General features: G+C 47.9%; 1 protein-coding gene across 2 annotated transcripts; it reads right to left on the minus strand.

The window, feature by feature from the left end:
* Positions 1-1,501: 1,501 nt before the first annotated feature.
* On the minus strand, positions 1,502-63,845 carry Pxylp1 (2-phosphoxylose phosphatase 1). 2 transcript variants are annotated; one of them, XM_038324176.1, is made up of 7 exons: positions 63,339-63,845; positions 62,845-62,979; positions 32,687-32,818; positions 17,941-18,099; positions 17,034-17,160; positions 6,620-6,759; positions 1,502-3,850 (listed from the first exon to the last, which is right to left on the minus strand). In XM_038324176.1, the coding sequence occupies exons 3-7, from the start codon at positions 32,763-32,765 to the stop codon at positions 2,913-2,915; spliced, it is 1,443 nt and encodes a 480-aa protein (XP_038180104.1). In that variant the 5' UTR covers positions 32,766-32,818; positions 62,845-62,979; positions 63,339-63,845; the 3' UTR covers positions 1,502-2,912. The 2 variants fall into 2 exon arrangements, with proteins under 2 accessions (XP_038180104.1, XP_038180102.1); XM_038324174.1 differs by lacking the exon at positions 62,845-62,979 and having other exon boundaries at positions 63,339-63,844.
* Between the last annotated feature and the right edge of the window lie 44,050 nt (positions 63,846-107,895).

Raw genomic sequence — 107,895 nt, forward strand, 5'->3', positions numbered from 1 at the left:
GAACTGTCCCATGTCTCACGGTGGTGTCTCCAGAGGATGTAATATTGTGACATCTGATGCTTGTCCATTTATTTCCCTATAAAACCCTTAGGATTTCAAAATGATTTCTTTTGCATGCCTCAGGTAACCTCAGGAAGTCCCAAGATGAAGGCTGACCAGTGGAGAGACCACGGTATAAACAGGGTGGAGCTTTCAGCCCCATCCCCCAACCTTCAGAGATGGGAAGGGCCAAAAATCATATTGATTACCAATAGCCAACGACATAATCAATTACATCTATGCAATTAAATCATCATAAAAACCCAAAGGACAGGGTTTGGAGAGCTGAGCAGGGGGATCCAGGAAGTTAACGGAACGTGGCTCAGCAGGACAGTGTTGGGAGCTTTGTGGTCTCCCCAAACCGCATGCATTTCCTCTACACTATCCCTGGCAATAAACTGGTGTTTCCCTGAAGCTCTGTGAGGGCTCGAGCAAATTAAGCCCAAGGCATGGGTGGGTAGACCTAAGTTCACGGCTAGTTGGTCAGAGGCACAGGGGAATCCTAGCAACTGGAGTACAGTTACTCAACTGAGTTTTGGGTACTGAGAGGTCTGACACCATAGATGCATAGCTCAGGACAGACCCGGAATGCATTCAGCTGCAGAATCGGCTGCTCCCGGTGTGTGGTGGGAAAGTCTACACACACCTGCAATGGGGAAAAGCCTACACACACCAACTGTCTGAAGTATGCGGAGAGAGCGCAGTGGGAGAAACTGAGGCTGAAGCTGTAGCTGAGACTCCTTCCCGTTAGGGAAACTTCACTTTGGAGGTTGTTGCTCAGGATTATTTTCCAGAATATATATATGCTTTTTTTCAAGACAGGGTTTCCCTATAGTTTCTAGAGCCTGTCCTGGAACTAGCTCTTGTAGACCAGGCTGGCCTCGAACTCAGAGATCCGCCTGCCTCTGCCTCCTGAGTGCTGGGATTAAAGGCGTGTGCCACCACCGCCCAGCTTTCCAGAATATATTAATTTTACAATAAAAATATGAAGCTAAACATATCCATGGGTTGTTCCAGGCCTGTCGTGAGGGATGCTATGAGATTACTTCCAAGAATCCACGGTCTGGGATGCTCTTGTATATATTTAGTCTCATATTTTTTATTAAAATTAATCTGCTGGGGAATGAGGGGTTTCAGAACACTGTGCTCTGTGTTGCCAATGTCTAAGAAGGTAAAACCTTCACCTATACATTCTTCTGTTGGCTCTTACCAACACATACCAGGAATTGGTATTTTTTAAATTCCCTCTTATTTTTAAACCTTCGGGGTATGTTTAACAGTTCTAAATCCGACAATTTGCGAGTGGGTGAGAGAAACCCGAATAGGTTTTAATAAGAGATAGAGGAGGGGGAAACGAGCTTAGAATTTTCAGCACTAAATAAAGCAGTGAAAGTAGAATTTAAAAACACCGTTTCTCCCTTGCAAAGAACTTGAACCACTCAGATACACAACAAGAGTTATATAGGCTAAGAATTCTTCAAAATCTTTATTTCTACAAACAAAACGTGTTCAAATGCAACACCAGACAAGAAGGAAGAAAAAGGGCTGGAATGCTAGATGCTGGAGAATCCCACGTGCACGGGCCAGGTCTTCGAAACAAACTAGCACCACTGTCCTAGAAATCAGGGAGTCAGTTGTAATTGTGCCTAATATAGAAAATATTTTAGAAAGATTATTTAACTATCGAGTAACAAAGTTGTTTTTTTTTTCTAGAAACCTCTTTAAAAATCAATTGGAATTCGGCATTCGAAACTGACAAAAATGGTTCAAAAATGGACCCAATTTTCCAGCTTGTCAAAGGGAATGAGTCATTAGTGATTTATTTTTGGAAGGGGGGAAAAAGCACCCCAATTCGGCTTTTGGCCTCCTTCCAACCACTGAGCAGGTGCAGCAAATCGAATATTCCTACAGGGATAAGAACACATCTAAAACTGGTCTCAGAAAATATTCTCCTAGACTATAAAAATACTAAATGGAATATAAAAATTCCAGCATATGAAGCCAACAGACGATAGCGGACAAGATCTGAAACACACTTAAAGCTATGTTGTGCCACAATCATCATGAGCATCAAGTATTGTATCATTTCCTATGAGCCCTCTGACCCCAACGTTTATTTCCCCTTGAGTCTGTCACCATGTCAGATAGAGACCCAATTCTGTGTTTCTAGCAGGAGCTACCGAAGGACCTGCTAAACAACCTGGCATTCAGCTGGTGCCCAAAGTGCCAAAGTGCAACTGGAACAGGCTGGGATTTTTTGTTTGATTTGTTTTTTTTTTTATAGATCAGGGGTCAGCAGACACAGTCCGTGAGCCACAGCTGGCTGCCACCTATTCTGTTTGGCCTGTGGAACACAAACACAGTCACACACACACACACACACACACACACACCCATTAATGTGTTGCCATGTCACCAGAGCACAGCTGAGATGTGCCAGAGCCCCTGTGCGACCTTTAGGTCTACAGGGTCTATGATACCAACCTTCTAGTTCCTTCGTAAAAAGGCTGTCACCCCACTTTGAACTCATAACTTTGGGAACATTTTCCGCTCAACAAGGTTAAGGTAAGTGTTCAAGAAGATTTTGACAGAGGTCTGCTGGTTCCATGGCAGGCCAAAACATATAGCAGCTTGGATTGGAAGCTTTGAGTACTGACTCTGATGCTAGCATTCTAGGCCACACACACTATGATAATGGACCCTTTTTCCTCTGTGAGCCCGTAATTTTGTACCATAGGAACATACTGTTATGTGCTTCCTGTTTGTCCGAAACCACGGGCATGATCACCCAACCTAATCTGCATCCATTAGAACTCCAACCATGATTTAGCAACAGACAGAACCAGCAAGAGAACAGAGCTGTGCTAAGTACTTTAGGCCCCTTGCCCATGACATGCATCATAATAATTAGTACTACTGCCATCCAGGGCAACGAACATATCCCTTTTGACAAAGCGAACCAAGTTCTCAAGAGGACACATGGGCTTGGGAGAACGCTTGTGGAAGTCATGGCAGAAAGAGGTGTGGAAGGTGACATCCGCCCCGTTATAAAGAATCCTGACGGAATGTTCACTGGGCTTTTGACGGTCTTGCCAGAGCTCAAAGATCAGCCTGGCGGCGAACCTTGGGAACCTGGCTTCCAAAAGCCCCAAGGCACTGAGGACCGGTGACAGAGTGACGTCATGAGCAGAATAGAGGGTGAATAGCTCGTGGGTCCAGCCTGAGGCGGCTCGCTGCATCCGGTTGACTGTCTGGTTCAGGATGGGGTGGGCCGCGAGGAGCGAATACCCAAAGTACAGGGGCTTTTCGTGCCTCTCACGCTCATCCTCTATCTGGTGCGTCTTGATCACCTTGAAGTGCTCCATGCCAAGGCAGCCACTCCTGCTGCAGGGGAAGCTGACGTTGTGGCAAAAATGGCAGAGCATGGAGTCAATGGGGTTGGCTGCCCGCAGCTGCTTGGTGGGGATGTCCACGATCTTGGCCATCTCCCCGTAGGTCCGCTCTAGGTCGTTGTTCTTCAGGCGTAGGAGGTACTGCCGTCGCTGCTCCTTCTCTAGATACTGGTTTCTCAGTGGGCAGTAGCAGCTTCCAGAACAGAAGAGGGCACTTGGCTGGTGCTTGAAATAAATTTTCTTCCAGTCAAAATCCGGGAGGAAGCCGTAGAGTAAGGCCAGCCCGCTCTGCAGGGTGCGGCTCTTCCCAGTGGTCTCTAGGTAAAGATGCTCTGAGGACCAGTTGTTTGGCAGAAGTTTGTGTTTCCTTAGATAGATGTCCCTCAGCAACTGGCCGTTCTGCAGATGCTGCACGACTCCTGCAACACCAGAGGACACAGAATCCTTCTTACTAAAGTTTAACAAAAGGGCCACGAACGACCAGCACCATCTCTGGTGTGTTTGAGAGCAGCAGAAGTTACCAGAAGCAGAAGTTACCAGAAGGGTTTTCCAGAGGGATGGGGTGTGGAGGGCTGCCTTTGTCACAGCCTCCCTACCCACTGGCTCTAATTTGCATATACCCATGGGCAGGTGTACGCACACTGCCCAGGGACACAGCAGTCCTTAGGCAGGGAAGGCTACATGGAAATCTATCTACCAGTCTACTTACTGTTGGGACACTCCCTCCTTGACCCTGTTTCTATTATAATGCAACCAAAGGACCTCTGTTAACCTCTGGGGCATTCTGTCTAACCTAGCAGGAGCTTTCCAGGCTCAGCCAACCAGCTCATACTCCGCAATTCCAGATATCCAGACAGTATTTAATGAGCAAACGGAAAGCAGTGCATTTGTTATACTCCTTTTAAATGAGAAAGAAGGAAGAGCACGAGAGTATGTGTGTTCACAGTCTCCTGCATTTTGCATAAAGAAGCTTCTGCTCGACACAATGGGGGTGGGGGGGGACTGCGTCCAGGGAAGGAGGGCAGAGAAGTGAGATGGGCGGGAAGTGGGTAGAAACAAGACTTCCGGTTCCCTTCAACACTGTCTTGGCTTTGGACCACTTGAGGACAGCAAGGAATGAACCTTTTAAAGAAATGAGAAAGCTTTATCTGCAAGGCAGGGGAGAAAGAAATCAGCAGGCTTGCCGTCAGGCCTGCAGAAGGTGAGGGACGCCACTGCAGTGATGGGTGGGACATCTGAGGATATAAACTACACATGTCCAGGTGTCCAAATGGTTTGGAGAGTTCCATCCCCAAATGAGGCAGGCGCCTTTACCTGATGAGCCATTCCTACGTAATAAGATAAAAGGTTCGCATTAAGGGTCTGTTTCCTTTTTAATCATTTTTCCTAAAATTTATTCTTTTTTTATGTATGTATTTGCCTGCATGTATGTATGTGCACCAGCTGTGTGCCCGATGTCCAAGGAAGTCAGAAGAAGGTGTCAGATCCCCTGGAACTGGAGTTATAGATGATTGCAAGCCTACATACGGGTGCTGGAAACCAAACTGAACCTGCGTCCTCTGCAAGAGCAGCCAGTGCTCGTAACCACTGAGTTCATGAACAGTGAAGCGTCTGTAACAAGAAAGGCTACTTTTCCTTTTTAGTTTGTGCGCACATATGCACCACAGTGTGCACATGGAGGTCAGAGGACAGCAGGAGCTGGTTCTTCTCTTCCACCCATCCCATGGGACCCAGGGATTACCTATGTCAGCCATCTAGCCTGTCAAGTTATTTTCGATTTTAAGAAAGCAGATGCTTCATTAGATAATTTGGGGCCTCTGAGTTCCTCGAGGTACCAGTCCGTATGAGACAGATCAGAGGACCAACCTGGGGAGAGTGCTAGGGCGCTGAGGCAGGAGCGTAAGCACTATCGTGCAATGTTAAACACGACCAGATGCTATTAAAATCGTTTAGTTCCATGCTGCGCTTTGTTGAGTCTTTATTAAGTTTACTCCAAACGTTCTTTTAATGTCCTCTGTGAATGACTAAAATCTAGGGGCAGGCTGTCTGATAGGCTCGTCCTCCGCCTGGCGGCCTGGAGCAGGGTTGCCAGCCACGCACCCCCTTCCTGGTGACTGGCCAGATGACCCTCATGGCAGTCTGGCTGCTTTGGACACTTCAGTCGCCCTGAGGACCCTGGAGCAGCTTCAGGGGACCACTACAAACACAAACACAGCTGAGGGCAGTCTGCTCCAGCCTTGGAAGGCAGCATTTGAGGCTAGGCAAGCTTTGGTAAACTCTAACTAGCCCTGTAGCCATTTTCTCAGGACAGAGGGCTTTTCCTAGTGCAAATATTCCTTCATTAGTGTGTGTGTGTGTGTCTACATGTTTGCTGGCTTTAGCTTGATTTTCTAGTCTGCTGGGAGGCACCTCCCGCTCGGCCCCCTTGTGCTGCAGAATTAGGCACCAATCCAAGGCCTCTGAACGGTCTTCCTCTGTCTGCGCTCACTCTTTATCACTGCAGAAGGAGCAGTGGCAGTGGCCCAGGCAGCAGCACAGCCCCCAGGCTGTGGCAACTGCAGTGGGGACGCCAGCTGAGGAACTGAGAGCAGATGAGAGAGGGTGGAGAGCGGAAGAAACAGACAAGAAACAGATTGTAAGCTTCACGGGCTAGAAACTAGGGGGCCAAGGTTGCTGCAAAGTTTCAGGGAGCTGCTAGGGCTCCAAGGGTCTGGGGATTTCAGACACCCTCGGCGTGACCACTGTCACACGGGCACTGTAGGGCAGGAGTCCGAGCACCACAAGTGCTCTGTGAGTTCTAACCCTCGAAGGCGTCGTTTGCACCTGCACTGGCTTTGCTGCTGCCGATCACTACAGCTGGGAGCCGAGGGCTCCAGTGCCTGCCAAGGGTTGGGACTGCTGGGGATCAAGCCAGAGCAGTCAGTTCTTAGTTCTTCAGGCTCTCGGAGAAAAACAGCTGTGTTTGCCATTCCAGTCCCTGGGCTCTGGGCACTTAGGGCCCAGGATTACCAGTCCGGAAAAAGCTTCCCACCTACTCCCAATTTCTAACTGGTTATTGCCAGGACGCCACACAGCTAACTGGCAACATGTATGGCCTCTCAGTGTCCCACAGGCCTTTATATATCATCACCTAATGCATAGGAACCGAGGTGTGTGTGTGAGGGACGTGATCAGGCGGTCGTACCTACCTGTCTGCGTGAGCTCTCCCATCTCACAAAGAGGATGGTTAGGGTAAAGAGGCAGGGAATTTAAGGGGCTTTCAAAAGAGGCTCCTGGTCCTTTCGACATGTGACTAACGAAAGCTTCTAGTTTAGGGTGATATGGCTTCCTAAAGGGACAACACAGAGAAGCCGTGGTTAGAACATTCCAAAGTGGTCAAACGTCAGCACACCCAACCCCATGTGTGCTATGGCCTCCGCTGCCTCCCATTCTGGGGCTCAGCAACTTTACAGTTTCAGTTTCTGGGCCAGACAGATGACTGCTCTTCCAGGACATGGGTTCGATTTCCAGCACCCATGTGGCAGCTCACAATCATCTGTAACTCTAGTCCCAAGGGCGTCCAATGCCCTCTTCTGGCTCCGTAGTGCGTAGGCACACATGAAGGCAGAAACCAAAAATAAACAACAATAAAGGGAAAACAAGTCTTTATAAAGGTTATAGTTTCATCCTGACTTGACCATGGGTACCTAGCAACACAACCTCTGCCGAACCAGATACTCTGGGGTTTGGCATTGCCCTCCGCCGGCACGCCCCACATCCTACTGCTTCTGGGTCACGTGGCAGGCAGGAAGCTGTCCTGGTTTTCTTCCTTTCCTACCCTGACACTTGTCCAGTCCTGTAGATTCTCCCACCTACTGTTTCCTCATCTCTTCTCCATCCACACACAGCCACTCCTGGGTTCTGACCTTACACAGCCTGGCCTGCATGGCTGCAGGACCCTTACTCATTAGCCTTCCTCAGTCTACCCTGACCTTCTCCCCTTGCTTTCTCCACTCTCTGCCTGTTCACATCGTTACCTTCTGGAAAGGGGTGTGCACAGCTGTCCCTGTGCTTTAGGGCCCCTCACAGAGACCTCCTTCCTTCTGACATGGTGCTCTGGGCACACAGAGCCGGCCACCTTCCTTTGCCCAGCATACAACACGCTCCTCCTTTCCCATCTCCACCCCTTTCTATGTCCACATGGGAGATCTGCCTAATCCTTACTGTTCCTGACCTCTGGAAACATGCCTCTTAAGGGAGTCACTAACTGAATATGGTAACAATGCCTATCTCTACAACCCTTTACAGACCATTATGCATCTTGCACGTAAAATACCTCACTTAATGCTAGGTGGTAATGAATGCTAAGAAAAGCCTGTGAGATGTGAGATTATCTGCTTCTGTCACAGAGCATACAAGGTAAGAACAAGCACACTGTATTCATTCCATTACTAATACACAATTTCCCTAGATAATGATAGCACCTATGAGTAGCACACTTTTTCTCTGCATCACTAAATAACCTGTGAATGCACACGCCTTTTCTCCGAATAGTGAGATGGCCCACGAGTGTGTCCACATTTTCCAACTGAAGAGACGTGGACAGATAGGGCCACTGGCAAGAAAGCTGCATGCAAATTCGCATGAAAGCAGCAGATAAATGGTTCTAATGGCAAACCCCACTGTCTGAAAGCCCAATTAACTTTGGAAATATTTTTAAAACTGATGCCAAAATAGATTTACATCTCTCAAAAGTAGAAAGCTGAAAAAAATTCCATCTTTTAGAAACAATGTTTTAAAATTAGAGTTTGCTAATCTAGACATGCAGTAGAGTCTAATGGAGCCCCTAGGATAGCTGCAGAGAACTATGGCTCACAAAAACAGAGCGCAATTTATTCTGCCTGAGGCTGAGCACATAAATGTTTTATAAACTAGGAAATAAAATGTCCAGGCCCACAACACGGCTGTCAACATGAATTCACATCAACAAAGGCTATCCATCAATGCGATTCAATCTCCTGTTCTGGACCATTATTTCAGGTTGGTGACTTCTGAGGCGCTGAAAACACGTGGCTGCCAATTTTAGAAATGGATTTTCACTGCTGAATGTGTTTGCTGAGATGTTCCGGGTTCTTGGGGCATCTGTTTAATGATGCTGTGCTATCTAATGGTATTCGTTACAACTTTCTTTTCTTTCTGTATTCCAGCACTGGAGATTGAACCCTGAGCCTTGACTATGCTAAGCATGTCACACATGCTCTATCACCAAATCACACCCCAGCCCCTGCATTACAACATTTTCCCACAGGTTAGAAATATGAAGATTCATGGAAGAAAAACATTCGCAGGACAGAGAGCTAATGGCTTATCTTTTTCATGGAAAGAGGACTAGGTAGCTGAGACTTTAGAATCTGACCTGAATCCCACTGCCCAGGCCTGCATCCCTCTCATCCCTAGCTCTATCCCCGAATCCTGGAGCATATCTGGTAGATGCTCCAAAACACGTGGGAATGAATTCAACTGTGACATGTCCCATCTTAGATGTATTGTGAAAATACCATGTCCATTATCTTCCTTGACCCAGAATATTGAATATTATATCACCACAGCAGTTATTAAAATATGCAGATTTTGATGGGAATATTAAAAACAAACGTGTGAGGTGAGGCTAGAGTTGTATACCAAGTTCTATTATTTCTTCTTGGTAACTTGTTTAGAACCCACTGCTAACGTATGCATATCATTCCCAGGTCTCGGCACCTTCCTGCTCGGTTCTTTTCCCAGGCAGCTGTTTCGGCACAGCAGCATCCTGGGTCAGCTGTGGGACATCTCTAGAGAGTGGAGGAAGCAACAGTCTAGAAGGAACCTCCCCCTGAATGGCTAGAAGGGGCTGAGCGGCAAGAATCCTCCTTCACACAAGGAAGATGTAAACCTCCTTGTTTAGGGTGAGGCATCTTTAAGTCTCTCTGCTACAATGCCGGACCTTGTCCTGGCTACCCCAAGGATGTATTTCTCCTCAGCATAACTCATAGGATGGTGGCCTGCTTGGGACTCTGCTTTTGTGTTGACAACTGAGACAATAAAAAGTATTATTTCAAGTTCTTAAGAGTTCTTATATGTATTTTTATATGCACCATTCAAGTGTACTTATCCTGCAGTGCTCACGGTGGGATCCTGTGGCCAGTCACACACAAGAGGACACAGGCTGTTTCGGCTGTGATCTGGGTTCTGCAGGGACGGTTACCCGAGCCACGACAGCAATGCTACTACTAGGAAGCACAATTTTAAAAGCTCACCTGGCTGGAAACCAGAAGGGATTCATACCATACCTAAATACTAAAGAATGGCTGACTGCCTATGTCAACAAAACAAGCTTATAAAAAGACAACCCCATGTACTTTTTTCAGGGCGTGCTTATCTGGGCCTTCCTGTGTAACTCCATATGACCACTTGTCGGCTTTCCTCTCACTTGAGAACATTCTAGTCTCATCTGATGCCGCATGCTATAGATGCTCAAATAACCAGCACATGCCAATGCCTCGAAGCCCAAACCAGACACCCCCCACCAAGAGACAGCCCCCAGAGTCTGGAGAAAGCTCGGAGGCAATGCTGGACCTGGGCCATAACCTCTCTCCAGTGTCCCTGGCTCCTGGGAGGGACAGCACTATCAGCAATGTACCTCCTCTTTCTCATCCCACCCAACCCCTCCTGCTGCTCACCCCTTCCACCTGACCTTCTCCAAGGTCACCCCTCAGTCTCTGAGGCCATTCTCTGTCAATCTCTCAGGTAATAACAAATATCTGTACTAGGTACTTGGGTGGTAAAAGCAATGGACAAGAGTAAGAGAAATCTCTGAATCAGGGAGGGAGCTTCCATTTCAGCCTGGGGAAACACACCACACAAGAACACTACGTATGCGTGTATGGGAGACAGACAGACAGAATGAACGGGAATAACAGAGGCTATGGCAAAAGAAGGAAGGAGAGGAGACTGGAGTGGGGGGGCACCCTCTCATTTTAAGTGTTCTAAGTAGGTAATGATTGAGCCAAGGAAATAAGAAATGGCCATAAAGCTATCTGTGTTAAGTATCTCCTGGAGAGAGGAGACGGTTGGGCAACAGTGTGCCCGGAGAGTAAGCTGGAAGTAGCACACCCAAGGGTGACCTGAAGTGAACTGAATGAAAATGCCCCCAGAGACCCATAGGGAGTGGCACTATTAAGAGGTGTGGCCTTGTTGGAGGAAGTGTGTCACTGGAGGGCTTTGAGGTTTCAGAAGCTCAAGCCGGACCTAATGGTTCTCTCTCTTCCTGCTGCCTGCTGATCCAGATGTAGAACTCTTGGCTCCTCCAGCACCATGTCTGCCTGTGTGCTGGCATGCTTTCCACCACGACGACAAAGGGGAAACCGCTGAACGATAAGCCAGCCCCAATTAAATGTTTATCTTTTTAAGAGTTGCTGTGGTCATGGTTTCTCTTTCACAGCTATAAAACCCTAACTAAGTCACTACCCGAGCTGGGTTGCGTTGCTAGCTCAGGCCCAAGTGCGCTACCCAAGTCTTTCCCATTCTAGTTTTTCCCCCATTTCCTTCTCTTCTTTCTCTGCTAAAATGGTCACCTGGGCTGGCTTCCACTTGCTGAGGACTGACCAGGGAGAATGAGACCTGGCATGTTAAGTGGCTCCCCGGGGTGGGATAGCCTGCCTGCTGAGAGGACTCAGAAGCTCACTCACCCTGTAACTCCTCCAGGACACTCACCCTGGTCCCAGTGTTACTCAAGCAAGCCCAGCTCTGCAAGCTGCAGGCCCTTTGCACTTTCTGGTCCCTCCATCTAGAACATTCTCTCCTCAGGTTCTCACAGGACTGGCTCCTCCACTACATTTACACGTCTGCTGGTGTGCTACCCTGTGAGCTGGCCCAGGAAAGGAGCATGAATCTAAAATTTGTCATGTAAATGCTTGAAAGTGTTGTTTTTCTTCTTGGATGTGGAAAAGCATGTTCATCTTTACAAATGCGAAAAGGGCATTTAAAACCACAGCACTCACACGGCTAATACTGTTTGGTCAAAAGTGAGACCCCAGCCCTCTAACATCCCTATTTCCAAAGAGTCTGGAATGTAATATTGAGTTGGAAGTGTCACCCCAGCCTCTGGCCTGGAAACTGCCAAGCACTTGGACTCCAACTCCCAGCCTGCCAAGTGCTGAACCCTCCTCGGGGTGGGTCAGGACCACTCCCACAGGGTAGTTAGCCTCCTGCCAGAAAGAGGAACACGTGGTTTGGGGGTTTTGCATGTGCTTTCCTCTCTCAGTCTTCCCCCTGCCATGCTCTTGGCCACCTGAGAGCACGGCATTCATTAAACGTGGGCATTTTTGATTCGGTCTAATCTGGCCTGATTGGAGTTCTTTGCTTCAGTGGAGAGGCTCAGTTAGGAAATATTTCTAACAAATACCTTTAATGCTGACTAATTACAATGCCAGCAGAGTTCAAACAGACCTCTCATACACTTGGCACTCACAGAGAGGAAGCTTCCACTACAAAGACTATGGGGGCACAGCACTATACATGAACACTCTGAGGCAACAGACTTATATGGGCACATCTAGCACCCACCACTGGACCAGACATCTCCTACGATGGACCAGAGTAATGGGCACCTTCCAGGCCTTACTGCCAAGTAGGAAACCACAAATTACTATGAACCAAAACAGGAGCTGGGAAGGCAGCAGGCACTGCTGGGGGCCCAGAGCAGGTCCATACACTGAGTGCCTGCTCACTCCTCCTCTAAGTACATGCTTGCAGTGATAAGCCAACTCTTACTGTGTTTAAAGATAGGATTAGTTAAACTATGTTAAGTACAGTAGCGACTCCCTTATCTGAGGGGGTGCTGGAAGCCACAGATAGCCCAAACCCCTGCCTCTGTGGTGCTCTTTCCTGTGCAAACAATACCGGTGATAAGGCTTCATTCTAAGTCAGGTATGGTGAGAGATTACAGGACCAATGAGAAGACAGTAGGCTCTACAACACACTGCAACCATGAGTGGAGTTTTCCATTGGATGTGGCTAATACCAGAAGCAACTGAAATGGAGGAGAAGTCAGATGGAGGAAGGGGCTGCTCAGGTTAGACATCTGCACTGTGCGCTCTCCCACAAAGGACGTAGGACAGCTTCTGCAAACACAAAATAAACCCTGAAGTAAGGAATGGGATTTCTGGGGTGGGGGGGCAGCTTGTGGGGACTGAACCAGCTCTGGAAATGACACCACCATGGGGAAAGAGCCAAGGCCTAGGTGACCTCAAGGCTGCTGTAGGCAATGCTATGTCACCGCAGATGAAGCTTCTGTGTGGACGAGACCATACACTTGCTCGCTCCTTTATGTAGACAGGTAGGATGGATATAAGGAAGGTGAGACTGTCCCTTGTTTCAGGATGGAGTATAGTGAGAGGGGAAGCAATCTGCCCAGCATCAAACAGGCTGCCACAGGATACAATGGCCCAGTCGCAAATCTATCATGAGGAGGATGGTAACAGGAACATAAAACTGGCATAGTCTGGGCTGGCAAGCAGCAAGTACCATATATACCATAGTAATGGCACAGCTTAAGTTTTAAGAAGCGCTTAGCATTTTAAAAAGTGCTCCTGGACAGTAAAGAATTATAGATATGCAATAAAGACAAATCCAGATGAGTTATAGTGTTGAATAAATGTACATAGGCTAGGAAGAGAGAAGAAAAAGAGTACAGAGAGTCATAAAATAAACACTTTTTCAAAAAGGGTAGTCATATTAAATTTTCTAGATGTATAGAGATATATTTCAATTAGGTAGGCATTCTTCAAATCTTTCAGAGACCTTCAGAATATGGCATCTGTTCCTGGCAGCACAAACTACTTCAAAAGGAAGATGGGCACCGAAGAGGCTCCTTATGGAGTTTCTTAGCCATTTGGGCAACAATCTTCTCTTGCCTGGACTGCTTGATAAACTGGACATGCATGTCTCACAGAGAAATGACTGCTGAACTTGCCTAGAGGTGAGATGGTCCTTCGGGGTTCCTGCTTCATGAAAGAGTCTGCTAGACATTCTGCAGGACACAGATATAGGTGGAACTGTCTTTGAAATTTCCTGCTTCATGGAAAAGTCTGCTAGATACTATGGGCCTGTGGGCTGAAGAATGGATGCCTCAACGATACAGAAGAAATTTGGGTGACTGTCCAGGTAGCAAGATGTCTCTGTCAATTCTAGAATTTTGGAAGTTGCTTGCAATGCACTTCTTGTTTACTTAGGTAATATTATATCCTTCTGGAGTCTCTGATGGAATTGAAAAAATTATAGTTATAGTTTTCCATAGTTATGATAAAAGATAAAGTAAATATAAATGTTGTAACTGTAATTCTTGCTTGATACCTGTTTTGTTATATGTAATTTTACTATGTTAAAGTTAAAACCTTTCTTTTTTTTTTTAAACAGAAAAGGAGAGGTGATGTGAGATTTTCCTCTGTATGCTGTGATTACCATTAATAAACAAAGAAAGTGCTCTGAGCCGAGCAGTGGTGGCGCACGCCTTTAATCCCAGCACTCGGGAGGCAGAGGCAGACGGATCTCTGAGTTCAAGGCCAGCCTGGTCTACAAGAGCTAGTTCCAGGACAGGCTCTAGAAACTACAGGGAAACCCTTTCTCGAAAAAAACCAAAAAAAAAAAAAAAAAAAAGAAAGAAAGTGCTCTGGACCTGTAGCAGGGCAGAACTTAGCTATGTGGGGAAAACCAAACTGAATGCTGGGAGAAAGAAGAGCAGAGTCAGGAAGAAGTCGTGGAACCCCACAGGAGACAGGAGTGCTGAAACTTTGCTGGTAGGCCACGACCTCGTCGTGATGCACAGATTAATAGAGATGAGTTAAATTATTGTATAAGAGTTAGCCAATAAGAAGCTAGAGCTAATGGACCAAGCAGTGATTTAATTAATGCAGTTTCTGTGCAATTATTTCAGGGCTAAGCAGCTGGGAACAAACAAGCGGCTCCCTCCTTCTACAATGCGTCCTGTGACTCCCCACAGCGGTTATGGATTTATTCTATAGCTACCAAGTCCAAAAGCTGTCATCTGACAGGTTACAGGTTAGGTTCAATGATTTGGGAACAGTCAGGCCTGGGGATGACAAAGCCAAACCCCCTTAGGAAGACAAGCTACATGGTGCCCAGGTAGCCCTGACAATAGGCCCCTTCTTTGGGAACAGCCATAGTAACCCCATAGTGACTTTCTAGCAAGATTAAATTGGTCTGAGTTGAAGCATATGACAGTCCACAAAGCCCTGAGGCTATGTGGAACTCACCTAGCACAGAGGCCGAGTGGCCTACCTGTCCCCAGGCTGACAGCCAGAGCTGTGCCAGCTGTGAACACAACACCCTTCTGTACTTCATGGGAAAAAGTGAGTCTCCCGTGCAGCCTTCCGTCCTGCAATCCACGCGGTTAAAGTGCAATGTAACAAGCAGTTTGCCCCAAGCCAGCCGGGATGGCTTTTAAACTAGATCCCGTTGCCTGTTCTGATACTCCTCCTGTACGCCCCCAGCCCTCTGCGTGAGAGTTGGGCATTGTCAGTTCCCCAAACAGTCACAGAGCCAGTTTCACACATGGGATGGGGGGCTGCTTCCTGGAAGAGGGATGTCTTAGTTAGGGTTTCTATTGCTATGAAGAGACACCACGACCATGGTAACTCTTATAAAGGAAACATTTAATTGAGGTGGCAGCTTACAGTTTCAGAGGTTTAGTCTATTATCATGGTGGGACATGGCAGCATGCAGGCAGACATGGTGCTGGAGCTAAGAATCCTACATCTTGGTTGCTAAGCAACAGAAAGCGAACTGAAGTAATGGGTGGTGTCTTGAGCATATACGAGACCTCAAAGCCTGCCCCCATAGTGACACACTTCCTCCAGCAAGTTCACACCTACTTTAACAAGGCCACACCTCCTAATAGTGCCACTCCCTTGTGGGGGGCATTTTCTTTCAAACCACCACAAGGGAACCTCTAAGGAGGTCTTGAAGGCACTGTGCAAGTGGGATGAACAGGGGGGGATAACTCCAGTGGGAGGTGACAGCGGGCACAAGCTGTAAGTGTGTTACAGGAAGTAGGGTGCTGGGGAGCGGGGAGTCTCAGTGGAAAGTCTGAACACCAGGCTGGCGAGTGAGGGCTCAGTCTGGAAGGGGAGAGCCAGTGTCCCCACGGTCCCCTAACAGGAGACCCTACATACACACCTTGTTTACTCAATGTAGCAAAGAAGACAGAGGTACCCAGGCTGGCAGCACTGCAGTCTCTGGCATGAGAGAAGAATGAACAAAACCCCAGGGTCTTTCTACCTAAAATGCTTCACTTATTATTCCCCAAAGTTCAGCCCATGAAGAGACTTGGGACAGCATGAGTTATCTGAAACCCCCAGATTTGTGTCTTCAAAGAACAGCCCTGGCTGCAGACAGGCTCCACTGGGCTGGTCCTGCCTAGGCAGGCTGGCACCCCAGGACCGTTCCATCAAAATAATGTTGTCCCCACTGGGCACTTCCCTACGTCTCCTGGTCCCACTCAGTAAGGATAGATGCTATGTATCCCCAGACACACTGGCTACGGCCAAGCCATCGTTTATTGCTAACTGTGCTTCTAATTTCCATACACGCAATTTCCATTCTCTGTTCAATTATTTTTCATCCTGAGGGCTTTCAACTAAGACAGCGCTGTCTCTAATGCGGTGAAAAATTAAATGGCTGAAATACTATCCTATACTCCTCGTCTTCACAGCTGCCATGTGAACACTCCCTCCTCCTGTGAATCGTCCAGCTCCTCACCCCAACCCTGCCTGCTGAGCTTCACCATTTCCACCTCAGAGGCAGGAAGCTGAGCTCCGAGAGACTAGCGGACTCGCCTTTTGCCTCCACAGAACAGCTCTACTGAGTGACTCCTAACCCAGGGCTCACTGTATCTCATCTTCCTTAAAATGAAGAACGGAATGAGGGAGTGGGCCTCAGACCGAACTAGGCTCAGGCCTCAGTGTATTTTCTGAGTTGCCTGAGATGCCCTCTCTGCTCTGGGCCTGTCTCAATTCAGACATTCCCTCCTGCAGGAAGGTGCGAGGCTCAGAAGAGTCAGGAATCCAGAAATGGAAAAGGCATACAAAACTTAAGACTTGGCAGATCTGAAAGTTACAAGACTCACAAGCCCCATCCCGAGGTTTTAACGGCAGTGAATACCCACTAAGGGGGGAGAAGGGGTGATGGAGCTGCCTGCATGCTGTTGAGGAGGCCACAGGAAAGAACCTTTCGAAGTCATCACCCACACTGGGTAGACTTTTTAGTGAGGCAGCTAGCTGCCTTTGACTAACCCATGATCCTCTAGGTAACCCCAATAAAATCATTGGCTCACCAAGCTGGATTTGGGCAGATTTTTGCTCTGTCATCAGTGCCATATCTGGGTCAATTAAATAGATGTTTGTATGTACCATAGGAGTCAGACAAGAGCATGCCATGCAAGACGGTGAATACGTTGAACAGTTCACAGTCACCAAACCGTAGTTAACTCCTCCTTCCCATAATGCTCTGCTTGTACAGAACCCAGCAGAGGGCATGAAAATGACCCTTATAAAAAGTGCAATTTACCTGCTAGCCACTAGAGTGCAGTCAATTTCTGGTCGCTTGGTTTTGGGAATGGCATACAGTGGGTACCTGTCCCCGTGGCGAATGAACACATGAACCGAGACCAGCTTATAATGATGCGGGGCGTGACCTGTGAGAGACACATCTTCCAGTCACCACACAACAAACAACAGTGTTTTAGCAAGGGTGGCACATGCCCAGGCTGGTACCGAGGAGCTAGTACCCAGGGCAACCCAGAAATAGCAGAGCTGCTACTAAGGGGCCTGAACTGGAGGAAGGGCCACTGTGCTGGGTGGGAGGGTGATGCTAAAAAACCCTAAAGGTGGGACAAAGGAACACAAGAGAGTTTGGCATGTCCCAGGACTCCCAAGGTAACTGTGAGATGACCAAAGGTCAGTGAGATGTACACATGACAACCAATGTCTCATGTACACATGACGACCAATGTCTCCTACGCAGAGACTGGGAGAGGCCCACAAAAATCCTAGCAACAGACTTCTGCTTTAAATCCTCCAGGGAGCACAGCAGGACACCAATACATGCATCCCACAGCACCCGTCGATACACTGGGAGAGAGAGACTTGATGGGGACACTATTTCATACTCCTTTACAGCAAGACTCCAGGTCCCAAGGACACGCTAAGTATAGTGTAGATTTACATTGAGAAGCTGAGTGGCCAAGGGGTCGGCCACCTTCAACGCCCTGTCTGCCTTGCCCACACCTCACCAGTGACCAGTTGAGTATGCTAAAACCCAGGATTTGGGCACGGGGTAGTGGCTCTGAAGAATCTGAGCCCACGCTGGCTAGCTTCTTATGCCAGCACAATGCTGCTTAGAGAACTTGGTCCCCAGGGCGTCTACTTGCGTACTGAGCTCCAGGTCACCGGAGCATGTCATACACCGGGTCTACCTTCCATGCTGTGCTCTGCTACGCTCGGAATGTTGCAGTAGAGAAGCGCTTCATACACCGGGTCTACTGTGGGCGGCTCCGTCACCGGGTCCGGCATGATCCTCTTCCGGCTCTTGCCGCCTCCGCCATCCTTTGTTGTGGACACCGGGATGAGGTGGACTGCAAGGAGAGTGGAACAAATGAAGAGGCTGCTGGACCAGCTGCTGCGGCCCACGGAGGCCTGAATGTCACGGTAAGGAGTCCCTTCTCCAGTCAGGGCAGACCTTAGTGGAACAAGAAGCCAGTCTCCAGAAGTGCACCTGGGACTTCCTGAGTAACGGACACCCCCTCCCACGCCCCGCCAGCATAGGCAAGAACTTACTCCACACTCACAAGTTCCCGGACTCAACCCCTCTTCTCAATAAGCTTTTAGCTCCTGTAAGTGTATCAAGGGGGGAAATCATTGTCCACTGGCGCCTGCTAAGTGCTAAGTGGGGTGTGTGTGTGTGTGTGTGTGTGTGTGTGTGTCACACCTTCGTGAATAGCATCCGACCACACTCTGCGGTCCCTAGGGCCCTATCTCAGCAATCTGCTCACTAGTCCTCAGGAGATTACATCACAGAAGAGAGCCTGACTGGGGCACACATGTGCAGTGAATGGACTCTGTCCCATTTGTCTGCCTAGGCCGGCTCTCCCCCACCACGTGTGGCTCATGCACTATGCAATGGTTTGTCTATCTGGCATCCATCTTTCTGTCAGTGAGCGCGAGGCCCCACGGGAGGCCCTTGGCAGGACGGACATATGGCCAGAGCCCGTGAAGGTGGTGTCAGGGCAACCATAATCCTTTCCTTGTGGGCTAGGAAAGGCTCGCCCCGCTCTTCGAGGGGTGGGTTGCGGCTACCCAGCCATCTGTCTGTCTTTCCACGGACGGCCTGTCTTAGCAATTCCCAGTCCTTGCATGGTGGAGCAATGGTTTTGCAGTTTCACGGTTTCTAGAGATCCCCGCCCGCACAGTGGCAGTCACAGTTTCAGCATCTATTAGTGGAGGACTCGCTTGTAAACAAGCGAGCCTGCAGGCCTAGCTAACCTCGAAGAGGCTTACCAGCCACCACAGTAATAATAAAAGCTTGTTTACTTTTATAATCACACACGTACCCACACGATAGCTGAAACAGAGACTAATCACTAGTCTCCATCAGCTTACATTCTATAATTTCTTCTACATAAATATCTAAAAGTTCCCCTTGCCAAACATGTTATGGACAAAGATGAAAGAGAAAAACATTCGCAACATACGTAACAGACAAGTGACTGATATCCCAAGTACAGAGGAACGCTACAGCTAAAGAGCCAGGGAAGGAGACAAACAGAGCCGATCCCGACAGCCAACTTCAGAAGTCGCCAGAATCCTAACAGTTCCAATACTGTTTGAAGTTCAAAGTCTAAGTATCACCTGGAACTCAAGGCAATCTCTTAGCTGTGAGCTCCTATAAAATAAAAAGTAAGTCACACATTACAATATACAACGGCACAGCCCAGCCAAGGTCCACTGGAAGCTAGGGATGGAGCCTGGCTCCACTGGACCACAGCTGCATCAGATTCTGAGTACTGACCCTAAGGCAACATTTTCCTAGACAGCTGCTTTGTGAAGCAGGGAACCCCCTGAGGATCTCCTAGGAGAGGATCTCTCCTTTCGAGATGGAGCCTACAATGGATAAGGACTGACCCTCAGGACACCTTCCCTGCTGTCCCAGGGCACAGCAAGAGGTTACTCTTCATGGGTGATAATCCCCTTAGCAATTACAGCTGCTTCTCACCACCTGTCTTGTCTACAGCCTTAAACTCCCTCCCTCCCCTGCCCAATGGCACATTTCCCATCCTTTCTCCTCCACTTGCTACTTCCCTCACCACTGAGCTGGATAAAAGCAATGTGCGGTAACCATGACACAGCCCCATCTCGAAACTTCCTCTGCCAAACAAGTCACTTGTAAAGTCAACTCTACCAGGGTTCTCAGTACAGGAGCAGACTGCAGCCAGATTCTCTGGCAGAACAGAACATGAATGACCCCTGTGGTAGTGTGAATAAAAGTGGCCCCATAGGCTCAAAGGAACTGGCACTATTGAGAAGTGTGGCCTTGTTGGAGGAAGGGTGTCACTGGGGGAGAGCTCTGAGGTCGCAGAAGCTTAAGCCTGGCCAGTGGTCCACTGACACTTCCTGCTGTCTGAGAGTCCAGATGAACTCTTCGCCAGCACTACGTCTGCCGGAATGCTACCGCACTTCCTACCATTACAATAACAGACTAAACCTTGGAAACTGTAAGCCAGCCCCAATGAAATGCTTTCCTTTGTAAGAGTTGCCGAGGTCATGGTGTCTCTGCATAGCACAGGAACAGTAACTAAGACAGTCATTCCTCCCACCACCACCCCCATCCCATCAAAAGACAGTCCCTAACTCGGTGTCTCACAGAATCCTTGCTCCCCCAAATCCACATGAATGGGCCACCACTCTCAGCATCCTGTCTGGAGCTCTCTCCAGAACGTGCACTAAGAACTCTGATAGCAGTCAAGGACTTTTCTAACCCAAACTCTTCCACAAAGCAGTTCCGAAGGCTACAGGATCAGATTTATCCCACGGTACCAATTTTCTGTATTAGTGACGTTATCTCACGGCTATGACATAATACCTCAAAGAAGCAATTTATGAAAGGAATAATTCCTCTTGGCTTACAGAGGAGATACATTCCACCATGGCGGAGGAGGCACTGTGGCAAGAGCAGCAGGCCGGCGGGGCCACAGCCAGGAAACAGAGAACAACAAGGACTTGTACCTCTCACCCTCTCTCCTTTTTATTCAGCCAGGGTCTCAGATCCCTGAATTAGGTACCACTTACTCAACCTACTCTAGAAAGTAGCCCCTCACAGACATGCCCTGAGATTTGATCCTATGATGATTTCAAATCCTATCACGTTGACAAGATTAACTATCACATGGAGTATTCAGGCATTTGTTCCCTATGTGAGATCCCAGCAACGTATCAGGAGATGCGCCACGATGCCATGGTGCTTTCATCTGGGGGATGGAAGGAACACATGTGAGCAAGTACTTTGTTTTCCTATAAATATCTGTATCAATTTAACATAGATACATTTATAGCAGTCACACATTACATGCATTTATTACTAGTTCTTTTTTTTTTTTTTGGTTTTTCGAGACAGGGTTTCTCTGTGGCTTTGGAGCCTGTCCTGGAACTAGCTCTTGTAGACCAGGCTGGTCTCGAACTCACAGAGATCCGCCTGCCTCTGCCTCCCGAGTGCTGGGATTAAAGGTGTGCGCCACCACCGCCCGGCTTACTAGTTCTTAATATACATAAACATATTTACAGGCTTTACTAAAACAACAATAAAAAAACTTTTGGAGTTGGCCATTCCCCAGTTCAGAATTTGGCTGTAGCTAGAACCTTTGTCTTCCCATGGCTGGGAGATGTTAGAGAGGCCAAGGCATAGCTCGGTGGCCTGGAGCTAATTTACTATGGGGAAACTGGTAACAAAGCAGATGTCCCACAGTGGCATCTTAATGGCTGACCCATCTGACTGGAGAGTACCTTTAGTTCTTTGCTTTGTATGGAAATCTATCGAATTTCAGTTCCATGGCTAGCTTGTAGCTTGCTTGCTTTGTGGAGGTCAACTGGGGACCCTGGTGCTTGGATCCAAGTAACCCATGCATGACTCAAAGAAGCAGCGGTTTGAAAAACCACAGATGAAGATGAGGTCATGATCTAGAAAGGTCTTTGCTGCTTCCTCTGGCACTGGGCTCCTTCGTCTTGTCCATTATTCCACTTGCTGAGGTGGCCCTATGCTGTTTGCGACTCTGAATCATCCACAAGGAGCTCTCCGAAGAATCCTCCAGACACCCAGTACTCACAGCTCTCATGCCTGGGGTGCATGTGTGACATCCCCTCAACTCCATCTTCAACCCGTCGGCATGTGTGCTGCTCAGAGCCCACCCCCTAGGATGTCTCATTCATGGTCCTGTTTGCTTATAATTCTGCCCACCCCAATTCCTGTTGCTTGAATCTGCGGGAGCTGCCTCCTCCAGGAAGTCCACTCTGGGTTTAAGGGTTTCCACATCCCTCTCCCATAAGAAGTCTCCCTAGCTTCTGCTGTTAGGGCTGCTTATACCAGGGGTGCCCCAGTTTGCTATTCCACCATCCCAAATGCCTCTTCCATGTTTACGCACCCTAATGGCTGGCAGAGGACAGCCCTTTCAGAAATGCTTGCTGAGCTGAGGGTCTCCTCTGAGTCACACACTGCATTTTGATTTGCATGTCACTGAGTCTTCTGGAGACTCTCAAAGGCTACCCAAGCACCCTAGAGAGGGAAGGGCTGGAGACCAGCTTTCCTGGTTCTGAGAGGCTGCTGTGTAGTCAGCTGCTGTGGTCAGCAACCTGGCTCAGGACTTGCCCCAGACCTCTGAGATACCTGGTCCAATTGACCCATAAGAGGTGACACACAGGGGCCCTCTTTGATGGGGGCTGGCTGGGGAGGAGTCCTGGAGGGGCAGGTCCTTTTGAGGCTGGAGGATGCTGCCATCCTTGCATTGTGCCACTTGCCACTTGAGCTCTTGGGGGCCAGCTCTTCTGTCCTGGGCACAGTGAGTAGAGGGGTGGGCTCAGAGGCTGGGCACACAGACGCTATCTGGAGCCTGGGATCTGAGATAGCACTTATCCCATCAGCCCTTGCCTGTGTCTCCTATAATTCAGCTGACTTGCCACCCCCTCCCCAGGACAATTAGAAAGATTGCTGTCCCAAAGTCAGCACTTGGGAGGCAGAGGCAGGTGGATCTCTACGAGTTCGAGGCCATTCTGGTCTATGGAGAGAGTTCCAGGACAGTCAGAATGGTTACACAGAAAAACCCTGTCTCAAAAAACAAAACAAAACAAAAACCCCACTGCTGTCCCAAAGCAGAGGACGAAAAGGAGAGAGGTGCCGTGGGGGTGGCATCTGGACTGAGAGTGGACAGACAGACGGAAAAGGAGAGAGGTGCCGTGGGGGTGGCATCTGGACTGAGAGTGGGCAGACAGACCGAGAAGGATCAGGAGCTCTGCTGTGTGGGTGGAAGCATCCTTGTGGGGCAGCATGCGCCCTGGGGCTACAGTGCCACTGTGAGGAGCACGCGTGGCAGAGTAAGTGCTGCCTGACTGCCCACGGTGTGCACATCCCCTGCAGTGTGATCAATCAGCCACCTCGTCTCCTCCATCACTACCCCTCCTGTGCACTCCCCACACTGCTTGAATAAAGATGCCGACAGGCTCTCAAAGAAATGACAGAGAACATTTCCTTTCAGGCTTCTGCTTCGGTCCCTGTGGTGGTCTGATTAGGAATGGCCCCCACAGGCTCATAGATTTGAATGCTTGGCCATTAGAGAGTGGCATTACTTGGCAGGAATTAGGAGGTGTGGCCTGGTTGGAGTGGGTGTGGCCTTATTGGAGGAAGTGTGTCACTGGAGGTGGGCTTTCGTGTTTCAAATGCTAAAGCCAGGCCCAGTGTCTCTGCCTTCCTGCTGCCTGCCAATCCGGATTCCAGATGTAGAGGTCTCAGCTGCCTCTCTAGCACCGTGTCTACCTGCATGCCACCATGCTTTGCACCATGCATAGAGGACTAAACCTCTGAAGCTGTTAAGCCAGCACCAATTAAAAGCTTTTGAAGAGTTGCCGTGGTCATGGTATTACTTCATAGCAACAGAAACCCTAACTAAGACAGTCCCCTACTCTCAGAAGCAAATAGTAAACTTCTTAGAAGCAGGATGACAAAATGAACCCCTTCCACATTCCCTCTCTCCACCCAGGCCTCCAGGCTTCACCAGCGGCTGGTGCCGTGACAAGGCTCAACTGGCCCTAATCCTGGGCACAGTACCATCAGCCAGGAAGTGCACCATTGGTGGCGGTGGGGAGGGAGTCAAAGAGATTCCTGAAGGCCACAAGCACAGCTCTCACTCCTCCGGCTGATGCCTATGCCTCTGCCCACCAGTCATTAGTAAATAAGAAAAGGGGGTGAAAAGCACTTCTATCTTAAGGGAAGGGGGCGGGACTTCCCAGTCACAACACCTTCTGTGCCCCCCCCCCCCCCGGTCACTAGTTTGGGAGCACAGGAAAGGCAGAGTAGAGACCGCTTGGGAGGAAATGCTGAGATGTTCCACGGGTGGTCACCACCGTCTTCAGACAAATGCTAGCTAACAGGAACTTGGCCCAGCTGCCAGAGCTATGAACTTCTTTGAAGCAAAACCTGCATCCGATGATTACATTTTGACTTTTGTTGATGCTATTTCTGGACCCATAGGATGGAAGGAATGGCCCAGAGTCAGAGCTATTAGAACTTCCCAGACAGTTCCTTTGCCAACAGCTCCTGGCTGGCCCTCAGTTATGAATGGCTCAGCAGGTATGCGCCAGCCAAGTGTCTGGGGCCCGTCCACTATTGGGAGTATCTCTCTGCCTGGCACAGACTCAAGTCAGGGTCCTCCCTCCAGGGTGCCACACCAGTGTCTCATAGTGTCAGCTCATTTCCCCACATCAAGGCCTTGACCCCGAGAGGAAGACAAAACTCTGCTGGTCCCTAGCTGCAGTGGTTTGCATCTGAAATGTCACCACAGGCTCACATTTTGAGTATTTGGCTGATGACAATGTTTCAGGAAGGGAGCTGACTCTAAGCAGGCCTAACAAGACCCCTATCCAGAGAAGACAGGCTGCCCCGAAAGGAAGACAGTGAGGCAGTGGAAGCTGTGGCCTTCAAGGCCCAGTTCCCTACCGTCCCCTTAGCATGTGTGATCTGCCTGCTCTCCGGCCACTGTACAGACAGCTGGCAGACTAGCACTCCCTGCTGGGAACTACAGGTATCGATCCCAGTGACTGTAAACACAACAGGATACAGTGTCACTGTGACTTTATGTCTGGGCTCAGCTGCTCCCAAGCCACTCTGTGACACTACCAACAAGGAATCCATTGAGGCCAAGGTCGGGCTTGCCACCTGCATTTTACCTTCCTAGCTCCAGGCCTGCCTTGCCCTTGCTGGGACCTCCACTTGGGCTGGTCACCTCCTCGGGGACCACAGGCAGGTGGGACTCCACTTAAGTATGGCCATGGTTCTTACTGCCAAGAAGCCGCCTGGGCTGGGGAGCGCAAGGGTCCAGAGAGCAAGGAGCCGGACCCAGTCCTGCCTCTGGGCAGATATGGCTACCTTTGTTTGTAAAATGACGTTGACAATACTGACTTTAGGATGGTGGTGACGGCTTGAGGTCACCTGTGCATAGACTGCACAAAGACTATGGTAAAGAATCAAGATATGCCATCTCCACATCTGTCCTCCAAACGTCCACTCCCACTCCCTATAAGTTCTCTGAAAAAGACTTATTATTTTGTTTATGTCTAAGTGTATGTGATTGCATGAGTTAATGTCCACCGCACGCGCACAGTGCTCGTGGAGGCCAGAAGGTGTCGGATCCCATGAAACTGGGGGTGCCAGGTGATTGTGAGCCACTTGATGCGGGTGAACTTGGGTCCTCGGCAAGAATACTGAGCCTTCTTTCTAGATACTCCCTACCCGCTGCCTTATGATTTCATAGCAGGTGTTCTCTTCAGTATGGGATCAGGAGACACTGAGTCCGGTGGTCCCACTACCCTGGGAGCACAGTGAGCCAGTCTCCCCCCACCCCTGACCCCCGCCTCAGCCACCTCAACCGCAGCAGCTCTTCTAACTCTTGCAAGCATTCGGTTCACCCGAAGTCAATACTCCTGTCCTGCTTCTGTACCATGGAGGGAGTCTGCTTGTTTGGCCTGGCCACCCAGCTAGCTTAGCCCGGGTAAAATTCCCAGCGTCTGTTCTCTGGTGGGTCCATGGCATCTCTCTGATTCTGCTTTCTTCCTCCCAGAATTCAGTTCTGTCTTCTCCGCCTACCTAAGTTCTGCCCTATCAGGCCAAGGCAGTTTCTTTATTCATTAACCAACATAAGCAACACACAGAGAGGCTCCCACATCATGCTTCCACACTGCTCCAGTTTCTATCGCCTCAAGCACTCTGGAGTTCTCTCTTTCTGCCAAGGAGTAATGATTTGCTCTAACAACCAATTCCCACAACTCCCTCAGCACTCCTCAGCCCTCAAAACTATTTTAAATGCCCACCCTGTCTCCAAAGGGCTGCTGTAATTGCCATGGAAACCAGAAGCACGAGGAAGAGCTGTGGTTCTGTCATCTGCCCTTGGTCACTTGTGCTCATGCTGGGTGGGTCTTGTTCTACAGGAGAGCTGGGGAAGGCCAAACACCCATGTGAAGACTCGGGTGCTCGATTCTATACAGACAAGACTGATCAAACAGTTGAACTCAAGTTCCTTTGGGAGCTTACTAAGCCACCACATACTGCCTTTCATGCCCCCCCCATTTTAATATTGCATCATCATGAGCCAACCAATGTAGCAATTCAGTAAGAGTCTCTGCTGAGTTGGCTGCTTGCACGAGCCAGTGGACCATGGCAGAGTACGGCTCACTGGGCTTATATAAACTTATAAACTATCTGTCTTGACTTCTTCCCCCAGCATTTCCCACAAGGACCTAAGTTTCTCAACTGCTAGACTGTGAGGGATCCCTCAGTGGACCTAGACTGAGTCCCACTTGAAGCCTTGGGGACAGATCCAGAAATTACATTCCTGAGGGGAACACAGGCTGGCTCCTACCCACTGTGATGTGAAGACCAAAGACCCCAAGTCACAATGGAAGCTAGTAATTACAGAGAGGGCCAGCTGGGCATGGAAAGAACTACGAAAAGGACCTGGCTCCCTCACTTCTTGTGTCCTGGGTCCCCTCCGCCCCCAAGTCTGAGCGCCCGAGGATAACCTGTGGGAGCTGGTTGTCTCCTTTCACCATGTGGGTTCTAGGAATCAAACTCAGGTTATCTTGAGTAGCAAGAACTTTATCTACTGAGCCACCCTGCCTGCTGGACTCCTTGCTCTCCGAAGGCGTCCACCTCTAACCCTTGGCCATGGAAACACACAAAGGTCTTCCAAACACCCCAGTTCACATACACTGCTATAGTTCATGCCTTCCTTCATAGAATGCACACCAGACAAAGAGCAGAGAGTGGTCAGTCCCAGGCTGGGTACAGGCTCCAGGCTGTTCTGTAGTTTACTCTCAGCTACCTTTATCCTAGACTATTATTGTGGTCAGTAAGATTATGTATGTCGTACAGAACAGGCCTTCAGAGCGCCATGGAATTGACGCTGCACACAGCAAGAGCTGTCTCTAAAGAGCACACGGGGCTGAGGGAGGAAGAATCTAAACAACCAAGGCAACACCCCTGCTCCTTTCCCAGCTCCTCTGTGCAGAGGCCGCTTGAAGTCACCCAATGTTGTTATTCTCTTTCCCAGTTGACATGGGATCCAAGGCACTCCAGGGCAGGGACAGAGTATGGGGTCTGGAGACTATAACAAGAACGCTGGCTTCGCTGACAAAAAGGTGCCAACAGAACCACGCCATGCACACACTCTACCTGCTTCATGGAGCTGCTGAAGCTTGGGACTCCTGGTGTGTCCACCTGAGACCTCCAGCAGGCTACCTCCTTCCCTGGCTTCTGAACAGCTCCTGTCCACGCCCCTCCCCCGGTGGAGCTGTCCTGTCACCATTCTCTCTTCCTGGCTCTGCAGGATCTCACGGTTTTTCTTTAGGGAAGGGGCACCCTCCTTTCTTTTCCCAGGGAAAAACACAGCTGTAGTGGAGACTGAGCAGGACGGAGCCAGAGGTCTCAGATGCCAGGGAAAATGACTTTTCAAACAAGAGCTGAAAGTTTATGTGAAACTGGTAAATAATTTTTAAAACCTGGAAACATTGGCTGGGCCAAAGCAAACAAGTTCACAGCCTGTACACGATCAGGTTCCTCCCAGCCCAGACTGCATGATGGTGAACACAAAGCCACAAACAGTGGCTGCAGACTCGGTCTTTCCTAGGCCTTCGACCAAGATCCACTTTGGGCCGGGCACTGCAACCATGCAGCCCTCGTGCGCTTCAAGGTGCCCTGTGCACCATGCTCACTCCACTTCCTTTTCCTGAGCTCTGCACACTTCTTGTCCTGAGCAATCTTCCCGCCTCCCCTCTGTCTGGATATTTCATTTCCCTCAGCTGGTATCTTCCTCTTGCATGGAGTCCCGCAGGAGACCTCCGAATGAACATGTGGATGGACAGAGTATCTAGTGACTACCCCAGCAGACTCTGGGTTTCAAGGTAGGGTCACTCTGCCCCATCCCACCTCCCAAGCAGTCATAAAGCCCCACGCACACGGTGACACTCCGGGTTTTGCTTCTTGCTTTCAGGGCTAACGGCCGCCTCTGAGCCACCCCCAGTCTTTGACTGTGTAAGTGAAAGAGCCTCAGAGTTGCATCAGCCAGCGACACCCTTCCACCAGTTCACACTATACCTGAGACACACCCGGGTGCTGGCTCTTAACACAGATCCTGGGCTCTGCTCCCACCGAGAGTCAGATTCTGTAGGGAGGGCTGCAGACATTTCTGTTTGCTTGTTTGGGAATGTGCATTTTAAACACGATCCCAAGGCAATGCTGACCCTAGCACTTGGATGTCCACATTCTGGAGAAAACAGAAGTGGGCTCTGCCCTCTCCAATATGCTAATTGCGTGGTGGCGTCTCTGCTGCTGGGGTTCCCTTCTGCTCTGCCTCTGCACAGCTTCCATCTGCCAGGGACACTCTTCTCTAGTGTCCTCCCCAGACAACTCTTATTCTCCCTCAAGCATGACCTCATATGTCCCCTGACTCCCCAGACTGGACAGAGTTCCTCTCTTCTATCCTGCCATACTACTCTGCCATAAGTGATCTTGATTCATTTAACACACGTCAGGATTACTATGTGTCAAGCACTGACTGTACTATATGTTGCAGAGTCCTCACCAACTCTATCCATCACGATCTCCACTTCACTGAGGGGAAACTGAGGCACAGAGATGGCACTCAGCTTCTCTGAGCCTGGAAAGCTGGTTAGTGGCAGGCTCCAGCGTCCATGCTCCACCCACTCCACCATGCCCCACCCCTTGCCTGCCCAGCATTCCCAGTCTCTGCTCCTGAGACTCCTCCACTGGTCAGAGGGGCCTGTGGCTCCCAAGGGACTCAACTCCCAGGCCAGTGACAAAGCAGGAATATTAGCTAAAGAACAAAACTGCACATACTCCCAACACTGGATCAACAAGGAAAGATAAAATTAATAAAACTTTAGAGTTTAAAGATACAAAATGTGATTGGGCCCAATGACTTGCCTGACTGTCCTCTTTAGAGAGTGACCTTACAGAGTGTGCCAACTCCTGGGGGGAGAACACACACCTTGACATAACCCTGAATCTTCAGCAGCTCCACTTCCTGCCCAATGCAAATGCGTCTCTGAGTCCATCGGGTCATACAGAACAGGCCAACGCCTCCTGCAGGAAGGACGTGTCAGACCCTGACGACAACACTGGCTTTCACTACTGCAGATGAACTCTGCTGTGGCCAATTGAGGTTCCACCCAAGAGGATGCCTCCCTGATGCAAGTGCCATAAACACCACATAGATTCACTGTCAGCCAACGGACTCTGATTAAAAGCAAATAAACGGATGGTAAATCTCAAGCTTTCTTTCACTCAATAGCTGAAGTAAGAAGCTCTGCCCACCTTCTGGGATGCTAGTATACCATGAGAATGCACTCTGGCAGGGCTCTGGTTTGCGTACAGACTTACAGTCAGTCAGACTTCTGTGGGCCAAGGGTTTTCCCAAAAGCTCTCAGCTCTCAATCAATCTTGCAAAACCATAATAATCAGCTCCATTTTACAGAAGAAACAGCAGCTGCCATGGGCCAGGACTTTCCCAAAATCTACACTCTTGTACCAACTTTGCAAAGGAGCCGTTGGTAACGAAGAGGCTTGCACCAGCCAAGAAGTTTCCACAAGTGTCTATTCTCATGCCAACCTTGCAAAATTATGATGATTAATTCTCTTATGAAGGAAGGTGCAGAGTAGCCAGCTGCTTAATGAGGAAGCTACCATTCGAATCAAGGCCACAGTTTCAGAGTCTGTGTGCGCCTGTCACACTGCCATTTGGGGAAGGAGAAGATTGAGAGAGCACAAAACACAGACAGAAGAAATGCTGCAGAGGGGAAATGGGAGATTATAAACGGGCAGAAAAAGCAGAAACGACTCAGATGTCTTCAGATCCTAACAGTCTTTCCATGTTGTAACAAAGCATCCTTGAATTCGAGAAGTTATTTTCAAAACTAAGGAACTGAAGTGTGTGTGTGTGTGTGTGAAATAATTTCACTAAGGACCTTCAGTGCACACAAGCCATTCGTGTTATCACAGATGGACGTGCTGAGAAGCTATGAGTGGTACTCTATGCTGTCCAGGTCCTTCCCCTCTGTCTCCACAACACCGAGCACAGCAAGCACTTCACAGACACATGCGACTTGACTCCTCACGTCCTCTGTCTATGAGGAGACATGCTTGTTTAAACAATCCCATGTCTCACTCCTGACCCGCGTCAAAATGTTTCCATATCCAAAATTTCAACAGGAATATTGATCTACCAGCAAGATATAAGAAGATACACAGTAGTTTCAGAAAGTGAAACCATACTTTTTACATAAAGCACACACACACACACACACACACACAAACCACAACTATATTGTTTCAAACAATAACATTGCCAGAATGGTATTCAAAAAAATTGTCAAAAGGAACAATAAAGAAAAGCATGTATATTTTAGGGTAAGAACAAAGAATGAGTCCATCTTTGTTTTGTGACTCAAAGTTTCTTACACTATAATAATAAGCAATTAATAAAGCAATCAAATAAATGAAGCAACCAAGTGTCATTTCTCTGCAGACAGGCAGGTTCCAAAGCTGCAGATTACCTAGGAGGAGGAGGGCAGCGCGGACGTCCATCTCTCAGGCTTTCTGCACTGCAGGGTACTCCAGAGTGAAGAACTCGGGTCCAGCCAGGCCAATTTAGTCTGCAAAATTTTCCTTTAAAAAGTGTAGCTGAAAAGCGGCCCTCCTAACAGAGACGAACATTCACAAGTGTGGTACAAGCAAGACACACAGGGCCATTCAGTGCCACACAGGCCAGCTCATGCGAGAGATGCCTGAGAACACAAGGGAGCCACATTTACTTCTGAGCCCGCCCAGGGCTCAGGCTAGAACTCCAGGCTGACTGCAGGTTCCTCCTCCTCCACCAAACGGTGGAAAATTTCCAATGAAAAACTACAAACAATGAAACCACTGAAAGCCAGACCCCACTTATTGGAAGGTTTCTATTTTTGCAGGTCATTAGCCATCTGGAGTACTTCTGCACGTCTCTGGTCACCTTCTCTTGACCACTTCCAATATTGGAAGGATGAAATAAGTATTTTTGGGCCTCTTCACTGTTAGAGCGGCCTGTCACGTGCACAGGGGTGAGCCTATACCACCCTGTGGTAAATCAGGCAAGCCTCAAAGCTTTCTTTCTTCAAACCACCCACTCTTAATGCCAAGTCTCCCACATTCCTCTGCACTCCCCACTCACTGAGCCACCTGTTCCTATTTCTGTCACTCAAAGTGAAACAGAAATGGCACCTCCCCACAGAGCTCCCACCCATCAGGGTGAGGTGGGAAAACAGAGAAGCCAGGTGACAGCAAACACAGTTCTCAGCATTGTGCCAGCGCCTCCTCGGTTTCCAGCACACAGAACCCAAAGGAAGGGGAGATGCTTCCAGAGTAGTCACAGACTCATTCATTCAATAGACGTTCAAGACACCCACTCTGCTCTGGGCATGTGGGTTCCTGAGACACACAGAGGAAAGGGCACAGTGAGGCTTCGTGACTAGGGAAAGGGAGCTGGCTTGTGGAATCCTGATGTACATCACAAAAGCATCAAACCCTTGCAGCAATGGACGGTACCTAGAGGAAAGAAAGCAAGGGCTAAAAGGATGGAAGGAGATGGGGGAAGAGCTGATCCATGCAGGGTGGCAGGAGTGAGCTCAGGGAAAGGCTGGTTCCTTGGAGAAAGCCAAGCAGGGGGGGGGACACAGGGGACAGTAGGCCACCTCTGAAGGGCTGTAATCAATGAGAAACTGAGGCAGGATTTGAGTTCCTGGATAGACCTTCTCATGGCAAGTGTGGGGAGCACAGATTTGGGGTACAGTGTGAGCATAAAGACTCAGTGGAAGACGATGAATTGGGGAGGCTCATAGATGAGCTTTACCAGAGAGTCCTTACCTTGCTACTTGGGACCTCCTGTGAGCAGCCTCTGCCACCCAGGGACCAAGTTTCATACCAGCAACCTAATTTCCCCACCCTATCCTGAGCTACCCTAGCCCCATCAACGGCTGAACAGCCACTTGGTCTTCAAGGAACCAAAGGTCAAATGCCTCTGCCCAGCATGAGAAATCAAGATGAACCCTCTAGACCTTGGGGATGGATGTCAATGAGAATAAGCAAGCAGTTTGGGAACGTATGTATAAGTTCAAAGAATGTACGGCGAGGCTGGCCTAGGAGGCTAAGGAGGGAGCATCATTAAATTGAGGCTAGTTTGGGCTACAGAGTGAGACCTGGACTCAAAGAAAGAAAAGACGCCAGTTTAGGATTCCTGCTTCCAACCATTCACTGTGAGTACCAATAATGAAAAAGCCCCAGGGTTTCCTTGCTGCCCACAAACCCAGGCCCTTAGTCTCCCAGCAAAGTCGTCTACCCTCCTGCGGCCCACAAGTACTCACAGAACTGCAGGCTGAGGCTCAGGAAGGCCAGCAGCCCAGCCAGGGCCAGCAGCACCAAGAAGCGATTACGGTAAAGCATTATTGTCTGTTCTACTTGCTCTTCATGGCTTCACCTCAAACCCGGAACCTGTCCTGTGGAGAAAACAAAGGGAAGGAACAATGTTCAAGGAGAAAGAGAAGTCTGTTCCCTGGTAAGGAGGCCTGGATCCCAACTGGAGAACAACCACTTGCTCTGGAAGTCACTGTCCCCAGAGAAGCCCAAATGAGAACGTGAGAGTCTGCTAGTACGCCCCTCACCTGCTGTCAGTGGGCGAGGAGAATGTTTAGAGACAACGGTCCAGAGAAGCGCAAAGAACGTTCATGGAGCATGCATAATGCCACAGACAGCAAACCCTGCACAAGGACCAGCTCGCCCCATCATCACCTCAAACTTTCCATCTTCAACTTTTTGGTGAACCGTCTGCCAAGATGACCTTGACATTGCATCAAAATTTGGACATCAGCCACTGCAATGTGTCCCACGATACTGCCTTCAGGGATGCTGACTGCTTCTGTACAAACAGCCCACCAATCAGTCAGAGGAATGGTCCACTCCAGGCCACTGTGGCTTGGGTCTTCCTGCAGCTCCCCCTCCCCCACTCTAATTTCTTCAAACATCAGAACTATGCAACAGAACTTTTACTTTCTTAGTACTCAGTAAGACCCTTAATTTTCCATCCATGAAAAAAAAAGGGTACTGTAATTTTATTCTACCAGCCTCATATGAGAGTTTTATTATTTGTGTGTGTGTGTGTGTGTGTGTGTGTGTGTGTGGTGGTGGGGGGGTAGTGCATGTGCCATACTGCACCTGTGCAGGTCAAAGGTCAACTTTGTGAGGTCAGTTCTTTCCTTCCACATGGATCCTGAGAACTGAACTTGGGCCACCAGGCTTGCCTTTCTTTACCTGCTGAGCCATCTCACCGCCATATTGGATTTATTTTCTAGTTCTCACTGGGGTTTTGAGTGGAACTTGGAAAAGACATCATATTTTCCTTAGAAGACACTCTTAAGATGATAACAAATATGTCAAGTGGTGGTGCACACCTTTAATCCCGGCACTCAGGAGTCAGAGCAGGCAGATCTCTGTGAGTTCGAGGCCAGCCTTGGTCTACAGAGTGAGAACCAGGACAGCCAGAGCTACACAGAGAAACCCTGTCTTGAAAAACAAAAAAAAACAAATAAAAAAAGATTATAACAATAAGACTGTAACAGTTGTTACAAGCCCAAGTCTTTACCACCCACTTCAAATTCAATCTCCCACAGAGCCTGGATAGACAAAGTCAGGCAGAAGTGCACTTGGTAATGTGAAGAAGGCATGACTAAGTACCAGTCTGCACTGACGCACTGAAGAGCCGCCAGCTTCTCACTGGGGCGAGGGAGGTGTGTGGCATGTGGACTGTTAAATAAGCTACTTTATGAAGAAAAGGATCTGCCAGGAGCGAGGCAGGAGCCAGAGCCTGCACCCTTGCTCCAGATCCTCTCCCTACACGCGGTCCTGTACCCCTTTCTCCTGATCCTCACCCTGCAGTCCTGCACCCCTTGCTCCCTATCCTCTCCCCACATGCTGTCCTGCACCCCTTGCTCCAGATCCTCTCCCCACAGTCCTGCACCTCTCCTTTAGGAAGGAACCTGTCGGAATTTTGTTTACCAAGGGGATACCTTTTTCTAAAAGACACATGAAAACACTCCACCATCTCAGAGCAGAGTGGACCGCCAGCACTCCTCCTTCGTGGGAACCTCCCTGGTGGCCCCCTGCCGGGCAGTAGTCAACCTTCATCCCTTCTTCCAGCTAGGGACTCCTACCTGCTCACAACCATCCATTTCCAGAGGCTTTGATTCAGCCAGCACTGAGCAAGCTGGTGTCACGTGTGCCCCAACTGTGACCTCGTTCACACACTGCTAGGTTGGTGTGTGCATTTCTGCTGCACAGACAGGAAACCGAAGCTTGTGAGTGAGAAGTTACTAAGTGGTGGTGCCAGGGTGTGAGGGGAGGTGTCCGCAGCTCTCGGGTTCTCTCTTGCAGGTTGCAGAGTCTCCTTCAACGTTACATACTGACTCTCGTCAAAGTCTACTGAGAGCATAGACCAAACTCACTCTTGGTAGGTCAGAACTTCTACAGCTGCCTTCCTTCTGTGGCCATGGGTCTGAGAGCCCCTTAGTGCCCAGTCTTTCCTGATTGGCTTTATTCTATCAATAACTTAATAAAATGATTCTGAGGGGTTTTATTTGGTTGGTTTTTTTTTTTAATATCACCATGCAGCCCAGGCTAACCTCAAACTTACAATCTGCTTCCTTCATTCTCCTGGGTAACAGGATGACTGCACTCAAGCCTTGGGGATCCTTTCAATTTAGGGAAGGCAGGCATCTAAAGATTGTGGAATGGGAAGTAAGGCTTAGAGAAAACTTTGGTATCTTTGTACTCTCATGTGAACTGCGTCTTTTCTTCACGGTTTTCTCCACCATCTTTTGTGGCTGATGCCATCTTTGTGCATTCTCCTCTATGAGGCCGTCTGCTAGAGCTTCTGCCGGGGAGGCAGCACCGGGGTCTTCCAAGCTTTACTGTCAGAAGGGTCCTACGGGCCTGGCTGCCTAATGATGTCGACAGCAGCCTGCTGCAGAGAAAAGGCTCGGTGCTGTGGGGTTAGACACGTAACAAGCTTGGAGACTGATAACATTACTCAACCTTTCTGAGGCAGTTTCTCCTCTGGAAACTAACTGCCTTAGGGGATTGTGTGGACCGAAATCAAGGTTAAGTACGATCCCTGGCGTGCAGGAGACATTCTAGAGAACACGGCTGTGGTAGCTATCTCACCTACTCCACGACTGATTCATTCCTCTAGGGCAATTCAGTTTAGGATGGAGTTTCTTTCTTTTTTTTTTTTTTTTTTTTTTTGGTTTTTCGAGACAGGGTTTCTCTGCAGCTTTTTTAGAGCCTGTCCTGGAACTAGCTCTTGTAGACCAGGATGTAGGATGGAGTTTCTTGACTCAGTTTTTTTTGGTTCCTGTTGGATAGGTGAACGTGGTTTTCCCTTCAGCTCTGCTTCGAATCTGGTCTTGGGTCTCTCGCCCCGGGCCTGTGCTGGCCCAGGGAAATTGTCCTTGATTCTTGGGCCCAGGTGGCACCTCTTGCTCCAGCCCCTCCCAGCCTAGACCTGCCTTTTGGTTGCCCTGTGTTCACACGCAGGACGCAACGGCTTTCTCCGGCTTCTGGGCTCCATCTGGCCCTTCACTAACTTTCTGCCTCCGGTCCCTTGGTGGATTTCCCAGAAGAGGCTGCTAGAACAGCTGCATAGATCGTACAGCTTTCCTTGACACGGACTCTTCCTAAGGAGTTCACCACAGTGTGGCTCAGAGCTGTCTTCAGGTGGGCGGCAGGTAGCGGCAATCATTACCTGCTGAGCTAACCCCAGGTTTGCTGCATGATGCGTGTATGACAGTAATGGCTTCCAATTCACACTTTTTCTGTATCCATGGACTAATGTAACAAGCTCCAAGAGACCTGTTTTGGCTAGTGGGAAAATAGCAGATGGGTTGCATGTAGGGGCCCGAAATGCACCGGGGCTGAACTATGAGAGGACTTACAGGCTTGTTTGCTAGAGGATGAGAAACCACGTGGATCCAATGAAAACAGACCCTACTGGGGCTTTCTCCAAACAACCCATCTGCCAATAACAACACACGAGTGAGGGTACCCTAGACCACCCAGCTCCCCCAAGCCCGGACACTTCTCAGAGGAGTTGATCCAGACCAGAGGAAACGCGGCCAAACCACACACTCACACACGAGTATCACGACTGTTGCTTTAAGGCAGTAGATGTTGAGAACTTGATACAAAGCAAACCTTAACTGACAGAAAAGAGAAAAAAAGTCTTGCATCTTTACCACAAAGCACAAACCGGGATCTGCACCCTACAACACCGTTCCATCTTGCCCATATTCCTTGACTTGCTCAATGCTTTTGGAGAAAGGGGCCATGTTTAGGCTCAGACGTAAAACAGAGGGTATGCTGCATTAGCCACGGCTAAGCTCACAGAACTGCCTTGCAGCTTCCAATCTCCGGGCTGCTGCCATTTCTGCCTATCCTGACTTTTCAGTGGGAACACTCCGTTTCTCTTCCATCCCCTCGGTGTCTGTGTCCTATCTGACTCTCTAGCAAGCCTCAGTTTCCACCTGTGCTGGGCCACATCCTCAAGCTCCGCACACAGCCCAGCTCAAGGGTGACTAAACCATGAAGTAGACACATGGCGTCTTCTGGGGTCCACTTGAGCAGAAGACATGGGGACGGAGACCATGCTTTGTTCTTACTTTTAATAACAGCTAAATAATGTAGGCAGAACCCCAAATCTGCAGGAATTTAAAGACACTGGTTTATAATGAAGCTAAGAGGCCAAAGGGTCAGTGTGTACTTGCTGATGGGAAATGGCGGCAGCACGGTCTGTCACTGTAGGTATTCCCTGCCGGGGACACTCCTTCAGTGGACGGGAAGCCTAACTGAGTGGACAGGATGAGGCTCCAGAAGGCCATAGGTCATCCCCAGATTGGCTGTTTATTTTCTACAGACTCTCAAGACAAGAGACCGATTTTGTTTCTAGGAGTCATGAGACCTTGACTTCAGTAAGTCTGGGGATAAGAACGTGAGCAAGGAGACGTGGTGAGTAGTGCCCTCTGCAGATGCCAGAGCAGTTGGCGCATGGCAGAGATGCACTACATCTGACTCTTCGGCTCCGGTGAGGACATACTGACACCGTGCCTACCCAGACCCAGAGATTCCGGTGCAGCCATACTGACACCCTGCACCGTGCCTACCTAGACCCAGAGATTCACTCTTTCACTCTTTGCTCCTGCTTCATGCTGTGTTTTCTTCCCCCAAATCCTAGCCACTTCCCTATTCACTGGCCCAGGGTAGGCAGCCAAATCTGGCTCCTCTTCCATGGTGAGACTTCAGCTCAACTGCTGTGCCCAGTCTCGCCCAAGGATTTCCATCCTGGAACATACGCCTTAGCTAGTAAGTTCCCACAGCAGAAATCCAAAGATTACCAGGTATGGCCATGGTTCAGCTCTGTAGTCCAGGATGCAACCTTGATTATCCAGAGTTCTCTTCCTTTTTTGCTATGTCAGCCAAGAGGTTAAGAGAGGCACTTAGTAAGTCATGCTGTCCTTGGGTTTCCTTCCTGCCATTTTCATGTGTGTGCCTCCACAGGAACCCAGTGCTTGCTGCTAGGGCTACTGCAGCTCCTCAGACACCCCACCCCACTCACACAGGTCACACGTAGGTCCCATCACTTTCCATGGAAAAGATGTTCTTGGTCCAACATGCATCATAACCAAACCCAACTCCCTAAAATATTCCTGTGGACACAATCACCATGTTCCGACTGAACAGAAGATGGCCTTACCTGTTAGAAGGTGTCCACTGGACATAGCTCTAGTCCCTGGTTAGAAACACCTCAAACCCAGAATTATTACACTGGATTTCTGACCACATGAACAGGAGAGTCCCGCTAATTTCCTTTGACTTAACCATAAATCTGAACAGCATAAGAAAAACACAGAGTTGAAATGGCACAAGATAATGAGCAGATCCCCTTCCATTACAGTAACTACCGCTCCTGAATTAAAGGGAAAGAAACACGTCAAAGGCATTTTTCCAAGCTACTATTCCATCAGCGGAGGCTTCCAGAACTGAGCCCTCAACTATTTTTAACCTTGTAAAAACCAAGGAGGCCACATCAGGCAACAGGCTCTGGTTTCCCCTTCAAAACATACAGAATTTAGGATTTTAAATGTGACCATGGCTACTCGAAAGAAAATATGCATTCAATTATCTTCCACGTGTGCAGCTTAAAGTAATACCACCAGGAATAGAAAGATAGAATTAAATAAAGAAAATACTTGGGATAGATCCTATACTCTGAGTTGTTTCTATCATAATCATTTTGGCCTAAGTAAAGATTAAAAAAAAATCATGTAACTGCAAAGTAAACATGAACCAAGCACAGACTGAGGAAGCATCCGAGGAGCCGTCTTTCTGAGGCTGCTTCAGAAAGGAGTTTAATCGCAAAATCAAAGCTGCCTGGCTAGGAATAAACCAGCCTTGGAGACTGATGAAGATGGATGAATTCTTGAGCCGCCAGGAAAGCCCAGGAGAACAGACTGGAATGTGGTGCTGGAATGGGGTGCTCCGTGCTCACAGCAATCCGTCTGGGACCAGGGATCTCCAGCTCTAATCTGTGAACTTGCTTCCAAAGCAGAAGCAAACTCGTTCATTCACTCTCTCACACACACACACGTATTCCTGACGTCCATGGGTGCCCCTCTAAATGAAAAGGACCTCAGGCACAGCACAGGATAAAGAACACTTCTAGGGGGTGGAAGGCGGCATCTTGAAACTCAACGCTGAAACGCACTACAGATTTACAGAGGAAAGGATACGAGACCCGGAACTGCTGTAAAAACAGAGGGTGGGGCCGGAGAGACGACTCAGCACTGCTGTCCCAAAGGACCTGAGTTCAATTCCCAACACCCACATGGCAGCTTGCAACCATAAGTAACTCCAGTTCCAGGAAATCTAATGCCCTCTTCTGACCTCTGCATGCACAGCCTGGATGTAGTGCACATATCAAAACAGCCATACAAATGAAATAAATAAAAACAAATAAATCTCACAAATAAGCAAACAAAACCCCCCGGGGTTTGAGGCAGGGTGAGGAGGCTGGCAAAACACTGCTGGAGCTGCCGCTGGACCCGCAAGGACCATTGTGTGACTCTCTGCCCCCACGATGTCCAACGTTAAAAAGCAAGGCCAGCTTTTTTTTTTTTTAAAAGGAGCTGGAATGCAGGCAAAAGGACAGATGAGTCATGAAAGAGTGTATAAAGCTAGCTGCTTTTCCAGTTTCGATTCTGCCATAGTTTTTCTTTGTGCTGGGTAAGTACATAAAAAATGTAAATGAGAACCAGAGTATAAAACACTAAGTGAAGTCCAGGACTTCAGGAGGGCCACTCTAACTCTACAGAGCTTCACGGAGATTGTACCGAGTGCGGGGCTGGGTAAGGGTTTGTTTGCGTGCCTACTTTAAGCTGGCGGTGTGATGTTTTTACTAGTGAGTTCAGTACAATAAAGCGAGCTTACTAATAATCTTAAAAGTAAGCGTACAGTCGAATTAGTCAGGTCATGAGTAGCCAAACATTAGGTCGCAGGAAACCAGAGCCTCCAGGGAAGGAGAGGGAGGGCACAAAGGTGATTATCTCAGACTAAGAGACAGCGGGTCAGCTCCCTGGATCAGGCAATTCTGAGAGTGCCCCAAAGAGTGACCTGGAGTTGGTGCATTTGCGACTGCAATTTACAAAAGTATGACAGCAACAGAGCGTTTGCACGCCCAGGCTCGCTGCGTGAGCTGGTCCTTGTCTCCCAGGTTAAGGTCCCACCTCTTGCCACCACGTATTCTCCCCAGGAGCAAGCTCAGCGCGCCCCTGCCCTCTGTGCAGCAGAACCCTCTCACATGCCACCCAGGGGCACTGAGGTGTGACTGCCCTGAACGCCTATGCTCGACCCTACGCCTGCCTTTCCCAGACACCTCTCTCACCTAGGGTACCTGGAAAGGTGATGTGTACCGTGCATGACAATACCATGTCCAGATGTGGCAGCTGTTATGGGGCAGACAGCAGTGGAAGAAAGACACTGATCAATACTGAAGATTAGTCCCCAAGCATGTCCTGGCCACACCGGGCCCAGTGATCTTTACCCCATATTTTAGAACTTCAACAATCTGACAATACCCCAATTCCACCTCATTTAGTCTCTTCCACACAGTCGGGACTCAGGGTCAGTGTGTAAGTCTGGAGCACCGTTTCAAGCCTTTGCGAGTCATCCTTTTCTCCCCGAGGAAACTGAGCCCTGGGTTGTGAAGGGCGTAACAGACAGCACAGCAGAGTGGCCGATAAGCGCCAGCCTGTGACTCTCAGATGGACTGGTGCCCGCAACTCACGCAAGGGACTTATTCTGCTCCTTTCTTGCCCCTGCTCACTCTTTCCCCATCCCAAGCAAGAGACTGCCCGCTGGGAACAGCAAGGAAAGTCAGAGTCTGAAGAGGTTTTAAATGCCACCTGGCTCAAGGTCAGGACAGAGCAAAACTGGCACAAGGCCCCAGAGCGTTCAAAGAATTTGACCAATGTGGCTCCGCCCACCCTGCTTCACATTCAGAGTGGTACCCAACACTCCGCCCTTGTTTCCTTCCTGTACACCGCCACAGGCACACTGTGACCGGTGCCTCTACCTGTACCCCTTACGATCAGACTTCTCTGGGCTTAGTGGGACACACGGACAGAGAATATTTTCCAAGCTCCTTTGCAACCAGCTGTAAGCAGGTACTCCATCCACTTCTGGTCAGTGACCCCTGAGTGAGGGGAGTCTGGTAATTCCAAGTCAAAAGGAGGTTGCCCACTCCAGCCCAGCCTAAACCCCCACCACTTCCCGGGCTCTAAATCCCAGGATGGTGATGAGCCGTTTTCACATGTGGATAAGAAACAGCATCCTAGTAGATGAAGAGAACCCATTTCCTTGATGGCTTATCAGCTCAAATTGTTTCCAAAGTCTCCCAGTCTCTTCCCAACTCCCTCAATTTCACAACCTCTTAAAAGCCATCATTATTTTACTTCTGTTAAAGTAAGCAAACAAAAACCCCACCACTGGTACTACAAAACACTGAGCCCTTGCAAGGGACTCCTTCTCTGAGGACACAAAGGGAGATGTGATCATGATATAACCGTGGTTGTTATTTTTTCTTAACCCTGGATTATCCGTGCATCCAAGAAGATGGGTTAGCTGCAGGCAACAGAAAACCCTCGCTAAACCAACAAGACCCAGCGACACTGCCAGTCACAGGACTAGGACAACAGCTCAAAAAGCACCTACCACTTCCTAACTTTTCTGCTCTTAGCAATGGTCCGCATTTGTCCTCTCCCAAGGCTGGCTTCTCTTAGTGTCAGAAACTGATGCCATATTCCCAAGCATCACAGCCATATCTGGTAGTAGGCAGAGAGGGTGAGACAATCCTGTGTATCTCTCTGTTATCAGAGCAGCTCAGCATCTCCTAGCCCCTCCCCTCCCTAGAAACGAGACACATGTCCAAGCCCAAAGCAATGACATAAGAATGGATTATGACAACTGGGTGAGACCAAGCAGGATTCACTTTTTAGCAAAGGTCCAAGCAGGAGGGACAGGGGTATCGACCTGAGCAGAAGGAGAGAGCCAGAGGCGTCTGTTAGAACTCACACCTGGAGAAGGGTGTACAACACACACAATTATCCCAAGCTCAGTCAGCTGATGACAGCACCCATATTTTTCAGATCTAGCCATCAAAGCACATCCCGTCGTAATTACAGGTTTTCAAAACTTCAGTGTGGGCTCGCTCAGGTATAATTCAGCAGCGACAAAGAGCACAGCGTCTCTTGCAGCCTGCAACGTCCTACCAAGACCTTTTATTCCAGAGTCTGTTTTTCTAAAATATGCAGCATGAATTATTTATCTATGATTTCCTTCCAAGAAGTTTCTAAAGTTGGTGACTTACAGAGTTGGTATTTTTAAAAGCATAAACTATATTAAGATTTTTTTTTTTCCTTTTTAAAAGATTTTATTTGTGCATGTGTCTGCGTGAGCGCATGCCACGCATGTGTGGGTGACTCTGGAGGCCACAGGCATCATATCCTCTGAGGCTGGAGTTACAGACAATCGTGAGCGGTCTGATATGGGTGCTAGGAACCATAACTGGGTCTCTGGAAGAACGAGCAGCTCGTGGTGTGGGAGAACGGTCTATATTCTGTTAATTATATTTTAAATAAACACTGATTGGCCAGTAGCTAGGCAGGAAGTATAGGCGGGACAATGAGAACAGGAGAATTCTGAGAAGAGGGAAGCCCATTCTTCTGCAATTGTGAGCTCGCCACAGAAGCAAGATGTGACTGCCTCACTGAAAAAGGTACCAAGCCATGTGGCTAGCGTAGACAAGAATAATGGGCTAATACAATTTGTAGGAGGTAATAAGAAGCCTGAGCTAATGAGCCAATCAGCTTATAGTTAGTAGACCTCTGTGTGATTTCTTTGGGATTTCACGATCGCAGGAACCAGGCAGGACAGAAACCTCAGTCAACAGCTGAGCCATGGCTCCAAGGCCAAGAATTTGTGTGTGTGTTTTTCTACATTTGTCAACTGCAAGGTCCAGTGACTCTCTCTCTCTTAAAAACCCACCCACCCACGCCCCCAGCTAAACAATTCAGGTGGCTGATCATTTCTCAAGACTGAAACAAGGAATCCAGCAAGATAGGGTTTCACTTTTTAATGTATGCTTCAGCCATCTTTCTGACATTCTGGGAGAAGTCTGTTTCACCCATAGTATCAACTCCGCATTTGCTGAAGTTTTGGAAGCAGCTGCCTCTGGAACCAGCCTGCTTTAGATCCCCCCTCCCCTCTGTCCCTCCCTCCCTCTCTCTCTGTGTGTGTCTCTCCCCTTTTCCCCTTCAAGACACTGCTAGGCTTAGCACGCTTGTTTTAGAATGTCAACCATACCTCAAGAAAAAGGACAACACGCACATGGCATGGCTAACTCACCAAAGCTGTTTCAAAAATATAACTACTTTTAAAAAAATGTATTTTGCAAGTAAACCGTGTCAATTAAAAGTCTCTTAAAAAGTCAAGGGGTGCTGAGGAGGGCAGAATGGGCAGGCTGTGGTAGTAATGCAAGTTGTGGTAGAAAGTAAAACAGGTATAAAACTTTGGACTCACCAAGACAGGACAGATATGAAGTATTTTCTTTGAATTTGTCAAATGCAAATGGACTAGACATTGTTGATGTGTTTACTGCCTGTACCAGTTACTGTACTTATTGTATATAGTTTTTCTTATATTAGCTATAGCCTTCTTTTTTATTTTAGACAAAAGGGGAAATACAGTGATATTTTACTTATGTTTTAATAAATAAAGTTTACCTGAAAATTAGAGGGCAAAACTAAGACACTAGAGGCCAGGCAGTGGTGGCACACACCTTCAATCCCAGAATTTGGGAGACAGAGGTAGATAGATCTCTGTGAGTTCAAGGCCACCCTGGGCTACATAAGATCAAAGCAGAAACAGATCCTGGTGGTGGTGCCTCACACCTTTAATCCCAGTATTAGGCAGTCACACACCTTTAATCCCAGCACTACAGGGAAATAGAAAACGGGAGGAGACAGAGGCTCAGGGCTCAGTCTGCAGACGCCCAGCCTTGGTAAAAGGTGAGACTTTTCTAGTGGCTTGGGTGTTTTGTTTTTCTAATCTTCAGCTTGAACCCCAATATCTGTCTCTAGGTTTCTATTATTCATGCTACAGGCCAAAGTAAGGTGTTTTATCTCATGAGGCCTTTTTCAGGCTGAAAACTGCTCAAGAGTTCTGGCCAACTCTTGCATCACTGCCGGACCATCTGTACCCTAGTCATGACAAGGACGAGACACCAGGTACTCCATGGATGACTGCTAGCCTTTATGGGCAGTTACTCGATGGCTTTAGACTATGCTTCAGGAAGGTGCAGCCTCACCACGTGGGCATTGGCAGTGACTGTAGTGGTACAGAATGAGCCTTCTAGTCCATGAATCTGGCTAAGGGTGGAGAGACACTCCTGTGTGCCCTCTGTAGGGACTTCAAAGTCGGCTAGGGAATAAGAGACAAACACAGGAGATTGAGGACAAGGGAGAAGAGGAAGGGAATAAGGGAGAAGGGTAAAGGATATTTGTCCCAGAGGGACAAAGAACTGCCTCTGATAGAGGAGACAGACATGGTAAATGGCAGTTTATAAAGGTAAAAGGGGAAACCCTATGTTAGGGTGAGTTGGTTAATTTTGATTGGGCATGTTAATTAAGGTTGCAAAAAGGGGGCTTTTGATTGACGGACTTCAATACTTTGATAGCTGGACCCTGGTGGTCAGCCCCAATAGGATGAAGTGGCCAAATAAGAGAATGGAACTTGCGGGCTAGCGTTAGGAATGTCATCTAAGGGTTTTTAGCAAGGCAGAGGGAATGGGGGAAGGCAAGGTTGGGACTGGCTAGAGTCCCTTTCCCCTCTACGTATCACGACTCAAGCATTCCTTGATTCAGGACTCTAAAACAGGTTCTCTTTTCAAATCATTCCTTGTGTCCTTTACATTTCAAACCGTGCTAAAGCACTGTGACCTGAACTCACAAGTGGCAAGTTTGGGAAGGAATGCAAGCTGTGGTCTCTGCCCCCAGCCAAGAAAGTAGCAACTAGCACTGTGTGCACCCCAGTCCTTCATCCATCAGCGTCTCAGTCGCTTTCTGCTGCTGTGACAAAAATCCCAGGACCAAAAGCAACTTAAAGAGGAGAGCATTTACTTCAGCTTCCATCACGGTGGGAAGAGCGCAGAAAGCTGGCGGATTACACTTTGGCTTCACACACAGGAAGCACGGAGAGACTGAGTCACAGACAGACAGACAGACGGACGGACGGACAGAAAGACAGACAGAACCAGAAATGGCACAAGGCTCGAAATCCTCAAAGCCCTCCCCAAATGATGTATGTCCTCTAGCCAGGGCTCCATCTCCTTAGGGGTTCATAAGCTCTCCAAATAACACCAAAGCTGGGGATCACATGTTCAAATACGTGAGCCTATGGGGCGGCGTTTTTTTATTCAAACCACCACAATCAACCTAGCTTAACATTGTGGATGCGATCAAGCCTTAAGATCAATGATACGAACCTTGGGGGAAGAGGCTGTTGGCATAAGTAGTTTAGAGAATGCAAAGCACCGTGATTAATCTGCGCTAATCACTGAAGTTGAATTTTGAGACACGCACATTAAACGGGCAAAGAAGGTTTCTCAGTAGGTAGGGGAAACCATGCTTCCAGGCTCTGCTGAGTTAAGACCTCTGTGTGTGATGGTCTAGCAGGAGGAGTATTTGTTAGAGAGTGTTTAGTCATTTACTCTCCTGAACATGTCATCACAGAAAGCTGGCTCTGCTTGCTATCTCTGTGAAAACTGACCACAGAATGCCCTATCGCCAACCTTGGTGTCAATGATTCAATGAGGATTAAAAATCTATGCTGCTTCTCTCTGACCTCAGAGTACAATAAAAGCCTCCTTTTGTAAGACAAATCATTCAAACACACTGATCTAAAACTCAACACAAAATTTTATTCTTCCAAGCTTATCTCTTCCCTCTCCCCCCCCCCCCCCCCCCCCGGGCCTCTAGCTATTTCCTATGATGCTGTAGGACGACCAGCCAACCGCTGTCCGTGAACTACAAAGTCCCACCCCCTGACCCAGCCCCATGCTGAGTCCCTCCCATTCTCCACATTTTAGTTCACAGAAGAGCCTTGTTTCTTGGAGACTCTGTCCATGTAAACCCAGTTAGGGCGGCTAGGAGATATTTAGGATGCCAAACCCACTGGGACATCCTCCCCAGCTCCAAGGAGGAATGTGAGATAGGGGAGCCATGTCTCTCTGGAGCTGCCTGGGAAGGAGAGGTGAAACTCTCCAAACACATTCTGGACTTACCACCCGAGGTCTTGCAATTCCTTTCTTGGAAAGTTCTGAAAAGTTGTGACAGGTGGCACAGTACATTACTTTGTGTTTGTTGTAGAAAAACAAAAACAAAAACAATAACAAAAACCCTTATTTTGGCTCATGGTTTCAGAGAGTTTGCCCTGTAGCTTGGCCCCATGAACTTAGGCAGAACAGCTCAGAGTTGGCATGGCATATAGTGGACAGGAAGCAGGGAGAACGAGACGGGGAGCAGAGAAAGCACGAGAGAGGGCCCAAGACAAGATATAGTCCACGGACTCACCCCAGAGGGCCCAAGACAAGATTTAGTCCACGGACTCACCCCAGAGGGCCCAAGACAAGATTTAGTCCACGGACTCACTCACCCCAGTGACCTGGGGCCTCTGGCTAGGCTCTGCCTTCTCAAGTTTTCAGAACCCTGACCCAGGACCAAGCAAGTATTTACCACACGTGCCAGTGGAGGCATTTGGTATCCAAACTGTAACGAGTAGGGAGATTTGAAGCCAAGGCTAGGATGGTCAGAGAGAGAAAATGTAGTGGTTTCAACCCTTATCTATGACCTGTCATAACCCCCTGCAGAACGGTTCCTAAGTCTCCTGAGCAGACCATGGGGGAATCTCTTGTTTAACAGAACATGACGTGAGTTTCTGGAGGCTGTCATAAAAGTCTCTGCAGAAACTGCCTGGCTGCTCACTTGCTCCAGAGCTCTGACAACTCCATGCTGGAGAAGCACAGCGGAGGTTAGAATCCTACAAGAACACACTCCCCCATACAAACACGGCTTTAGAAGTTACTACATTGCTCTGGAAACAATGGCGACGTTGGTCTGTGGGAGAATCGGTAAAAGAGGACAGACAGTTCCAGTACAAACTGGAACAGGACTCGGCTGTAGAAAAGAAAGGACTGGGCTTAAGTGTGGAAGTTGAGTGTCCAGGAAATAGTGCCAAGTGGAAAACAAGAGAGGCAGAAGGGCGCACGAGGCCCCACCCACAGCTGAGGAGCTAGTGGCAGCTGATGGCTGGTGGAAAGGGGGGGGTCAGTTTTCTTCACGGATGCAGCCCCTGATGGGTTATCTCTGTTCCTGTGGATGGTCCTGTACCCATGTGCCATGGTATTACTGTGTCCTGTCTGAAGTCTGGATGACTGCAAGCTGAGACGGCTCCCTTAGGAGACCTCCTAGCTAACCCTTCCCCCTGTGGTGTACAGAACGCATGTGTAGCTAGTAGGTGCCCTCCAATGAAGTAAGCACAGTCCATCCTATCCCTATCTCTGTATGCGTGTCTGTCCTTTATCCATCCCTTGTTGCCCCAATCAGGTTTCCAGGACCAAGCCAGGCAGGACACAGCACCTTCCCTTAGGCAAACCTTAACAACACTGGCACACCTTGACCAAATTTCCCCAAGACACACAAAACTTCCAGGAGAAAACATGGCAGGAGACAGCCTCTAGGGGCACTGTCCTTTCTGCTGTAGAGGAGGATGGATTTCTCTGAGCTTACTCACGTATATTATGATATATATGTTGTGAATATAATATATATAATAACATAATTCACAACTTCTATAACCACTGTCAATAATTAACAAAACCACCAATAATAGGAAAATGTTATTGTTAAGCCAAAGAGTAAGACTATAAGGTAAGCTACCTCGTGATGCGGCCAATTTGATCCCAAGAACATTATAAAAATAAAGACTGCATTACAAAAGCTGGACTGTTTTGTTCTCTTGCTTTGTTTTTGTTGTTGTTGTTGTTGAAGCAAAGACAGGAGTAGAGCCTTTTATTTGAATACTGTATAGAATTGAGAACCTAGTGATACTTAAGATGAATTTCCAGGGCTGTAATGGTACACACCTTTAATCCCAGCATTTGGGAGGAGAGGCAGGTGGATTTCTGTGAGTCTGAGGCCAGCCTGATCTACAGAGTGAGTTCCAGGACCACTATGGATACATAAAGAAACCTTGTCTCAAAAAAAAAAAAAACAAAAACAAAACAAAAACAACAACAAAAAAGGTGAATTTAGGGTTGGACAGATGGCTCAGTGCTTAAGAGTATTGGCTGCTCTTCCAGAGGACCCAGGTTTAAAACCCAGAATCTTCACGGCACCTCACATCTATAACTGAAGTTCCAGAAAATCCGCTGATCTTCTTGACTTTCCTGGGCACCAGGCACTCATGTGGTAGACACACATGCAGACAAAACACCCACACAAATTAAAGAAATAAATCTGTGCGCAGTTAAAGATGAATTTTACATAATTGCTACTGTGAGAAACGGTCTTTTTCTATCAAAAGTAGTTAGCCCAACAAGGGCTTGTGTGCCCTGAATCTCCTTCACACCCAACAGCCTATCATAGCAGATTGTAAGCTCAAATTCTCACCAATGGGATGAGACGCAGTCACCATCTGAATTAGAGATAAAAGCCAGGGGACATCTTGGCTACACATGCTCACTAGCCTAGTTTGGGTTCTAGTGCACCCTTTTTGCAAAAAGAAACTGTGGGCTAGAGAGAAAGCTCAGCAGTCAAGAGTGCTTGCTCTGCATAGGACCCTAGCGTTCGATTCCTAGCATCCACATGGCAGCTAAGAATTGCTGTAACTCCAGTTCCAGAGGCTCCAACACCCTCTTCTGACCTCCAGAGGCACTGTATGCATGAATTGCACTGACAATAAATGCAAACAAAACATCCATATGCATAAACTAAAAATAAATTTTAATTATTTTGCTGCGTTACTTTTGATTTGTGTGTTCCCCCATGAAACAACAAGCTTATTCTTTCCCAACAAGGTCTCCTCTTGGCTTTCAAATCCATTTGGTAGAGTGCTCAGATGCCCTCCCTTGGGAGAAATGTGCTTCCGGTGTCTTAGGTGACCTTTTGGGTCAGTACTGATCCCAGAATGGAAAGTTTCTCAGCAATGCAGGGAGGGCCCAGGGAAATGTCTCGGTGGCCAAGTAACCCTTGTGCACCAGACGGAACGAACAAACATCAAGAACAGTAAAATACTCCTTGGTGGGTAGGGCATCCTGGAGTTTGGCCAGGAGAGTGACGGAGATGTGTTTCTGACATGAAGTGAAGATGGGACCCTGATCCAGTTTCATGTGTCCTTGGTGACTTCTGCTAAGCCTATTGCTAAGCTAAGGACACCTAACACAGGACACCTGTCTATGAGGGAAGCAGTCAAAAACTAAGGAAGCAATGCAAACTGGGGTGCAAGAAACTTCCGTTAGGTTGAGGCTCTGAGGGGTTAACTCTCATGGAACCAGGATGGGAGATAATTTAGGTAAAAAAAAGCTCTAGGAAAACAGATTCCCCCAGACAGGAGTGAACCAGCTCCTGTGGAGGACCTACAGACTCCCCAACCCTGCTCACCATACCTTAACCTGACTAAGAGGAATACTGAACACCATGAAAGAGACCACCACAAGGCTACTTCCGTATTAAATCAGATCAGAATTAGCTGTTTTTGACAAGTTGGATCTTAAATTCCAACCAACACAGAGGACCACAGTCAATCAAACAAACCTCAGCCCATGCCATGTTTGGGTGGGGCAAAAGAGCACCATGGCCATTTTCTTTGTCCTAGTTTCTCCAGGTGCTTCCGAGAGCAAGAGCGCCACCTACAGGCACAGATCACGGCACAGGGCACATCTTTTATTCAGCATTCTCCTTCCAGGGGTTCCCTTCTGAGCAACAATTTTTATCTAGGGACCATAGGGAAGTCAAATGGAATCCAGAGAGCATTGCCAGGCGTTCACAGTTACGATCTGTGGTAAGACATATGGATGCCCTTTGCTTGGGTTGTGTGGTGGTTTGAGTAAGACACGTCCCCCTAGGCTGGGGTATTTGAACACCTGATCCCAGGTGCTGGTGCTGTTTAGGGAGACTAGCAGACTGGCTGGAGGAAGGGTGCCACTGGGGGAGGGCTTAGAGAGAAAGCCCCACTCTCCTTTGATTTCACTCTCTTTGCTCCGTGCTCATGGTTGAGTATGTGATCTCTCTCAGCTTCCTGCTACCATGCATCCTGCCATGATGGAGCCCATCTGGAGGAGAAGCCCAAATAAACACTCCTTTCTATAAATTGCTTTTGGTCATGGTGCTACTGATCGCAGCAACAGAAAGGTAATGAATACATGTTAAGACCATGGAATTTCTTCCTGTGTCTTTGCTTTGCTCTTTTGGGGAGCCTACACATATAGGCCACATGTACTGTCTCTTCCTTGTATCCATGTTATTCGAGATCAAGTATTATTTTTCTTAAAATAAAACAAGGTGACTATCCACATTTAATCTGTGATATCCATGTATCCCCACAGGGATCTGTGCCATGGTGCGGGCAGGTGGGCTTATTTTAACATGAATCTGTGCTCACCACAAACACACAGCAACCATGTTGCTTCATTGCCGTCTTGGGCAGTGAGGTCTTCATAAGGCCAGCTGTACCTGCTTATAAAGCATCATCACGGCTGGCCGTGTGGCTTACTGACAAAGAGTATGATGCTTGAATTTTTTTTTTCCTTTCAGAGGGGAAAAAAAGCTGGAAAATTTGAAGTGAGCTACAAAGGTCTAGGCAAATGACATAAAGGTATATAAAAGATGAGACTTGAAGATATTAAAATGTCTAAGCTCAAAGTTCAACACATTGCTGTCAAAACTCTGCTTAAATATATATCTAATCAATGTTTATTTAGAAGTCTTTGTTTTTACCGCAGCTTTATCCAAGTAGATTAAAGTACCAGGCTGGTATAGCTGACCTCGTGTGTGTTCAGTAGGCATATGTGGTGCTCTAAATAAGAATAACCCTCACAGGCTCATATATCTGAATGCTTAGTAATCAGGGAGTGGCCCTACTTGAGAAGAATTGGGTGTGATTGGGTGTGGCACGTTGAAGGAAGTCTGTCTCTGGTGGTGGCGCTGAGGTTTTAAAAGCTCAAGCCAGGCCCAGTGTCTTCCCTCTTCTTCCTGAGGCCTGCAGATCTAGATGCAGAGCTCTCAGCTCCTTCTCCAGCACCATGTCTGTCTGTGTGCTGCCATGTTCCCTGCCATGATGATAAAGGACTGAATACTGAAACTGCAAGCCAGCCCCAGTTAAATATTTTCTTTCACAAGAGTTGCCTGCAGCCAGCCAGGCAGTGGTGGTGCACGCCTTTAATCCAAGCACTCGGGAGGCAGAGACACGCAGATTTCTATGAGTTCGAGGCCAGCCTTGTCTACAGAGCGAGCTCCAAGACAGGCTCCAAAGCTACAGAGAAACCCTGTCTCGGGGGGGAAAAGCCAAAATAACAACAGCAACAACAACGAAGAGTTGCGGTGTTCGTGGTGTCTCATCACAGCAACAGAACACTAAGAAAGACACTTGGAGGCCAGTACGGCTGTAGTCGGAGAGACTGAAAGGGGAGCATATTTTTCCCTTGTCCTCCCAAGACAACTAGGTCCCTGGGGACTGTAGGGCTGTGGGTAATCCTGTACGCTGTGGTCAAGATAGGTCACTGGAGGGGTCACTCTGACTGCCATGCCTGACACCACCTCAGCTAGAAGAAGACAGATCCATCATCACCTCCTTTCCATAATGGCACTTACGATTTCCTTTTTTTGAGGGGAGGGGGAAGTAGATGGTTTATGGTAAAGACTCCAAAGAAATAGAACTATTTTCTCTGCTGCCTAAAGCCAGAACTACTCCCAGGGCATCTTGGTAGCCTCCTTCTTGTCATAGGTCAGAGATGCCGAACGTATTCCCTGACCTCTGACCTGCCTCCTAAGCAAAGCCAGGGTCACCTCTTCAGAGGGGAGGCTAGGAAAACAGCAGCAAGGCCTGCTGAGAGAAGGCTCTGGTGACAAGGGGCAGACTCTGTGGCCAGGGCGAAAACCTAACATTCCAGTTGGACCAGGTCAGCTGCCCAGGCAAAGGGGCACCCCCTAGGCAGGCAGGAACTTCAGGGCACACCCGAGCCCTCACTTATCACAACACTAATTTATTGTTACCAGTTACAAAGTCAGCGCATGCTGGCTAAGCTTGAAGAAAAACGTGTGTGTGTGTGTGTGTGTGTGTGTGTTTGTGTGATAAAGAGGAGGGAATTATGCAAGTTGGTTGTTGTGGTGGTTTTTTTCTTTTCTATTAAAGGTGGTTAGCTTGACCAGGGTCCCTATTTTTTTTAACTTCCCTCTTCCTCTTCATGTTTATTAGCCAATCATGTCAGATTGTGATAGTGAACTCCCACCGTGAGTTGGGAACACACCCGTGTTAGGGATAAAGCCAGCTCAAGGCCCTTGGCCATGCTTCCGCCAGGGTTTGGGTCCTCTCACACCCTTTTTGTTGAGCTACTTTTGCTTTTTGTCCCTTTGTGCCACACGGTCATTGTTCTTTTCCAACACTACTTTAAACATAACAATTTGAGAAATAAAAACCCTTCGAAAGAGATGAGAGAGTCCTGAATGTTTTGAGCAGTCATGCCTGTGATTACTGAAAAGTCTCTGCACCCCGACAAGCCTCTCTGCCGACGCAGCAATCCAAATCAGACCAAATCAAACTGAACTAGAAAAAGCCCAGGTTTAATGGATAAAACTCTCCTGGACGATTTTCCAGCCCCCCCCCCACCCCAAGAGGAGACAGAAAAGGAAGACTGGAAAACCACGTCTGTTTTCTGGGGGGCAGTTTAAACACCCTGAGGGAGTGGTCTTGAGCATCTCTGGGAGAGGCGTCATCATTTGGCAGGCTTTCTGAGATGTGGCAGGGTTTGGAGAGAAATGGGGGGAGGGACTTGGGGTGGAACTTCCACCATAACATTCCAGACTCTTTGGCTATATGGATGCCAGGAGCTGGGGTGAAGCTTCCACCAGAACGTCTACAGGTAACTTCAGTTTTCTTTGACGACACATTGCAAGTGGAAGCCTGACTGCAGGGACTCCTGAAGAAGATGGCAGCCATCTTAGAAAACATTCTCCTATTACCTGTTCCAGTTTCTCTTCCTCTCTCTCACTGGGTTTCAAATTTGCCATCCACCTGCCTTAGCCTCCCAAGTGCTGGGATTACAGGCATATGTTACCATGCCTACCTTCCAAAAAATAACAATAAACATGTATTACATTTAAAGCTCAAGGGGGAATTGCTGTAACTTTACTTAAAATTTTTGCCTATTTTTTAAACAGTGCAGTCAAGCAAGATCTCAAAGGCAGGTACACCACAAGTTATGAAAAGACCAGTGGTCTGGAAACAGTGCTATGGGCTACAGGGGTCAAGGGAATGGGAAGCACCATGGGTTGGGACTGTTGAAAGAGACAGGCACTGTGTGAAACTCAGCAGTGGGGGAGCCTTCCATGGGACACTGACAGGCAGTGGTACAAAAGGGTGTGAAGCTCACCCCTTTGCTGCTGATGACAAGCTTTAAGCAGTGGAACAGAGAAGAGGACAAATGGGCCCAGACACCACTTCTGAGCGCACACCTGACAGGATGAAAGGGAACCTACAGGAAAGTCACCCTGGAGCAGCTGAGGGGCACACCTGAAGACACTAGCAGACAGAAGTCATTCTCCTGTCTCCTGAGCCTTCTGTCTTCCAGTGGTCCGAGACACAGGGACAGTGAGCTTCGGTCACCAAGCCCCAGCTCCAGACTTTTCCTCCACTTCCCAACTGCGTCTCTCTGTGCTGCAGTGGGCTCTCCCGACAGTGGGCAGCTCACTTGGCCATACAATGCCTCCTGATGGAGCACTTGTCCCATGCCGATTAAAGGTGCAGAAATGGAGATGAGTGAGTCAAATCAGCGCAGATGCCTGCCTTGGTGGAGCTCCAGTTCTCTAGAATGAACATTATGTGCCCCTTGGGGTAGGGCAGGAGTCACTATGAAGCACTCGAGGACATGTTCTCTGAAGCACACGTACCACTGGCCAGAGACTCCACCAATGGGGTCACATCAACCTCCCTTGAGGCAAAGGGACAGAGCTGTTCACTCAGCTGTGTGAAGGTTGCACTCTCTACCCCACCCCCATCCAGTCTACTGCAATAAACAAGGCTAGGATGGAGAATAAAGGAAACTGCCCTTGGGGACATTCATCACAATGAGGACGCCTGACAGCTCTCAGTTCAGCCCTCAGCTCCCTAAGGAGAAGCAATGCAAAGCTATAAGCCTACGGTGGAGGGCCAAACCTCCTCAGGCTGAGCTGACCACACACCAACTTGGCTGGCCAGGGTCCCACACCTGAAAGAATGCAGGGTGGCAGCTAAGGGCCCTGCGGAGGAGCCTTGACTTCTCAGACCACGCCAGCAAGATGAAGCCAATTTGGGAGGTTTTGGAGGCAGTGTGCGGATGGGAGCCTGAGGTTGGGGTAGGCATTAACCACAACCAGATCACATCTGAGTAAGGGGCACAGAGAACTGGTAGCAATCCAAGGCTAAAGCAAACCGTGTAAGCCAGTGTTAGAACCTCACGCCCAGAGCTCTACAAAAGCCCCGCATCAAACTCTACCAGGTTAAGTGTCCTGATGGGTGATGACAGCCCCAGCTCTCCTCACCAACGTCTCGCTGGCGCTCTGGTGCCAGACTCTATTTTTACAACCTGAGTAATGCCTGGGCAAAGGACCAGCCGAGAACCAGAGACAGAGGGATAGGGCACGAGAGGTAACCGCACAAGCGACAAAGCCCATATCCTCAGAGCCAGCTCAGAATGGCAGCCCAGTCCTGCTGCAACTCTGACCTGAACACTCCAGCCCCACCACGTCACTGCCAGGTCCTGTGTACCACCAGGCTTGGACCCTCACCTGCCTTACACACTGCCTCCCGCCACCTCAGGGCCCATCAGTGCCCAGGCAGTGGAGGGCCCTGCTGCTCCACCCCCACTTTGGCACACTGAACTACAAGAATCCCAGGTAGCCATTTTTGTAATAACTTAAACTCAACCCAGATGTCACCTTCCTCAGACGGCTTCCCTGAGTCCAAGGCTGGGTGACGTTCTTCAATACTGGACAACCTCAGTGCCCAAAGCCAACCCTCCTACGGTGACCATCAACGTTAAGGGCTCACGTCAGATTCCTCCAGGGCCTACTTCAGGGTTGGGGAGGAGGGTCTCAAAGCTAAGCTGAAGTACTCAGCACATGTGGGGGAAAGAAGGGAGACAGGCAGGGCGCCGTGGCCAGAAAAGCACCTGTCACAGTGACCCACAACAAACTGAAGAAATCACTAAAACCCAAGAAATCAGTGACTTCTCACCACCAAGGGTTTGCTTCCTGACAACCACGAGCAGGAAATAGTGGGGAACCATTTCTCAGGAATCGACAGTCACTCTCTGCTGTGTCCAGGTGTAGGTGATGGATGGGCTGTAGAGGAAGGTAACTTTGGAATGCCGGGTGGGCTCAAGGGCAAGGAGCGTTCCCAGGCTCCTGTCTTGGGGAACTGAAGGTCATTCCTCCAGCTACTGAGATCAACCAACCAGGAGCCATTCCACCAGGCTGACAACATGGCATGGACCAAGGAATAGGGGTAACAAGGACCCTCTATCCACCTACTGAGTCACCTGGCAATTCCTAAGGGCGACAAAGGAGCGGTGACTGAAACCAGACATCTCATGAGACAGACACCACCTTCAGCTGGAGCCTTCCTGGCACCTTTCCTTCCAAGGAAAGACCCCCAACACACACACACACACACACACACACACACACACACACTGCCCCTCAATATTCAATCTTTCTCCCTTGCTATCAGAGTTCCGACTTTGGAGGAAACAGAACAGCAGAGACTGTGGCTAACCATAAACCATTTCCTCCTCCTAGGTATGCAACGGAAAACCCTTACCAGCCTTCCTTGCTGCTGAATGGTGCAAATGAGGATGGCTGCCTACAGAACATGTGTCTGTAAGCCACCTCTTCGCAGAGAGTTACCTCACCATCAGGAACAGCCAGCGTTGGACTCGTGTGTGCATAAAGTATATTCTTAAGCCAGGCGGTGGCGGTGAATAGACCACTCACACCTACTCCCTCAGTTTGTACTGAGCCCTGTTTCATGCCAGCCTGTGAGGAGAGAAAGCCTCTGAGACGTGCTGGGTGAGAACCTCTGCTCTTCACTCCCCAGACACCTTGGGGAGGCGGGCCCCTGAGCAGTCAGTGCGTGTATAGGAGTGGCAGATGCTGAGAGTGCACAGTGTCCTGGGGGCTTGTACGCACCGGTAAGTGGACCAGTACAGGGAAGAAGGTCTCACCTCCTCACAGGCAACTGGAGTTGAGGGTCCATGAGGAAGAAGGATCCTGGGTGGGACTAGAGACATTCCCTTTAGGGCCCTGAGTAGCAAGACAGAAGCTAAAACAGAGTTAAGACACTGAAAGTCTTTGCCAATTCATGCAGAAGTCTATGGCATCAGGCACCCAATGTTAAGACTTCCCAAGCTGAGAGAAAGTAAAAAGAACGCGCTATCCTTAGCTGAGCCGACGGCAATTACCCACTGTAAGCAGAGTCGTTAAATACCATCAATTAATGCAGCTGCTCCGGGATAATCAACGGTCATTAGATCAAGGCTACATAAGAGGAGAAAATCAAAACGCGAATGCCGTGAACTTGGAAACGCCGGAGACAGTGGGGAAGCCGGCCTCCTTCTGCCTGCTGCGTTAGGCAGCTTCTAAAATATACTTTCTCTAGAAGTCAGTAATTTTTCAGCTTCAAGACAAAGCCAAAAAAATGAACCATCTAGGCCATGACCTTAGATCATTAATGTCCAAGCTTTGATTTTTTTTCAGGTCTGAGTTTCCATTAAGAACTGGGAGAGAGACAGACAGAATGGCGGCAAAAGAAGACCCGGCTGGGAGGAGATCAAGAGGAAAAGCAGAGAAGTCAGAGCTCCAAGGCAGAGAGGTGCCCCCTTTTAACTCAATTCTTTGGACATGAATGAAATCATTTGCCATTTCTGCTGTCCAAGTATGAGGCAAGATCTTTTTTTTCTTTAAAAAAAAAAAAAAAAACACAAAACCTCATTCATTCCAAGTTTAAAAATGAACAGAGGGGCTGGAGAGATGGCCCAGCAGTTAAGAACACTGACTGCTCTTCCAGAGGATCCGGGTTCAATTCCCAGCACTCACATGGCGGCTCACAACTGTTAACTTCAAGATCTGACACCCTCACACAGGAAAATACCAATGAACATAAAATAAAGAGAAATATCTTTTTAAAAATGAACAGAAATGAAGAGGCTGCTCAACAAGAGAAAGGGTTGCCAGTTTCCCCACATAGAAGGTGTGCTGCCCACACGCAGAGCAATCTAGGAAGCAGAGATTCCTAAAGAGTCATCCCAGGGCACTGCCCACAACTGTAGGCCCGTGTCAGATCTCCCAAGGCACAGGATAGACATGCCAGCTGCAGCCTGAGCAGGATGGACCAGTTAGTAAACCCAAACTTCTCAACAGTTTCTCAGGTAAGAAGACTCGGCTACAGCAGATCTGAGACCCGCAGCCTGCCTCCCTGTCTCTGTCTAGTCTGCTACCTGTCTCCAGAGCAGCTACTCACTCTGAGAGAAGTGGATCTCCAATGGTGTGGAGGCTGCTGGGGTAGCTGAAGAGGCAATCTGAAACAGGAATGGGGACAGCATCCTGCAGCTGGGAGCAAGAATATTGCTGGAGCAAATACTGGGCTTATGGTCTCTTATCCCACTTCTCACTAATGACATGCATTCAAGAATGAGTTAAAATATTAACCACAGCCTGGGTCAGTCACCGAGCAATCCAAATGAGTTTCTAGTTTATTTAAACAGCTGGCAGCTGTGTGCCAGCTGAAGCTCACCAGCCTCTCCCTTTTCTAGCCTATCCCTCAGCTGCTCATAGCCATGACAGGTGGCCGGGAGCCAGGTGAGAGTCTGAGAGTTCTTCTTTGCCATGCCAGTTCTTCATTGTAAATACAGCCTTAAACCCTTTGTTCCATTAGGACACATGTATTTTGTCCATTATCCTATATCTATCCTCTTGGGTGAGGGGTGTAGCTCAGTGGAAGAATGTTTACCTAGCATGCATGAGACCGGAGTTCAATCCCCAGCACCCACCTAAATATTCTAAAAACTATTTCTCTATCCATCATCTGAACATAGTCAGCTGGCACCCAAACCAATGAGTGAACAGCACCAGCAGTTAATACTTGTTAAAAACCGTGTACTAGACACAGCTCTAAACCCTTGCCACATATATTAGAGCTCCATAATACAACAAAATAAGCATTCTCATCACCTCAATTTTAGGAATAAGGAAACTGAGGCACAAAAGTTAAGTAACTTACCCAAGGATACACGGTTAGTGAGGTCACACCCAGGATCCAAAGTCACTCTGGGCTCTAGCCTCCACTCCTACCTACCGCACTGTGTTGAATTCCACAACCGAACCCAGGTCCTCAAGAAGAAGGCAGTCATCCACAGAGAATCTGACAGCCACAAATGAGGAAAATCTTTCCAGAAAGTCAACAGTACATAGGCTGCTTTGTTTGACTTACAGAATGGTCTAAGGAGAGTCAAAACCCACTTATACCTGACGTAAGAGGCCACCTGCAAACTCCAAATGGCTGTGTAATCACAGCTGATTATCCAGCCACTGTAGCAAGATTATTCAAATCAATAAAGTATTCTCTGCTAAAGAGAGCTGACTTCTAAGGGAAGACGTGTGTGGTGTGTGCATGTGTTTACCACCACACTCAGTTCTAAGGGAAGGAAGCCTTTGGACCCCCTGACGTCCCATTTCTCCCACATTTATTACTTCCCTTGCTATGACCAAATCCTTCACGAGAAGCAGTTTAAGTGAGGGAGGTCTCATTTGGGTTTACTGGGCCAAGGGATGCCGTCAGAAGCAGAGAGTGCGAACGTTAGTGTTCACCTTGCTCTCTGCCGTTCATTCAGTCCAGGACCCCAGCCCACACAGCCACACTGCACACAGTTAAAGCGGGTCTTCCCAGCTCAATTAAGACTATCTCAGTAACCCCATACTGGCATGCCCAGACGCTTGTGTCTTAGGCTCTTCTGGATCCTGTCAACTTGGCAATCAAAACTAACCATGACACCGCATTTCAACATGGAGCAGAATTTATGGAGGGTCCCAATGTCTGTATGGTACTAGAAACTTCTGTACTTGCCCAAATGACTATTTTTTTTGGTCTATATTTTTAAGGCAGTTCAAATTTAAATCTCCCTACATTTTAGTAGTAACATTTAAAAACATACGAGTTTACTTCTAAGCTTTTAAACAATTCTGCTACTTCAACGACTTTAGAGCAACTCACCTCTCTGATTTTATAAGCAAAGACTTATCAATATTTTATTCCATCTTCAGACTCTTCTCAATTGCAAATAATAAAATTAGCAAGATATTTTCTAGTTAAAATGCTCGAAATAATATCATTTTTTTCTCTACTGGTCAGTACTGGATCCAAGAATGAGACACCTTAGGGAAGCAAGCTGCTGCTTGTTATTGGAAAGGGAGGTCTCTAAAAATCAAAGGGAGGTATGTATAAATTTAGTATAAATGATGGCTTTCCCCACAAGCCAAAGTGAAGGGGAGGAAAGTGGAGAGGGGAGGTCAAAACCAAGCATAGTAATTCTGACCTTCATCTCGTTTCCATGCTATTGGCCACGGCTCTCCCTAAGGAAGCTGTTCACACATAATGACACAGAGGGGAGAGGGAGAGGACAAAGGGTGCCTTGCAAACAGAAATGTGTGTATGCCCTGCATGCTAGTTAGGTCCACGGTGGATGCCTGGGAGTCTGCCTCCCTCTCCTACTAGAAGACCATTCTTTCCTTCGCTCACTGAACACCGGTTCGCAGCTGCTCTTCTAGACAATTCCCACAGCATCTCTGGAGTGAGGTGCCTCCCCCAGGCCAGACCCCAGACCAACCTGGCTCAGTGGACCACATCCCCAGGGGCACACTCCTGACACAAAGTTTACAACAGCCAACTGTCTTCCCATCTGGTCATGGCCATTTCTTAGATGGCTTCCTGGGTCTTCTAAGAAGCAGAAGAGTGAGCCCAACACACCTATCCTCAGACCAACGGCTCATCTTTTCTTCTGTCTCAGTGACTTTGCCTGTAGTGGTAATACCTACAGCTGAAAGCAGGCACACTTCTTACCTACCAACCAGAGTCTGGGACATCCCTTTCCTGGACTGCCAGCACTCCGCTCTTCTTCTGCCGCCTCCCCTGTCCCCTCCACATAGCGGCATCTCTCTCCCTCTCCCGTTCTCACTAACTGCGGGCATCAGTTAACCATCTTCTAGAAAACAGATTCCTACCAGCTGCAGGAATTCTGGGTAAGAGCCAAACCTGAAGGCAGAGGCAGTCTGGGTGGGAAAGATAAGCTAATGACAACCAGGGATGAACAAGTTCCCATGACCCAATGGCATTCTGAATCCCAGCGGTTCCCCGCTTCCCAAGCAGAGCAGACAAAGGCCCTGCAGTCTGGGCCCTAGGTGTGCTCTTCCTTAAAATGGCCTTTCATGCAGACAGAAGAGCTGACTTTGCTTTCTCTGCTTAGGGTAAAGTCACCCCTTACGGACCATCCCTCAACACTGGAGCCTCTCTCCCCAGCAGAGCCATAAGACACACAGGCAGCAATGTACACAAAGGGACACACACCTAGGCTGCCACGGGAACCAGTTCTGGAGTGGGCAGCACCCACCAGAGTGAGAACAGCACAACCTGAAGAGGCTGGGGTTGCTTGGCAAGGAACCCTGTCTCCCTAGCGGCTTCCTCCATCAGCAGGCAGGAGTAGGGTACGAAGCCAGGGCCACCAGGCATGATGACAAAGCTCTTTAATCCCAGCACTTGGGACAGAGGCAGGTGGATCTGTGTGAGTTAGAGGCCAGTCGTCTACACAGAGTTTCAGACCACGTAGACTCAATCAATCAATAAGCAAACAAATAAGAATAACATACGAAGCCCGGCTCACAGCCCGGGGCCTGCAGGGTAAGCCTGGTGTACTTACTTCTCAGTAGGCAGCCTCCGGGTATCCCCAGAGTGCCCATTCTCTCCCCCACACTACCTCTGGGGTACATTTCCTTTCTTAAATCCCTAGTCTTCACTGAGAGATGGGACCAGTTGTCAGACCTGACCTAGAGACTGAACTTTCTTTTCCTTCTCTATCCCTTCACACCTCCAGTCCCCCCTACACCTAGCAATAAAGACTAACATTTACATACACGCATATTCAAACCTGTGGAGTTGAGAGACTTCTGAGTGCAAGGGTTGTGGACTCAAGACTGGTGCAAGAAAGGATTTCTTTTCTCTGTGTAGCCCTGAAAAATCACTCTGTAGACCAGGCTGGCCTTGAACTCACGGAGATCCACCTGCCTCTGTCTCCAGATTGCTGGGCTTAAAGAAAGACATGTACCTGGGCTTTTTTTTTTTTTTTTTTTTTTTTTTTTTTTAACAAAAAACACTGAGGACCTGGCTAGGTCCTAAGGTCACAAAGATATGCCCATCCCAATCTTGCAGGTGTTCCTGACAACAACCTATCACTGGGAGGATAAGGAGAAGTTGTGAACATTCAGAAGGGGCCTACTGAACCCCGCTGTGTCTTTGGCCAGTTATCTGTTCAGTGGTAGATGAATATTGAACTAATAATGGAGCTATCAAAGAATGAACAGAGCTACATCTAGGGCAGGTCACAGTTCGGAGCGCTCTGCCCCAGGTAGTCCGCCCTGCCTCTGGTGCTCATTTGAAGCCTTCCAAGGTATCTGTGAGGGTGGACTGGCCAAGAGCCCATCCTAAAAGAGAAATATCCTTTACTTGTTCTTTTTTCTGGATAGGCAATTAATTTAATCCAAGGTTTAATGAAAGACCCCAGAAGGGAGTGAGTGAATGCACACACTGGCTTTCAGGCTGTCCTCATGCCAACTCCACCTCTCTCCAGGGACCAGGAGGTTTTCCAAGCCATCTGCTTTAAATCCTCTTCCCACAAACGTCCCGACAGGGCACCAATACCTCTGAGGAGGGGGCTGTTGCCAAGCCCGACCGACAGTTCTAGAGGGTAGGCTGGGCTCAGCACTGTCTATTCCATAGTTGGGGTCCACGCTGTGGCCTGCTGCAAGGAGCAACAAATGTCCCTAAGCGGTGGAACTTTCCCAGGGTGGACATTCTTGGTCATTCACCCCACACGTCCCTATCCACACCAGATCTGATTCCAAAGTCTTAACTGGTTTTTACCTGTTGAATGTTTAGAAAGCATCCTTGCCTTTCCACAAAGACACTGTGGCCAGTCATATTCCCCTGTGCTTCCCATGGCCGAGGTGGGTGGGAGCTGGGATATGGCTCCATTCCCTCCGCATCGCTAATCCTTCCTCATCCACAGGTACAACTGAAAGCCAGCCACAGCAGCCAAGAAAACCTGCTCCATATTTGTGTGTGACAAAGCCAGCTTCCTTTTAGAAATAGCAACGTATCTAAGTTCGCCAAGCAAAAGCAAGCAACGAAGTAACTACACAGTCCTGAGTAGAGCACTGAGCAAGCTAAACCTACACGCGCGGAGTGGCCCTCGGCTGGCCCCAGGGTTCAGGCGCCGTCGGCGGCAGGTAGCTAGAGAAGAATCAGCCTCACCCCCGGGGACAGGCCGCGAAGTTGCGGTCCCCTTTACCTGGACACCACAGGTTCGGGGACAGCTGGGAGAAGGGGGATCCTAGAGGTCGGATTCCGGCTGCAATCGCGCGATTCGAGCACAGGGGCAGAATGGGAGCCCGCAAGGGTGGCGGCGGGGACGGTAGAAGCAAAGCTGGAACGGAGAGAGGCAGGCGGCTGGCACCCAGGAGGAGGTAGGCGTGGGAGGACTTGCGGGAGAAAGGGGGTGTGCAAACAGGCTTCTAGGGTGCCGGGTTGTGAAAGGGGACGTAGGTCGGAGGGCTGGGACCCCCGGCGCGGGGAGGGGTACAAGGAGAGGTGGAAACTGGGGAGCACGGAGATAAGAGAAAGAGCTTGGTAGTGGGGTTCACACCCGCTGCTTGGAAGCCCGCCCCTGCCTCCCGATCCCGGCATCAAAGACAGCCCTCCGGGGTCGCCACCCGAGACCCTAGACACAAGCCCGCCCAGCCGGGGCCTCGGAACCGCTTGGAACCCAGCGCGCGCCGCACTCACCGCCTAAGGTCCCGGCCTCCGTTGCTGCGCGTAGGATTCTCCAGCGCAGCCAGCTCCTCCTGGCGGGAGTGCAGGCGACGGTGGCGCGCGCAGGCCTCCGGGGCGCCGGGGCCCACAGCGCCCCCTACCGGGATCGCCACGCCCCTGCAGGGCCCGACGCTCTCAGTGCCCCCTGGAGCTCCGCCCCGCAGGCGGCGGTGCGGGGACCTCCAGGCTGTGGCGCCCTGCGCCCAGGGCCTTGGAAGCGGACACAGCCTCGGATAGTCCAAACGCCCCTCAGGACAGGCTCGGGCCACGCAGCTTGGAAATCACGCGCACTCGGAGCGCACAGGGCCTGTGTACCTCCCTACGCCGGACTTAGGAAAGGAGCAAGGGCCCCGGACACGGCCGCACACCGGCCCGGCCCTGGCATGGGTGCTTTGGGACTGCATGCCTAACCCATACCGAAGATCTAGTCGCCGTGGGTCCCCTGGTGTCGCGTGGGACAAACTGTCAAGATCCTAACCACCTCCACCCTCGCTCCTGTCCCGTGCTTCTCTTCCGGCGCGGGCCACATCCGGCTTGTCTCTACTCTAGACCTCGTTGTAGTTTAGTTCCTAAAGGCCAGCAGGCACCCTGGAGAGGACCCGACCAGGGAGCCCAGGAGGGCAGTTCCTGCGTGGCCCCGGGGCCTGCCGCTGAATATCTGAGCAGCGCTAGTTCTGTGAAGTTATTAGAATCTAAAGACAGCACCGTTGTTTTATTTGATCTGGTGTTTGTGGGTCATTTTTTCGCAAATGTTGGAGAGAGGGATCTCACCAAAGGCAACTGCCACGCACCTGTGTGTGTCTCTCTCAACTGACCCTGGGCAAAACAGGTGTAATGAGCCACTATTTCCTGTGAGGTGGTTCGCTTGACTTTCCCTAACTCATTCGATAATAACTAAACCCAAACACTTTCTATCTTACCCATATTTCTGTCTACCTCCGATTTCCACCTCAAATCAGCAGTTCTCACGAGATTCTGCTTCCCTGGCTTCAACTCCATTTACCCCCGTGGTCCAGTCATCTGGAATGCCTTTTTCATCGGGAAACATTGATAGCCAGCTGGCACTTGCCGGAGGACGCTAGCTACTAGCTAATGCTATCCCTCTTACCTTATTACCCCCATGCAAATGCAACACCACCCTTTGCTTAAGTCCCTACCTGGAGTGGCCCTCAAAGACCTCCACAGCCCAAGCATCTTACCCAACATTCTCTTCTTTCCCCCCACAGACTCTGACAGTACTGTACTACAAATCCCACTCCTTCACAAGTCACACAGGGCACTTTCTGCAGCAGATGACAGAGAGCCCCGGCTGCACTAGCTCACACCAACAAAACAAAACAAAATCAGAAACAAAAAGCTTGGGTCATGTCAGCTTCAGGCCTGGAACTCGACCCCGGACTCTTTCAGGGATCTTAGGTCCGTTCCAGCTTTGCTTTATTTCAAGACTGCTACCCTTTCAGGACCACAGGAGGCTCCAGCAGACACAGGCTCCCCACTCTGCTTCCAGCACAAACCCAGCCTCTCTCTGCCAACTACCCAGGCAAGCCTCAGGCCTGGCTTCCTTCCTCGGGATTGGCCCTTTAGTGTCTCACAACCACTTTAACCCATAGGGGCTGGCTCCCTCTCTTGGCTACTTTCTCACCCTTCACAGGGTGGGCACTCCTAGGTCCAATTCCATTCACAAGGGGATGAAAGGGGGCCCAGGTGCCATTTCTCTATAAAATAATTTGCCGCTATCCCACGTGTCTGTGGCATTCTTTTGGAAGTACGTAGACGGGAGCGAGCACAGGCCTCCTCTGCTTGTATAAAAAGCTCTTGGGATTTCCATCTTTGCACCAGCCTGCATCCCAGGTTAAGACTCGTTATCATGATCGTCTTGGCGTCACACCCACGGGATGGCCGGCCTCTTTCCTTCATCCTCTAGTCCCTGAAGATTTCAATGTCCCCCACATTCTGGAGGAAGCATCCCACCCACCTCCTTTCCTGAGGACTTTTGGGGGTGGAAGGGTTTCTAGGGAGGGGAAAAGGGAAGGTTCCTGCGGGGGAGTTACATACAGGGGAGCATGTCAAGCCCACTAATCACATTAAACCTCCTCCCTCTGTGGTGATGGAATAGGGGTACCACCCGAAGCAGCTGGAGCCACTTGGCCAACAGCTGGGGAGGCTGTGCCCAAAAGTGTAGCTCTCTAATATCCTCAGGCAGAATGGGGAACAGATCTTCCTCGTGCTAGACACCAACATAACCCTGGTTATCCAAGCACATGTTCCAAACATCCCCTAACTCCCTCCAAGGGAAGTAAAAACTGTTCCTCTGGCCCTGGCAACCAAGAGAGTCCTGACTAGGACACGCCACCAGCACAGTGTCACACAAGCTCCTGCAAAGCAGTAACTGCACTGTCATAACTCATCCGCTAACTGTCAAACAGGGTACCACTGACTCCCAACCTCTCTCCTCTGTCGCCGGCAGCCTACTCCTTTGTCCTTGCCACACTCCGGATCCCCGGAAAGCTGAGCCTGCCTGTCTTCTGAAAACAGCTCCAAGTCATGAATATTCCGCTAGGCAGCATGTCCTTGCCACTCTGCCCCAACCACCCCTGCCTGGATCATCAGCCAGCAGCAGATGATCACCTTGTCAATCTCAGCTCTGGAGCAAAAAGCCTGCAAATGTTTGCACAGCCTCCTTTGTCCGTGGACTTACAGAGACTGTTTTCTGTGGGTTTGTGCCCCCCCCCTTACAGAGACACTGCTATGGGGGGCCTTGTCTAGGGCAGGGCCTGAACTAACAAATGACCTTGCAGGGGGTGGGGGTGTCTTCCTTAGGGAGAGGGACGGGCTGCTTTACTTGAGTCAGTTTTGATATTGCAAAGTGCTGGATGGCCCACAATTCTGCCTTATAGTCAAATTTATCCACCCCACAAAATATTTCTATGCTGCCCACCAAAATGTCCAGATGAGCAGTATTGTTTCGAAATTCTCCTCGCCATGGGTTTTGTCTGTCTGGTTAGAACAAGAATGTCCATCTCCTACAGGAATTTGGAGAAATAAAAGTGCTTAAAAATAAAGGTTAAGATAGAGATGATTCAGGATGGATTGCTGTCGATTCATGCAGCAGAGAGCATCAGACTGACTGACATATTCATAGTAAAACGGAAATTGTCCTGTCTCCCCGGACATCGACAACCCCAGCACCTTGGAGACAGAAACATCTTGGAAAAGGTTAAAGGTCCTTTCTTAGGTGCCGGCAGAGCTGCCCTGCCTCACACAGGCTCACGGTTTAGACATGCAGTCCTCTCCCAGCTCCGGGGTGGTCTGCTCTGATTTATGCATACATGACTTTTCTTCCTTACTACCAGCTGTGATCCCTTCCCCCACCCCAACAGGCTTATTATAAAAGCCCCTTCCCACTCCTGAGAACAACGAAGGAGGGTGAACTCATTTTCCCATCTATCTGGGTGAAATTTAATTAGAAAGTCAAATCTGGAAGAACAGAACACAAAATAACCACATTAAATAAAAATAAAAAGAGAGCTCTGAATCTGACCTTGAGCCAAAAGAAAGGAAAAAAATCCAAAAAAATTAGAGTAATTCAATTAATCATAGATCTAAATATTCATTTTTGTCCTCTAAACTCTCGGTCCAACAGAATGGTGTTTCTAAGGACAAAAGAAACAAGCATTAGAGGAACTCACACAAATCACATTTAGAAATCCTGAAAGGACAAGGGCTGTACAATCCTTTTATCTAAAACAGTGCCTATAACATAGCCATTTCTAAACGCTGGGTGAGTGGCCAGATGGACCAAGAGTCCAGCCTTCTCAGTTTGCAATAAGAAGAAAACCAGAAAGGAGAGGAGATGAGGGACCCAGCAGGGACTTTTGCAGTTGATGGTGGCATGAACTACAGCAACTGGAGTTGAGGGTCCATGGAAAAGAAGGGTCCGGAGTAGAACAACAGACTTTCCTTTAGGACCCAGAGAAGCAAGATGGAAACTAAAATGTTGTGATCTAGCTTCTCTCGCTCTCCTAGACAGACAGCAGAACTTCCTTGTGGTCTGTAATTGACAAGAATGTTTGTGTTCTTTCTGGCCAGAGACCCCCTACAATTTTGATGTAAAATACCCCCAAGAATGCAGCAGGAAGTAGCAGGAAGTAGTTGACCAACCTGTCTACTGGCTACTTCTTGGGGTTTTTTTACATCAAAATTTTAGTCAAAATACCTTTCTTAGAAATTCCCAGAATCAAATGTCTTTCTCCAGTCCAGAACACAAAAGACAACATAATAACATATATCTGTACACATTCTATCTTTTTTGAGGCTAATCATGTTATGTGTGTTACTCATAGCACTGTATTGCATGCTTCTGCTATTGTTATGGAACTCAACTGCCATATGAGAGGGGTTTGGAATACTGCTTTTGTTAATTTTACCACCCAATTAGTGCACGAATGGGCCTGGACGGATAAAGTAGAGGGATTATGTTGTCTTTTGTGTTGCAAACGTCAACTTGACGAGGTTTTATTGGATATTTCTGCTTTTTTCTCTGTCTTCTACTTGCACGCATTCAAAACCAAAGCGCATCATTCTCTGGACTGTGCAAGGCCAAAGAGAGATTTTTTTTTGACTCTCCTATTTTAAGGTGGTATTGCACCCTTTAAGCTCTAAGCCAATGGTTCTCAACCTTCCTAACACTGCGACTCTTTAATACAGTTTCTCATGTTGTAGTGACACCCAACCATCAAATCATTTTATTGCTACTTTATAACTGTAATTTTACTATTGTTATGAATCATAATATAAATGTTTTTGGAAATAGAAGGTTGCTGAAGGGGTCATGACCTACAGACTGAGAACCACTGCAAAAGCCAACCAATTACCACCTTCATAAGACCAGCTGCGCCTGCTTATAAAACATCATTACAGCTGGCCTTGTTGATTATTGATGAAGATTATGGTGCCTGAAATATTTTTCCCAGAATGGAAAAAGAAGAACGCTGTAGAGGTCTGAGCAAGTGACATGAAGGTATATAAAAGATAAGACTCATGTATGATATCAAAACATCAAAGTTGCCAGCAAAACTCTGCTTAAATGTATGTCTAATCAACATTTATTTTAAAGTGCTTGGATTTTGGTCCAGCTTTACCTAAGTATTACACAGTAATTATAAGTACCAGGCTGGTGTAATTGATCTTCTGGTGTTCAGTGGCCACATTTGGAGGCTTATACTGATGTGGTCAGAGGGATTGAGAGGGGAGAATATTTTCCATTTGTCTTTCAAGGTCAACTAGGGAACTGTGGAACATCTATAAAATGTCCTGTAAATATTCAAGAAGTCCACAAAGACCCCATGTTGTAAGAGGCCACTTGTTTGTTCCTGGCTGCTCAGCCCTGAAATAACCACACAAAAACTGTATTAATTTAATCACTGCTTGGCCCATTAGCTCTAGTTTATTGGCTAACTCTTACATCTTAATTTAACCCATGTCTATTAATCTGTGTATCACCACATGGCTGTGGCTTACTGGCAAGGTTCTGGCTTGTGTGTTCCCAGCGGCGGCTACATGGCATCTCCTGACTCCGCCTTCTTTCTCCCAACATTCAGTTTAGTTTCCCCTGCCTACCTCTATTCTGCCCTGTGCTGGCCCAAGACAGTCCTTTATTAAGCAATGGTATTCACAGCGTACAGAGGGGAATCTCACATCAACCCCATCTCTAGCCAAGTCTATAAAGTAGAGGGTCAAAACAGAAGAAAATTTCCCTCCATGCCTTCAAGTGAAGCCACAGTCAGGCAAGGTCTTTGACTCATCTTCATGTAGATAGAATAACTGATTAAAGGAAGGCTGAAGAAGTCAGAGATTCCTCTAAAACCCAAGTGAGTCCTGAGAATCAGATCCTCAACTGGCCTTAACAGCAAAACGAAAGAGATTTATTTTGGCCACCTGCAGGGTCCTAAAGACTCAGCAGGAAAATATAACCAATGACAGAAATTGACTGGTATGTTTTCTCCACACTCCAAGGGCTCACATCCCTCAAACGTTAGGCTTAAATGCCTATGAAGAGTTATCTAAACAACTCCTCTTCACTAATGAATTCCTTCTCGATAAGAAAAATGCTGCCCAGATGTGACTTTAGATCTCAGCTCACTGCAGCAGCTGCCCACAGCCGGGAGAGACAGGCCCACTATTGTTTTAACCTAAGTAGTAAATGGGTGCTAAGATTCTTTTCTCTTCCTATCTAGAATCCATCTGGGAGGGAACTCAAGGGATTTCTAGCCGCTTCAAAAGCTACCTAAGGGCCTCAAAGCAGATCCTGGGCCCTCACTCTGGAGACCAGCCTTGGGGGTCAAAGGTGGGTGAACAAGGAGGAACTAGTCAGTGGAGGCTCCTGTAAACCCAACAGGAAATTCAGATGGGCTTTGAGTTAGACCTTTAAAAGTATATAGCTCCTCTGGCGTCCCTGAAAATAGATTGTATGTTATGAAAGAAAGCATATTTCAACAAGTGAAAGAACATTGAGACAATTTTGGGCCACCAATCACCTCCCAAATCACAATATGGAGACTTTCCATTAGTTATGAACGATTGCCCTTAGCTTTTTCATTTCAGGCTAGTTTTTTTTTTTTCTTTAACTTAAATTAACCTTTTTTGCTTTGTGTTTTCCTTCTATGTTTGGCCTCAAGGTTTTTTTACCTTTCTTTCTGTCTGTATGTCTTACTTTCACTGCCTTTCTGTCTGTCTGGATGGAGGCTGCCTGACTTCTGGCCTCAGGCGTGTCCCCACTTTCTCCTCGTTCTCGTCTTTCCTCTTTCTCTTCTTCTCCTCCTATTTATTCTCTCTGCCCACCAGCCCTGGCCATCCCTCTCCTGCCTAGCTATTGGCCATTCACCCTTTTTATTAGACCAATCAGGTGCCTTAGGTAGCCAAGGTGAAACAAATGCAACTCATCTTTACATAATTAAACACACATCCTTACATCATTAAACAAATGCTGCATAAACAAATGTAATACATCCTTGCCCAGTTAAAATAGTATTCCACAACAGAGCAATTCATTTTAAAAATTGCATTTATTACTATTATTATTAATATTGTGTGGTGTGGGGTGTGTGTGTGTGTGTGTGTGTGTGTGTGTGTGTGTGTAGGCCAGAGAACAATTTTGTGGAGTCAGTTCTTTCTTTCCACCTTTTTGTGGATTCAAAGGATTTGAACTTGGGTTATTAGGACCGCTCAGCAAGCATCTTACCATTGAGCTATCTTGGTGGCTCAATATTGTTTTAAACATTCAATGAATTATTGAAGAAATCAATGGGGATTTTAAAAATCCTAGAATAAAAGGAAAATAGAAATTCAACATTTCAAAAAAATCATTGAAATGCAAATTTTTTCTTTAGAATACGGTAGTATAAAGTTAAAATGGAAGCCTCAGGCTTGAAGAATATATTTTATATTCGACAGACATGTATGATAGAGAACATACAAGGACTACTCAGAACTCATTAGCATAGCAAATAACCCAATGAAATAGAAAGCACAGTTGAACAGATACTTCATCAAGGAAGGTAAACAGATGGCAGAGAAGCACATGAAAAAGCACTTCCCTCATTAAACATTGATGAAATTCAAATTAGAACAATAATGAGATATTGCTGTCTACCTACCAGAACGGCTAAAATTAAAAACGCCATTCATGCCAGTGCCAGTGAGATTATAAGTAAAGGGAATTCCCGCCCACTGATAATGGGATCTTAAAATGGGATAAGCGGCCGGGAAAAGAGCCAGTTTCTTAGAAAGATAAACAAACGCCGAGGGTGATTGTTAAGCTGTATTGTCAACGTGACTCAATCTCACATCACCTAGGAGATGTCAATGTCACCAACTAGAGACTATCTTCAACATATATGCTTTATCATGTCCTTTCATGGATCCAAGAATGGACCTGACTGGGGCATTGAGGGAAGGAAAAAAGATACACACGCACACACACGCACACACACGCACAAACACTGAAATACTGGGGTCAGAGGTCTGGGATCTTGGATGGAGAAAGCACAGCACTCCAGAAGGTTCAGCGTGTTTATCATATGGACTAAGTTGAACAGCAAGGTGGGGTTATTACATACAGTTGAACAAGGAGCGGGGCTGTGGCATACAGAAAAACAAGGAGGCAGGGTTTATGGTACGCAGGTGGACCAGGACATAGGCTTAGCGACTCTTGGTAAGTGCTGTCTCTTTGAGGGTGGCCAGTCTTCAGGGTGTCAACATCCTTACTTTGCTCCTGTGCTAGCCTTTTCATCACTGTGACAAAGACCCAAAAGATGCCATTTTTTAAATAATTTATTTATTGGTTTTTCAAGAGGGGGCATTGCTAATTGGACTTCGTGAGTTTAAATAAATAGATAAAATTATAAAGGGATATCAAGTTGGAAGCAGATGTGGAGAGTAGTGGGTATGATCAAGATACACTGTACACATGTATGATATTTTCAAAGAATAAAGAAATTGTAAAACTACATTGAGATTCCCAATCTTCCCAACATTGAAATGTGTCTTGATTAGGGTATTTATTGCTGTGAAGAGACACCGTGACCATGGCAACTCTTCTAAATAAAACATTTTAATTGGGTGGCTTACAGTTCAGAGGTTCAGTCCATTATCATCATGGCAGGGAGCATGACGGCATGCAGGCACACATGGTGCTGGGAAAGTAGCTGAGAGCCCAACACCTTGCAGGCAACAGGAAGTCAACTGAGACTCTGGAAACCTGAGTATAGGAAACCTCAAAACCCTTCCCCACAATAACACACTTCCTCTAACAAGGCCATACACACTCCAACAAAGATGCTAAAAGTCCCTATGAGATGATGGGGGTAAATTACATCAAACTACCCCAGAATAGTTACTCAAAAGACAGCAGATGTTAGTGAGGACCGACGATGAGAGACTCTGTCCGTATACACTGTGGGATTGTAAATCAGTCCAGCCACCGTGGCAATCCATATGGAGGCTTCCCAGAACTCTAAAAACAGAGCTACCGTTCCATCCAGCTCTATATATACCCAAAGAATTCTAAACTACCATATCACAGAGACACTTACCTATCTCATTTATTTGGGAAAAGTCCTGCTGTGCTTTCTGTTGCTGTGATTTAAAAAAAAAAAATGACTAAAACCAGTTTGAGCAAGAAAGGGTTTATTTCAGTTATAGCCCATCATAAAAGGAAGTCAGGGCAGGAACCAATGAAGAAAACGGCTCACTGGCTCACCATGGTTTGCTCAGCTTGCTTTTTTTTAAAAATACAACTCGGGACTACCCGCCCATGAGTGTCATTGCCCACAGTAGGGTGAACCCTCCCATATCCATCATCAATCAAGAAATTACTTACGTCCACAGGCCAATCTGATGGAAGCATTTTCTCAATTGATGTTTCCTCTTCCCAGATGACTCTAGCTGTGTTAAATGGTTGAACACACACACACACACACACACACACACACAAACCTAAGCTAGGCACACTAGCTGAGTTATGGGATAGTGTACATGCCCATGAAGGAAATGTGGTAGATACACCCAGAGTTTTATCGGAAAATAAATAAGAATGAAATTATGTCATTTCCAGGAAAATGAATGGAACTGGAGATCATCCGATTAAATGAAATAACCCAGACTCAGAAAGACAAATTTATGTGTGTTCTCTTATTGCAAAAGGATGGATTTAAAAACCAAAACATGGAAGAAGAAAGGGTACTGACTTCTGGGAAGAGAGGAGGGGGCCAGTAAGGCAGGGGTGAGGCAACAAGACGGAGTCGTGGGGATCTAGACAAAGCACATGACACTCAAGTATATGCTAATAAATAAAAAAAAAGAAAACAAATATAAAACGAACCTCAGAGAGTTTCCTTGTCCCTTCTGTTACAGAAGGACATGTATGAGCTATAAGTATGAAATTTCCAAAGAGTAAAAGTTTAAAAATAAACAAACTATATTGAGATCCCTGACCTCACCCCAGTGAGGATGACTACCATCTAGAAAACACACGGTAGATACTAGTGAGGGCGTGGGGCAAGAAAGCCCGTTACACACTGTGGGAGCATAAATTAGTCCAGCCACCACAACAAACCTGCTAGCCACTTGATATTGGTCTGCCCAGGCTACAAAACTGTGAAATAAATTGGCTACAAGCCAACCAAGACATATATTTGCTATTCTTGGTATTCTTATACCCTTATGCAGATCTGAACTTCTATCTTGTATTGTTTTCTTCTGCCTAAGGGACTCTATTGAATGTTTCTTGTATTGATTGGTTAAAAGAACGTCAGCATGAGGTCCCTCAGTGCTGATAGTCCCTCTCTCCTGCTTTAGACTTCACCACTGCAGGACAGTGGGTCACAAATTCTCCTTGTGCGCTCACCGGGCTAGGCTGGGAAGGCCGTAAGCTTCCTTCTACTGCCCAGCCCACCTCCATGGCCAACCCTCCTTGGCATTGCGAAAGGAACACTGTCCTCCCCCAACTCACGGCTTCATTTTCTGGTTTGGGGTTCACTCTTCAGGGTTCAGCAGCAGTGTTATGTAGCAGTTCCTCCAGATTACAAAACCCCATCCTGCAGGGAAGCCCCTAAAAACAGAAGTCAAAGAACTTAAAACAGCTCCAGGAAGTCCCTGAAACTGACCACATTCACTAGGACCCTCTGTTCTGAGAGTAAACAGTGAAGACTGGAGAGTCAGTCTCTGAGAGGACACACTGCCAAGACAGAAGAGTCCAGCTGCCTGAAAGAAGCAAAGACCAGCTGAGCTTCCTGGAAGAGCCTTAGACCCACTGAGTCACCTGCAAAGGACACAATCCAACCCATTGAGCTGCCTGCAGTGCGCTCCAGGTTCCCAGACTTTGTGAGCTGTCACCATGCTGTGGGGTGGGCTTTGGTGATGAAGCTGTTTTTGAGTCATTTATGTTCTGTAAGTAACTCCAGTAAAACTCATTGGTTCACCACATTGGACTTTGTTGGTATCTGTGCTTTGGTCTGTTGTAGGCTCTCTATCTGGGATGAGTAGATGTGTATGTTGTGTCTACCCAGGAAAAGTCCTGTCACACAAGGGGAAGCCTTCCTCTCATTTTATATGGAGAGAATAGTAAAGGCTAAGCCGGGCAGTGGTGGCGCACACTTTTAATCCCAGCACTCGAGATGCCGAGGCAGGTGGATCTCTGAGTTCGAGAACAGCCTGGTCTACAGAGGGAGTTCCAGAACAATCAGAGTTACACATAGAAACTCTGTCTTGAAAAAAAAAAAACAGTGAAGACCAAGGAAGTTAAGTGACAAAGTGACATGCCCAAGGTGACCCAGCAATGTGTGGATTGAATTTATGTAAAAACGGAAACCAACTGTAGTTTCCTGATCCTGCTTGAGGCAATTTGCCGGTACAGCCATCAGAAATCAGAATCATAAAGTCTATGAACTATGTGTCATGATTCTTTACGAGGGGACTTTGTGCGGGTCTCAGGTCCCCGGCGCAGGCTAACTCTATGTGACTCTTGCTGCTCCGAGTGGCTATGAGGTGTCATGGTAGTGGGCTTGTCAGCTTCCCAGACAGTATTGCCCAGGTGCCCAGCATATGCTGAGGATCAGTGCCTGTCTTCACATCGAGTTTCTGCTAATGAATGGCGACAGCGCCATCATGAATATTGATGGGTCGAGACTCCAGCTCAGTCTGCACATGAAGCCAGGACTTTTGCCAAGGAAGGCAAAGAAGAATTCCCAATAAGCTGGATGCATTTGAACCCCTATGTAGACAAATATGTGATTGATTCAGGGCATGGGGTACCTCTCTGTTGTCATGGTGACTCTTGGACGGGGGAGATTGTTCTTTAACAGCATCCCAGACATCAGGACTCTGAAGTAATAGCCCTTTTAAAATTGAATCATATTAATAAGCTCTACCCAAATGCACATTGCCTCTTTTAGCTTAGATGCATTATTAACTTGGCTAGCAATAAGACTTCATAAATGCAAAGTGTTTCTCTATCCAGTAAGAACACCGCTTCCAGTGTGGGATAGTAAAGATACGTGCCACTCACCAGCTCGGCGGTCCTTGTGTGTAAAGACAGACCAAGGAAAGCAGATGTGCACGAATCTCCCCCCCCCCTTTACAGGCATCTTTTGAGGTTTCAAAGAGATCTCCCCTCTCCCTGAGGTGTTGTGGGGTATTCACCAGAGAAGACTGCTCAGACATGGACTTAAGCCAATAGAAAATCTTTTTATTAGCCAGCCAGTGACTACACTGGGTGTGCAGGATCCCACGGTAAGCCCTGAGCCTTCTCGGGGTGAGCTTTTAAGCACAAAAGCCATGTTCTGGACTGACATACTTCAGTTGACAAGAATAGTTTGTTAGTTACAAGCAGAATAGAACTACAAAAGCCAAAAAGCAACATTACTACATTTAGAGACTTCTCCCAGAACTACAAATTTTGGTAGATTAGATCTTTGTTTTAGTTTTGGCAGGAGGTGCTGTCTACATGCTGGGTTTTACAGCCTGAATGGCACTTCCATCATGGAGTCAGTTGGGCTAAGGTCTGGGACCCAGTTACAAAGGGGCTATCAGCAGCTGAGGCTTGCTTGGGGGATCGGTTACCAAATTCTTTGGTAGTATAACCACTGATAAGTTGCTCATGCTCCAGAAAATAACTTCCCACCAGGATCAGGTAAGAGGCCTAACTAAATTCAGTGCACCACACAAACACAGAGGTGAGGGAGTGCAAGGAATGGTGTTGGGAGGAAGGGGAGGGAGGGTGAGAGGGTAATGGGATTTGATGTAAAGATGACAGAAATTTATTACATATATATAAAATTGTCAACAAGCAAAACAATCACAAAAAAGAAAGTTCACCCAGTCTCCATCCATCTCCTCATCTACCCACTCGTCTTTTGCCCATTCATCACACGATGCATGTTCACTGGGCATCAAACCCGACCAGACACTACACTAGAACCGTAGGCCATTTGGATGCAGCCTCTGTCCTCATATAGTGTAATCTTTGTTCTTCATGCAAAGTTTGCTTCCTATATTAGTCAAGGTTCTCTAGTGAAACAGAACTTAGAGAATGAGTATTGAGCTCACAGTTATTAGAATGGCTTCCAAGCTATGGTCCAGCTGGTCCAACAAAGGCTGTCTTGGACCAAAAGAAGGTCCAAGCTCTAGCAGCAGTTCAGTCCACGAGGCTGATGCTTCAGCTGGTCTTTTGTACTCATCAAAACCCTGAAGAAGTAGGCTCTGATGCCAGTGAAGAAATGGACTTGCCAGTGAGAGCAAGAACAAGCAGGTAACGAGAATGGCCAGCTTCTTTCTTCCATGTCCTTTATATAGGTCGCCAGCAGGAGCTGTGGCCCAACTAAAGGTGGGTTTTCCTGTCTCAGAAGGTCCGGATTAAAAGTGGGCTGTCCTACTTCAAATGATTTAATTAATTAAGAAAAAAATCCCTCACTGGGGTATATCCAGCTGCTTGAGTTTTAATTAATCGTAGATGTAGTCAAGTTGGTTAAGACAGCCACACACAGAGGTGAGATGTCCAGACAGAGAGCCTGTTCTTCATTCTTGAGCAGAATTCCAAAAACTTCCTCAAAAGAGGCCCCCTTTACAGAGCCTGCCTTTGTGTCTCTGAGATGGATAGCACTGGAGCTGATAAGCCCAAATCTCTATGTTTGATCTAAAGTCTCCCACAGTGGAGCCAAAGTCTAGCACATACTTCTCAGTGAACTCTTGGAGGCACAGGCTTCTGGAGCAAACTTCATATGTGCTGAATAGTTACTACATATTAGAAGGATCCATGAGCCGGGCGGTGGTGGTGCACGCCTTTAATCCCAGCACTCAGGAGACAGAGGCAGGTGGAGCTCTGTGAGTTTGAGGCCAGCCTGGTCTACAAGAGCTAGTTCCAGTACAGGCTCCAAAGCTACAGAGAAACCCTGTCTCAGAAAAACCAAAAAAGAAAAAAAAGAAAAAGAAAAGGGATTCATGAATACATTGTTTTCAGAACAATGTGGTTGGGTCTCAGGAGGCAGGTCAGTTAGTAAAGCGCTTAACATGAGGATTAAAGTTTGACCCCTAGAATCCATGCAAAGAGGTGGGTACCAAACTGGGCGGCAGTGGTGCGCCCATTTAATTCCAGCACTGGGGAGGCAGAGGCAGGTAGATCTCTGAGCTCAAGGCCAGCCTGGCCTACAAAGTGAGTTCCAGGACAGATAGGGCTGTTACACAGAGAAACTCTGTCTCAAAAAGCCAGAAAAGAAAAAAAAGAAAGAAAAGGGTGGATATAATAGCACATGCTTGAAATCTGAGTGCTGGGGAGGCAGAGATAGGGACGTCCTTTGGTTCATTGACCAGTTATTCTACTGTGCTTGGTGAGCTGCAGGCCAGTGAGAGACCATGGTCCAAAATTTAAAAAGAAAAGGAAAAATTGTGGATGGCACTTGAGAACCAACATCCAAGGTTGTCTGCTGGCCTCTACATGAACATGTACTTACATGTACCTGTGTGCTCATGAACACACGCACACATGCTCACGAATACACACATGGTTCTTTCTAGATTTCGTTCCTCCACTTCTGCCCCAAACTGTGATGTTGCCCAAGTAAGACTCTCCACCCCAGTGAATGCATCTCTTCTGCTACCACACTGCTCCTGATCCGAACAGATCGCCTCTGAACTTCACCTCTGCTCTCCTTTTCCTGCTGGACTTCCCAGTCCAAGAGGAAGCGGGGATGGAAGTAGTTGGGGGAAGGGCGGGGGAGGGGCTTCTGTGCACTGAACGTTTGTATCCTCCCCAAGCCTGCCACTGGGAACTGCTCAGCCAGCGAGTCTAGAGTCCACATGAATGAATTAGAAGCCTGACTGGCGCTAAAGGAAACAGTGAAGACACAGAGGAAAATGATTATATGACCAGGAAAAAGGCATTCCCAGACATCCAATCTACTGAAGCCCCATGCTGCACTTTCCAGTTCCAGAACTGTGAGAAACAGACTTAGTCCTCGTGGTTTATAAGCTAGACAGTAGGAGACCATGTGTCATAGCAGCTCGAGGGACCAAGATTATATAAAGAAACTCAATTTATCTGAAGTCAAACTCTTAGGTTTGGGCGACATCCCCAGAACTCTACGCTCCAATGGAGGAGACTCATGGAGGATGGCTCCTGATGTGACTGGAGCAGTGCAGTGACTGTGGCTGAATCAGGGACAAGAGCCCAGACCGAGTGACACACAGAAGAGGAAAAGTGGGCAGTGGCGAGCACCTGGGCTTCAGAGAGATGCTGCGGTGTGAGGAAGAATGGCCCTGGTCTGACGTCTTTCTGCTATGGGTAGGAAGTCATTTCAGGACTACCCGGTTTTAGGCCAGGCTTCCTAAGCGGCTGGAGGAGCAAAGCTTCCGCTTTTTCCCATATTGTCATGAGGGAAGGGGCTATTTGAGAAGGGCAAGACTCTCTGGCTGTGAGTCAGGTCCTACTGATGTGACTGTGGGTACAAAGAGCCAGCCGCTAAAATGCATCGTTCTGAGTCAGAGGACGAGTGACGTGACACCGAACGTGGACTGAGAAGGGACATTCAAGAAACACCCTGAGGCTGGAGACAACCTGTGCCATGATCCGCACGGCAACCACATAAAGACGTCCATGTGATTGACAGCTTGTTTATCCAGTGCTGGGGATTGAATCCAGAGCCTGGCACGTGGAAAGTGTCTATCTGTGAGCTGTATCCCCAGTCCAAAGGTTCACAGTTAATGTTAGTGCACGTTCGTATTTTTGCAGTTCACTGCAAGTTACACTTTTTCAGCGTTGAAAAAAAAAATTAAAATAAGAAAGAACTTAAGATGCATTTGACCCTGACCGGGAAATTACTCTAATCTGGGAGATCAAGCGTGTTTAATTTTTCATACAACCTCACCCAGAAGGGTTGAACACAAAAGACCATTACCCAGCGGAAGCCCAGCGGAACCTGCTGAGAAGCACGGATGCCAGGAGAGGCAGCGCCCTTTACGGTCCCTGCTCAGCACTGACTTCCCGCACCACCGCCTGAACCCCTTTGTGCATCTGACCAAACTGAGTTCGGAGAGGCCGTATTAGCTGCTGTGCGTGGCATCTGCTCCACAGCAGTCCCTGCTCAAAGGTGTCCACGGGCTCCTTCCGTCTTAAGCAGAGACCCCACGCTGCCTTTGCTTTGGCCAAGCGGTTCTCAACCTGTGGGTTGCGACCCCTATAAGGGTTGAACGACCCTTTCACAGGGGTCACCTATCTGATATCCTGCATATCAGATAGTTACAATATGATTCATGACAGCAAAATTGCAGTTATGAAGTAGCAACGAAGATAACTTCATGGTTGGGTGGGGGAGGCACCACAACACGGGAAACTGTATCAAAGGGTTGAGGCAGTAGGAAGATTGAGAACCACTGCTCTCGCTGGTCTCCAACAATGTCCTTCATTCTTCAGATCCCAGCCTACTTTATTCCTTCCTTTCTCCATGGAGCTCTGATTAGAACATCCAACCCATAGTCCTTCCCGGTATTGCTATATTTGCCACTATCCGTCTACCCACCCACTTGCTCATCTATCCACCCCCCCACTTACCTGTTCCTTCACCCACCCACTCACCTATCCATCTACCCAACCAGTCATCCACCCATTCATTCAACTATCTGCCTACGTTCCTTCATACACTCACCCACTGACTCACCTGGTCCTTCATACGCTCACCCACCCACTCACCTGGTTGTTCATCTACCCACCCACTCTCCTGTTGATTCATCCACCCACTCACCCATCCATCTACCCAACCATTCACTCACCTGTCTATTCAACCATCCACCTACCAATCTCCCATTGTTCATTCACACACTCACCCACCCACTTGGTCACCCACCCACTCATCCACTCTCTTGTTCATTCATGCATCCATTCACCCATCCCTTTACCCACCCACTTATTAGCACACCCATCTCCAGTCTGCTGTGTCTTAACTAGGGGGGCAGAGGTCACTTCTGAAGGTCAAGATCAGCTTGTGGTCCTCACTGCACTAGGGATAGCTTAACAATTCCTTTGACCGTTCTCCACGCCCTGTGCCCTAATCCACCAAGACCTTTTATTTTCTCTGAAACTTAGAAATCCAGTTTGTAATAACTTAATCATGTTCAGTGAATCCCGTTTGTGATAATCGAATCATGTTCAGTGTAATTTCTATCTTGTGAGGAGGAGGAGGGAGAGCGTCTACTCTGAACAGGTGCTTTAGATCCGTTTCGATTATCTTATTCATTGTAAACTGTCTTTGAGATGGATATACCCCCATTGAGCCACTAGAAAACTAGCATTTGAGGAAGTTAAGCAATATGCCCAGGGTCACACAGCTAGTGAACGCTGGCCTAGGGAGTGAGGCCCAGCCTTGTCAATTTCAGTCATTTCCTTTTCTGCTCTGCAAAATGCTAGCAAAAGTCACTAGATGGCATTGTGAAGTAACCGCGGCCCTGGCTTCCTTGCAGGGATGCTTGTGGGACAACGAGTCTACAATCCCCATATTGACCACCAGGGGGCAGGCGAGGGAAACAAATGGCTCAGTGCCATCAAAGACCGGAAAAGAGCCTCACTCACCTGAGGCTGAGAAAGAGCAGCCACTTTCTGACTCTGAACCCTACAGATTCCAGAAAAGGTGACGGAATTCTTCATTGCATATACTGAAGACACTGAACCTCAACCATAACTTCGGATCTTTCCCGTGACTTAAGAATTCCCGTGATTAAGAATATCTGCATGGTTGGTAGAAAAGCAGCGTTCCGTTTCTAGACTGAGCAACAAAGGTCACCACGATCCATTAGTTCCCGCTGGCCAGGTGCTCTACGTGCATTGCCTCATGTCACCCTCAGGTTCTTCAGAGCTTCAAACCATGAAGTAACTCTCGCTCACATTTACAGACAGAGCTAGGAAGTTGGTGCAATCTGCCCGACCTCAAACGAACTTAGGTTTTCTACTGTCAAATGGGCTTAGTCAAGACAACCTGTCCCAGGTTGACCTTGTACAAGGCTTGGCGAGTGCAGTGCTCACGGTAGAGGACAGCATGTTGGCTCCCTGAGGTCTCTCGCGTACTGACTCAAGCTGGATTGGCTGCAGTGAACTGCCATGCAGGTCCCCACGCAGTGTCCCCTCTGCAGCACAGACAGCATCTTCATGGTGGCCTGCGTTTTCATGTCTATTTTCTCCAGGGAAGCAATAAGATCCACAAAGAGGGAATGGATTGGGTTGAGCTCTCCAAACTGCCTAATGCATGAACTAACCAAATTCATTCGCTGCTTGGGATCACGGATCAGTCCCATGCTAGGCACCGGAACACAGGTGACGCAAATGTCGTCAAGCTATCTTGAGGTACTTGCCGATTAGGGAAAGGATAGCGCTATCATTGACCAGCGCCATCTACCCACTCATTCACAAACCCATGAATCCCTATCCATCCAATCACCGGCCCGCCTGCTGTACATCTATCCATGGGTTGTTGAGGCCTCCCCTTCCTGTAGGGAGGTCTTTTCTTAGGGTTTCCAAGGTCATTTGCACTTTCCCAGATCCATTGCTGGTCACGCTGGTCACAGTGTTCAGTCAGCTTTTTCATATCCCCTTCTCTACAGAGAGATCCTGTCATGTGACTAAGCCTTTCTTGGGAGATGCATAAATATGCACGTCTATTCACCTCAGATAGGGACCCCATGACGGACATATCCAAGTACAGATACCACCAAAGTCCAACTTGGTGAAGCAATGAATTTTCCTGGGGTTACTTACAGGTGTGGGTGAAGGAACAGGAAGAACTCAAAGTCGGCTTCATTGCCAAGCTCTACCCAACATGGGTGACAACTCACAGAAGCTGGGAACCCGGAGCACACCGAACAGCCTGCAGGCAGCTCAGCAGGTTGGAGACTGTCGTCTCTAAGTGATTCCATTGGTCTAAATCTCTTTCAGGCAGCTCTGTAAGTTTTTGCTTCTTCAAGGCAGCTGGCCTGGTCTCAGAGTCTCCTTCCCAGCTCAGCTTGCCTCAGTCAGAGGGGAGTTCTCAGCTTTTATCCCTTACTCTGTCAGGTTAGGGCCTAGTGACTCTGGTCAATTTCAGGGACTTCCTGAAGCTGTTTTGAGCTGTTCACCTTCCCTCTTGAGGAACTTCCCTGAAGGACAGGATGTTTACATCGCTGAGAAGGCAGTTACACAACCGCTCCCTGTGGGAAGGAGACCACTGCATGGGACACACTTATTAAAGGTTTCTCAGATGACACAGCAGAGCGCAGAGTGGGTGCTGTGTGCTTCAGGATTCTGTAACACAAGTCACCAGGATGCCGGGGGATGCTGTCAGAGCTTTCCTGGAACTGAATTTTTTTTCTTTTTTTTTCTTTTTTTTGTGTTTTGGTTTTTCGAGACAGGGTTTCTCCGCAGCTTTTTTAGAGCCTGTCCTGGAACTAGCTCTTGTAGACCAGGCTGGCCTCAAACTCACAGAGATCCGCCTGCCTCTGCCTCCCGAGTGCTGGGATTAAAGGCGTGCGCCACCACCGCCCGGCTTGGAACTGAATTTTTAACTGTAGAACAAGCACATAATTCTCTCTCGCTTAGATATTCAGAATGATGATCGCAGAGCTCATTGTAAATTCTGCAGTAGCCTGGTCCCCCAGAGGTCATGAGGAAAGGGTGGTGCTCTTGGCTGTGGAGAAACTCACCTGGCCCCTGTTCTTGTCTGCTGACTTCTAATATCAACTGCAGAATGTCACTGATGTCAATTTTACAAAAATAAGGGTTTGAAGCATCAGAATCTTTGTGTAACCTTGTTAGCAGATACCCAACGATAAAAGTTGTTACTTAATTGGCGGTGACATATGCTTGTTTAATATCACCCACTGAACCGAATACCAAATGACATAACCGAGTGTTCTACTTAGCAAAACAAGAGGGACAAAGCACAGAAGAAGGCAAGGGGCTTCAGATCTGGGGTACTTGGTCACCCTGTAGGCCTGGAGGCTGCTGGGCGTCAGGTCTGGAGGCAGCTAGTTCAGGGGCTGATGGAGAGAGGGCTGGGGGTAGGGCGACCCATTAGCAGGCCTGACTAGTCAGAATGCAGCAAAGCCCTCCGGAATAGGTAGGCATGGTGATCTGAATGTGAATGGCCTTAAAGACTCTTACTTGAATACTTGGTCCCCAGCTGGCAGAGCTGTTTGGGAAGGGTTAGGAGGTGTGGCCTTGTTGGAGGAGGTGCTTCACTAGGGGAAGACTCTGAGGTTCCAAAAGCCACAGCATTCCCAGTTAGCTCTCTCTTCGCTGCCTGCTACTTCTGGATCAGGATGTGTGCTCCCAGCTACTGCTCTAGCGCCACGCCTCCCTGCCTGCTCTCGGGCTCCTCATCGTGATAGCCAGAGACTTGCCTCCTGAAACAGTATGCCCCAGTCACTCTTTCTCCTCTAAGTTGCCTTGGTCATGGTGTGCTGGCCATAGCGATAGAAAAGCAATTGAGAAAGTCTTTAAGCAGTGACAAACATGAGCCACCCTTCCCGTGGACTTTGTTTTGATTCAGATTTTGACAAGCTGACAGTTTGACAAGTTGATAGTTGGCTTTGAGCACGACAGTGCCTTGCTGACGCTAATTGTTAGCTTCTGCAGATCAGTCTCGCGTACTAACTCAAGCTGGATTTAGTCTGATCGTCCGCCCGTGGGTAACTGTTTCTTCCAAATTGAGACATTTCCTCCTGGAGGAAGGTGAGATGCTCACAAAACTCAAGAAGCTCACAAAGTTTGCAAGACTTAGGAGCCCCTCCCTGAGGTTAGACGAGCAGTCAGCAACTGTTGGAGGAGACTCTTCAAGTTATGCAGACGACTCCAGTCCTGTGACATTCGTGAGGGTCACCCATGCTATGGTAGGCTTTTATTTTATTGATTCATTTATTCATTATTTATTTATTTATTTATTTATTTATTTATTTTTGAGGCAGGATTTCTCTGTGTAATAGCCCTGGCTGTCCTGGAATTCTCTTTGTAGACAGGCTGGCCTTGAACTCACAGAGATCTGCTTGCCTCTGCCTCCCAAGTACTGGGATCAATGTTGTGCCACCGCCGGTTAAGGTAGGCTTTTGGCTAAATCTGCTTAAGGAGTCACCCACACTCCTGTGAGTAACCCCAATAAACTAGATTGGGGTCTAGTTTAACTCCTTTGGCCTGTTGGTGTCAGTTCCCTGTCTGGTGTGAAGAGGCAGGTGTCTGTTCCCCTCTCTGCAGGAAAAGCAAGCAGCACCTGTTTGGTTCAGTTGTCTGGTACTATGAAGAGCTAGAAATCAAAATGGTTATATGATGTAAGTAAATAGAACAAAGCAGGTGTGGGGGGGGAGGCAAGCAGGAACTTCAGGAGGGACAGAAAGCTTGCAAGAGAAGCACACGCCCCAGCACTTAGAGTAGCTGGCTAGGCAGCCATCAGCGTCTGTCAGAACCACTGCACATTGCTTCTCTTCTGTTTTTAAATTTATTCTTCTCTTATATATTACATCCTGGCAGAAGTTTTCCTTCTCTCCTCTTCTCCCAGTCCCTTCCCACACTTTCCCTTTCCCCTAGATCCACGCCTCCATTTCCCTTCAGAAAAGAGCAGGCCTCCCAGGGGTATCCACTGGTTATGGCATAACAAGTTACAATACGGCTAGACCCAAACCCTTATACCAAGGCTGGATGGGCAAAAGAGCCAGAGATACCTCTGCTCCCACCATTAGGAGTCCGTCCCACAAGAACCTCCCAAGCCTGCCATCCTTCCATGGTGTCTCTTGACTCCCTTAGTCAAAATATGCTTTCTTTCTCCCTTCTTCCAAATGCTAGGTAGCTTTACTTTATGCTTTCGAAACAATGACTGGACCACAGCATCAGTTTGTGCTTCTTGTTTATAGACTGGGCATAGCAACTGAAGGTTAAGATTTAGTTGACTTCCCAGGGAAGACTTTACCCTCTCTGAGAAGTGAAGGGGGAAGAGGGGAGGGAGAACTTTGATTGGAATGTAAAATGAAATTTAAAAAAAAAAATTTTAAAAAGGAAGTGAAAGAGTTACATTTACATTTCTGAAGATATTCATGTTTTAAGGTGTATAATTATCTGAATTTAGACTAAGCATATTTTAACAACATAAAAATCACCAAGTCTAAGACACGTTAAACTCCTGTTGTCTGAAGCAACGACCAGAGGAACAGAGGGCATTGATCCAGAGTGGCCCTGCTGGGTCTGTGGGGAAGGGGTAGCTGGGCCTTGTTCCATCATCAGCTGTTCTTTGCCCAGATTTTCTCATTGGCCGTGGGAATGTGCTTAAGCCTCAAAACCCAGAAGGGTTTACCGGTGATCAGAGTGGAGCGGTGGAGAACGTCTGACAGCGCTTCGCCTGCCGGCCAGTCTTGTTCATCAAGACTTCTGGAAACTCAGGGGGACAGACAGGTCCATACAGCCTAGGGCAGGGATGCAAAGGCCAGAGGTCCGGGGGAACGGGAGGGGAGATGGTTTAGCCTGTGGGAGAAATCCTTCTCTAGAGAAGATGCTGCCTAACCCAAGCTCTGAAGAGGCCAGGCCGGTGAAGAGGTTGTTCTAGACAAAGCTAAGAGCATCTAGCAGAGGCAGGAACGGAAGGCAGAGTTTGCACACCAGAGGCTGCCGGAGCAAGGAGAGGGGCTGGTTTCTGCAACACAATGGTGGCCAGATCATTGACTGGAGGGCAGATGGGAGGTTTTCCTGTTCCCGCTGGGCAGCTTCCTCAAATGTGACTGTCTCCTCAAATCTCATCTCGGGTGGTTGTCGGGTGTTCTGACTTCTGCCTCATCCTTCTCCACTACAGAGTTCAGAGACCCAGTTTGGATGGTGATGCCTTGGATCCCCATGGTTCTTCTTGCTAGCTTCCTTTTTATATCTGACTCTGAGCTTGGGAATAGGGACGGCCCCAGCCTGTGAGGTGGCTTTGTGCTTTCTCTCCAGGAAGACGACACTTGCCCGAACTCAGATAAATGTTAGCTGGCCTTCTCCATGGTGGCTTTTGCCCAGTGCTCAGCCTGTACTGTTATTCCTGGTGGCCCTGATGACTTGCTCAGCATGGAGGAGGGTCCTTAAGAACAGGGAGGCCGCTGTATTTATCCACAATGGGATTGGTCACTCAGTGGGGATGGACAGATCCCTCACACTCATACACATCCACTCCAATTGACAAAGAGAAGAGGGACCCAGGAGCTGCAAGCTCAGCTTGTCCTAAAGTACCAGGGACTCAGGATGTTTTGGATCTGCGTACTCCCCAGCCCTGGCTCAGGCCACAGGGACCACCAATCTCTGCCCTCAGGTGAGCCCCAGCCCGGTTCAGTCTCTGAGGATAGTGAGAGAGTAGATCCTTCTAGTCAAAGGAAGAGCAAGTTATGTTTGTTGGTGTGGGGGCGGCTTAATTGGGATTAGATTTACCAAGGGAACAAATAATGAATAATTCAAACATGTAGATGACTTCAGGGCCAGACTGCACAGTCGGGCTTCCCAAACCCTCCATGAGCGTGCCCACTAAGCTTCTCCTGAGGCCCCTGGGAGTCTCGGGGAGCCCCAGATGCCTGCTACAAGCTTCAGGGCTCTTTGAAATTACCTGCTTCAACTTAAAAATTCATGGGAACTCGACACTGTACTTCTGGCCTCATTTCAATGTAACATTGGTGTGTTAAATTGCTTTCTGCTGAGACACCTGGGTTTGCCTGGCTTCTGCATCCTGCTGCCAGGGGTGGGGGCAGGAGAATGCTGCTGTATTGTTTTTCCTTGCCCTACTGCCATCCCCCTTCTGGTTCCTGGCCTCAGTTTCCCTTTGGAGGAACCGGCTTTCTCCACTCCGTTCTCACTAACACTCGTAATTTAAGTTCCTCTCCTCTGAGCACACTGACACTTCTAGGAATGGGCGTGTGGTCCAGGCAGAGATCATGAGCATCAACTGCGACTTCTATTGCTCCTGGAGAATGAGGAGACCTATTCAGCTAGGACGCTGGCAACCCCAAGGCCTTCTGGTTGAGAAAAGCTGCCTGAGGATGAACTGACCCAGAGGAAGCTGAGCTGGAAGACAGAAAGAGGCAAAACCTCATGACACCAGCTTTCCCTGGGTTTCACTACACCTGGGGCCACAGCACTACAAACAAAAACAGACACAGGACTGTATACAGCTTATTCTCCTGGGGACTGAGAGCATCCTGATAATTTACTAATGGACACAGGCCCCACCTTGGAGCACACACTTAGTGGAAGGGGTCTGGGTGTGGCCCTGGGAGTTGGCGGGCTGGATTGGGGTGTTAGCTTGCTCCACTAGATGCTCCCCATCTCACGGTGTGATTTTAGGGGTTGGGTTAGGTGATCTTCAGGGTCTCTTTCAGCTTTAAGACTCTCCGCCTGTAAGTTTTATAGCGACGTAAGGAAGGTTCCATTTCCTGGTGATGGGGAGCGAGATTCCAAGCTGCCAGTCTGAAGAGATCCCATAGGGCATATGGGGGACTCTGTATGAGCACAGCAGCATGGTGACTTTGATACACAACCAGGTTTAGGTATGTCTATCCTCCAGTTCGCCTTCCTATGTCAGCCACTCAACGAGTCACGATGGGAATTTACGGATCACCTACTATGAGTCCGTGACACCTACCTCTGACAAAAACCTCCTTGTAGGGTAGAGAGAGTGACCCCCCAGCCCATGCCAGACTTCCTGTCAAGTCCCAACTGCTAGCTCTGAGGAAAAACACACATTCCTGTAACTTCCTCTCAGCAGCCGATGGCCCCATAAGCGGTGTTTCAAACTTTTATTGATGAATAAGCTATTCAGCGTCCAGTCAGTTTCCTTATAAACAGCACGCAGAAGAACGCCAGCCTTTATGTGGCGGCTGCCGTTGATGTCTCATTTAAAACCTTAACAAGGCCATGCCATGGCAACCATAACACACACACTGCTAGAATTCAAATGGCTTATTATCAAGATAAACATTTATGATATTAAGGTATGTGATATTAGTGTCATATTTTCTATGTGCTTACTTGTAGCATAGTTCAGCTTGGGGCCAGCACCATATTGAATTATTTAAAGCCATCTCTCCCAGGCTTATTAAAAAGTTCAGTAAAATATATATTAGTATATAAAAGTTTAATACAGAGTTCACATTGCAGTGTTTGCAGGCTCTTGGCCTTTGGAAGGGAAAGCCAGGGCGGCGTAGCTGCAAACAGACAATGTCTTGGCAAAGGCGAATGTGTGGGGAAGACACCAAATGTCCTTTGTCAGGGCCTCAGCAGTGACATCACCCATTCTATTTGTTATCAAATGAGAAGACCCGCAGGTCCTGGAGCCCAGTAATTGGGCTATGGAGCACAGGGACAGTGTAGGACAGTTGCCTTTGCTCTCTAGGACCCTGTGTGGGTTACTGCATCAGTTCCTGTCCTCATCTCAGTGACAGAATACTAATAGGAACAACGCAAGGGAGAAAAAGCTTACTTTGGCTTTGTATTTCAGAGACTGAAGTCCTTTGTGAAGAGGACTCTTCCACCATTAGAGACCAAGACTGTGTGAAGCCATGTAACGGAGAATCAGAAGGCAGCAAGAGCTAGTTGGGGAGTCTCCATCATGGCGGGCCAGGGGTAGGAGAGCTCCAGCTAGAATCAAGTCCTGACCTTGATGACCTATTTCCACAAGCCAGGCCCCACCTCCTAGGAACTACACAGCCTCCCTAGAACCAACAGTTTGGGCAGAAACACTCAAACACGACCTTGGGGAGGGGGGTTCAGATCCAACTCAGGAGAAAGTTCATCCGATGTATCTCACACTGCTATCAACTCATTTCTCTTTTCTAAACAAAATATTTATTTTTAAAATTTTTAAATATTTATTTATTTTATGTAAGGGTTTTTGCCTGCATGTCTCTGTGTGTACCACGTGTGTGCAGTGCCTTTGTAGGCCAGAAGAGGGCATTGGCTCTCCTAGAACTGGAATTACAGATGATTGGGAGTTGCCATGTTGGGTGATGGGAACTGAACTCAGGTCCTCTAAAAGAGCAGCCAGTGCTCTTATCCACTGAGCCATCTCTCCAGCCCCTCAATTCATTTCTTGAATGTTTATCTTTCTTCTCCAGATTATATTTCCCCTGGAGGGCCTGGGTAGAGCAGCAGTACATTTTTGTTGTTGTTTTGTTTTTTCGAGACAGGGTTTCTCTGTGTAACCACCCTAGCTGTCCTGGAACTAGCTCTGTAGACCAGGCTAGCCTTGAACTCACAGAGAACCACCTGTCTCTGCCTCTGGAGTACTGGCATGCACCACCACCACCACCAGGCAATGGTCTTAAATATTTTAGTCAAGTTAGGGACGCCTTCCTTCAGTCCTCCCAGATGTGAGCTATAGCCAAGTCCAAGTCACCTCCTGGATGCCCAGAGCTCCCACAGCGGGGCATTAGACCTTGGTGGCTGGTGATTGGTCACACAAAAGTTGCACTGTGACCATAATCTGGAACAAGTTGCGACATTCATATTTCCCCCACCAAGTACCTGAGGCTGTGAATGAGATGTGTGACCCCAGCTAGGTTCCCCGAGAACTCATTCCCAAACCCTGGATGCTGACTTCATCTTCTGGGATCTAGATCAGCAGCAGCTCCCTAGCCCACAACCCCTCCTTCATCCCCTCAAAGGTTAGATCAGGCTGGACTCAGGAAAGTATAGATGAGGGGCATTTCATGTTGCTCGTTTCTCTTCTTGTGAGGAGACTCTGAGGAAGAAAGAGTCATGTATTTCTGGGTCTGGACTCCTTGACCTCTGGAAATACTGATAGTTTGGGGTTCTCAGCACCTAGGAATGGATGCCTCTAGGAATCCTTCTGCGTCACAGCCCTCAGAGCAGACTCTAGGTTGAACATTTGGGTCCTCTGAGATGTCACCCAGAAGGCTCAGGTAGGGGAGAGAAGTAAGATCAGGAGGGAGGAATTTCAAATGGATAATATGGGCAATGAAAGTCTCAGTGATAAGTTGAAGACCAGAGCTGCTCTTCCAAGTTCTCAAGGCTGCAGGTTGCACTGGCTGTAGGGAATGCCCTAGGGAAATGAGTGTGGCTTCAACTATGAGTCAGAGTGAGCATTGCCTTGGTACATCAGACTGAACTTGCCTGGGGGAGAAAGCAATGCCAGTTTCTTGTGCTTCAGTGCTGTGGAGCAAATGCTAACCCATTCCTGTGGGTGGAGATCACAGTACAGTTTTGAGTCATACAAAAGGGGAACCCAAAGTGTAGCACAACCCTGAAAGTAAGTTGCCCTCTGGAAGTCCTGAGGAGCTGGTCCAGGCATCCAAAAAACCAAGAATCATCTGTGCAGTAAGGGGAGAGGGGAGTGTGGAAGGGGGCAAGGGCATGGGTGCATCAGAGGGCATTTTTGTTTTTTGGGTTTTTTTTTTTTGTTCTTGTCTTTGTTTTTTGTGGGTTTTTTGTTTTGTTTTGTTTTGTTGGAGAAAAAAAAGTCTCAGTGTAGCCCTGGCTGTCTTGGGACTCACTCTGTAGACCAGGCTGGCTTTGAACTCAGAGATCTGCCTGCCTCTGTGTTGATGGAGATAGGGTCCTTTGTTTGTCCCAACCACCCAGCTAGCTTACACCCAAAATAACCACACAAAAACTGTATTAATTAAATTACTGCTTGGCCCATTAGCTCTAGCCTCTTATAGGTTAACTCTCACATCTTGATTTAACCCATTTCTACTCATCTGTGTATCACCACAAGGTCGTGGCTTACCAGCAAATATCCAGCATGTCTGACCTGGCAGCTCCATGGTGGCTCTCTTCCTCTGCTTTTTTTCTCCCAGAATTCAGTTCTGTCTTCTCCGCCTACCTAAGTTCTGCCTTATCAACTAGGCCAAGACAGTTTCTTTATTCATTATCCAATGAAAGCAACACACAAGCAGAAGGAACTCCTACACCACCTCTGCCTCTCAAGTGCTGGGATTAAAGGCATGCACCACAACCACTACCTGGCCAGAGAGCAGTTTGTAAAGTCACCATAACAGAAAGAAAACAAAAGATTCCTCTTCTACCCTCAAAGACATGGGGTATGTGCAACTATGGGAAGATGGAAAGTCAGGCTGGGATCCTGTGGCAGACAGGGCTGGGACACATACAGCAACTCTCAGAAATGGAGCCAGAAATCCCCATTCCTCCAGGGCACCTGTCACTTAGCGCACAAGGCTGGGAATGCAGACATACAAGAGGCCTTCACGGATAATAACGGCAGCATGTCTGTTGGGAGCGCAGGTTTGAGGAGTCCGTCTTTGATGGAGGAAGTCCTTGCACTCACAGTGTGAAAAGGAGGCCACTAGGGTCCTGGTATCCAGAGCTAAGTACAGCCGAGTATGCAGAAGGTCATTTGGAGTACATGCAGCCAGTTAACCCGGATGTCTGCCCTGTGCCTCGGACGCGTGGCATGCCTGCCGCCCTTTTCGCTCAGACACACCATCTACTGGGGCACATGAGGATATTCCTGGAGGATGTCCACCTGGTACGAAAGAAAAAAACTGTCAGTCTGGTGGGGACTCTCTGATTTATTAGCTTGTCAGACACAAGTCTGCGCCTCAGCTAGCCTTGAGCTAACACGTTAACTCTTGGGTAGCAGAAGGGGTCCTGATGCCTCTTTGTGGGGGCAGGTTCTTGGTGAGAATAGAAGGACAGAGTGTGGAATCCTCCCCAGAGACAAAGACTGAGGCGAAGGACAGTGCTCTTGTGTGGGCACATTGCCTTTACTGTCTGGCAGAGGGTTTTCTTTATCCTGCCTATACGTTACAGGTGGCAAAGTGCCATGTTACGGTGAAATGTTCCTTGCAACTTGAACCCCTGTACTTGAACCCCAGCTGGTAGTTATGGAACTTTGAGGATGCAGGGCCTCACTAGAGGAAGTGGGTCACTAGGGGAGGACCTTGAAGGTCATCCTTGTCTTTGGTCAGTGCTCCATCCTATAAGAACATAAACCTGCTCCCACCACCATGGACTGCCCTTATGGACTGTGAGCCTCTGAACCGTGAGCCCAAATTGATCTTTCCTCTCCTAAGTGGCTTCTGCCAGGTCTTTTGTCACAGTGTGAGGAAAGCAACCAAGACTGGGCCATCAGTTTCTTCCAGAGGACACAACGAAGGCCAAGAGCTCAGTACAGTTTTAGCCCTGGGTGTTCAGCTCCATTTCTCAATGACTCTGAGCCTTGCCAAACTTCTGTGCCTCAATTTCCCTATGTGATAAGACTCGAGGCATCTGTCTGTAGAGACTGTGACTGTGTATTTATTGGTGGACACCCATCACACAGAAGAGGCTCTCACTGGAGTAGTGGGAGAATCTTAGGTTTGTGGGGTGGTGAGGAATACTAGGTGGGGGTGAGGGACTACAGGTCTGAGCCCTCCTTCCTGAGGGTCTCCTTTGGTGTCAATGGGGCACACCATCTGGACACAGAAGTTCCCTCCTGGCCATTTTCGGCTTGGTTTCCACAGCTGAAGAGGGTCTGTGGACACCTTGATCTGGGTGCCTACAGCAGTGAGGTTATTTCAGAAGCTTGGGTTGCAGTGGCTCTTGGTTCATTATTAAATCATGAAGTGCTGGCTAGCTCCTAGCATTTCCTCAAAGGCTGCAACAATCCATAGGGCCCTAAATGAGCAGGAATTATTCAAAACAAACCCGACTGCTAAGTTTTAAAGAGAGCTACTATCATTTTTCTCCTATCTGTTCACTTGTATTCAAAGAAACAGGCTTCTAACCTATGGTAGAAGGAGAAGGTTCAGGAAGTCTGAGAGCATAGTATCAAGAAGAAGCTGGGACAGCCATCTATACAAATGTTGAGACTTCACCTCCTTCCATGATGAGTAGGCTGGGCCTATCTTGGTGAGAACAGAATCTCCATAAAATGCAAACTTGAGAAACACTTGGGCATCCTGCAGAAACTTGGCTCTGGCTCAGAACCTGTGCACTCCATCCCTTGCTTCATATTGCAGCCACTCTCAAAGGGCAAAGCGGCACAGTGGCTAAAACAAATCTCAACTCCTGCTCACTCACAGTGCATGATCTTGGGCAAGCTCTCTGATCTCCCAAGGTCTCTACTTCCTCATCTTCAAAATAGGGATGGAAACGGTATCTGTTTCGTGGGGCAACATTTAGAATCACACTTGGAGTATAGCAAGTCCTCACAAATATCAACCATCACCACCACTACCACCACTGCCATCATCAGTGCTGCTTTTGCCACGGCCACCATCACCAATGCCACTACCGCCACCATCACCACCACCATCAGCACCACCATTATTGCCAGCACCGCCATCACCAGTGCCACCACTGCCATCAATCACCATCACCTCCACCATCATCGCCACCTTCCCTCGATGCCATGGCATATAACTACACCACCAATGCCTGTTGACCCTGAATGGCAGAGGTGAAGCATTCCTATCATTCATTCATTTGTTCTTCAGCATCTTTGTAGCCCTCCTGTCTATTGGCTCCGTCTGAGACGATGTATTCCAAGCAGTTCCTAATGGAAGAGAAAGGAATGAAACTTTTAGGGACAGGTGAATTATAGAGCCATCTACACTTTTATTCTGCAATTGTTGAGGCATTGGTTAGACATTTGCAGTGTTGGCTGCCCATCACCAGACTCCTCTTCCTGTCTATAGAGAATCCTCCACTAGTGATGTTTGGTGGGAAGAGCTTCCTTCAGTCTCAGAACCTGCAGGAACTGGATACCCTTGTCTGCCCCCTGCACTCTGGGGCAAGAACCCTGAACAAAGCTCAGTTACTTGGATATTCCTACAAAGAATTTAGAATCTTCAGGAAGTAAGGACAAGATCCAGGGATGAGTTGGGCATCCAGGAGCTGCTGGCATTGATATTAGTATTGACCGTGTTTAATGTTAGCTGAGCTCAGCCTCAATATAGGTCTGCCTTGTAGCAACCAAGGAGACAGTAAGGGATGGAGCTCTTAGTCCTGAGGAGAGAGCTGGGCAGACAGGGTTTGTCAGTTTCAGCCTCGTGTTCAGTGTTGACAGGGCCGTGCAGATGATGTCAAGAAAGCTCATAGGGTGGGGGGCAGGGAAGTGCTACAGGACTTGGCAGTAAGTATGAACACAAGCACTTTGGGGCACCTGGAGGTATCGGTCCCAAGATTCAGGCAGTGGCATTGGCACACAGACAAGGTCAAGTCACAGTGGGCCTTCTAAGCAGCTTGACTGATAATTTATCACATGCACGTTTCCAGTTAAACTGCTAATTCTTCGATAACTGCAGATTCGTGTGCAGTTGTCAGAAATAATGGAGAGAGCCTTTTCTCCCTGGAAGCCACTTGCGAAGCCGTAGTCTTCTGTGGCCATCAACCTGACACAATACACACGAGAGACAGAGCGTTCTGTCACAGGGATCCTGGATGGCACCCTCTGCAGCCACCCCCACGCACACCCCACCACCTACCTTCACCTTACCTCTCTCCCGTTTCTTTTATTTCTTACTTGCAGTGCTGGACATTGACTCAGGGCCTCCCACACCCTAAAAAAGCGCTGAGATACCTCCGTGCTGTTGCTCGTTGGAGACCGGACTTCGCTACGTGGCTCAGGTGGGTCTAGAACTTACGGGGTCTCCTGCTTCTGCCTCCTTTCTGCTGGGGTCACAGATGTGCGCCACCACATCATTCTCTATCTGTATGATCTTGTCATTTGACAATGCTGTCTAAGTGGTACTAGGTGCTCCAGGGCAGTTAGGACTGCCATTCCCACAGAGTGAATTCTCTAGAGACTAACTCAGGTTGCTGCATGTGGCGGCGCTCATCCCTGTTTTTATTGCTAAGCAGTAGTCTAGGGATGTGCCACAGTTGGCTAGTCCATTCACCATCATAGGACCCCAGCTTACTTTTCTGACTAAAGCTAGTCTAAATGTTTGTGTACAGGGTGTTTTTGTTTGGTTTGTTTCTGTCAGTGTTCATCTTCACGTCTCTGGAGTTGATGCTCAGGGGTGCAACTGCAATGCATGATGGGAGCATTAGACATGGTGTTTGAGAGATTGCCAGATTACAACGAGCTTTCATTTTATATTCAAGTTCCTCTGCATTCTTTTATTTTGAACATTTTGTTTACTTTTATTTGATGTGTATGAGTTCTTGTCTGCACACACATATGTGCATTATGGGTGTGTCTGGTGCCACAGAGGCCAAAAGAGGGTGTCAGGTTCCCTGGAACTGAAGTTACAGGTGGTTGCGAGCCACCCTGTGGGTACTGAGAGCAGGAACTGGATCCCCTGTAAGAGCAGCCAGTGCTCATGCTGAGCATCCCTCCAGCCTCGGCTCCTCTTCATTCTTACCAGTATTTGATACCGTTCCCAGTTTGAATGTTTTAGCCATTTTGGCAGCTGTGTGGAGACATCTTACTGTGACTTTTTCTTGCCATGTTCCTCCTGGCTGGTGGCCTGACCATCTTTTCATGTGTATTCCGCTCAGTTCAGTACAGTTCTCATGCTTGTGTGTTCACTTCTTGATTGATTTTTGTTTCTGCTGACTTTTTTGAGCTTTACATAGTTTTCCAAACATGAATCCTCTGTGCGATGAATATTCTCACTCCGTAGCTTGTCCTTTGATCCTTGGAACAGGGTCTTTAAGGGAGCAGAAGTTTTAAATTCTGCTGAAACGTACCTTGTCCACGATCCTGTCTACAGATCCCGCTTCAGCATTAAGGCTGTCTGCTTTCCGCTGGAACCAACCACGGCACCCGAGAACAAATGGGGAAAATGGGGACAAATCACCCTTGAGGGCAAATGAAGGCACATGATGACATGTCCACAAGCCACACTTATCGGCTTGTGCTGGGGTGTGAGGCAATGGGAAGTCACATAGGGAGATTTATGTAGAAACAAAACTGGAGGAAGGAGCCTGTGGAGGGAAGGGGAGTTCTTCCTCAAAGAGCTCCAGAACATCAGTGCCAAGGGAGGCCTAAGAAATGGCCCACTTCACCCACTCCCAAGTTTGCATATAAAACATTGAGATCGTTGCCATTTGGAGACTCAACATGCAGTCAACTTGCTTATTGTGTGTGCATTTGAAAGAGATGTGAAGTTGGTAATCAGCCTCCGCTCCTATGCATGTGTGCGCGGATGACAGCAGAGATGGGAAGAGGGTGTCAGGTCTCCTGCAGCTAGAGTTACAGGCAGTTAGTTGTAAGCGGTCCAGTGTCAATGCTAGGGACTTGGGTGCCCTGAAAAAGCAGCAACAGCCACCAATTGCTGAGCTTCCTCTCCATCCCCCAGTCCTTCCAAGTAGGGTAGGAAAAGAAATGAAGCAAAACAAAAGCCTTCAGAAATACCATTGAGTTCATGTTGTGTTGACCGCCTACTACTGGGCATGGGGCCTGCTCTTCAGAGTGGGTGTATACCTGGTCAGACCCCATTGGAGAAAACTAATTCTTCATCTGTAAGCGGTTATCAATTGAAGATAGCGTCGGGGCTAGGGATGTGGACTTCTGTCTACTTCACTCTCCCACTGGAACCTCATCAGGCCCAGACCGTGCAGGATCTGTGCTTATCGTTCCGTCTCTGATAGTTCATATTGCATCGGTCCTACAGTCTTTAGAAAGCCTCGTTTTCTTGGTGCTCTCTGTCCCTCTGGCTCTTATCCTCCTTCAGCCTCCTCTTCTGCAGGATTCCCTGAAACACTCCTGAATAATAACAGAACTGCTGGAGGTATCTCCAGCCTCAAATTACACTACAGAGCTATAGTAATAAAAACAGCATGGTATTGGCATAAAAAAGATGCCTTCCACATTCTTACCAACCGACTTATTTACCTGTAACTCAGAGGAGATGGTTGACATCTCTCAGAGTACTGTGGATTTGCCTGTCCCTCTTTCCAGATCACCAGTGTGCCCTCCTCTTTCAAAGACTTGTCCTTAGGAATATACACATTTAGAGAATACTATGCGTAAGTGAATTTTTCTTTGGGCCACCAGTTCCAAAAAAAAATGACATGGACACCTTATTATTAATTATTAAAGCTCGGCCTATGGCTTAGACTTGTCCATTTAGCTCTGATAAGTTAAATTATCCCATTTATGTCATGACTCATGGCTTTTTACCTCTCCTCCTGCATGTCTTGCTCTTTCTGTGTCTGGCTGGTGACTCCACCTTTCTTCTTCCCAACTACCTCTCTGTCCCCAGAAGTCCCGCCTAACCTCTTCCTGACTAGCTATTGGCCATTCAGCTCTTTATTAAACCAATCACAGTGGCACATCTTCACACAGTGTAAGGGAATATTGTGCCACATTCATGTCTTTCTAAAGAATGGCTTATTTTCCTCTAGGAAATATTCATCTCTATCTCTGGTCACACACTTTGGTCAGAGATTTGTTTTGCATCATATTAATGTACTCGTTTCTCCTTTTGTTTTAAAATCTACATTTATTAATCATTTCAGAAGGGGTGTGCGTGCACAACACAAACGTGGGGGTCAGAGGACAACTTGCAGGAATCAGTTCTCTTCTTCCACCATGTGGGTTCCAGGATCAAATTCAGGTTATTCAGCTTGAGGGCAAGGACCTCTAACCACAGAGCTGTCTCGACAACTCTCAAATCTTATGTCTACTGTATACGTGGCGTGTGTTCTATTTTTAGTTTCAGTCTGTCTCTTTAAAGTGTGGATTTGGTTCTAAAAAACAATTAAATTGCTCTAAAGTCCTTTTCTATTTCTTTTTACTTTGAAAGCCCATTTGCATTAGCTTACGCTCATTCCCTTTGTTCCCATATGTTTCCTTCTGGCAGACCCTTTTAATCTTGGCTAGATTTATCATTTATATACAAAATTTTATATACTGCTTTGGTTCCATTCTCTATCTGATTTGTTCTGGAGACTGTGCTTCAGGTTTTCCCAGAGTCCTAAATTTTACTTTTTAATTAGAGGGTTTAGGTCTTGTACTTTTCTGTATCACAGATGAAAAGGAAAATGCCAGGAAGATTAGTTTTCCTTAATTGGCTCGATTTGAGTCTAGTTTACACACAATCAGGTAGATTCATTTGAAGCACACACAGAGATTAAGCCAGTACCTGATCAAGGCCCAAAGCCTGTACGCCCCACCCCCAAACCCCACATTTCCTGGCAATGTGCCCAACATGCCCACGCTATGGCCATAAATGCTTTTGCCATTGTGGGTTACTTTATAGTTTCTATTCATCTCATGCTGCTGGAACAACACAAAATGACATTTCTTCGTGTGTGTTATCCATGTATGTATTTGTATGGTGTGTGTATGCATGCACTCATGTATGTGAGCGTGGTTACACATGTGTGGTGTTCAGAGGACATCTTGGGGGTTGGCCTTTGGCTTCTGCCTTGAGACAGGCTCTCTTTCTTATCCATAGCTGTGTGTGTCAGGCTAACTGGCTGGAAAGCCTCCAGACATGATCCTGTCTTCACATTCTATCTCAAGTAGGGTGTTAGGATCACACACACACACTCATTATTACACCCAGGTTTATGGGGGTTCTGGGGATTTGAACTCAGCTCCTCACGCTTGGGCAGTAAACACTTTACTCATGGAGCCATCTCCCAGTCTCCAGAATGACTTCTAAAGTGTACTTTTCTTCACTCCACATTTTCCTGCATCAACATTACTTTTCCATCTTTATAGCTGAATAGTAGTTTTGAGGTTCATCAATGTTGCCATATGTTATGAACAGTTCATTCATTTTTATTGCTGGGTAGAAATCCATTCTCTGGAAAAATTTTATATATTCATTAATTGACTAGCTTTTGGGTTGTTTCCATGTGGGACAAATTTTAATTAAAACTTATATTTGTAACATCTTTCATTTTTCATTTCTCTCAGGAAAATATCTGGAAATTTGTATTAGTCGGTGTTCTCTAGGAGCAGAGTTGACCATATGAATATGTAATGTAAAGGAGAATTTATTAGACTGGCTCACACAATCAGGGGTGAGTACTCACACAGTGGCTCTCTGCACACTGTAGAGGCTGAGAATCCACCCGAGGTTGGTGCCTCTGCAGTCACAATCTAGCCGTGGTGGCCTGGAGCACTTCCGTGGTCTTCAGTCCATGTTGGAGGCTGCAGAAGATGAGTCCTGACGTTAATGGAGGATGGCATCAGCAGAGGCAGCAGCAACAGACAGATGCATCTGCCCGTAGGAGTGATGGCAAGCTCGCGAAAGGCCGTCTCTTCCACAGCTGGACAGTGGCACCCATTCTGGGGGAGGGCTTTCTCTCTCAGCTGATCCTTCCTGGAAACGTCCCTGCAGATCTGCTCAGAGACAGGTCTCTAACTCCCAGCTCAACATTTAATCATATTAACAACTGAGTAAGAACCACACAGTTGAATAGCTGGACTGTATATTTCTGCGTCTCACCTCAGATCTTGAGAATTTGAAATGTTCCACATCCGCCCCAATGCTGACTGGCTCTTGTAAGCATGTCAAATCTTAGATTTCCACACTGTGGCTTTCATGTACATTCCCCAGGGACTGAAAAATAAAGTCCCCATCACTGTGTGGATCAGGGTTTCCTGCTGATGTAAAAACAGGAGAGACCTAACTCCACAAAATTGCCCTTTTACGTCCATATATGCACATGGCATGTGTACTCCATGTCACATGCACAACAATAACAGTGAAAAGCTTGACAATTATGAAGGGCTTATTTTGGTTCATGAGGTTTTAATCCATTCAGGAAAGCAGAGAGACTCTCATGGGCAGAGAAAGTAGGTGGGGTGGAGGTGGTGGTGGGGGACAATGAGAAAGAAGGAGGGAGGGGGAGAAGGGGGAGACTAAGAACCCTAAGAGAGAACTACCACATTGCACTCTGTTTAAGAAAGTCTTGTTCATCCCAGGAACTGAAGGTTCTTTTTTTTTTTTTATTTCTGTGCATTCTGGGACCATTATTGTTTCTGCTTCTCTTTGTGTTTAGGTATATAGGCAATTTAAATTTAATTTTTGTCTGTGATGTAAAAGTGCTCATTTGTAAATGGAGACTTTTTCTCCTGCCTGTTCCCGCAGCTGCTTTTAAAATAACCACTCTGAGGCTTAATATTTATAATACTTATAAATGTTTGGTTGGTGGCTCAGGCTTATTATTAGCTAACTCTTACATTTAAATTAACCCATTTCTATTAATCTATGTATTGCCACATGGCTGTGGTGTTACCTCATTTTCTACAAGTCTAGCTTCCTCAATGGCTGGCTGGCATCTCCTAGACTCTGCCCTTATTCTCCTGTATCTCTGCCTGAATTTCCTACCTGGCTCTATCCTGCCTTGCTAAAGTCCAAAGCAGCTTTATTAATCAACCAATGAGAGCAACACACATTCACAGTGTACAGAAAGACCACAGCGCTCATTTTTTTCCCCTGTGTGGATATTCAATGAATCTAGCAACATTTACTGATAAAACACCTTTCCCCTCTGAACTGCAGTAGTACCAGTAACTGAGCTTCCAAGCACAGGGCTGTGTTTGGCTTCTGATCTAGTCTCTGGGCTGTTCATTATTTCTTAAGTCAATATTGAACTATCTCAATTATCAAATGCCTTTATCCCTTTAGTGTCTGCTAATGTGGCCCTTTATTTAGTTCTCATTTTCTAAGATGGCCACAGCTATTTTAGGTCTCTTGCGTTTCCAAATGAATTGACAGTCAGTTTCCACAGCAAAACATTTTCCTATATCAGCATTGCTTTTCCATCTTTATGGCTGAATAATATCCATCTTCATATACATGCGTGTGTGTGCACATATGTATATACACGTATACACACACACACATGAACACACACACACGCATGCACACACATATACACTCACTCACTCACAAATAAATACACAGACTGATTTCTTTAGGTGACCGCTGTGAACGGTGCTACCATAAACAAGGATGTGGCTTATGACTTCCTATTTGCCAGCTCTTGCTATTGTTTTGTGAGCTGCCCGGGGTTGTATTCAGGAAGTCATTGCTTCTGCCCATGTCCTGAAGCATTTCCTCTATGTTTTCCTGTCTGTTCACTTTTACATCTTTTATCGAGGTCTTTGATCCTCTGGGAGTTGTGTTATTTTGTTGTTTTTGTTTTTGTTTCCTGTGTTAAAAGAGCCTACCATCAATCTTTGTAATCTTTTTCATCTCTCTTGCTTTACTGTTTTGATTCAAATGTCAAGGTTTATGAATAATGATTTTGAGTATGGACATCTTGGTCTCAGTTCTGATTTTTGAAGAAATGGTTTCAATTTTCCACAAGTTAGTGTGACGTTAGCTATGTGTTTGTTGCATACAGCCTTTCATGTGTTGAAGTCTGATCCTTCTATGCCTAGAGAGTCACGTGATCTTTGTCTTTGCTTCCATTTGTGTGCCACATTAGGTTTATATATTTGTGTGGAATGATCATCCTCGGATGTCTAGAATGAAACCAAGTTGATCACAAGGTGTATGCCCTCTGTAAATGAGCTGTTGGATTAGTTTATAAGATGATTATTCAGAATCATCGCCTCTATGTTTATCAAGGAAATTGTTCTACAAAAACTGTTTTGCTTTTATTTTTGTGGATTTTTTGGTTTTGCTTCTCTCTCTCTCTCTCTCTCTCTCTCTCTCTCTCTCTGTCTCTCTCTCTCTCCGTGTGTGTGTGTGTGTGTGTGTGTGTGTCTGAATGCAACGACCAGAAGAGGCTGTCAGATCCTCCAGAGCTGTAGTGTCTCCTCCCCAATATCTTATTGTCTGTTGACAACAGGGCAGCAATGGCCAGCCTTGTAGAATGACTTCCTTCCTGCTTTGTGGAATTGTTTGAGAAGCATTGGTGTTCAGTCTTTCCTCAAGATCTGGCAAAACTCAGCTGTGAATCCATCCAGTCCTGGCTTCTCTTTGCTGGGAGAAGGTTTGCTCCTCATCATTAGTTATTGATCTCTTCAGGTTGGCCATATCGTCTGCCTTCAATTTTGGTAAGCTGTAAGTTTTAGAGATTAACTGAATAATTTTAGATTTTCCAATGGTTTACATTCCGTTTGGTATATAGTAAAGTTTAACACTGCAGTTTCTTAAAAAGAAAAAATGTCTCTGTGTGTGTGTGTGTGTGCATGTGTGTTGAGTGTGTGCATGTGAGTGTGTGTGTGTGCATGTGTGTTGAGTGTGTGCATGTGAGTGTGTGTGTGCATGTGTGTTGAGTGTGGGCATGTGAGTGTGTGTGTGCATGTGTGCTGAGTGTGTGCATGTGTGTGTGCATGTGAGTGTGTGTGTGCATGTGTGTTGAGTGTGTGCATGTGTGTGCGCGCATGTGTTGAGTGTGTGCATGTGAGTGTGTGTGTGCATGTGTGTTGCGTGTGCATGTGAGTGTGTGTGTGCATGTGTGTTGAGTGTGTGCGTGTGTGTGTGCATGTGTGTTGAGTGTGTGCGTGTGTGCATGTGTGTGTGTGTGTGTGTGTGTGTGTGTGTGTGCGCAGAGACTGGAGTGTACCATCATTCTCCACCTGTTTCCTCTGAAGCAGGGATGCACTGATCTATACTGATAATCCGGATTTTAGTAGGGTCTCTCAGAACACCCTCTTTCATCTCTGATTCTATTAAATTAGGTCTTCTTTCTTTTGGTTAGATGAACTAAGGGTCTGGCCTATCTTACTAATTTTTTCAAAGAACCATCTTTCTGCTTCATAGAGTCCTTTGATCTCCAGGTCTCCATTCCGTTGTTTTCCATTCTGACCTTTGTCACTTCTTTCCTTCCGGTTTTGGGGTTTGTCTTGCTCTTGTTTTGTCCGACTGTGCGATGCATCATTATGTTATTTACCTGAGATCTCTTTGATGCCCATAATGTTGGCTCTCAGGGCTCTTTGTGTTCCTCAGTTTTGCTTTGCTGGAGCTCACAGATTCTGATCACATTTTCATTTGATCACAGGACTTCTTTAACAATACTCCGATTATTTGTGGTAAGTTTCTTGCTTTTTACATGCTTTGATCTGTTTCTTCCTGATGTTGATTTCTCATCCCATCTCATTATGATCAGATTAGATGTAAGAAATCATTTCAGTTTTCTGTATTTGCCAAGACTTGCTTCATGGCCTAAAGTATGACACACTCTGAAGCGTGTCCCAGGAGCTACTGAAAAGAATATGAATTCTGTAGCTGTTGGATGGGACAGTCTGCAAGCTTGTTAAATCTGGTAGATGTGCAGTATATCATTGTTTTGCCTTTCATAAAGGTTTATTTTACTTATTTATGTGTGTGTATGTGTATGCATAAGTATATATGCATGTGTGTGCGTGTATACAGGAGTTCTGTGGATGCAGCTTTTGTGAGTTATTGCCCACACTGGGAAGAATTTTCAGCAGCACAACTGCCTTCAAGACCCCCATACTCCTGTAAGTAACCATTCACCTATGACCTTCTCGATAATTCCAATAACCTCACTGGTTCACCATGCTAGACTGGGGTGGAATCATTTCTCTGGTCTATCGTCAGTACCCCATGTGGACTGAGTAGATATTTGTTCACGTCTCCCTAAGCAGAGTAACGCCACACAATTAGCACCTGAACAGAGACCAACAGGACCAAAGATGAGTGGAGGGTGAGCAGCTCTCTGATTCCATAGTGAAGGATGAGATGGGCAACAGAGGTTGATTCGTTTCAAGTGCAGCATCTTTGGGGCTCTTGGTTAGTTTTGAATCTCCGCTCAATGCAACCCAAAGTCATGTGGAAGATGGAACCTCAATGGAAGAACTGCCTTCATCAGATTAGTCCATGGTCACGTGTCTGGGGCATTGTCTGGATTGCTAATTGATGTAGGAGGGCCTAGCCCACTCTGGGCAGTACCCCTACCAAGGAGGTGGGCCCGGGTGGCGTAAGAAAACTAGCTGAGCAGAAGCCAGTGAATGACCCAGTGAGCATCATGCCACCATGGTCTCCGCTTCCGTTCCTGCCTGAGTTCCTGCCTTGACTTTCCTCCGTGACAAACTGGGACCTAGATGCGTAAGGCACCTGTGCCCTTTTCTTGCCTAAGTTGCTTCGGCCAGCATGTTTCATCAGCGCACCAATGAAGCAACCTAGAACGGAGCATTCCCCTGTGGTATTGGATGGCGAGCTTCTTGCTGTTATGGTGGTCACATCACTGTGGCGGATGATAAAGCATGTTATAAAGGCCAAGTCATCTGAGTGGAGTGTCCTGGGGTTAGGTTCTGGAGTAGGCACCTTTCTTGTACGTAGAATGGGTAGCATGTCTCGCTGATCCCTAAGGTCTGCCTCGTGAACAAGGAGACACTCTCAAAGGTTGATGGTCCAGATAATATTTTGCAATCCCTAAAAAAAGTACTCACGGAGCAGGTTCATAAGTAGGCTACGGCAACTGTTGGGCGGCTTTTGTTATGTGCAAAAAGAGATGCAGCTGAAGCCCAGCTGTCTGCTCATAAAGAGCTTGCCTGAGCCACGGGGAGAAAGACCTGCAGGTGCTGGCCTCTGCATCGGCCTCGGATCTGTCAAGAAAAGGGGGAACTGCAAGGCTGAGATGCAGGTTTCATTCTGGCGTTTTATACAGTTGGCAGGGTGCGAAGGAAGGCAGGAACAGGTCAGATGTGTGCTAAAGAGGTCTTCTGGGATTTTGGAACCAGGGAGAGTATTCAGACAGTGGGAAGGGGGGAGAGAGAACATGGCCAAAGTGATAGAATATATCCCTCTGGTCCAACCTCTAACACAGAAGAAGAGAAAAACCTTGACTCGGCATGCAGAGTGGGCCCTAATAACGTCCAAGCACCGGAGACTGGGATAGTCAGGGAATAGTCCACATCTGAATTACTTAAATGGTGAAAGCTTTTAAGCAAGGGGGGGGAAAAAAAACCGCTTCTCACAGCCTGGCTTGTGCAGCTGTGGGATGGGAGGGCAGATGTTATCAGTTCGAGTGTTGTGGAAGCAGAGAAACCAATAAAATTTCCCCCCAGGCATAATCTGCAGCAATCCAAGGGAAATCAGTCCCTGGTGCACCGGTTTATATGAGACACTAAAAACATTCAGCGACTGTCCATCAGTGTGCATGTCATAGGCTGGAAGGGAAGAAAGGAACGACAGGCATTTATGAGGTGACTGAGCATGGAAGATGATATATTTGATGTCAGACAAGTATGTATTCACAGGAGAGTTAAGAGCCTGTTAGCAGGGGCCTCAGGACTAGCATGCAGTTTGTTTTAGTTGCTTTTCTATTGCCATGGCACAACACCATGATGAAGACAACGTAAAGAAGAGAGCATTTAATGGGGGCTTGCAGTTTCAGGCAGTAAAGCCATTACCACTGTGGTGGGGAGCAGGGTGCTGGAACAGTGTGGAGAGCTCACACCTGATCCACAGGCACTAGGCAGAGAGAATTAACTGGGAAAGCACGGGCTTTTGAAACCTCAGAGCCCCTCCCCTCACTGACACAGCTCCTCCAATAAGGCCACACCTCCTAATCCTCCTCAAACAGCTCCACCAACTGGGAACCAAGTTTTCAGATGCATGCACCTATGGGGCCACTCTCCTTCAGACCATGGCAGCGTTTTAATGCCTTTGCTGAGCTCTATGATGGGGCATAATCTTTACAAGGTAGGAGAGGATGTGACAGATCTGAGTATCTTAGACTGGCATATGGATTGTGATTGTAAAGTACTAGAGAGAGAAGAACCAATTGGAAAGGGGTCTGTCACTTGAAGGCAAATGTGGCAAGATTCACATGGAGCCAGAGTCCTGAGGGTAAATGTTAATGGAAAGTCAAATGCTGTGTCAGCGAAGCTCCAGACGCCCAGACACGTCCAGCCTGCAGACTGTACGCTGAACAAGGCCCGGGCACGTCCAGCCTGCAGACTGTACGTTGCACGAGGCCCAGGACAGCTATGAATGCATCCCAACACAAAAGTGTAAACTTACTTAAACATGTTTTTACAATTAACAAAACCCGACTGTGTGATTCTAGAACATGAATTTTGTAGATGAGTATGTTTAGGACACTCCTTGTAAGTTGAGAGTCTGAGCAATAGTTCACAGAAGACAGGAAGGACAGAGCAGTGTATCTCAGGGTGGAGAGCTACCTCTCACAGTATGTGCTGTACCCTTCTTTCCACCCCCCCCCCCAAGAAAATGCACTGAGGGTTGCGGTTGTTGATGTAGCCTGGGGTCTGTTAGCAGCCATGATGGAAAGGCAAGGGTCACAGTGCCACCCTGGAGCTTGTTAGACCGAGCCAAGGAGCTGCCTCCAGTCACTGCACAATGGGCCAGAGTGTAGCCTTTGGGCGGGAGGTGGGTACAACACAAGCCTTCCCCATTTGGTCCATCATGGGTATGGAGATGTGCAGAACCCCGTGGCAAGAGTAGAACCCCAGGATACAGAGACAGGAGAGTTCACAGACAATGATTGTGAAGTATGGAAAGATACCTGGTTATGGTTGTCTCCATTGCTGCTGCAGTCAAAAACCAAAACCCAAATATGTATGAATGTTCTGTCTCCTCTCACACCTAACTCCCAGTCAGGACTCAGTACCTCCCCAGTGACTTTCTGTGGCCTGACTCCTAGCCCCCACCTCGCCTTATCTCCAGCTTCAAACACCACAGTGCTTTCTGCTGGGTGGTCGTCTGTAACCCTCCACCCCCACCTTAACTGTGAGGTCTGGCAGGAGTGACCTCGATCTCACTTCAGGATAGTGCTGTAGGCAATGGGTACGAGAGGGAAAGTGGTCCAGGTGGCTTTGGGGAGGACCTCTTCTCCACTTCAGGACGTCCCTTGCAGTTTCTACGGGTGTCCTTGTGTGCAGAGGTCGCTTTGCCCAACCTGCCCCCTTTCGGGCCTTTGCAGAGCTGTGTCTGATCTACGACGGTGTGGTGAGTACAGGCACAGGCCCTACCCTCCAGAGACCCACAGCCTACTGGGTATATGAGGCTACAGGACAGAGGGGACCCAAACCAGGTACTTGGGATAGGGTCCTTGGTGTCAGGAGATACATGCCCAGGAAGGGACGTGAGGAGGTAGTGAGAGAAAGGCTGGTCTCATTCGACCATGAGAGGGTGAATATGGATGGGAATGGCATTGTTGGGATGAGAGAAACCACACCAAGGAGGCTTAGGAGCTAAGACAAGATAGCTGAACCCAAACTGGAAGATGGTACAGAGACTCAGATCCTAGGGGCTAGGAGAGAGAGGTCCTTAATCACTGGCTACCTGGTCTAGCTACCGTGTCCAGAGGAGGAGGTGACTTTCCCAAGGTCACTGTGTATAAACGAGGGTGCCTGTGCTTCCTGATCCTATGCCTGAGGTTGTGCTTCTGCAGGAAGCTGCCTTTACGAACCACAATGACTAAAGTTTTGGAGGCGGCAGCTGCCAGCAGTCAGGCAGGTGCCTAGGGCCTGCAGTCTGGCACCGTCCCAGGGTCTGCTGTGGTGTGGCATATTGGTGGCCGATGCTATTGAATGCATCCTGCACTGGTCCTGACCTAGAGCCCTTCCTGCCCCTAACTGCCAACCGGCCACCAGCCCCAGAGAGCCCAGTCCACCTCTGCCTCACTCACTCTGCAGTGATGTGC

Source organism: Arvicola amphibius, chromosome 3, assembly GCF_903992535.2.
Source record: "Arvicola amphibius chromosome 3, mArvAmp1.2, whole genome shotgun sequence".
NCBI classification, from domain to species: domain Eukaryota; kingdom Metazoa; phylum Chordata; class Mammalia; order Rodentia; family Cricetidae; genus Arvicola; species Arvicola amphibius.

Bases quoted from the DNA above. Each gene is read 5' to 3' on its own strand.
- Pxylp1 (XM_038324176.1), bottom strand. From the start codon at position 32,765: ATGCTTTACCGTAATCGCTTCTTGGTGCTGCTGGCCCTGGCTGGGCTG. The intron at 17,161-17,940 runs GTAGACCCGGTG...TGTCTCTCACAG, and splicing joins AGCAGAGCACAGCATGGAAG to GTCACGCCCCGCATCATTAT. The intron at 3,851-6,619 runs GTAGGTACGACC...CTGGTGTTGCAG, and splicing joins GGGAGAGCTCACGCAGACAG to GAGTCGTGCAGCATCTGCAG.